General features: G+C 41.7%; 7 protein-coding genes across 7 annotated transcripts; 1 reads left to right on the top strand and 6 right to left on the bottom strand.

Annotated features, from left to right (window-relative positions):
• Positions 1-62690: 62690 nt before the first annotated feature.
• On the bottom strand, positions 62691-68939 carry gja1b (gap junction protein alpha 1b). The gene is made up of 2 exons (XM_036549689.1): positions 68819-68939; positions 62691-65485 (listed from the first exon to the last, which is right to left on the bottom strand). The coding sequence occupies exon 2, from the start codon at positions 65467-65469 to the stop codon at positions 64324-64326; it is 1146 nt and encodes a 381-aa protein (XP_036405582.1). The 5' UTR covers positions 65470-65485; positions 68819-68939; the 3' UTR covers positions 62691-64323.
• A 2725-nt stretch (positions 68940-71664) lies between these two features.
• Positions 71665-73538, bottom strand: LOC118792022 (gap junction Cx32.2 protein-like). Its single transcript, XM_036549708.1, has 2 exons — positions 73484-73538; positions 71665-72544 (listed from the first exon to the last, which is right to left on the bottom strand). Exon 2 carries the CDS (start codon positions 72520-72522, stop codon positions 71812-71814), a length of 711 nt encoding a protein of 236 aa, XP_036405601.1. The 5' UTR covers positions 72523-72544; positions 73484-73538; the 3' UTR covers positions 71665-71811.
• Positions 73539-75690: 2152 nt separating this feature from the next.
• Positions 75691-77938, bottom strand: LOC118791981 (gap junction Cx32.2 protein-like). Its single transcript, XM_036549590.1, has 2 exons — positions 77857-77938; positions 75691-76526 (listed from the first exon to the last, which is right to left on the bottom strand). Exon 2 carries the CDS (start codon positions 76518-76520, stop codon positions 75780-75782), a length of 741 nt encoding a protein of 246 aa, XP_036405483.1. The 5' UTR covers positions 76521-76526; positions 77857-77938; the 3' UTR covers positions 75691-75779.
• A 1258-nt stretch (positions 77939-79196) lies between these two features.
• On the bottom strand, positions 79197-81582 carry LOC118791948 (gap junction Cx32.2 protein-like). The gene is made up of 2 exons (XM_036549527.1): positions 81498-81582; positions 79197-80513 (listed from the first exon to the last, which is right to left on the bottom strand). Exon 2 carries the CDS (start codon positions 80486-80488, stop codon positions 79613-79615), a length of 876 nt encoding a protein of 291 aa, XP_036405420.1. The 5' UTR covers positions 80489-80513; positions 81498-81582; the 3' UTR covers positions 79197-79612.
• A 1144-nt stretch (positions 81583-82726) lies between these two features.
• gja11 (gap junction protein, alpha 11) lies at positions 82727-83623 on the bottom strand. The gene has a single exon (XM_036549616.1). It carries the CDS (start codon positions 83621-83623, stop codon positions 82727-82729), a length of 897 nt encoding a protein of 298 aa, XP_036405509.1.
• Positions 83624-86893: 3270 nt separating this feature from the next.
• Positions 86894-89517, bottom strand: hsdl1 (hydroxysteroid dehydrogenase like 1). Its single transcript, XM_036550223.1, has 4 exons — positions 89036-89517; positions 88463-88908; positions 87980-88207; positions 86894-87530 (listed from the first exon to the last, which is right to left on the bottom strand). Exons 1-4 carry the CDS (start codon positions 89253-89255, stop codon positions 87468-87470), a joined length of 957 nt encoding a protein of 318 aa, XP_036406116.1. The 5' UTR covers positions 89256-89517; the 3' UTR covers positions 86894-87467.
• Positions 89518-89823: 306 nt separating this feature from the next.
• tbc1d32 (TBC1 domain family, member 32) lies at positions 89824-128605 on the top strand. The gene is made up of 34 exons (XM_036549178.1): positions 89824-90164; positions 90795-90964; positions 91053-91214; positions 91686-91863; positions 93341-93412; positions 93709-93834; positions 94328-94406; positions 94660-94763; positions 94890-94951; positions 95062-95212; positions 95330-95389; positions 95969-96071; positions 99093-99230; positions 99584-99673; positions 100246-100388; positions 100774-100901; positions 101260-101461; positions 103291-103370; positions 103749-103887; positions 104964-105051; positions 105406-105524; positions 106433-106552; positions 107099-107187; positions 111830-111952; positions 113136-113244; positions 114155-114248; positions 115611-115736; positions 117277-117360; positions 121062-121131; positions 121610-121725; positions 122385-122539; positions 123619-123759; positions 125894-126082; positions 128302-128605. The coding sequence occupies exons 2-34, from the start codon at positions 90801-90803 to the stop codon at positions 128419-128421; spliced, it is 3924 nt and encodes a 1307-aa protein (XP_036405071.1). The 5' UTR covers positions 89824-90164; positions 90795-90800; the 3' UTR covers positions 128422-128605.
• Positions 128606-144179: the final 15574 nt, after the last annotated feature.

Raw genomic sequence — 144179 nt, 5'->3', positions numbered from 1 at the left:
TTAGATATATGTTAAACATACACAGAAAGCGATCTCATTCCTCATAGTTAATAATAGAAGCATTATGATGCGGGGCAAAATGGGACCAGTGAGTCTAGGAATATGTTGCCTTTTCATAAAGGAGAAAACTTTGATTTTCGGGGCTTTAAAGGAGCTTTAAAAGAAAAAGCACTCAATGGCTGTTTGCAAAAACAGAATGAGCTTTTTATTCCATTTTTGGCACAATTGCAAGAAATAGAAGACCTCAAAAGAACCGGTGTGGAAGTCCAAGTGCTCTGTGGGCACAAGTTTTCCCTGGAGAAAAATTTCAGGCTGCCTTTGTGTCTTTTGGTTGCACAATTCAAGCAGAACTTCAGTCCATAAACATTTCTTCCATAACCTGAAAGTGGTGCATATCCAGCTGGTAATCACTGGTTGTTGAACTTGCAAAATGCAGTCAAATTATGGCAATGCAAAAGGCCACATTGTAACCACTTCCTTTTTATGAGAATAGCTTTATAGTGAACTAGAGACCTCTGTCATAAGGCCAAGATAACACTGTGATAAACACCTGTCATGATCTTTAATTACACTGCATGTAATCTTATAGCAAATGACTTGACACTGTCACAAAACATGCAGTGATCTTTGTTATGATGCATGTTAACATAACACAGCCAAGACAATTATTCAGAACTGTGTATGTGATGTAAAATATATGGGAACTAATAATGACAATGCTATTACTGAAAATAGATGAATGTGTATAGGTTATGTAGGATCAGAGATGTTTTTTTGTCAGTATATGTCATAACAAAGTGAGTGTTGAGTACTCTGCAAGTATTTGTTTCAGATATAGGCACTTTTCCAAGCATCAATACAAAATATGATTGAGACCTATTATCCATTAAAAAGGAACAGGATGTGATTCCAAAAAAATGCAGTCTTGGCCAGCAGTTAGATAAAATCCTGTAAGACAGAAAGACACTATTTAGCTAGCTAGGGACAATGTCATAGCACAAGTACATTTTTTAGTACTGACATCAAAAAAGAGCCAGAATGGGTCTCTGACAAGAAAGGGAATAGTCACTGTCATTTGGCTGAGGCAGCTATTCATACAACACAAATAGGCAACTACCGTAATAACAGCTCTCAGGAAGGATTACCTACATAACCAACCAAGGTGACAAATAAAGTAATTAATTCATTCATTAAAGTAAGTTATGGTTTATTTAGCAAAGTAACACACTCTGTTGACACGGCAGTGATTAATGAGTCAGACCGAGCATGTGTATGAATATTCATGTTGTAGCCTGTTTTCAACACAGCAGTTAAAAGTGATGTGCTAGTTGTTAAATGGTTCAATCACCTCATCATGTCCACTGAAATGTTCATATCAGATGTGAGTTTTAGTAACCAAATCGAATTTGAGGGAAAAATTTGACAGTACGGGTTAAAGGATGCTGAAGTCCACTTCCATTGTGGAATTGAATGCCTCCACTGCCTACTACCCACAATCCACTGCTCAAGCAAACCAAGAAAAGGGAGAAGATTACTGTCTCATCATAATCGTCTCTGCTGTCTCTGAGGGAATTTTTTCAAAACAAACTGCCATTTGGTTGGCTTGGCAACAAGTCATATGTGTTCCATTTCAGAATTCCATAAATTTTAATGTTTCTGAGGTGCTGTAAATCAAGAAGTGCAATGGCGGTTTCAGATGAAGTGTTACTGAAGAGGAGTTATTCATTCCTCTGTTCGTGTCCCTTTTTGGTAAAGTTCTTTTTTTAAGTTAAGGCTGAGGTGATGACCATCGGTCCCCAAGTGTGCTTGTCTACGAGCCACATAGTTTTACAAGAGTATGGCGTGCCATTTCCTCCTAAGATGGAAAGCATTGCCTGTGCCTGGGTTGACATTGATTCCTTACCTTTTAAGTCATTAAGGGTTTTGAGATAAGTTCAAAGAAAACTGTCTGATATAATCGTGTCTATTAAAACGCTGTCAAGTTTGTATATCTGTTCTAGAGCTGAATATTTTTTTTTCCCTTTTCTTAGAATTGATGTCACAATCCAATCCTATTTGCCAGGCAATCCAATTTAGTGCTATTATTGTTAAGTTTTGTAATCAGACAGCAATTTTACAGTAGGCCTCTGGAAAATGGAGCCATTCCCTGAGAATTCCTTAGCCTTCTGTTTTTAAAGTTTTCTACATAAACTACAGAAATGATGAGATATGCATCTTGAAGACTACCTGGCACCCTGCTTTATCTATGCAATCCATTTTTGCTTTATAGTGCTTTGAAGTCCTCTGACAGATCAATCTGTACCTATACAGTACACACACACACACACACAATTTTTGTCTGGAAAGAAATTCATACATAGGCATCAACTTCACTATATTTGTCTAAGAAACAAATTGCAAGTATTTAAGCATAAGTATTTAGATCAAAAGGCCTTTGGTAGCATGCTTTGCATTATTTTAAACAGGTATGTCCAATCATTTGACTGGTATAGTATAAATCACTGTAAAAGGTATTTTTTATATATGTGTGCTTTCTGTATTCTCTGCACAGTGCACAGACAGTACAGTACATTGAACAGTACATTATATTGAAATAGTATAATATAGTAAAATACAGTGTATTACATTACAGTGTATTATACTACATTATGCTGTATGGACCTGTTATGGACCTGTTGAATGGCTTGACCACGTCTCATACATATATCAGGGGAGCAATGTCATACTGCTTATTCCATTGCTTGCTTCTATTAGTGGAACCATCAAAAATATTGAACATCCCAAATTAAGATGTCAGCTTTTCAGTAAAGCTGCCTGTGGTTGATGGAGATGAAATACTGAAGCATTTTGTTCATTGCCACAACTACCATGGTCTTGTAAATGTTACATAATATTTCTTTTACTGCTTAGCTGCGTAAAGGGAATTTAGTATTGGTGGATTTTTAACAACCCTGCGATTATGAATAGTTCACTTAAATATAATTCACCTTATAAAAGCAGTGCTGCTGTGCTGTGTTCTCCAGCCTTTTAAATGTTGTCCTTTACATTCATAAGCAGAGAGAAACGTGGGAAAATGTGCTGCCATCACTAGTCACACAATTTTGAATTCAAACTAGAGTGTGAAGTTTTTTTTTAACTGTCAATTAAAATTCATCCTTTTGGCAATGACGATGTTTACACAGGATGTGTTCCAGCGTATCATAAAAAGGTGACCTCTGTTTAAACATGGCAATAACAAAAACCCAAACATTTTTACGCTTTATTCATGTGACCCTAGGTTGACCACTGGAGTTATATAAAAAACATCCTGTCACCATTTCAATTGAAAAGTGGGCAGAAATTCTAGCATCGTGTCTGTGTTTTCTGCTTATGTTGACTTTGGCAACGCGTGTATCAGTCATTCCTCTACATTTAAATATTGTTGTAAGGATACAAATCTGTCCGGGATATTGCTCATCTCTGTGACATGGGGAAAAATTTACTCATTGCAGCAGAAATGAATTTCTGAGATGATGATAATGTGTCTTACAATGCGCCATCACACTGTCATCAAGCTTCTTTCAGTAGAACCAATAACAAATACCTTAAAGCCCTGAGAAGGAACATAACATTTGCATGTTTTCAAGATGGAATTTGTTCAGTTCTGAGCCAATTCCGAATATGAATTGGTATTATTGTAATATTGCATCTTGGATTGTATTTCAAAGCTCATGGCTAATTTACTGTATAACCTATGTTTCATATGTTTGATCCATAAATGAATGAGGTCACATATTATAAACAATAGCTTAAGTTTTAACTGGTTGCATAATGAGTTGGACCTTCTCCTTTAAAATAACAAGTGGAAGGAAATCAACATATAACCTCATCAGGACAAAAACCAGATTCCTAGGAGTGGTTCCATTGAAATTACTTTGAATGGTCCATTTGTTCATGACTCACAGACATTTACTGTCAACAGATTCATGCTGAAGTTCAATTCTGGCATATTTATAAATGAGTCAATATTTTTTTTTTGCCGTCAACTTAATACATTTAGGGCACATCCAGGTCATCTTCATTTTTTTGCAAATATTTTTCTCTTTTGTCATTGCATCAGGTCTCTGGGCCTTCTGAGAGTGTGAACGTTTCAGTTGTAAGGGCTTGCCAATTATTACAACAAACAGCCAGCTCTGATCAGCACTTGATGACAACTGACAAAAGATCGGAATGCAATTGCAGACAGAGCCAGTAAAATAGCAATACCAGACTCCTTTATATTATTATGGCTGGTTTTTTCACATTACCTGCCAGTTATTAAAACAAATCCTTTGATTGAATAGGTAATTTCCACCATGCAAAGTGCTGCGTTTCTTTGCTTGCAGTTGATACAACCCCTGCTGGACAATGCCCTGAGCCATCAGGTTACTGCATCTGCGTGTCTGGGTGGTGAGGTCTATAAAAAGCATTTTCCTATGATCAAAGTGAAGACACACTCATTCTCCAATCAGGAACTGGACTGCACAGACATTTGTTGTTTCTCCATCCAAATAAATACATGTGTTTTACTGTAGCTTGTTTACAAACATTTCAGTCAGGTTTTCCCCAGGTTTCTGACAATATCGAAACGTATTGAATAAAAAAGACATTTTCTCCAAAACGGTGGAGCATGAGTCAGAGAGATAGAAACTTCAAATTAACCACACATGATACATTAAATCATGTTCCCTCACAAAAAAGGTAATATACAGTGTTCTCATATACTGTATAAACCACCAATCTACTCTTGATATTTTATCTTAATATTTTATCATATATGTACATAAATATACTTATATAAAGCTTCAGCATGTATCACTGTATGTCAATACTTATCACAATCTTTATGATGCAGTATGAGTGAAGGTATCATGTAAGCATTGGGCTTTGTAAATTATTGCTATTGACATAAATGACAATTCAGTTTCAAGGACAGAGATGTGAGTCAACCATTTTTTCATTTTCATTTTTAGCTTATTAGTTACTGTAATATGTATTATGGTTTGTTTGATTTTTCATGATGAACATGAAATTAATTTTCTTGATTTTCAGTAATTCACTTTATTAACCATGGATCAGGTGTTTAGACCTTTCCTAAATAGATTCCTGTTCTTTTACAATTGACCTGAGGCTTGTTTTATCATGGGTACAAAAATTCTTATTGGCTGCACATAAAGATATGAAAGTAAGCATTATATAGTGCTGGGGTGGTTCCAAAGAATGTTTGATTTAAATGCACAGCCAACAAACATTCTTCCATGTCCAAGGTCCTCCAACGTGGACATGTCAAACACCACCACCAACAAAAATGAGTGAGATTAAGGTAGGATTAGGTGTCACACGATAACATAAAATCACTGATCTTCTTTCATTCAAGTAATTTTGCCTCAACAGCTGCAGTAGTCTTCTTAGCAAAACACAAAGGTTTTATGGGCTGGCGAGTGGCTCAGTCAGCAAGGCACTCATCTTGAGTGCAAGCTCAGCCCTGAAACCGGCTGTTTCACAATCACTGGGTGCCCACTGCAGTCTCACCTCCCTGCAACTTGTCAGCATGTGAGGTGTTCAGATGATATCAGCCTATCCTCCAATTAGCGCTCGCTTCACTGTAGTGCATTGTGGGACTTGTAGTCTGAAAAAGAGTTGCATTAATGCATGTATATGTTTGAGAGGATTGCATTCACCTCTGATGAAAGTGCAGGGATAGGGGTAGGTTGTCATGGTAGGGTGAGGCTAAAGTAGTACAATTGGTGATCACAAAAATGGGTGGGAGAACAAGGAGAGAGTAGAAAAAATAAACTAAAGAAAGAATGGTCTTTCAAAGTGAAATGATAACCATAAGCCACAGTCAATCAATTTCACCCACTCCCCCAAGAACAAATTGCAAACCCAACAGTAATGGCATGCTGCCTGTGGGTAAAGAACATAAATAAAGCCAGCATCTGCACCAGGTCAGTAATGCATAATTAGAGGTTAGGCCATACTGGTTATTTGCATTTATATGCAATCTAACCTGCATCAGAACTGTGCCATATAATTATGAGACATATACAACTCTTATGGTAGAATCTCATTTAGCTCTGGTCAGCATTAGCTTAGTAATCATTATTTTAAACCAAAATTGTATTTTCAGCATCACTCTTGTATTTTAGGCATTGATATCAACAAAGTAGGGGGAATCAGTGCCCAAAAAAAGTCCCATCATTTTGCTTGGTAATTACTGGTATTGCTCTGATGACCAGGAATGGGAGAAGAATAGGTTAAGGCTGTTTTTATCTCTAATCTACGAGTGTATCTCTAAGGTCATCCAGTGTCAGTGAATTCAGTTTAAAACACATTTACTGAATTTGAGTAAGAAGTTGCTGATAGTTCAACAGTACGCATCTTGATGTAAGTAAAGTTTGCTTTAAATATACAAACATAAAAGGGTAGAAGCAGCCCTTTAAAAGAGTCCTGAGACTTGGTTACTGTCAGCTGTAATTGCTTGTTTTGTTTGCTGTGGTAGTTTTTTTAATAAATGTTTTATTGTTGACTAAGTGCTACTTTCTCTGCATTTAAATGTGCTGTTCGTTGGCCAGAAACGTCACATACCTCAATGAAAACTGTTTCTAAATCCACTTACTGTTGATGATTTAAAAACATTACCTCAGAAATGTTTACATTGAATAACTGTGCCAAATTATTCAGCAGTATTTAAGCACATTTGTTGGCTTGTGAAGTACTGCCAGATGTGCGGTATGGCCTTTATCCTTCTCAGTGTTCTGTAGGTTCATGGCATTTCTCTCTGACATGGTGGTTCTGTGCCGAAGCCACTGCTGCTGAGAGAGACGTCTCACTGCCCTTCTCTTGGCTTGGCTTCTCCCCATATCAAAATGCTGCTCAGGTCATGGAGGAAACAAACACACACATTCATTCACTCACCCTTCACACACACACACACACACACACACACACACACACATACACTTTTACTCACACCTAACACACACACACACACACACACACACACATACACTTTTACTCACACCTAACACACACTCACGCCTCACGTGCACGCACACCTCAAACACACTCACCCAAATGCACATTCAACCCTCATGCGCTCGCAGACAACATCCTGTAACAAAATGCTATTTTTGTCGTATTTTATAGTTTCATTAAATCTAAAATGAATGTTTATTTTTGTTTTCTTGTTGTCCAGGCAAAATATTTCTGCTATTTTTAGATCTCCATGAATTTAATTTCCACTCTTTATGAGTCTGGATTGGCCAACCTTGCCTGACCTTTGGAATTGCACAAAACTGCATCTCTGCTTTAACTTGCTTTGTGGGATTTGCAGTCATTGTAAAAATGGGTGATTGGATCACTACAGCAACTCATTTTTTTTTTCCTCTCACACAAAAAAATGAGTACTCAGTGGCTTCGAAGATAATGTACTGGCATTCCCAGATGCTGAGAGAGAATCAGATATTATTTTACTCTTGCAAAAATAAAAAAAAATCAGAAAAAGTATTAAAATTTATGTGACATCATCAGTTCTGGAATACATTATTTCCCAGGTCACTTGATGTTTCTGTGTCATGTGTCACACATTGCTGGGAATTTTCAATACATGCTTGTATATTTAGTAGCAGTTATTTCTTGTACCTTCATCTTGAATGGATAATGTGATTTAAGCTGCATTCCAAGAAGACTGTGAAACTCAATGACCTCTACAGTTTAAATATTTTCCCCCTTAAAAGGTTATGGTACCGGCATATTGTTGAAACTTCATATTAAGCATCGCTCACCTTTCTCCTTTGCCCCACAATTGTTATTGATAACAGAACGTGGTTGCAAATTTTAATATTTGTGATATATGGTTATGAAATTCGTGACATTTTTATACCAAAGAAATAACAGCCCAAACCCATATGGAACTCGGTCATTGTATTGATTCATTACCATACTGCATGCAATTCAGGAGCATTTTTAAAGAACATACAGTCAATTTGCAGGCTGAATACATTAGGGTTATACGGCACAGCTGGGACTTCCATAATGTCCCAGGTGAATCATTTTTTATGGGTTAAAAGGACGACGGCTGTTATTTTTTCAATTACCTTTCTAACATAAAGACGGAACACTATATCAGGTTATTGAAAAAGGAGCAACTGAATGGTTATCGTAATGGAAAGTTCTATAGTTTATAGACTCCGTTGTAAAGATAATGTAAGGCCATATGTGTTCGAATACGCCCTACTGAGCATGAATGCAATCCTATACGACAGATGCCGATATACTGCGTGCGAGGAAAGTTCTCGTAGAACAGACAACCTGGTGCAAATGCCCAAACAGAAGGACCGCTCCTAACAAATCACTGGGTGACAGTGGAACTGCGAGATATTTGTTTTGCGCCACAAATTGGAAGATTTTGCTTAAAATAAATATTTCCTTAAAATAAATATCAATTCATTAATAAAACCCCTTCACAGAGGCTGATGCTCTTGGCCTGCTGGTACAGCACACCTCACTGTGGAGAGACCTGTCCCTGAATGATGCCCGCACCGCATTCTTTCAGCATTTCACCATCTTAGATTAAACAGTAGGGGATATTTGGAAGCCTGACTCTGATGTAGGCAGGGTAATTAGTGCAGAAATCCCACAGAAATCTCTCTCATTAAAAAGCAGTGAGTCCACCACTCCACCGAGAACCCCAGTACATCTGGACCCTTTTTTGCTTCATTTTACAGCACAAATGTTTTCTTTTTTATGTTCTGTTTTTTAATAGTCTCTATCACATATCCCTCTGGCAGTTACTTCAAACAGACATTAAACCTGCCTACAGAATTAATAATGCAGACCTAAGACATGGTCTAGTAGAGCAGTAGTTCATAAAAATGCCTGTATGACAGTATTCTTACTCTCAGGAATTACATTTTGGTATATGTAATGTGGGTGGCTTTAGGTACTGTGGAGGTACTCTGTTCTTAGTCCTGTGTCTTGGTTTTGCTGTTGTCATTTTTTGGTCACAAAAAATGTTAAAGGTTTCTAATAAGAGAGTTTTCCATAGTGTGTGTTTGTAAGTATATGCTTTCTAGTTCAAATAAAAGTTGATGTTGAGTTCAAGTTCAAACACTGCATGAGATACCTTCATAAAAGTAGTAATAAATAGGCTGTGCTGATTGATCAGATGTTAGATTTGTGCCCATAGTTCCCCTAGATTTGTATCCCTATATTTTTATTTTACACAATAAATAAGAAGTTAACAGTAAACAATGTGATTTGACATTTATGGAGAACAATTATTTTATTCGTCATTACCTTATGCATGCCCTGATAAGGTTTTCACAGTTTAGTTTAAATGCATTGCCATTCAAACAGTTTCAGTGAATTCTAAGGCCTATAAGGACAGAGACAGAACTATGGTTAGGCTAAATTAAGTACTTAAAAACATGGTGTGTAAAAAAAAAGAGGTGAACACATTCACATCTAAGTAGAGCTTCTTTCATTCTTCCTTCATTTTGCAATGCTGCACGACAGTTCCAATACAGCAACAGTCTTTCCAGTTAACCAGCACTTTATGTTCCCTCTGACCTGCTCCGACCTGTACTCAGTAGAAATATTTAGTCTGTTACCAACACCTATTTTAACTGCACTAAAAACAGTACGCAAACACCACATACCACAGCTTCAAAGAAATGCCTGGTTTCTGACCCAGTAAGGATGTTCTCTGTGCGGTTTCAGTGACAGACTCATCTTGATTGATGACTCTCATCCACAATAGCTTATGATCATTTCACATATATGACCTTAAAGGACACATACTAGATGCCATTAATAGTCAAGAACACTTACATGTTTTGAAGGTGTTACTGCAGTCATTTTGCAGCCAGCCCTGTAGGTAAGCTACACAGTGCTCGTTTATTGATTATCATTTGTAGTGATTATATTGACTGTTGTCTTCATGTTATGCTCTTGGTGTCATTGCCTTTTTTTCCTCTCTCTGAAGTCTTGGAAGCCCTGTGATTAATTTGACTCTTGGGGACAGCTTGGAACTTGTGAACCACTGAGAAGTTAATCAAACAAGTTAAAGACATATGTAATGATAGCGCTTTAAACCTCAAATGGGGAACATGAAATTTTTTGGCTCAGAGGAAAAAGTTGGGTTGAAATGATCAAGAACAGCAACCTCAGAACTGTCAGATTTAACCATTACTTTTTATGCCATTTTAATTTGAAATAGGACATTGGAAATCATTCTGTTAACCAACCCCATTGGTGTTATAAATTAAGGTTTAAGAGAACTTATTCCATCACTGTGGAGAGGTAAAAAACTCCAGCAGATGATCGAGGTAGTTGTATCAACTGCATAAGGGTTTTTTAATGTTTGGTTTACTCCCCATCTGCTACTGATAGAAATGTAGCATGGCAATCGGAATAAAATCACTGTGGAGTGAAACCACTGTTAGCGTGCATTCAGAGCTGCTCCTTCTTCCATGGCTCTGCCCTCAGTACAACAGCAGTTTGTTGTTAGCTCTGGAGATACAGAGCTGTTTGCGTGTGAAAAGTGAAGGACTGACACACCCAGGAAAATAAGTAAACTATTTTACGCTTTATTTCCATTTTTTATGTCTAAGGACAAGCCAACAGCAATCTCCCAACAATGCAAAGCCTTTGACAGGCATTGGCGTGCCCAGGCAAATGTCTTTGATCAGTTAGCTACAGCAATTATTCTTCTGGCTGTTTGGCTGTATCAGACTTTAAATGATCTCCAGAGAAGCCAGATATAGAATATTACTAGAATATCCACACACATGGAATATTAGTATGTGATCAATAATTTATAACTTATAAAGTGAATTGAACAGGTTTGTGTCCCATTCAATGTTTTCTGGTGTCCGTGCTTTATGCTGACCGTTTTCTTTTGAGGAGGGTATATTATTTTTATTTTATTTTTCATTTCTTTAAATGACTGTGACTCTCTTTTAAAACGTGCCCATGCTTCTGTACAACAGGCACTCAGTATGGCGTTTGCTGCAACACTTTCTATGGTTTCTATGAGTGTCCACATGTGGGTGGTGTGGGTGTTGCCTGTTTGTATCATGTTGCACAAATAGTTACGAACAGTTGTGCTCTTTATGCTGTGAAGACTGTGAAATAAAATCAAGCAGACGGGTTTGTAAATTGAAGACATTGTGGCATCATTGTTCTGTCTGTGGACTTAGCAGTTCTTTCTGTGGACTTAGCAGATTGAGACTGCTGTGGGATAACCCTCAACCTGGAATTTCGGAGATCAAAGACATTAGGAGAGGGACACAAGTATGAAATAAACGGGAATTATGGCGAATGCGGCAACAGCCTGCAGGGGTCTCTGTGGGGGGGCGCTGCCTAATTGAGACAGTTTAGCGTTTGGGGGATGCCCTGGCACCGCGCCCGGTGTATGAAAAAGCAACGGCCCATTTGGAAGCAGTCTTTCAGGTCATTAGTCTGCCACTTTAATCCCCGGTGATCCTGGAGACTCTACACTCAGAGTAGCACATTCTCCTGAGCTGCGTAGCATGAGAACGGGTGACACATTAATCCCATCGGGCCCTTTGTTTTCTACGTCATGTAACTTTTTCATAGGTGACTGAGTGACCCCTGCCTGGAGATTAGGTAATTTCTTTAACAACTTCGGAGCAGTGTCAGATTTACTACTGTCTTCAGTCAGACATGTCCGTAAAAATCCACGGAGCTCAAGGAAGCTGGTCTGCCAATACTCAGACCAAAGCTACCCTGAAAACATCTCCTTTTCATCTGATGTCATAAGTCCACCCAGGCTCAATCCTCCAGTCCTGTTGGTCTTAGTGGATTTATAGACTAAAAACACATATTATTAATGTGGATGAAAAAGACACGTTTTGCTGTATGTTTGCACCACTCAAAAGACACAAACTAAATTTAAACAATTTGATATTTAGAGAGCTAAAACAGGAACAGATCATTTGTAAAATGAATTGCATAACAGGAGAGAAGATCTCTGGGTGATTTTGTGTTCTTTTAAATCCTACATTCATGTAAATGTCTGTAAATGTAAAGTTATCTTCAAACAAAATCTGAAAAGCAAAAACTAAAAAAGAAAAAAGCCAAAAGAAAAACCAATTTTGAGATGAAAGGAAACAACATAATATAATATATAATAATATGTAATAATAATAATAAGAACTCTAACATGAGTTTCGGGCTGTTTGTAGGTTTAGCAAGAGCATGAGAGCTCCCCAGTCTATAAACGTTAAATTTATATTTGTTACTAGGTTTCAAGAAGCTTAACATCTACATTTCTAGCCTTAGTTTTAAAAAGCTGTTACAGAAGTTTTAGAGCTTGGAGATTACTGCAGCATTTAATTATTAACACCCTAGTGTTGGGATTTTGTAATAATACTTCTGAATATAAACTGTGTTGCAGTCCATTAACTGTTTCGACATTCATATGGAGGCAAGCTGGAAACCTTGTTTGCGAAAGGTACAAGTATATTACAAAGATGAAATGTTAGTGAAACCAGTCGGTGAAGATAAGAAGGAGGTTGCTCAGACCTAGGGTCTTGATCTTCCATTTCCACCTTGAACAGAAGTAGTATGAATCGCCCGAAAACTTAGCAAGTAGATCGCTCTTGCTACGGTGAATTTGGTAAACAAAGGTCTTAGCTGAACATGAGACTAAATGTAAGCCTATCTAACACTAGCTAGGCAAATAACTAGTGAAGATTAGTGCCATATCAGAGAACCAAATAGTGAACATAAAAGCACCATATTAGCTGTTTTCCAGAAGGTTAGCCAGCCCACTGTTTCATTTTTAATGTAAATTCTGTGACAGTGCCACACTTACCTGTTTATTTATTTATTTATAATATATTTTTTACTTTATGGCTTTATTATTTTTACTGTATACAGGACTACACTTCTCACAGAGCATGATGAGGATTTTCTGTCATTTGATAGTCTAACTTGCCTATTCAAGAAAATGTAGTTCATCTAGATCACAGATATATTTTGTCCTTATTGAGACCTTATAATGTAGCTTTGATGCTATTTGATGCTTATATACTGCCTTTGTAGAAAATAAATAAATAGATAAATCAGTGTATATAAATGCTTTTTGGTGTTTATGTGTTGCTAGTGGCCTGAAGTTAATGAGCCAAAAGCATTCCATTTTAAAGACCACAAAGAATTATGCAAATTATGCATAGTGACAAGCAAATGCCAGAGGACAGGGCTTTTTGGCTGACATATCTAAGAGTATTTTTACTACGCAATTACTTGTGGAGTTGGGAATTTAGTTCAGCAATTTCAGACAGTCATTAGTGACTTGCCCACAAGTGGTCACACATTTCTTCATCCTTTTGCTGTTTTGACAGTGAGAATGACCATCCATTTCTGCAGAACCTCTCCGTTTCCCTGCAAATCCAGCAGATCCTCACAAACCTATCTCACCTTGGCCAGCAATACCCAGGAAGGAGTGCTTCTCTCGTGTCCTTCATTTAGTCCTTCTGGAAAGGCTTCATTCGGGGTTGGCGCCCTTCAGCGTTTAATCCATGCATTGCCCCTCACATCTGGAATGTGTGCAGGCTAGCCATAAAATTAATAGTGGTTTGAACAAAACTGAGAGCAACCACCCTTGTATGTAATGAGATGTTTATGTTCTGGCTGGTTACATGTAGGTGAATCATCAGTGAGTCAAACACACTGGCTGTGAAAGGGAAAGGCCTGCCTGTGGACGGGGTGGCATCCGCTCAGCGTGCATTCCTGTCTATGCACATGCGCACCTGTGAGCCCAGCTGTGGCCATGGCGACAGCACAAACAGCTGCATGTTTTCAACCAACGGGGCTTCCTTGGCAGTTGCATTCCAGCCAATCAGCTGCTCTGAAAAGGACACTTTCTCTGGAGGGTTTTTTTTTTCTTATTCATATTTGCTTGCTTTCTTGTACTCTTGTTTTACAAAAAGGTATGTTATTTTGCATAATTATTCATATTCTGATATTGATTTTGGATTTGAATGGAATACTGATCCCGTTTGGCTTCGAATACAAAAACAGCTTTTTGTGTTTCATGGACTGTGGTGGGTGAAATGGAACCAAAAATTTTATTTTCAGTTTCTGGAAGTGGGAGACTATATATAGCCAGAAACTGTGGTGTACTGCAAATGAAACCAGCATCTAATTATTTAGTATTTTTCAGAATCTGCACATTCTCTGTAGAAACCCACCTGGCAAAGAGGTAGACAGGCAGTCACACTTGATTGCATTAAGCTATTTGAGAAGGGATTTGGAACCCCCAATCAGAGTACACGGATGTGAAAAAATCATTTATGAGGCCTTGCTGCAATGCAAAAAACTACATCATGGCAAGAACTTCAAAAATACCAATTCAGCTTGGGAATTCATACCTGACCTGGGAATGGAAGCAGCAGCCTCTAACATAGTGTCTGCTTCTTAAATCTAGCACCCTGACTTGATGGGGCTCCAAGTCTGTGAGAAACCCTCAGCCGCTGAAATAAAGCATACAGCTGCTTTGTTCAGGACAGCACCCTGTATCAATGAGACTAACTCAACACAAGTTTAACAGTGTAGCTCCCTGTATTGATTAGACTAACTTAATGGAAATTCTCATGTGAGATCCAAAAGGGATTAGAACCAGGTAATCCATGTTCACAGATCATATTGGCTTGAATCAGATTACTGAGAAAAACACAATATCGCAAACATCCTTCTGGATTTCCCACTGTAGGATTTACAATAGTGATTACACCGTAATCAGATTCTCACAGGATTTGGACAGCTTTGTAAGTCTCCCCATGCATGGACCAGCAAGCATCCAAATGGTTTGTGGTTTTTGTGTTTTTGACAAAATATTTTTTTTTATTTTTCCCCTGCTGCTATGACTTCAGTGGTTTTACTGCTCGCACTAACTTCAGATAACAGTATGAAGATGTTCCTCCAACCTTTTTGAGACATCACCTCAGTGAGAGCAACAGACCATTAAGTGAAGAGCTTGGATATAGTCCAGGGGGGTAAATAGCATGCCTGTGGAAACACGTTGAGTAGGGCCCTTAGACTAACCAAACAAGCTGAAGCGCAATAGCCCATTCTCATCTTGGGCTTGCGCTCTCCTGCTTTTGCAAATTGAGGGTAAGGCCCATATTTACAAAGCCAGCAGAAATTTTAATGCCTAGGATTTCTCCAGTTTATCTGCTAGCGTTTTAGGAGGGAGGTTAACTATCTGCTCACCCTTGAAATCATTCACAGGATGATAGTGAATCAACAAGTATTGAGTGTTGATTCCTGTGGGACCAACCACCAGTGATAACATATAACACTGTGTGAAATATTCTTGGAAATGCATATGATAACGATCAGGTTTTCACACATTAGTATTCCAGCTCCTATTTATTCCTGCTTGTTTTGGGCTTTCAACAAGGTACAGATCCTGTTTTAGGTTTCAGAAGACCAAGGCCTCTGCGACGCGGTGACCTTATCCGATGGGGGAGACGAGGCCGGGGTCTTCCTTTTGCCAGCGGGTGCTGACAGCTGTGTTTAAAAACCCGAGAAGCGCAGGACGCCACATGGGCGTCCTCTCATCGCGTCCAACGCTGAATTCGCTGCTACGGATCTCGTATTCGGTGACATCTCATAAATATGCGTGTTTACTTCTCAACAGCACGCAACATGTTGTACTGATACAGATGTTTCAAATACAAACTGGGCAGCGGTCCCCAAAAAGGTGCTGATTTGGTAAATATTCTCTCAGCTGACGCATGGAAGAAGGGAATGACCGCTGTTGCTATTCACATATTTTGACATAAACACTCTTTTTATCGCTGTGGTGACAAAGAAGTATTTTGTTACATTCGAAGTGGGAACATTACATGGCATTGTCACTCCTCTGTTTAGAAAAGCATGAATCAGAAACTGATTTATAAAGCTTTGCTGCTATTGTGGGAACATATATCAAATAACTTTAGGTCTGCTCCATTCAGAAATACACAAACAAGATCTTTTGATTTAAAAAAATATATATATAAACAAATCAGCCATTTAGTGCTCATCTGCATTTGTTTTCTTGGCATGAAAAGCAACATGATGAAGTTGTTAATACAATGAATCCATCATTATTTGTGATTTGCAGAAAATAGCTGAACTTCTCAAATGCTTGCAGAATTTTATCCTTTACAATCATTAGTCACAGGAAATGCTTATATATTCCAAAAGAAGGCAAATTAGACAGACAAGGACCGAACTTGCACAAACTGATCTCTGCAAAAGAATCGAGAGACAACAGACTCTGTTGTTTACATTATTAAAGCAGCTGCATAAACACTGACATTGCTTAAATAATCAGTGAACTGCCACCTCTGCCCATAATCCTTTGCAACCAGGAACCACACAGAGTCGGGGTCAGGACAGTCGTTCTCTCCGGCTACATCTATTCAGCAGGAAATGTTTACCACAGGACACCACATGCTCCCAGGGCTTGGCCCTCTGCGCTCACCAGCTCATAGACGATTTGATCAATGTTTTAAATTGCCAGACAATCTGTTCATCATTACCCAAGACTGTAAAACAGGTATAAATCCTGAATCATGACATTCCTCATTTTAGCAGATATGGGCTTATAGGCATGAGTTGCCTCAGCACATTTATTTGACCACTGTAACATTCTCCTGTTAGTTCTGTAACGACTTCCCGGCAAACACATCTTTTTCTCAGGATAGAAGTTAAAGCATAAAAAAAGTTACAGCACATGAGTAAAGTCAAAGGCACATCACTGGAACTCATCTTTATTTTGCTCAAATAAATTTAAAAATGACTGTTTTCACCATCTGTAGAGACAATACGTCAACCACAGAATGTGATAATCTGAAAGGCTCCTAGACATTTAAACAGTGCATAAACTGTAAGATTAATGGAGACATCTTGGAAGGTGTTGTAGCAGTCTACTAAGTATTGTATTACACCCAATGCGTCAAAAGGGAAAACCTGATTTGATCCATCATTGAGGACATTGGTAACAGGATCCTTGTGATTTAGTGATGGGCAAATGTGTTCCATCATTACATTACAGGCATTTGTTATTTGCATTTTTTAATCCCTGTAATAAACAGCATGTACATGTAAGGGGAAAAACGCTCAGTAGAGAGATAATTAAAGACGACTCAAACTCGGCATGGTGCTAATTATAGTAAAATTACTTCTTTTCAAATTGTACACTGTGGTTTTGAAATTTAGGATGTAAAAAAATCTGGAAAAAATTACATTACACACAGAAATGCAAGTGTTAAATACAAGGGATCTTTTTTAAATTGAACATGCTGCACAGATTTAATTAGACCATAAATGATTTTTCTTTAAATCAATCAGTGGATGTTTTTGTTTTGATGTGCTCTGGTTTTAGGGGGTTAAACCCATGGCTTTAATGGACAAAATGTGTAGAGAAAAATAAAAACAAATACACCACTTAAAACGATAAAAACTTAAGCTAAAAAACAAAAAAGTTTTCTACACTGAAGTACAGTGTAGTATTACAAATGATCAATAACAAGTACATCTTATTGGAGCTTGAACTGAATTAAACCATTTCTAGGAAACAAAGCGTTTTGCTAGATGCACCAAGCACACACAAAATCGACGTCCCTTATAAACCCGACATGGGTTTATAAACGTTGGGTGCGTCCGACCGAAACTCCCTCCCTGAGGCTTATGTTCTCATTGACCAGCCTTTAGGTGGCTTGGCCGACGAGCCTGGCGCAGCTGCAGGGATCAGAAGAGCCTCCTGTGTGTGTGCAGCCCGGGCCGCTGGTCCTGCACGCCGCTCTGGCTCGCCCGCCGCTGCAGTCTCGCTAATACGTGCTAATTGCATTCCCTCCCACTCACTAGATGAGAGGAATGCGGGTGTTATTTCTCATCAGCACATTCCTGCCTCGAAAGCGCAAGATCCAACACCTAGAGGAGTCAGAAAGGTATGAGGCATGCGGTAAAACGGACAGCCCCACACGCACCCCGGCTTCTGTGCCACACCGTGCGGCGCGCTCTGGGCGTGGGTGTTGTCCAAAGTGTTGTGTTTTCACTTAGGGGAACTCTGTACTGTATATGTGTATTCAGCTGTGAAGCTCTGAACACCTTTGCTGAGGCTATCACGCCTGTTGCAGACGTGTTTCCTATGGTGTGTGTGTTAACTGCTGTATATGTGAAGCTTTGCGGGTTGATGTGCATGCAGTTTAAACTGTTATTTGTTCACAAACAGTGTAGAAGCGTGGTCATTTGATGCACTTAGGCAGCTAAGGAAAGAGGATGTAGCGTAGTTTATGTTTATTGTACTCATTATACTCTCTCTTTTTCTCTTTCTCTTTCTTTCTCTCTCTATTTCCCTCTGTCTCTCTCTCACACACACACACACACACACACACACCGTGTGCTTTGATCATACCTACTAGTAATGCCAGCGATATTTCTTTCCTCATAGCATAAGAACAAGAAAGGCCCTCATACGGTACAGTTTTTAATGATTAATTTCCATGAGATGTTCTGGGGTTCACGTTCGATGATTACTGAGAGCTCTGCCTCACAGGCCCCGTGCTGCTCATGTCCTTTAGCCTAAACTGCCTCCACCTGTCTGTGCAGTTCGTACAGGCAGTCCACAGAACCAGGAGCAAGCAGTAAATCCATCTCTACCCACACAATCTGTTACACATTTCATCAAGGTAGTTCACATGTTCATTCCTGTACCTTGCTAGCTAAATACAACGCTGAACATGTATGTAACATGTTGTTGTGAGTTTTGATTTTTTCTTAATCATGTTTATTTTTTCCCCACAATGTTCATGGAGACTGATGCACAACCCCACATAAACAGTAAAGGCAGCAACTTGTTGTACAAGTTGTACAAATCTGATAGTACTGTGTCCTCAAACAGACCTTGCTCTCAGCTGAGAACTGTCTCATTGTGGAACTGTACACATCCTGTCCCTGTACTGTCGCTATACTTACTGTATGCACTTTTGTAAGTCGCTTTGGATAAAAGCGTCTGCTAAATAAATAAATGTAAATGTAAATGTAAACTTACCAAAAAAAAAAAAGATTGGTTTCCTTCATGTACATTTTCCTGATACACACCATCACTGACTAATTGTCATCAGGTGAAGCTGAAGTAATGGATCTGCTGTGGTAAGCAGAACAAATAAAATGAATAAAAATGACTACCAAACACTTACTTTAAAGTGCCTTTGTAATGTAGGTGAAGGTTCAATCCTCCAAGTAACTGCTGACAAAACACAGTGGACAGGCAGACTGTTCCATGACCTCTGCCTAAGTAAAATTCAAACCGAAAAAAAATGGTTAAAGCTGAGATGTAATAAAGAGCAGAGCAGTACCACCAGGTTTTATGGCCATAGCATTGGATAACATAATGCTGAGCCTGACCTGTGCAGTCATGCTATGGAAACACATGATCCTAATCCCAGTCTTCAAGTCAGGCCCTCCATATGTTGATCTACATTCATTCAGGGAGCTCTGTCCACTGCACAGCCTAGCATTACCCCCCTTCCAGGATAGGGCCCGGCCTCCTCTAAATGTGATCACATGTGATGACCCTAATTCAATCATATAATAGGACGTCCTTGCACGCATGAGGCAGATTAAAATGAAATAGCCAAATTGCATTAGGCTATCAAAAGCATATCGTTTCACAGGCAGTACAGTAAGGAGGGACAAAAAGGACCCTGCTGAGCTGGAGTTCATACTAATGTCCACATAATCAGGTTGTGGAGGTGAAATTGAATTTACAAAGTTGTATTTCACACTTTTTAAATTTGAATTTAGGATTTTTGATGAGGCCATAGGGGCATTTACTAAATTTATAACAATTCATCAGAAAAAGGATGCATTCACAGTTTCTGCATAATTCAATTTCCTCCAAAATTTGGAAAAGAAGAAAAAAAGGTTTAAGAAGGAAAGAACTGAGAATGGAATGCGAAGCCATTACAGCTGTCCACTGGGGAAAGACAGGACACTGCCACAGCGCTGATCCTTTAATGGTTTAGGATGATATTTTTTTTTTTTTACAGAGTCCTCCATTTTAGAATAAGGGGAGCAGCTCAGATTGGTAACATGGTATGTGATTGTTGACTAACTCGCACCTTATTGTGTTCACTTACTTCAGGATAACAGAGAGGAATGTGTGTGAAAACCACTTGTTCTACCATGATTTGCACCAAGCTTCAATATCCTGGGAGCTCTGAGTTTTTCCAGGAAGTAATATGGCCGGCTCACTCGGTGGTTCGCTTTTATAATTCAACTGATCCGAAGGGTTAATGGATCAAACTTGGTATTTTTTTATCGGCAGGTGGTACTCACAAAAACAGTCCAAAATCAAAACAACCATGACTTCTTTTTCCATCTCTGCTTAGACATATTTGCATGACGGTGGCTGCAGAGATAGGAGAAATCTTAACCCGTTTACCAGAAACGCTTAAGGCAGAGTTTAGAGAGAGGCTTTAATGGTAAACGTCAGAATGTTTCAGAGGGCTGTGTTTGTAAATGATGCAGACTTGCTCGTGTGTAGCTGGCAGAACATAAAATGTCAAAATTGCCATTGCTTACCTGGGAGCACATATTAGTGCAATAAAGCAACCTTATCTTAGAGAAAAGTAAAAGATCACAAGCCTTCATCATCTTGCAGTATTTAAATTCCTCTTATGAACGAATGGTTTTAAGATAATGGGAAGAGATTTCCATGGTTGGCAGTTTTGGGAAACAAACATTGATTTACAATCAGATTACTGTCAGAGTATAGGCAACACTACAATTAACCCTTTACTTCCACATAAGAGAGGACTTTTATTTATTTGAGCACTAATATGCATTCATCTAATTTATATCCTATTTAATATGCTATTTATAAGCAGAACATTATGTCTGACATAAGAAAATCATAAACACTTAAACCATTAAACTTATGATTGGGACAAATAACTTTGCACCAAGGGGCGAAATTGTGTCACACATCGAGGCTCTCGATAATGCAATATAGCAAAGTAATCTCATATGTCACGCGTCAAATGGATACTGCCCTGACCCAAATTTCACAGGTAAAAAGTGACAAAGAGAAATGATTTGTCCTTTTGTAATGTATATCTCAAACCATACAATATTTACTAGTGAGCACTCTCATGCAGGTGGCCCAGCCTTACATTCCTGTGGGGAATGACAGCATCATCTCAAGCTGGCGAAAGGGACAGGAACATGAGGGCTGGTCTCTGTCTACATCATGTCGGAAACAAGGTGGTCAGACCTTGAACAGATGCACAGAGAAACCCAGGTGTCCTACAGAAGCTGAAGGAATATTTGATACATTGAGACGGGCATCATGAGGAACTCACAGCAGGGTTTGGGGTTCTGATGAGCTTCACTGACAGATGGGGTGTCACTGGCAGTAACCTCTGATCAAAGGTATGATTGATGGATACTATGAATATTAAAGCCAAACATCATTGGCTCCTTTCTGGAGTTTGTGCGAGACGATAGAATTAGAAGGAAAGAAAATTCTGCTGGGGTCTACGCTGCATGGTGGCACAGTTGTGATTGCTGTGTGGTGTTTGTGTGTGTGTATGTGTGTGTGTGTGTATGTGTGTGTTTTGTTCAGGCGGTATCTGTGTGTATGTAGTTATCAGTTTGTGTGTGTTATTGCCACAAGCTATGCGTTGGTGTCATTGCCGCTTGATATGTGTGTTGTTGCCAGGGTGTGTGTGTGTGTTTGTGTGTGTGTGCGTGTGTGTGTGTGTGTGTGTAAGGTCTTTTATTGTGCTCTTGTACCTTACCTGGCCAACTATTGGTCATGCAGCACTTCTAATATAGTTGACTCCTTTTTGCTTGTGTTGTACTTGCATTGCCTCACTTGTAAGTCACTTTGGATAAAAGCATCTGCCAAATCAACAAATGTAAACGTAAATGTGTGTGTGCGTGTGTGTGTGTGTGTGTGGTGACAGGATAGTGTGTGTGTGTGTGTATTGTTGCAGAGTGTGCATTTTTTACACCCCCAGCTACACGTAGGCCGTCCTCAATAGCAATTTGTCCAAATTAAATGCAAGTGGGAACACTTTATTTTTATTTTAAGAATGTTTCACAAAATTACAGACTGGGCTTTGGTGCTGTTACAAAAATGCTTGTATCCTTTTTGTGGGAGCAGCTACACTTTGAGCTATCGCTTGGTGCAAGTTTATGCACAGACATGCACACATGCATTAAACTGCTCTGCTGCCTCCATACTGAGATACATGTTGTTGCATGCATAAAGTTAAATTCAAGCACTCTCATTATGAGGGTAAAATCTTGGCACATGCAAAGTGAGGTCTTTTGTTGTACACTACATATAGTATAGTATGCAGTCAGCTACAAGAGATCAGGGAAAGGTCACTTCTTCACCCTGAAGACCTGCAGTTTCCTCTGAGTTCATAAAGGACTTTTTGCTACCGAGAGCCTCTTTGAGCTGGTCTTAGACTTCACTCCACTTACTGTCACAATGAGCAATGAGAAGTCAATGCCATATTTATGTATTATGAGTTTTGATATAATTATCATCATAATCGTGTTCATTTCAAAGACTGCTGAGCACAAAAGGTTGTGCAAGAAGCAAACCTCAAAAAAAGTAACGCTCACTCAAATCCATAAGTCAAATCTGTGTACAGAGCATGCTGTGTTAAGATTAAATGAAAGTCTAAATAATTGCTTCCATCAGTAATGGGTGCAGTATCCAAACTCATGGTGTATTTCTGGAATTTTCAAAATATCAATGTTTAGCCACAAAAATCAACCATGCATTAAATAAGAACAACTTAATAATAAATATCATGCTCTCATATGCACGTACTTATATTTGATGACATCATTTGCAGTGGCTGAGTTATGAAGGACCATCAATTTTTTTGCCATATGAAAACATTTGCATCTAGAATCAAAGTTTACTCAAAGTTTTTCTTTTGGAGTCCCTAAAGGCTGTGGGACAGCAACTTCGCTCCTGTGTCAGGGTGCCTGTTGTCTCCCTGCTCTCTAGCCCGTTCAGCTTCCCATGGGCCTGTCCAGTGGGCCATTCCTAATCTCTCAGCTCCGAACAGTACGAGCTCAAAGATAATCTCCACCCGCGTCTGACTTCTCAGCTCCACTCCAAAGTGACGGTCAGGCTCACGGTGATTAAACGTAACCAGCTGGTGATTTTCTGCATGAAAAAAAATGTAAACACGCATTTTTTTTTGAGTCTAGTTGCAATTAATAGTCCAACCATGGTAATGAACCATTTCTGTCTTTGATTAATTGGCAATTTGAGAGGGTTCCCCTTATGTTGGATAAGTGAGGAAAGGGCTGGGGGGGGTGGGTTTATGAAATTTGAATAATAATAAAAATATACCCTTTGTTTGCTCTTTCACATTCCTGCTCCCATCCGTAGCTCGCCTCCAAGGCTGTGCCAGCTGTTCTTCTCCCATGATCGGCAAAGGAGATTAAGCGAAAAAAGGGGTCGATGCATTCCAGAGGTATCACCGCGGCAACCTAAGAGTCGGACAATGGACGGGATCATCTCCTGCTGGACAGGTGATGTGGTCAGCCAGCAGCAGGGCCCATGGAAGCCTGCCATCCCAGAGCCCTCCCGCCCCTCACAATGGCACTCCCAGATCTGATTTAACATAATAGCGTTCCCCACTCTCCCTTCCCGGGGCTTAGATCAGGCTCCACATCAGAGGGGAAACGGGGGAAAAGGCCATGTTTGATCTGACAGCTGTGAATATCGTAGCTTGGTACTTTAAGCTGAATAGAGGAAAAAAATGCTAATTTAAAATGGTTAGAAAAAAGTTCTGTGTGTCAAGCAGAGCTCTGAGACCCTGTATGGACTTTCGAATTAATGTTACTTGTTGTGCCAGGGTGGTGCCTTTCTACTGTCGTGAGCCCTTTCCATTAGACTGGTGGGGTGATGGAGAGGAGATTAAAATTTTTTATTGCTCTTCAGATTCCAGTGAAAGACAGAATGAATCACATTCAGCTGAGTCAAACAGGATGGCTCTGAATTCCAAGCGGGTGACCTTTATTCCGTGGATTTAAGACGCACTTCTTCCATTCAGTAACTCCAGGGTGGAAAGGAGGGAGTGAGGGCCGGTCTCCCTCCGAGAACAATCATGGGAAACCTGCTGAGCATGTCGCTGTCCGTTGCCGCACTGCTTCACTTCCTCACAAAGGGGATAACAATGCAAATTAACTTTCTTATCCTTCCTGGACATGTGCTTTCATAGGTGCAAGGCTTATTCTTCTGTGTCGGTTCTGGTAGAGGAAGTGAGCAATGTCTTGCAATATCACAGTTTTCCAAAACAGAAGCAACAGTGAACAGTACGTCTATAAATATAACGTACCATGAATAAAAATACACACCTTGAAAGGCGTGTACCTCTGAAGTATTTCAATATAGTAAGTCAAGGTGGTGACAAAAACAAGATCTTGTTTAATAAATACACCATGGTGGAAATAAGAATAATACAAACAGAAGTCATGTTTGCATTCTTACATTCTTATCTACAACATATACTGTTACTTGTATTAAACGCACATGGTGTGTACGTGTGGAAGAGGTGAGAAACATATCTTGGCAAAACATCACCTTCGACCTTTAGGCGAAAGCCTCTCCGGTTCAGGTTTGTTCAGGTGGTGGTATCGGCCACATACCGCGTGAGAGGACAGCGAGTTTCTTCTTCTTGTCCATGGGAAATGCCGTGGTTCACCTTAGTTCTCTCGCTGTCTTGCTGGTCTCGCCCGCTGCGCGGACAGTGATATTGCACATCTCTCTGTGCGCTTCGCTGCGGGGCATGGATTTGTGTTTTCATTTCACGCTAAGGTGTGGCTACTCTCCGGCTGAAGAGCCTCGTCTGTCTGTTTTTCATTCATTTTGAATTCTCTGTATTGTGATCATACCAGATTTTGTAGGAATTACATTTCAGAGGCACTTGCACCTACATCTGCACAGTATGAAATGCTAATATATATTACAATTAGTTTTTTAAATAAACCTATAAAAATAGGTCTCAGAAACTTTTTTTGTTTTAAAATGCTGTATGAGGCTTTTTCTGAAAACAACAATTCACTGTTTTTTGACAGAAAGATTTGACGATGAAGTGTAATGTTAATCCATCTAAGCTCTGGAGTCTGGTAATTGTTTCTCCAATGCATTGTTGACTATACAGCTGTTATTACCGTGTTATAAAAGTCACATAAGCAAACACAAGGCCATAAACCACTTAAAACAGCTGTGTACTCAAATAGGCATTATAAAAGAGCGCTACAGTCTGATTGGCTCAGAATGCATTCTAACCATGCTGTAATCCTTATACACTCAAAACCATTCTGATGAATCACATTACAATCCTAATCAGCTAAACTGAATGTATTATACTACCAGAATGTATTATACTACCAGAATATGTGAATATGCATGAATACAACTTCAGAAAGATGGTGGTGAATGTGCATGAAGACAGCCGAAAGAACTAGGAGCTAACATTCAATAGCACAAAACAAATATATTATTGTAGGTTGCTCGTCCTGCAAGTGGAGTCCCCTCATGAAACCCCTGGTTGAGCAATCATTCACAATGTTCACAAATGCGAGATTCCACCAGCCACAGAGAGGCTCAGTCAAGTTCTGTTTCACCGTAAATGCACTGTACACACCTGTACGGGAACGTAGTAATTATGAGGTCTTTCACGTTGAGTGGGGCTCCTTTGCAGTGCGCCCTGAGACTTTTTAATCTGATTCATTTCTACGCTGTGTGAAGCCTCTGCAGGAGGTAAAGGTAAACAAACATTCCTGGGAAACTGATAAAGGGTTCCCAGAGTTCTTGGGTGTGGTTGTGCAGCCCTACTGCTGTGCGTTTGTGTGGTCGTGCAGCGGTGCGGTTGGGCAGTCGTGTGGTTGTGTGGCTGTGTAGCTGGGGTGCTGTGCAGCTGAGTGGTTGTGTGGTCGAGGAGTTGTGCGCCCGTGTGGTTGTACAGATGTGCAGCTGGGCAGTTATGTGGTTGTGCGGCTGTGTAACTGGGATGCTGTGTAGCTGTGTGGTTGTGCAGTTGTGGCCCGTATGGTTGTGCAGATGTGTGCTGTGCCGCTGTGTGACTGTGCGGTTGTGTGGTTGTGCGGTTGTGTGTGCTTTACTGCTGTGTGATTGTGCGGTTGTGGGTTGTGCACATGTGCAGTTGTGCCTCCCTCGGTCCATCAGCTCTGTTCCCAGGCCTTTGGAGGTGCCCAAACTGTTTACTCACAAACATCTGCTGACAAATAGATGCGGCTCTGGACACAATTATCTGTGGTTTGTTGCGTTTTATTGCGAACACACTGGATTTTTGTCAACCAATCTGCTTAGGAAAAAAAAAAATTCCTCAAAATGGATGGCATCTGTGTACCCAAAAGTGAGCCTTTGTATGAAATACCAGACAGCTGTCTGTGCTGACTCTCACCCTCACACTCCCCGCACGCTTGCTGGAATGAGAAGCAGAATTAAGAGCATATTGAGCAAGACATTTGTGCCGGAGGTATGGAGGTGTGCTACAGAGCGGTGGCTGGGGATGTGCTGGGCTGAGTTCCTCGGAGCGGCTGGCAGCCAGCGTGTGTGATGGAATTTGCGTTGGAGTGCAGGTGTCGGAGCTCTGCTGACACTGCGATGCCGTTGTGAGGTGGACAATGAGATGGAGCGCTTGGGAAACACTGATCAGCTTTGTTCTCTCCCATTGTTACCCCCAGGATGTCCTTCAGGAAAATTACAGCAAGGTCAACCGCAGACACACTGTACAACAACCTGTGCGTGTGGGAAAGGGAGACAAAGAGGGAGAGACCGTGTTTGTGTGCCAGTGTGTAAGAGGGAGAAAGTAACAGAATGTTTGTGTGTGTGTGTGTGTGTGTGTGTGTGTGTGTGTGTGTGTGTGTATAGAGAAAGAGAGAGAGAGAAAGAAAGAATGCAATCACACATTATACAATGTCTTTTGCCTTCTTCCAAAAGTTTCCAATGTGTCTTTTCTGAGGGGCACAATGCCATTTGCTGTGAGTGCACCCAGTGTGTGAAGTGGCTGTTGAAGTCCTTTGCGCAGTGGAACATGGGTCACCTTTCTGTATATACAGGGCATAAGTAGTACAGCCCGACTGAAATAACAAGCCCCTCCACCCAGGCGTCAAACGCAGCCAGTGGAATGGAAGATGTGCTGTCCCTGTCTGGGGCCTGCCTCAGATTACTCAAGCTACATTAGGCTGTAGTTATTCCTTACTAGAACTGTTGTTTTTAAGGGTTTCAAAACAGCAGCACCCTGCAAAGCAAGAGTGATGGGATATTAGCAGTGAAGCCATTCCCATTCTTGTTCACCGAACCCTTCTCACATGTTAGTGGAAATATGTTTTTTTTTTTTTTTTCGGGGGGGTCTTTTATTTTTGCAATTTCATCATGCAAAGGTTGTGAGAAATGAAAGACATACGTGGAGTGGAAAGAGAAAGACTGCGTTTACTGATTGATATCTCACTCCAGGGTGGTAAGTGCGCGGTGTTGCAACGTTTTGGGATTTCACAAGCCCGGAAGGCATCGTCGCCCCCCCCACCCGCAATCGCCGTGGCACTGTCAGCATGTGGCGCTGGACAAACACACATTGCTGGAAACCTGTGTCCTGTTTCTTGTTCCCTCTCCTTTGTTCTGCACAGACAGTGTCTCTCAACAGTCACAGCTATTAATAACCAGGAAGTGGAAGAGCTCGAAGCTGGGGAAGTCGGGAAGGCAATTACGACAGGATGTGACCTGTGTCCACGTTTACGGCCGTCAAGGCAAGGCGTGGAGGGGTTCATCATGCAGCAAATGCATCAAAACAATCCCCCCCCCTCCCTCCGCAAAACCCCCCTGTGAGAACAACGCCAGCGTTGCTCTGGTCCATGCTGCGCGCTGACGAAGTCAAGAGCGGTCAGAGGTCAGATGTCACATTCTCAACTATAAAACAGCCTCTAAAATGTTCATTAGGAATAAACAAAAGCTACAACAACTGTTTTGGATAAAAGTTGGTTTCTCAAAGGGCAAACAAACCCTTTTTTTCTGCAACATGTTGATCCTCCCAATTAGTTTTGGAATATTTAGCTGACCATAAAGTTGCCTAATAATTTGAATCTAAGCATGATTTTCAAAAACAACTTTAACATGTGGAACTTGTAACACTTAAACCTCTAAAATTCCTTTTTTCATTGTTTTTTAGAGAAGTACAAACATAAGGCTTCATATTCCTGATGGTGTCTGTTATTTTACCCACAAAACCAAAAAGTTATTTTCAGTGGATATATTTGGACTGTAATTCACTAAAAGTTGAAGGTCATGCAAACAAACAGAAGAAAACAATTCCACAACTTGGTGCCTTAAAACAAAAAAGAAAAAAATGAAGGCAGGTGTAATTGCACATGATTATAACCGTTGTACAAAAAGATTTTGAATAAAAGCAGCATATAACATGAAAGAAAAAAGAAAACTATAGAAGTTATAAATATTAACACCCCTTAAACACACACATAAATATACATACATGCAAAGGAAAATGTAGTGAGGTAACAGATGTTCAGAGTGGGAGCTGTGAGAAACTTGGAGTGGGAGACAGACCCCTAAAGATGGGAGACTAATGCCAATCCATTTGAGCTGGTGTTTGTGTCTGGTTGTCATCGGTAATGACACAGCACTGTCTAATGCCAGGTGTGGGTGGTCATGATAGACACTTTGAGGGCAGCAGCTTTGAAATGATCCACCCATTATGACAAAATTGCACTGAGGCAATGACTGTTATCATGCAACCTGTATACGGAAAAAAAATCACTGGCTCCCCTTGTTAGAGCGCATTATCTTATGAACTTCACATACAGTTATTCCTGAGGTCCCTATTATTATCTTATTTTTCTGTCAAGCATGCTAAGTGCTTCTCGTGACCTGTGAGTCAGAGTGCCGGATCAGCGAAACGGTTCTGCTGCGAACAGGACTGAAGCAGTGAGGCATGAAGTGGTTTAGGCGAGCTGAGACTGCAACGTCTGCACTCATTCGGCTCTCCGCTGTACCCAAAATCATCCACGCTCCGGAAAAAATAAAACGTACATGCACAACGTGCAGACATTTCTCAGTGTAGTGTCTACAGCAGCGGGAGGACCGTTTGTCCTGCATGATTTAGATGTCTCCCTGCTCCAGCACAGCTGATTCAAATGATCAGTTTGTTATTCAACAGCTTCAGGAGTTCATAACAAGTTGATCATTTGAATCAGCTGTGTTGGGGCAGGGGAGAGATCTAACGCATGCAGGACGAACCGTCCTCCAGGAGAGATTTGGGAAATGCTGGTCTACACGTTTACCTGGGTCACCAACTCTTTTTGATACAATTTGTCTTGGTATTTTTATGAATGACTAGTGCTTACAAGTGTTCTTCATTAACAAACAGTCTCTCAAGTGCTCTTTCACAACCCTAAGCAGCAGGGACCCCTGATTTCCAAAAAATACTGAGAAACACTACAGGAGTCCCTGGAATCTCAGGAGTCTCAGAACTTTTAAGAACACCCACAAGAACATGGCTTAATAAACATTTAAGGTTAACTTCAACATAAAAAGTTATTCCTTCCCTTTGCTACAGTTAAGTATCCAGCTCTTCATTTTGTTACAAATTAATATAAAACAGTTGTATGTTCTTAACTACCTTGCCCTCGTGCAAATGCCAGAATTCATTGTTCCACCTCTCTTTCTCTCAGTGGGTAGTTGCAAATTATATTTGCCAAATGCGTTGTCATTTCCGATTCTTTGAAAAAAAAATATTGACATGTTTGGTGTTGAAATACACGCTCCAGATGCTTAGCTAACCCTACAAAGTACTGCAAGCAAAACGTGGTTTGTATTTTTGCTTCATGCCTTTGGTCATTCATTCAAGTCAGTTAAGGCAATGGATTCATGGAAAATTCAACCTAGTTGGAATAAACAGGCCTCCACATGCAGATAGCTCTGTAGGACACATTTTTACACAAATTTACATTCTACTAAGGTACCAGTTGAATGAGTGTGGAAGCTACATTTGCATAGCAGGATATGTGTATAGAACAAACTCTAAAATTGATTAAAAAAAGGGATGTGGGTTGTATTTTCTAAGTCATTGGAAGCTATAGACAGAGTGCCCATTTGTAGGTCATGCATCAGAGAGGGAAAATGTCTCAACTTAAATCTGAATGTTAAACAGTGCAGGTAGGCTATGGACAGGTCTCTGCTGTTAGCATGGCTCCTCTTTTTCAACATACATGGCTACTAGCCTGTGGGGCGAGGAACATTTTATTACATTTTGGATTTCGAATGAAGTTATCCTTCAGCAGTTCAGCAAAAACCATCATAATATCAAATGTTTCCCAAGAGGCTTACACTGTGATCTTAAACTACTTTTAAAGAATAAAAAAATCCTTCCTTGGATGCTGAAAATAGCAAATTCAAAGCATATGGACAATCCCGAGTCTTAATGCGTAAATGGAGCTTAGAAAAGTCACCCATAATATATAAGATACAATTACAGAATGGCAGATATAAAGGCCACAAATAACACATCACGAAGCATTAAGAAGAGGCTGCGACATATGCAAGTTATATTTTCTTATTTGCAGAAGAAGAAACGTGATGATGAAGTGAATATCACTGCCAAAGTAAAACACAAGCAAAAAAAAAAAAAAAAACCTCAAAAATAAACAACAACAACCCGGAAAACGGGCTCATGCGCTGCCCTTCGTGCCAAAGCCACTAATTGTTGAGTGCATAATAGTGAAGTATAAAGCTCACATTTGAGATCTACTTTCAAACAGTTCCACATTCGCGTATCAAAAGGAAACCTAAAACGTGGCAGTGAGACATACGTTATTGACTTTCACTAAGCGCAGTGTCTCTCCCGCACCCGCCTTCCCTTCCCTATTCCTGTTATTAGGTCAGAGGTCGTCCGCTGGGCTTTTGTAATAACAGTGGTAATACTGAGTCAACATGATAACCCTTTCCTAATTGACATCACATTGTCCGAGAGCAGATAAAATCTGCCACCCTAGATGCCCTATTGTTGCTCACACAGGTACCTTGCAGCAGAAGCGATTTGTTTCACGGGCGCGCTGTGATAACGCAGTTTTGATTCGGGGCGTTGCAGTTTGTCTTTGCCACAATTACCGTCAAATCTTCTGTCAGTCCTCGATAAACAATTCTGAAATGAGATTAGAATCCCTAATGGCTTATTTGGGCTGTAAATCAACTTAAATAAATCATCAAACTTAATGAAGAGGGGAAAAAATAATCAGATAAAATCATTTCAGATGTGTTTACCCTGCCTCTAAAACCACTTTTGGCAACACTTGATGCGCATAGCTGCAATGTTCTAGTTTTAATGTAATTTTGTAGTTTGTAATAACAATATGTCATGCAGTTGACATCGATATTTGATGATGACATTAGTGTCACTGTGGGATTTAGAAAACATCATCCTGCTAATTTTATTAGTGATCAGTGCAATGACTGTCACCGTCACAACCGCCATAAAAAGCAAAAATCAATTTAGGCTGTTGTACACACCTAGCATTTGGGTGTTCGTCTGTTACAAAATTGAAAATGTAATTTTTTAAAATAAAATGTAAACACAATTAAAACGATATTTGTCATGAAAGTCTCATCTGGAGGGAAGATGCCTCTGCTGAAGGCCTAATGTCCAAAGAGCTCGGTAAGAATTAATTTCCTTTTCAGCATTCTGAACGCATTCCAGCTCATCCAGTGCACTTAGCCCAAAGGAACTCTCAGCTGGACAATGCAGAGACAAGCCGGATGAAAAAGACATCCAGCTATAGCGCTGTGAAGTGATCTGTGTATTAAATTAGAGGAAACGACCATTGGAATGGTGCCACTGATCTGTTTTGTCACAGTGCACTGGGGAGAATCTGGGTAAGTTGTGATACCAAGTCAGGGAAATGGTGTAAAACTCTCTAAAATAATACATATGTAAAGTTATCGTAACTGCAGTACAACCTCAGGGCATTGTGATTTTTTTTTAGACATTGCCTACTCCTGAAAAACCTGACATTCCAGAAGACTGACTGCCTGTGGAATCTTTCAGTGGCTTTGCGTCCCCTCTCGGGTGGTTCCACAGCACAACACGCCAGGCTTGGCAAAGCAGTGTCCCTCCTGCCTGCATTCCTCTCTGAAGAAGTGCTGACGTGCGTGACGTGTGTCTCCAAAGGCCTGTGGGGACAGCGCGGTGGCACTCAGCAGCCAGAGGTCATGGTCTCACACAGCTGCTCCAGATGCGGCTGAAAACCCAGGCAGACGTTCGGAGCCATAATCGTCAGCCAGATATGCAGAGCCGAGCCCTGCTTGTATGTTAAAAAAAACCCTTTGCCAGTATCAAAAAACATCTCTCTGTTCCTTTGTTCTGAATGCATCACAGCATGGAACGCATACCCCAAGCATCCAGACGCCCCTCTGCAATGTACTGATGGGAGAAAAGGGGGTGGAGCTTTCCTGGGGCCATGGGAGATGTTCAATGTCACTGTGGAACATTAGGGGTCATGGCACTCTTTTTGGCACGGAAAGGGAAAACTAAGTTGTTTTCAGTTTACAATACACATTAAGGTCACGGAAAGAGCATTCCAAGCTCATTATTCCTAAAAGAAATGCATTTTGTCCACATATTTTTTGTCTTTTGGCTTATTGTAACTCACTTTAAAACGCAATTAAAATATTTGTGTAATTCTTTCAGAAATAATTGAAAGCAACCACACGTTTTTTGTTATTATTATTATAACTGCCTTTGTGTTTAAAGTGTTGGAAATATAACCAACTGCATTTTGCATGCACTGTAATTATGTCCTTGAAGAAAAACAAACCAGAAAAAGGCCACATTTCATGCATCTTTCTCAAGGATCTGAAAGTAAATCAAGAATAATGATAAATAAGGCACCCACTTTGGGATGACACCTGAAGCGACCTTTCGCCACATCCTCAGGGAGATTTTGGAGACAGAGTAAGAGCACCCAGCCGTGAAAATGAACGCTGAAATGAACAAGCCTCTTAATGGTGCCTGGGCCAAGCCAAAAAATGCAGAAGAGGAACTGCCTGCTGCGTATGAGCAACTGGTTCGGCATAAAAGTTTTCATGACTGACTACCAGCAGCATGAGCAAATGTGAAGCACAAGGGAGTGGGTGTAGGGAGGCCAGGCACGATTGCTGTTAGGAAGCGTGCTGCCCTTTTAAAAGCAAATGCTACGTGACATAATATCTTGCTGTCCTTCCTCAGTCTCCACACCCCGAAATCTGACGAGAGAACCAGACTGGCATTGCTTGGAGGCACCAACGCATCTCTGTTAGTTTTGGTAATTACTGTGGATTCGTTTGCAATTAGTAGATCAGCGAGTCAGCCCATCGCTGTGTCATAAACCGCGTGCGCTCATACACCGGCACTGTAAGAGTGTGCTCTGTGGGACCCTCGGACGTCAGCGGGAATGTGGCATGGTGACGAGAGGAGAGCGCTGGTGGAGCCGCTCTCGCTGGCAGCTATGTGTTAATGTCCTGCCCAGATGCATGTAGTCACTGGCCGAGCGGGCCTGCTTTTACACCGAATATGAAATGATTCCTGCGTACGTGTTGACAAGCTGTAAACTCAGTCTCGCATGAGGTCACCCCGTTCCGGCGTGGCCCCGTGTGAAAGCGGCTTTATTAAGATTCCGGCGGTGCTCCGTGACAGTGGCTTTATTAAAGGCCGCCCATTATTACTGTGAAAGCCAAGACGAGCGACGTGATGCTTGTAGTGTCTCTCTCTCTCTCTCTCTCTCCCCCTCTCTCTCTGTATTCTCTCCCTTACGTTAAAGCCGGCACCCTGACAGCAGCGACGTCCACGTCCCTGGGTTCAAGCTCTCGCGTTGGTGTGACGACCTCGTGGATGATTGAGGCTTGACCCTGTCCTCTTCCTGTTGATGTTAGGGCGTTCTACATGTGATCCCCGAGGCTGCCGCTTCCCACGTTGACACAAATACACGCGGGCCCTCACAACATCCTGTGTGGAAATAGCGAACAATTCCTGACACGTACATCAAGACATGGGAACTCTCTCAGAGGACACAGTGTCACACCTCTAATGCTGCGCCCAGGCCTGAACTTAGACTCAAACCCACTCGATGTTAACATGCTGAATATTTAGGAATGGTTAATGATACGGGTTATAGCAGCAGTATGCCGTTTACTAACCCTTTCCAGAGCTGTTCCATGTTTAGAGTGTAGTGCTGCTGTGAGCAGGACTCAGTTAGCATGCTGTCATTTGCCATCCAAAGAATCCACTGCTAATCAGTTTCACTGATAGTTGCAGTGGATTCATAATGTTGTTGAAGTAGGGACAGTTACGAAATCGCTTTATGGTGGTTGCACTAATATTTTATTGAACAAACATGTCAGTTAAATGTGTTATCGATTGTAAGGGTGAAAGGATGGAAGCTGGAAGCAGCACTAGCTGCAGGCCTACATCTGACACACATCTCTTTTGTATTCATTCCATCTTGGGAAATTGTGCGTGTGTGTGAGGAATGTTTGCTTGAAGCTAGCCAACCATTGGTTAACAAACCACACCTGTCTAATTAGCAGTCTTTAAATACAGGTGTGTAGCTGCTGAAGAGGGCAGCTGCTCTTTCTGGCTGTAACTCTAGCAACAAGCACTTTCCTGCCTAGTGCGTGAGGTTTTTAAATCATTGCTATTGGAATAAAAAGGCTCCTTTCTCTTCTTGAATTTTTATTTTTATCATTTTTGTGGGCAGCATTTTGACCATGAGTATTATCATCAATGACTATTGTTTTTCACAAGGCCATGGTGTGTTCCTCTTTTCCACAGTGTAGCCAGCACAATAGCATAAAGATGTGTTTTTTTCCTCATTATAAGGGGGGCTATTGGTTCTATTTTGTGTTTCACAGCAGGCACTGAACAGGTTAAATCACATCATCTCTACCTCTGTACCTAATCACCTCTCTAATAAGATGATGCAGTGGTTATGCATCAGTCAAAATCATTTAAGAGTATACTGGTCAGTCATGAATAACTAATTCATCAAAATGACACTCATACACTTAAATTTTTTACACAGGCCTTTTCTAAAAACAAAAGGGACTTGATTTCAGATGGCAGAATAGTGTGCATCCTTATGTTATTTGCAATAATTATTACATTTTAATTAATCCATTTCATCATGCTGTGAAATGAATCATGGCTTATTTGTCATTAATATAAAAATTCTATGCTTCATGGTTTCATTTTTTCTCTCCTAATCCCTTTACTTTGCTCATGTTAAATAATAGGGTTGAAAGCTTGAACCATCATGCTTCAGCACACATTAGAATTTCTCCTAAGCAATTAACTGTTTCTCCCAGACTTGCCAAGATAAGCAAGCCTGCTCTGCCATTATTTATGCTGTTGGCTGTATTTTCCTCTGACTTGCAAATGGTGTTGCTATGCTTTATGCCTGGGAGCCCTCAAACAGAGTTATCTAACACATGACCCAGCTCACACGGAGCCAGTGAGGAGGCATATATCTAAACCTGCATCATTAGTACAGCATCCTGTAATTATGGACACTCTTACCTCTACCTGTAATTACGGACACTTACCTTTAGTCCATAATTATTTTCCCATCCATTCAGAACATGCGCCATTGCCATCACAGCAGGCAAGAAATACAATGTGGTATCAGCCCATTACAGACAAAATAAATCTGTGCTTTCCTCAAGGCCTAGAGCTCAGTTATTACTGTGATGTGCAAGCTCCTGAGAGGTCACAGGATGTTGCGACATCCTCTGCACTTGCTCAGGGCGAGGCGAATGCATGCCAGTGCAAAATCCCACAGTGCACCAGAAAGCAGGTGCCATTCGGAGAATAGACACATTTCCCTGAAGTTAACTGAGCTACTCATAGGCACCCAAAAGACTCAAAAGAAACAAAAGCGGTCTGGCAAGAGGACCGTGGCCAACCTAGCCACCCCTACTATGATGAAAAGTGGCCAATTCGCCCTGCCGCTGTAGACTCTCTTCAAACCACGTAAATAAAATGGTTATAGAGAGCAGCAGAGGGAAATGGTCTTGGTGAAGATGTGCATTGGGTCAGTGTTTGTGACCACATGGTCCCCCTTAAGACTGACCACAATGCCGCTGGCATGGGAAACGCATCCTCGAGGGAGAGGTATTCGTGACCATGGTCCACTGCGAGAGGCGGCCGTGAGAGGGCTTGAATCCCTTCGACCTCTGCAGAAACACAGCTGTTCCCTCTGCTGCTCCCAGGCTGCACTTCCTCAGTGAGGCCAGCGCACAGCGGACGTCCATGGCCAGAGGAAGTGGAATAATCTGAGAGTCATTCAGCACAATAGAAAGAGGGCAAGCTGAGTGCGCTGCCTCTTGGTTTTCCAGGAAAACACAGCGCCTCCATTCCTTTTGTCCTTTCATACAGATCTATTGCAACAACACTCCATGTTGGGTGCCGAATAGGAGTGGGAAATTTCTCAACCTTTAGCCTAATTTATTTTTGACGTGCAGTGAACTTGAGGCACACCAGGTTCTCATCACTAATTCCAAGGGTACAATACCCTTTTGAGTGCAAATTTACAGGCAGATCTAGAGGGGGCATTCGGGGAAGCTGCTGCCCTGTGACTGGACCCTTGAAAACACCTCCTATTCCCTGACAATGCCAATCCCAACCCCCCCCCCCCCTCCCCCCAACAATGCACACGCAGAGTGTACGACATCCCCAGAATTGTAAATCCTTCAGAACCTGTTCATTTGCATGGATTCAACATTATTTTCCCTGAGGAGAATCAAAGCAGACAGGTCAACTTTTTAAAGTCGTGATGTAAAAAATAAAAAACAAAGACTTTCTAGCATCTTCCCGCAGAACTTCAAATAGCTTCCCCCCATTCAGCTCTGCTCTGGCTGACTCTCCCGGGAAAATCACGTGCTAATTAGAGTGGATTAGTTCAAAACACAGAGAAAGGCATTCGACTCCTGCCTCAATTGCGCTGTCTGCACTTTTTTTTTTAATAAGTTCTAAGTGACACATTTTGGTGTGAAGTCTGTGATTTCTCTTCCTAACAAAGGCCCTGTAAAAGAGACATTAATACCATGAGAGGCTCATGAAGTGTCCATTATAACATCGGAGAGTTATTGCCAGTTTGTTTTAAAGGGGGATAAAGCCTGCTCTGCATGGCCCCCCTCTCCAAACTCGCTTTCAGAATTGCTTAGTGTCTAACAGCCTGTTTCTTTTAAGAGGGCGGCGGAGGGCCCTTTTGTTTTCATGAAAAACTTCAGCATGACTGGCCCATTTACTGTGTAAAACTAATAAAGTTTTATGGGAGTGAAATAACAGTGTATAATCTCAGTGCTGTGAGTTATATCCTCTGTTTAATAATTTGGTCACTGAGTTGTATTGTGTTTTGTGGTTAATTTGTTGACTCTTGGTAGCTTTTTTTGTTCAAGAATAGGATGAATCTATAATTGTGAACCTCTATTAAAGCTGTGAATCAGAGGAGTTGGCAGTGTGGGCTTCTCATTATCAACCAGTTTCTAATTAGATAAGAGGTTCTTACCTGTACAAGATTTTTGTTAATGAGAGGAAATGTTAATTATAATGAATCGTTTACTCTGATGGTGAATTGTACATTGGTGTTTAAAACGAAAAAGAAAAAACCCTAGTAATCAGATGACATAATTTCAGAATATGCTAGTCTGTCATTTGCCATATGTTGGATTCCTTTATGTTGGTGCGAGTTCCCATGACTTCCCAGCAAAGTGTGCGTTCTTTAAGAGTGCATTAAAGACACGATCAGCCTCATGCACAAGCTTTCATGTGAGGTCAGCTTTAGGGTTTGGTTTCCCCTCTGCACCCCGTGCCCTGGCCAGAGATTCTCAGAAATGCTGTCCAAGTCTTTCTCTTTGAAACACAGCCCACCACTTAAAGTGACCTATTACAGAGCTGCTCTAACACCGCGCTCTCTATGGCCAAGCAAGGAGCCTTTTATGGGTTCCTCTCCCTGGCGCTCCAGTTTGGCTTCATGTATAAAGACGACTGAACAAACGCTACAGTACACCCCATTATAAAAACTGCCCCATTGTAAGATGCATCAACAAAGCAACAGAGGATTAAGGTTCTGAAAAATCCTATGTATCAGATGTTATGAAGCAAAGCCTGAATAAGATCATTGTGATTTGCCAAACGTTTAAAGGTATTCCAGGACACATAAAGATGAAATACTTTAAGCAACTTTACAAACATTTACAAGCACTCACAGATGCAGAGACAGACAGACAGACAGGCAGGCAGGCAGGCAGGCAGGCAGACAGACACACACACACACACACACACACATACACGCACACACACACACAATTTCCCAGATCCCAGACTGATGGTTTCCTTCATCATAGAGATTTCCACAGGCTTGGGCTGCATGTCCAACCACCCAAACACACAACCATATCTGTTTTGTGGGGCACTACTGTTTTTCATACAAGCAATGTAAAGAGAAATGTGTGTGAGCTATGTATATAAGGGTGATTCACGCTTCAGTTTTCAGTCCCATTATTAATTGTCTAAGTCAACCCAAAAGCAGTCAAAATCTAAGCCTGGGGCAAAGGAATGAGAGGCAATTTGTTTCTCTTAAAGTCTGTAAAGTGGAACCATGTGAAGCTGACTTGTATCTCCAAAGACTCTGTGAATCTTTGCAAATAATTGGAAATCATTATTTCTGGTTACCACATTTCAAACATAATTACAAGTTGCAGGCATAGTTTGTTGTGTGTGATGTGGTTTATGGTGTTCCTAGCTTTGAAAGCAGCAACTTTTTCTGCATTTTTTATTTAGCCCAAACAATGTCCTAATATAAAATTGAACAGCCAGTTAAAGAAAACCGTTTTTTACTCTGCTGCGGCATGTTTTCTTTAGATGAACAGAAGAACAGTTGCTGACCATTGTGGCAGTCAATGTATAGTCAATGTAAATATATGTTTATTCATAATTTACATTAATATGTTGGATACCTAATATATAGCTAAGGCATTTTCATCCTGTTAACAAATATCAGGTTGTGGCTTTAGACAAGTTCCATTTTATATTGTGCATAAAAGTCAAAAATTAAAAAAAAATAAAATCACCCAACCAGGTCTTTCTCAGGTTCCAGGTTCAGTTGCACTTCGGGCAATATTGTAAAATACTGCAGCGGTATTGTTTGTCCCTGTATAAAAGCCCCTCAGATGTAAATGGAAAGACATGCTTAGTTATCTCCTTTTCTAATTCTTTAATATAAAGAGAAAAAAAAAATGAAAGTTCTCCCCGGTCAGCTCATCCCTTCCCGTAGGCCTGACATTATCTCGACAGAAATAGTGTTGGCGTGCGGTCGGGCCAGCAGTGGCGAGTCAGAGCTCCATCCTGTAATTATGGCGCACACGAGGGAAGAGATCGGCTCCGTGCGTCCCTGCTATTCCTCCTCTTTATTTTCTGCGAGAGCCAAGAGAAATAGAGGGACACCTCCTCCGTAGACGCTGCTCTAATAACCGAGACACGTAAGCGTCCTGCCCTGGCGCGTGGGAGGCGGTCGTGGGATCGCCTGCTCAGGGTGGGGTTCACCCAGGGCCACAGGGGACCGCAGCTATGCGCAGTCCCTCCCCCCATTTGGAGAGTAATGTTGTGCAAGTGTGATACCGCCAATTAACCAATTAAGACGTCACCTTCCTCCTTTGCGCAGAGCTTTGAATCGGTCACAGGGTCACTGATGTGTGCTTTTAAAGTACACCACATTTATGTCCTAGATTAAACCCAGTGTTTTTTTTTTTATTCTGTGTTACATGGCAAAATCTTGTTGATGTTTGCAGGGTGTTAATGCCGGGCCTTGTGTGATGAACAGCGCTTCCCCATAAACACCCAGTGAGGCGTCTAAGACCCTAAACCAAGCCCAGAGCAGTTAAATGGCCTTCTCTACCAATGCTCTTTACACTGGTATGTACACTGGATATTTTTATGGCAACAGATGATCCGCCATTGTAAAATAATAAAACAACAAATATAAATAATCAATAAATGAAGTGTCCTGCTCCATACAGGACAAGCTGTCAGGAGGTAGGCATCTTTGGATTTCAGCTAAGCATCTGATTGGTCAGTTGAGAAAAACATAGATTCTGTGCAATTTTTGCGATGTGATAGAATGGTACAACAAAGGTCAACTATACTGAATGCCTGAAATGCAGATGTCCCAGTGCAGCACACTATAATTGATTTATCTAAATGCTCTTTGCTCACATTTCTTCTTTTTGTTTGGTTTGGAAAATGCTGTTAGCGAATGAGCCACAGAGTCCCTTGTCATTGGACATAATTGGAAAACAATAGATTTTGTCATTGCAGCACAGGACAGGCACATTATCCAAAAAACTCACATATCCTCAAGATAATACAATATGTAATGATGTCAGTATGTAAAGTGAAATTGGGGTAAAATCATAATAAGAATGATTTACCACTAATTATATATAATAAAACCCAGTTCTTGAGGTTTTGCTGTTTTCAGTATGGCCAAGAAAGCTCTGATATTCAAAAAGCATCGCATCAGTACCAAGTTATAATTTGCCAGAAGTGTTTGGGTCAAAGTTTTGACTTATTCTCAGACGATAATGTGTATACCTACCACCAAATTATTTTTCCCTTTGTCAGTGGCTTAGATCCATCATTTAACTTGTCAACTTTCACTGCACAGTAATTTTAGTTTTTAGTAACTGAGCCATAGTTTTGACTCGGTGAAGTTTTAGTACTCGAGAGGAGACATTGAAAATCCTTGAGAGTTTCTTGTTTTCCATTGTGTAATTGCATAGAAAGGATCAGCGGTAAGGTAGAGCTTCATAAAGGCATTACAGCTCTGTCTTTTTCTTCTCCTAAAACACCATTATCCTCAAGCCAGATTTAGCGCTGTTTTAAGCCCTTTTTTTGCATTGTCAGGTACAATTGAAACAAAGACATCTCAAGAGTGATTATGAGCCAACAAGTCTGTGCAACAATGAGGTAGCAGTAATCTGGTGAGAATAGTTTGAGGAGAGAATGAACAAGTTTTATTTGTTGTGCTGCATTTGCGGGGTAAGCATGTTCTTCTGTAAAGAAGACTGATGAGGAAGCAACTGCAATTTTGTAGCAAAATCAGGTTAGTGTCTCGAATTTAGGGCAGAGGCTCCCTTGCAGATATGGTGTGATAAAGCACGGATCCAGCAAATCCACCTATCAGCTGGTTATCGCTGTCCGCCTCAAGGGCATTGGAGGCTTGGAGCTGCGTTCTCTCTGACCGCGTTAAAGTATTCAGTGTCTTTGCGGCCATTCACGCTGTGTCTGCACAGCTTTGTGGGATGGCTTTAATTCCAGCGCCCCTGTTCCAGCGCCCTACAGAGTCTCACACTGAGAGCTAGCCAAGGGAGAGAAGTTTCAGGTCCTCTATGTAGTTTTCCCAGTGGCAGAGATAATGTGTGCACTATTTATTATATACTATTTATTTTATTTCATTTTTCACCTTCCGCTGAAGGCCTCTACTATTGTGCTTGTTAACAATGTCAAGGTGGCATTTTCATATCACATGTATAATTTCCTGTGTGCTTGTTGACCCTGCCATCATTCTACCTCTTATAGCTGCATTAAAAATTGAGCATGACAACTTTAAGCAAACTTGTTTTAGTCAGACGCCAGCCACTTGTGTTTCTGTTCCTGTTTCTGCAATGTATTATTTCTATTAGGTCACAGCTGTAAGGGTTCAGATTTATGGTGTTTAAAATTGGATTAGTCTTGTCTTGTTTTCAGTTATTCATCGATTTCAGCTAAATGAAACGCCCACGCGGCTTGCGAGACGCAGAAGCTGCGCTGAGCTCTCCCCACACAAGGCCGCCTTACATGGGCAGAGACTGCGCGGGTTCACTGCGCCGTGTCGCTCGGTTATCGGCCTCGGAGCTTATCTGGTAATCGTTCTGCCCTGGATTCCATCACCTCTTTCGCTCCTCAGAAAAAAAAAAAGTCAGTCAGCGCTCCCTCAAATGACGCGCCCGACGGCATTGTTCGCGCGGGCAATCGAGGCTGACCATAAATGTTACTTCACACCAAAATTACACTCCGCCGCCTGCCAGCATCTTGCATGTTTAGACCAAGATTGGAGAAATGACATGAGGAGAGACAGTCTGGGGAAGCCATATCACCAGTTTCCACAGTAATTTCGATAAGTAATCACAATTAGCCTGAGAACTCTGATTACGCTAGCTTGGCTTTAAATGGGAGCTCTAATGTGCCCTTTCAGCAGTAAGATTCTCCTGCTCTTTTTAATTTCAGTCATGTGGGATAGACCATAAGGAGGTGTGGCAGGAACACAGGCTCAGAGGCGAGCATATTGAGGATGGGGGTATGCATCACTTTAGACTTATGAAAATACAAAATATGTCATGGAGTACTGCATAAAGACTACAGGACCGCATTTACATCCATTCATTTATACGCTGCCAGACTACTTAAATGAGCAGCTGTTTTGGCAACATTCTGAATGCCATCATGTAGCCTTATGCGTGTGCATGTGTGTCCCTACACTTTTGAATGTATTTGTGTGAGTGGGTGTATCTGTGCCTGTGTGTTTGTGCATGCATGTGTGTGTACACACATGTGTGTACTTTGTCATATGTAGCCATGTGTAAAATATGCAATGATTAGAATGGGTTTGAGTGTTGTAGAGTTAATTTGGGTGTTATTGTCAGAGCCTCTAGTACCAGACGGTGATGTTCATCGCTGCTGATATTTGTACTCCCCTGCATTTGTATTTTGATGCAGTAATTCCATGTTTATAATTCAACATTAATGACAGGAAGTATGTCCTCATGTGTGAATAAATATGTCCACTCTTTCACACCATTTTGATGGATGCTTTGTTTGTTTTCAGTGCGAAAAACAAGGCACATTGACTGAAGGTTTATGCACTCAAAAACTGCCAAGTATACTTATCTTTAAAAGGATAATTTCTTTGTTTCTGCTAGTCTCTGACTGCCAACATTCCGCCCAGACAAAGTATAAACTATATTTAACATAACTGCGAACTCTCAGGAAAATCAAATGTGCAGTATATCTTACCAGAAAGCACTGTGCAATCTGCGATATGGCTGCGGAGGGGATCACTTGCACTGAGTGAGATAGAAAGGGAGGGAAAATTCACACTGTTGCTTTTTCATAGCCATAAAAGTGCTGTAGTTGGTGACTCTTGACTCATATAAATGTATCTGAGACGATAATCCCATACAAGAATAAATTTTTGTTCAGGCAACAATGAAATGAAAGTTTTTTTGTTTTATTCTGTAATAAAAAATTGAGCATTCCAAACAGTGTCGCAGAGGTTAGGGTTAGGGTTAGGGTTAGGGTTAACAGTGAAGAGTTAAAAGTGAAGACTCAAGATGCTCAATCATGTACAGTACTTCATCTTTTGAAATGAAAGTTGATGTGTTTTGTCAGTTATTTGAAGTATTGATACATGTACATATTATGATTTCATCATACATAACATATATTAATTAAATATATAATGTACACGTCATTACAGTTATTCTACTCTTAATAACAGTAAAGTAATGTGAATATGCTTCTAAGCTTGCAGGAACTATCCTCTTCCCCTCCCCCCTTCTATGCCAGGACTCAAGGACAAAATGAGGACATCAGATATTTTGGTTGTCTGCAACATTACCAAAGATTGCACATAATAGCTGCTTGGATGGATCAGGCAATCAGAGCTTGATTACTTTGGCCTTTCATGAGAGTCACTCTTCTGTTTGAAGTGTAGACCAAAAGGCCCTCTTGTTTCTGTGAATCCCTGCCTTTCAGCGATAGGAATGTAAAACAAAAGCTTAACTGATGAAACAGGAAAAAATGAGAGAGAATTGTTCACTGGTTAAAAGGAAGTCCCACCAACTTCTCCTGATAAGGATCTTGCCCTGCCTCTCCTAAAAAAACTTGGGGATCATTACCTGTTTCAGACCTCTGTAACAGCAAAATCAGCCAAATGATCCCTGCTGCTCAGAAGCAGAACTGCTTTTTCCTATTTAGCAGATTGGCCTTCATCCTGTTTGGTATTGTGAGCATGTTAAATGGCATCTGTTAAAATCCCTCTGTATAGAAATCACCAGCTACTACTCAGCATTACTGATGACTGGGTCATTAAACAAGGGGAAATGTCAAGGATATGGGGTATTTCTGTAAGCCTCAAATGCTGTTGACCTCTCAGTCTGCCTGGCTGTCGGACTGTAGAGCAAAATGAGAACACAATGCCAACATAAACCCATCCATAGCAACAAGCCTACTAACGAGGAAGACAGCGTTTCTTTGGACTGGATGACAGAAATTCAAGCTAATTGATTTTGAAAGTGAAATCCTTTCGCATACAACTAAGGGTTTTAAATATCTAATGTAAAATGTATGTAAAAAGTAATAAAATGCAACTAAAAAGCATGTTTATAAACTGCACAAATGTGTTTCATTTGCATGTGTTCCCTGTTTGCTCTTTCCATCTCTGCATCGGGCACTTTCAGGCAAATGTCTGTGTTAACGTATATGTAGTTGTGTGTCAAATGGTTAATTTGTGCGTTTTACATTTATTTTGACATGTGTCGAATCTTGATTGATTTGGAAATACTGTGCTGTACATAGTTATGTCAATTCAAGTGAATTATGAGAGAGATACACGCACACACAACAAAGGGGGTAAACACAGCTCAAGATCACCGCTCCGTCACTGTGCTCTACTCCCTTGATCTGGGTGTCCGCTACATTCCAACAGGAAGCACCCGCCATCCTTCCTGCCTCTGTCTGTTACGTCTCCTTCAGACGTCTTCAGACCTTAACAATAGGCTTTTTACTCTGTGTTAGGTTGAGGGCAGCATCTTACGGCACTGTAATTGTGCAAGAGTAATTGTGATGTGTGCAGTCTGTCTAGGTGGGGCAGGAACAGGTTTGGACACTGTTATGGCTCTTGGGGGAAAAAGACAGACAAAAGTACAGGCAGACATTACAAATGATTAAGCACCGATCTGAGAGTAGAAAGAAAGTTATAGTTGCCTCTTTTTTGGTCAATTTGTTAATGTGTGGTAATTAATATGTTTAAAATTTTCTTGATAATTTCAAAGCCACTCGACTCCACTCCCAGACACAGCTGCATCACAAAGCATGTTTAATCAACAAGCCTTATTTGTCCAATTTAGCGTTGAGGGGTGAAATGTGCTGTAGGCTTGTGGAGAAGGAAGCATCTGGGGGAACCACCCTCAGGCACACCCCCGGTTCACACACTGCCATCAGCTGCCTCTTTTCTGCAGGCCAAACTCTCCCAGCAGGTGATGTGGGCAGCTACTGTTTATTAAGCTGTTCTGTGGCCTGTAAAACCAAGGAGAGGGTTATTAGGCCTTGTCTAGGTCTGAAAAGCCCAGTCCAAACGGTTCAGTAATTACAGCTTATAAATGCCCAACAGCTGTAATTTCATTTACTTATAGCTGAGGCTAGCAAAAAATAAATCATTTTCAAAAAGGTCACGTGACAAAACTGACAAATACTTGGGAACCACTCATGAAAGTCTTTTTAATTTCTTGGGATTACTGATTTTATCCAATGACGATGTGACTGGGAACCATGTTCTTAAACTGCCAAAATGACGAAACCTTGCCTATGGTGTCAGAAGGTTACATTATGGGCATTACATTATCGCCACAAAAAGGTGAATATAATTATTGCAACACTTTTGAATGTTGTGTACACAGACAGAATTATGAGGGCATACATGTTTACTTGAAGTTTGCATGACTGTAAAATTACAATAAATGGCACATTCAAAAACAAATGCTGTGGGGTAATGGGGTTATGCTTCTGAAAGAAAAAAAAAACAGAAAATTTAAGGGATCTTTGTATCGGATTGGATTTTCGGATAATTACATAAGAAGTGTCAAGAACACAACCCCAGATTTTTCTTTTTCCCAGATCTTTCTCCTCTTTCCAGGGCCAGCTTTTCTTTCTCAGTTGTTTTTTATTAACACTTTCAATAACTCTCTTGCTATTGACCCATAACAATCTGTCAGCTCCACCAGCATTCATAACCATTTTTGGTTATTCAATGTTTCAGCTATGCTGGATAAAGGAAATGGGTGAGAACGAGGCAGGGCAGCACTCTGTCTGGGTGTGGACTGGGAGCAGCTTACATCCCACAGAGCAACAGGGCAGCTCAGAGAATGGACTGCACAGGACAGAAAGGAAGGAAGTGCATAACAGTGGATGAAAAAGGAGCAGTCCAAATTAAACACTCGTCTGTTGCTACCAAGCTTTGCTATGGTTACCATTCTTCGCACTTTTGAATTGCCTCCGAGCCGCATACACATTAATGTAGACATGGGGGCCCGCGTTACGACAAATGGAGCTGAGCTGGACTGCAGACAGGAGACTCCATAATGTGATATAAAGAAATGGACCAGCGCCAGCTGTGCGACGACTCCACCGAAGCTGCACCGAGGACTCAGAACTATGCGCTGATTTCCTACTGGTCTGGTGCCAATATCCGAGGCACCACATTTTGTTTCTAAGTCAAGCAGAAAAATATCTTACATTAAGTCAGTCAGTATCACACAGAGTCAGGTGCTAAATGTCTGATTTGCATAGCTGCATGTGTCTGCACACAGCTGTGTGTGTGTGTCTGCGCACGGCTGTGTGTGTGTCTGCGCACGGCTGTGTGTGTGTCTGCACACAGCTGTGTGTGTGTCTCTGCGCACAGCTGTGTGTGTCTGTGCATGGCTGCATGTGTCTGCACACGGCTGTGTGTGTGTCTGCGTGCGGCCGGCCGAGCATCAAGCCGAGCACGTTGTCTCATTCAGATGACTTAAATGAAACCCAGCACTGCGCTGCAAATGATGCATGACAATTGAGCCACTCCTGCAGCCGACGTGTCAAAGGCTGCAGAGGTGTTACCTTTAAAGCCGTCATTAATGCATCCAGAGTCTGGCACCCGCTTTAAGTATGTGTCAAACTGCTCTGTTGCCAATTTCACAGAGACTGAAAGCCTGGCATTCTGGGACATGTGCGGTGGAGGCGGGGTTGCGTAGGAACTGAATTCCTGACCCAGACTCCTGTGGTGGCAATTTGAAGTAGGAAAACACACATTTAGTGGGAGGGGAAAGAAAAAAAACAACTGGGGTTATCTGTTCCGTGTTGCACTCTCTTATTGAGGAACTTTGGGTTCATGACCTTGTACACATTTCTGCTCATCAGTACTCAAAACATTTCCTGATCACTCCACAACATGTTGAAGGAGAATGAAAACTGCTTCAGCCTGCAAACTATGATTCAGCTCTTGCTGTGTCTTTCAAATGAGAGGAGGATGGAGTGTTTATTAAGAACATGCACTGCAATACTTGGAGCGGTACCCAGCATTCTCAGTCCTCGTGTATATTAGCTATTGCATCAAGCGCTAATCCATCCGGTTGGGTCATAGATGCTGAAGGTCACCAAAGCAGCACCTCATTGGCTTTTTTTTTTCTGAAATTAAAAGATTATCTGTTTTGCTACTTGTCATTAATGCACACAAATCTCCTTCTGGGTTGTTTATCGCAACGTGGTCCCCAGGGACTGAGAGAAGACTGGGCCATTGAAAGCCTCCTTGGTCACAGCTGTGGAGGGTGACAAAGTCCGCACTGCTAATCAAGAGGCAGTACTGTGTCCAAGCTTCTGGAAAGGAGGCTCTGTTCTGCTGTGAGTTGATTACTAATTAGCACCCTTGTTGGAATTGTTTGTTTGTTTGTTGCTCATGCTTGGCCCGGTTCCCGCGGGCTCACTCTACCTCCAAGTTTATGAGCGCGTTTCTTGTTGTTGTAATCAACCTCTTCCAGTCTGGCACTGGTGGCTGGTTATGGGGACTTTGCGGAGGAACTGTTCCCGGGTAAACAAACTAAAAACTACTGAGAGAAAAAAAAGCCTTTTCGTCATTAAAGTCAGAAAGGGGTGGCTATAGTTTGTTGCGTAAAATATCTGTGCTTGAATGACTGTACAGTGAGACTGCAATTATTTCAGACCAAAATCTAAGAATGGTTATTTTTGTGGCTAAAGACTCATGCTTTGAGGTTTTATCCATAAATGTTTTTATTTTTTAATGTTAGCTCCCTAATTCCCATAATTAGTTGTTATATACCAAAACGTGCACTTACCGGATAAGCGATGGAAAATCCCAAGTTGGACCCGAAGATTCAAACAATAGTAATTCTTATTCAAACATAAGTATAATATGTAAACATGATAAAGTATGATGCATTAGTGTGTTGCTAGCCAAGGTGTCTGAGGTTTTAGCGTGCATATTTTTCTACCAACATAGTAGCGGTTTCAAACTGTTTTTCAACTTCCATCTAATATGGTATTTTGAAGCACATGCTAAACAAATAAAAATCTTTAGTAAAATATTGCTCTTCGATCATTAAATCTTAAAGATACTTTGTACAACAAACCACACTAGATATTGAGTTTTTGTTCACAAAAAGTATCAGGGAAAGTTTTGAATTTTTTTGTCTTGGATTTTTAAAACCTAGGGCAGCTGTAAAGACCATTGTAAGGCATGTGCTGGGGAAGAGACTAATTTAGGAGCGTAAACAAAAGGGGAAACCACAGGGCCACAGTTGGGTTTGGAGATTCATTTGGGATTGGAGGTGCACACACTAAAACCTAGAGTGTGACCTTATAATAATTTTTGTGTATCAGCAACTGGTCTTTGAGAGTGGAATGGCCTGCCAGTAATCATAGCCAGTAAAGATGACTTACTGTAAAATGGATGACCATGGACATGATTATATACTTTGCTAATAAATTATTACGAACTGCAATACCACCAGTGGTTTGGGGTGAGACCAGCTGTCGGGAAGCAAGCACTGTTATTTGTACTCAATTTGGGAATTGTTTTGATCAAACATTATATTTAAAACTACATTTGCTTTGATGGTGGACCAACAATGTGTTTCTCCCCTGTGGAGAGTACTGCCACGAAATGGCGGGAAAACTGGGTAAAATGGCAGAAAACCTGACAGCTTGAGTCTGATACAAATGGTAGGTACAGAGTAGGTATGCATTCCCTCAGTTCACTTAATGGTAGTCTGTTTTTTCCTCTTTTACTTTGGTCAGGTGTTTTGGCTTTTACACCGATTTCCTATCGACATTCCAGCTTGCGTCTGCAGGAACACTTGACATGGGAAACCTTTAATATCACTTCCCAACTGGAGCGATGCAGACCTCCATGTATCTCCTGGATTTCGCTGTACTTGAGGGGCTGAAACTTGGCCGTCGGCTGCATGGATTCACAGGCCTGCAGTAACACAAGCGTTTCTGGATGACAGCCAGAGCCCAGCAGAGTCCACATCCTCCGTCCCCTTTCATGTGGCTCGGAGAGACCTGCGCTGGCTCCGCTACAGGAGGGGAACGTGTACCCTGGACTTCCTGTTCAGCCTCCTCCCCGGCCCCATCTCCTCCTCTCTAACAAAGTTGCTCACGGTTTTTTTGTTTTTTTTTCTCCCCTCTTTTAATTCAGGCTAAGTGCCCGAGCCCCTGCTGAGCAGGTTCTTACCCTGATGGGAAAAACAGCGGCCTGGAAACCCTGGTGGTTCATTACCGTTCAGGGACATCGCCTCTAGCTCGACCCACTGCTCTGCCAGGGACAAAGGAACTCCTTCTATGTACTCCGCCGCACCACAGACTATTTTAATTTCTCCCCCCTCACAGAACAATTGAAAACCCACTAAATGTACTAGCCTGATCATCCCTTAAACGCACAGCACGGTTGGGCACAATGACATTTGCACGCATCACATCAGAAGCCTCAGTGAAGCATTGTTGCAATGGTGGCCCTTTCAAGGTCGACCCTATTTAATAAATAATTTTTCATTGTTAAATACTGAATGCTGTTTTCCCCAGTGTTATAGATAGGTCTTCTCTATTTCTGGTGCATTTTGATTGTTGGTTTTTTCATGCTCCTGCATTTTGATTTTAAATAGCAAACCTCATGGTGAAGATAAATATGACCTTCCCCCAACTGAATTAATAAATGTTAAGAAAATTACTGGATCTATAACTGTTTAAATTATATTTAATTGCTGTATTGTACTTATTGTAAAATTTGGACAATACTTTTGATGCCGCACTACGTGAAAATCTCAGCCCAATAATAACAGGTTAGCACCTATAAATGAATGCATGTTTTTATTTTTTATTTATGTCTGTTATAAGCATTACTTCAAAGGAGGTGAAGGAAAAGACTATTTCCATAAAACAAAGGCCCCATAATGTATAATATTGATGGTTTTCACATCTGAGGAAGGTGCAGTTTACAGTAAGACCTCAGGACTGGTTCACAGCCATTGTCCACTAGTGCTTTTTATATTATGCCTAAAGACTGAGTTCATCCACTAAATCCAACATTGAAAGTCTCACTTTACAGGTTACATGATAGTGTTATTTCCTAGAGATAATACTGTAAAACCATTATGTCCTCAACCAACATTGTTCTGAGGTTGCGCAGTCAAATCGAATTTTAATTCAGGCTTACGCCTTTATTGTGGACATATTGACCTGGGAACCATGGGAAATGAAGTTCTGTCACTACTTACTTATGTAGAATGCTTGTATATGGTTAATTCCCTCACAGTTTCTTAGGGATGTGACATGTTGACACTGCAGCTTCCTAGCGCACGGAAAGAAAAACTCACAATAATAGCTAAAAGACTATTGAGTGTACGTAACTACCAAACCCACGGGGAGTTGTGTCATGCAGCAATGGTGTGAAGGGAAATGTTGTTCAATGGGTGTACTTTCCAGCAGAATTGGCAAGGACTCATATGAGAAGTTTCAGTTTAAGCGTTTGAATTCTGTGCAAAATCTGATGAACACATTGGACTGACCCTTCAGATAGCAGCAGGTGCAGTTTTGACATTCACATGTCACGCTGCAGGTTTATATAGACTAAGAGGAATAAACATTGCTATGCTATCTCCCTAAGGAAATATAAGCTTCTGGCGGACATATAATATGCTTCTGGAAGCTGAATTATGTTTATATCTTATATTTATATCTGAATTATGTTTTTTTAATCCTGAAATGATTGACTGTTCAGTGATTTAAGTATGAAGGTGCCTAGAAAATAGGAATCCTGGCACTCAGAGCAAGGCTGGAGAAATTCATTTCTCTGGTCTCATGTATCACAGGTGCACAAACATTGAATGAGGAAACCGTCTGTCAATTTAATGGAATTTTTAGCATCCTCTTCTTTTAAACAGTCATTCATCAAATGCTTTGTTACGCTGTGGCACATTGACAGTGTTCTGTAAATATTTCAACACACTGTCATCACTGTCTATTTGAATAATCTGTGCAAAATCCACATCACGGTCTATCTTAGATTTCACGCTCTGGCCTGTAGTGAAACAAGCTCGGTTTGAAATCTGTAGCTGTGAAATTTAACTTGTTTGTTGAATGTGTCCTTCACTGTTAGAGAGGTGCTACATTATACTCTGAGCTCTGGCATAAGGCTGACAGGCTGTAATAGGTAATGAAGCACGTTGCTCCTATAATTCTCATTCTTCCACTGAACTAGTTTTTTTCGCAAGTCACACAGTTGACAGGAAAAGCATGATTTCTGTAGCAGATGGTCAGTGTGGTTATAAACTGGCCCAGCTTATGGACAAACTGATTTAAGCACTGAACTTAAGCAATGACACAGTGAAATCTAACATGGAGTGCAGCAGCAATTAGCACATAAGGAAGTAATAAAAAGCCAGGCAGTGCATGTTGAGACAAGGATATTTTTTCCCTGAAAGTAAAAAGATGTATGGGAGAGACTGGCTCTTACATAAATGGCCAGCCAAAATGTGCACATTGTTCAATGAACTAGAATTGTAAATATAATTAATTATAACTGAAGAAAATGCATTTTTACATGCAGTACATATTGCAGATAAAAGCGTATTGCTAACTATCACAACATTATTTTCATCGCGTGGGACAAAGCTGATTACAAATAGCTGAAGATAAAATGTTGAAAAGCAATCCAAGCAATCGAGTGCAATCAGAAACAGAAACAGGATTTTTCCGAGACAAGATGCTGAATACTTGTTTACACCTCATAACTACTTCCACTGGGTCAATCCTGATTGCGTGTGCAAACCACCTCTCTCCTGCATACACAAGAAGAAACAAAGATGCTCTGATCCAGTAAAAAAATTCACAATGTTCTCCACTCTAAATCCTGACACCTTGATTCAACCTCCCACCCTTAGAGACCTTAACTGAGGTCTACATTGTTTGGTTCAAGATGCCTGTTTGTGTTCCATTATCTTTTAACCAGGGACGTGGACTCAAGTCACATGACTTGGACTCAACAGCAAATCGAATCACAAATTAGATGAAAAAAAAAAATACTCAAGACTTTACATGGAGCTCACTGTCACATGAGACTTTTCTCAGACAGGTTGAAATAATCTGTCAGTGTCCCAGTTTCATTCTCTTCACCTCTCTGCTCAGTTGTTTTACCCGTCCCTTCTATGGAGCACTCAACACAACCAGCACAGGACTATGAACCAGAACCAGCTATGCCACTGTAGTCAGACAGCATGTATTACATTGCTAGTTTAACTTTTTATTATGTTTTTTTAGCTACACAGGTTGTGGGCTAGCATTTCACCAAGTTTCTAAATTACACATAGAGAGAGGGAGTGCTCCATTATCTGTTGTTTAAGGAAACACAACTTTCTTAGAAATTGGTTCATGTTACTTCATCTGCCATACTTATGGGAGAGTGCCTGGCTTGATTTTTTTTGGCACAATATTAATTCATAGGTAAACATGGTATATGCCCCAATCCCTAACTTGACAAATGACATACCTTTTATCCCAATACAAGAAGATGAGTGTGCTTCGGCTAAGTTTGTTAATGTAGAAAGCTAGCGTCACTGTGGCTGAGGCTGAGAAGTGAGCTGGCTGGTTGACTAACACACACTGTAGCCTCTCCTCATTCTCCTTGCACATGTGCTACTGTAGACTGAGTAGAACATCCGTCTAGCTTACTTGCTAGCTGTGCCAAGTTTTGCAATGCATCTATATCACAAGATAACTAAATGCCTCCAGAACTCACGCTAGTCCTGAAAACTGTAGAAGAGGAGAGGAAATGCAATCATTGTCCCACTTGTCTATATTTGATTATAACATTCCGATGAAATTGATAATCTATGTTTGTGGGTCAATGTCTGAGTAAGTCAGAGGAGCTTAATCGTACAGATCTGCCAATCACATTACCAAGCTCAATAAAATGAATTTCTAGCTGCCTAGGCCTCTGTGCATGTGTCTTGTTATCTAATTCACTTGTACCCTGGTCAACAAATGCTGTCAGCTGAAGGTAACAATGTGGTACATCAGTGTGAATTAGAATGATGATTTCCATTACCAAAGCAGTGGAGAACATATACTGCCTGAATGGGCCCCTCCTCCTCTCAATAAATAAATAAATACGATTGAGTTTAGTTAGTTTAGTTAGAGTTTAGTTATAGATTTTCAATATGTGTGTGTGTGTGCGTGTATGTGTGTATGTTTTAACATGGCTGTTTGTGTACACAGACGCAGGCTCCTCTAAAGCTTGTGACAACAGTAGTAGCCCAATCTGTGACTGTGACCAAGTGACTATTCAAGCCTTGCTTTGTCTTTTTTTTCCTGTGTTCCTACGTTTGATTGATCTGCTGCATATAAATGGCCATATTCAGATCACTGTGTGACACGCTTTGCAATCAACATTGGCACTCCTGTTCTATTTAGATTTTTTTCTATCAAAGTATTATATACTATGCTATTACTATATACTATATATTCCATATACTATAATACTATTTAGATTTTTTTTCTATTATTTCTATTATTTTTTCTCTATTATGCTACTATGAAGCAGCATCACCTGTTGAGTGGATGTTACTATGGAAGAAGAAACAGGAGTGTTTTCCCACCTAAAAGAAGACAACAAAAGCAACACAAAACAGGAATGAACTAGCTCTCGTCAATAGTCCAACCAGCAAACTGAACCACTACCTTGGCATACACAACGGACAGCACCGTCTCCTGCTCTCCTGTCTCACATGCTACAGTGTGGCCTCATTGCTCTGAACTTTTTTTTTCAGTTCTATTGTGTTGTTTCTGTCCCATACAGGGTTGCCAGTTTGGCATTTTTAAACACTAAGTTGCCAGTTCAGACTTGAGGCACGTGTGCATAGACGTAAAACCCAGCTTCTGCATGCCTCTGTTACTACTAAGCACATTCAGACACAGGCCACTTAAGCTCCTGTGTGGGAGATGTGCATCTGGGGCGGAGTTTACCACAGCCTTGGCCTTATTCGTACTTGACACTTTTGTTTTCTCTCCACAACGCCACAAGAAAAGGTCAAATTAGTCATGCACCACAATGGCGATCCTGTGTAACAGCATTGTTGGTGACTGTACTGGCAAAGTGCAGTTAACATAAACTGAGGAAAAAAAGGTTTCCATTTGCCACATATTGAACTTTGCATCTGAATTAACCCAATACATTATCAATGAAATCTTGAAGGTTAGCTTTCTCTAAGCACAGCATTCTTTCCATGGTCAGAAACTTGGAGGCACCAAGTGCAAGACACATTCATAAATGAACATTTGACACAACTGGTACAATAAATTGATCTGACTACCCTAAACTACTCATTGGCTATACGTGCATAGATACATGTACATAAATACCTGCAAATAATGTTCATTGTCATATGCTGTTCTATAAGAACAAATCATCATGATCATTGTTCCATACACCTTGTTGGTACTATGTGTTCCTGATGTTATTGAATTGGTGGTAAAATATCAGGATTTCTCTGAAAACAATAAGTAGCTAGATGTCGACCACAAAAGTAAATAATTTTAAAACAGCGCACTATTACACTGCCATTTGAAAGTGGATATCGATATGACAGTTCAGAAGTCTATTTGGCAGAGATGGTTTAAACAACAGCCAGTTCAAGAAACTGCACAATACTGTGAAATGGTTGTTACAGAATAGTTGAGTAGTGCCTCTAACCACTTTGCCACCAAAGGTTAAAATGGTAGCTAGTTCTAGACAGTGCACAATACTGTGAAATAGCTGTTACAGAATAGTCTAGTAGTGCCTCTGACATTTTGTCGAGTAGTGCCACTTTGCCAGCTAGGTACTTGGCTAGCTAGAGCTCCGGAGAGCTAAATGTCACCATCTCTTCTCAAGGGTAATGGCAAAGGTGGTGGAGACCTGACACAGTTCGCAGAGGGTGAGGGTAAGGCACACAGACATATCCCCAGGCCTAATTTAGATGGTATGGGGCTGACAGATAGAGTGAATCCAGCGCTTTTGGCCGGACAAAGCAGCAATTTATGATTCTAGGCTCCTTTCCGAAGACCTGGAAACCACATAAATCAGCACTGCAATCCCGGTTATGATCAAAATAACCAGTGGTTTCCCCCAGCTAGAGTCGCGGTGCATTGTGGAATCTCACAATTCTGAGTCCTAGTCCACAAATAACCGTGGAAATATTTTATGTGGCTAGTGCTGTATCCAGTGGTTCAGAAATGCTTTCCTCCTTATGTGTCCGTTGTCTTGTCATGCTGTAGATACGAACTATGCCATGTCCTGCGAGCCTTGAAATTGTTACACTTTTAAACAACTTTTAAGATATGGTCCTGTTAAGATCATAGCCATGAAGGGAGGGTAGGCATTTTACACTTCTGTGAATACTGTCAGCTCGTCTGAAATTGCAGCAAACTGACAAGCTAGCAAACACAAAAAAGTATTCATTTTATTTTAATACATCATGTTTTAATGCCATGTTTGAAAGAGGCTAGTGATGTGTCAGTTCAGTCACAGTAACATTAGCTATAATTGAAATGGTAGCTGGTCAGTTGGCTAGCTAGCTGGGCTGCATGAAATGCATTTTCTAGCTGCACAGGCTGAGACAATTGTATAAATATAGTTGCAAATGTAAAATAAAAGCTTCATGGACAGCACAGAGTGCCATAAGAGAACTGATACAGTTGTCCCAGAACAGAAAGTATTTAGGACCAACTAGCTAGTCTGAAGCACTCCCTAGTTTCATGCACAGACAACCTCTTCCACATAAGTGTACAGGTGTTTCAACCAGCTCCTGTGTGGAATACTATGGAACACAGATGACATCATAAAACTCCTCTAAACTCAACTTTAACTTTAAATTGACAACTTTGTATGAAGAATTCAACAATACTTTAGAATATTGTAATTTATATGGCAAGTATGTATGTACAAACTTCCATATTTATTGCTTTTGCTGTGGTATCTGCCCAATGTCTGTGGTGGTGTTTTTACTTTTTAAAAATAATAATATATTTAAAAAAAAATAAATAAATAAAAAAAAAAAAAACATCAGTAGGCTATCGAATATTTTAACTTGTACCATTGCATGCAGAAGTATTGAAAGGGCTTATCTTGGTTCCAGAACTACTTTATGATGTTGTAAATCTGCTGAATTTCCATAGTTTTCCATAGAATTCCATAGAATTCTGCATTTATTCACAGTGCCCAACTTTGTACCACCCATTGTAAGAGATGTGTGGAAGTAAGGTCTGAATCCCAAAAATTGAAAAAAAAACAAGTGAAATGCACAAAAAAGGCACTCTTAGGACTCTTAGGTCTGAATCAGCCCCTTAAACAAAAAAGATCATTGTTGTTTTTTTCAATATTCAGATATTGTTTTCCATGAGAATAGTTAGCTAATTCCAGAAAAAAATATGTTGTTGTTGGTGTTGTTTTTTTAACAGGGTTGGCATTTTAATTTGGCAGTGGAGAAATTTAGTTTGGCTTAATCTGGCTTTTTTAGATTCCAAATTTGGCATAAAGCCTTCCTGGATATCTGGCAACCCTTGTTAAATGTCTTTTTTTTTAAATTTGTGGGATACAGTTGAATAACCAAAACGTCAAAGCAAATGAAGTAGATGGCACAGCAATTCTGTTGTTTTGGAGGAAGCTTAGCATTATATGACCATGATGCTGGAGAACATGCTAAATCCACACAGACAGAGCCAGGACTCTAGAGCTCCCTGGCAACAGCAGTGCCCATTGCTCCTTCCCTTGGTTCTATCAGTAATGATATTTCAAAAGTTATTTCACATCTGACCCAGTGGCTCAGGCCTTTATGCTAGACCATTTCACGCTAGCCCTCTGCACAGTAAACATGTGAATGGCAGCAGACCTCTCTCAGCAAAATTATTGTTATGGCTTAATGATATTTGTCAGAAATATCATGCTCTCTAAGTAAATTAATCTCAGAAATACTTTGAGTAAATTAGGTACATAAAATAAAAATTATTCTCCATTCCTAGAATGTTCTTGGCGTGTTCTCAGTGATTTGGATCTCGCAATGGAAAACTGGGACCCATCTGGCTAAATTTAGAGCACCAGCTATAGTCTATGGATCGACATAGTAAGTTGGTCCTAGCGTGTAAGTGTGAAAAAGGAGGAAATGTGGAAATAGCGTGCATGTGCCAGTTAAACAGACTGTTGACTCTGGAGGTACTGTGTGCTTTATCTGAACAGAACTTTCAGTGTCTTGGTAACACATGCTGTAATGCAGCCTTGGTGTTGACCCAGCAGGCTAAACTAGTCCAGCCATAAAGTCTCAACCAGAAACATACTGAGATTTTGTTCACACTGGGACAAGAGATTTACAGTGACAGATTTGCAATGTGCTCTCTGTTAATGTGAAACATGAATAAATTTTTTTTTTTTTTTGGAGCTATCGTATTACAAAATTGACTTCTTCCATAACTGACAAAAATCTATGTTTTACCATACAGAAGCGGAGTGAAATGTTCTTCCCTTTTATTACCATGACTCCTTCCTCTTTGGAACCTCCACGTAGCCACACCCTCAGGGCGCTTTTGTCTTAAGGCACTTTGCAGGCCAACACGCAAGTGGGTAACCTTGATCCATGAAAGCTACAAAAGAAATACCAGGGAGCGTGCTCCAAGATCGCTTTATCACGTTGAATGCAGAGGAAAAGAGATACTATTCAACAATAAACTGTGGGGATGGAAGCTGCCAGACAGGAGACCTATTAAACATTGATCCGAACGCTGCCCCGTTTTTCACCGTACATCTTCCTTGCTGTTTACGGGAATTCAATGACAGCGATTATTCTTGGCAGATGAATAGAATAATGTGCGGGATATTAGTAAGCCAACAGTGCGATGACTGTGAGCAAACAGGAGCTAATAGAGGACTCTGCCAGAGGGGGGGGGGGGGGGGGGACAATGGCTGCAGTGAGACAAACCGCAAGTTAAACCGTTCCACATGTCTGACGTCCTGCTCAGAACGCGACCACATGCGTCCGAAACGGTGTTTAAGGCCTTCGCATGGCCGGTCACGTGAGAGAGGAAATGTTGTGTCAGACTGTCCGCGTTTGCCCTGCAGTCGTCCCACGTGTCTGTCTCTCTCTCTCTCTCTCTCTCTCTCTCTCTCTCTCTCCACTCGCTGGAACTGGAACGGCGAGGACACGGGCTGTGTCCCACTCCCAGACTTCAAAAGAAGAGCTGCGCACACAGATTTTTGCAATCAGTGGTTTATGTGCCTTGAAATAAAGCAATGTTTTGCATCATAATACCAAGCACTTTTTTTGTGTCTCAGTTTCAGGGCTTCTGTGTGTGGGCGGATTACATGTGATGAGTATGTGGGGGGACTGTGTATGTGTATGCGTGCATGCATGGGTGGTGTGTGTATGTGTGTGTCTGTATGTGTGGTGTGTGTGCGTCTGTTCAAGTGAAATGGCCCCTGACCTCAAGGGCATAGATGATGGTGTCACAGTTGAACTCAACGTCTTCACTTTAGCCACAAAATAATATTTATATTCAAAAGTCCATTTGAACTCATAATCTTGACAGGCAGCAATGGCTCACCCTCAAAATTTGGTAGTTGAGGAAAAAAGGAATATGCTAAGATTTCATTGTATCTTCCCTTCCAGCTGCAATAAATGTATGTGCAGGATCATGGTCTGTAGACATCCTGCCATTACTGCTAAGGCCCCACATAGTCTATAGGGAGCTGATTACGTGATCTGCAGCACTGGTGCAGTCTCCATGCAGTCGGTCTTGCTAGTAAGGACAGTGAATTGCAGGAGCACAGACATACTTTAACTTTACTGCATGTTCTTGCTTTCATTAACCATGTTTGGACCAACTTTAATAAAACCACACTTTCTCTGCTCTGTCTGAGTGCCTCAGTCCAACAGTGGAAAATTCAAAGAAAATAAATCCAATTCTTGACCGCAAAGAAAGCTGAGACACTATTTGAAAGAATGGGAAGCATCCTATTGTTTTTCTTTACTTATGCTTATATAAACAGCTGGAAACATGTGGACATCTCAGAAAACATGATATCCCCAATCCCCATGCTCTGAAACAGGAAGAAGAATGACATTGTGAATATTGTTTTAAACTGCAAAAGTTCACACATTTGCAGACAGAATAGGAAAATGATCAAGTTGTTCTTTTCTCCCTTCCTGTGTTGTTCTGGTGGCTCAAGACAGGGCCATCTCAGAATCATGTAGGGAGGTTTTGAGCAGTGATTTATCTTAAAATAAATCCTAGGGGAAAATGTTTAGTTAGATGTAGAAAGCATACACCAAGTGTTTTTGAGAGAGGTAGAAGATGAACAGGCAGAGGAAGGAAAGACTTAAATGGATCCCATGTGGAAGGTACAAAAATACGATTCATGATGAAGGACATTGTTACATTCAGAAACAAAACTGCTTGTTTGAAGAGGGCAACCCATTTTAAAAGATTTGACAAATTTAGGGCAGCTATTGCTCTGGTCCTCACTCGCTGAATGGCTCAGCACAGGTGGTATGAACTGTTGGCTAAATCAGAAAACTCTCTAAATTTCTGATAAAAATGGAAACAAAGTTTCAAAAGTATTCTTAAAAGCTGAGGAATTTTTAGCCTTGTGATTTTAATAATAAAGATAGGCCACTTTTTTGGTAACAAAAAACTGTGAATCATTCTCAGCAAATGAATATAAAATGAAATCAATTTATATAAGGAAATGACTTCATATAAATCTAATATGTATGCTGTGGAAAAAAAAGTTCAACAACAGAAACCTACTCTGATGTGCTATGCAGAAATCACTCTCAACTGCCTAGAGGTCTTTGTTATTTATTATAGCAAGTGTGTATAGCACTGGGTCACACAAAGTGACATTTGACAAAGCTTCACTCAGATTGTTCCCACAATCAACCTCTCTTTAGGCAGGCAGTCTAATAAATAAGGGCACAGCTGAAGTGTAAAATCCCTTTGTAGGTTTATTTGGTCACCAAGGTCACCAAATAGTTTGAGATGAAATGATAAATTGTTAAAAGGAATATGAAGAATAACCGCACGGAAAGTTAACAAACAAAACTGTATGAAGGAGCGTCAACATGCAAATGTGCAGTGGCCTGTAAGCTTACGTCATTACTTGAATGATTTACAAGCGCATTTTATTAGCCTGGGACGACGTCAGAATGAGAAGATGTGGTGGATCTGGCTTTTTTTGTCAAAGTTAGCAGTTTTAACATGCTGTCCCGGCACCACCCTGAAGCTGCGGTCTTAGCGGTCGTGTGAGCAGCGAAGTGTAAGTCAGACAGTGGAGGAAAGTACAGACTTTACACACAGACAAGCATGTCCTTGTTTGCATCCCCGTGTTCCAAAAATAAACAATCAAGCGTGCACACGCACACTAAATTTCTGACCAGGCTGCACCAAGATCTTGGTGCTCCCTTTTCAAAAGAACCCACAAGGAAGTCAGCTGTACATTATCAGAACATCTTTAATCAGTCAAGCACGGCTGCACATGCAGCTATCATTTCATTGAAATGCACCAACTACCTTTTGTTTGAATGCACTATGTCAATTGCTTTCACTAGGATAATTTAGCAGAATTTGGTAGGTCAATGTAACTTGAATTTTAACACGTGTTACATATTCTTCTTCAAATTGTCCACAAATCTGACTGCTCTAAAATGCTCCAAGATACATGCAGGATCATTTCTTCAATAGAAGAAAGTGCTACTGCAGCTTTTGCTGAAACCTAATTTTAACATCTCCATTCCTGTTCTCATGAGAAGAGTGTTTTACATTTGCACTGTTTCATTTGCATTTGAGTGCCATAATTATACCACTATAATCATGTATACATTACCTCACTTCTAATAAAATAAGCCATTAACCAGCTTGTTAGACTCCTGTTTCAAGAGATATGTTCCAGTATTGTAGACCGCCAGGTTTGTTTTACTCTTGACTACCGTTCTTGTGAGGTTCACACTCTAAGAACTGTTTTTGATCTTTTGTTCTAATGATTTCTTACGTAATGTAAATAGATTATGTAATAAATACTTGTTTTTATTTATTAAAAAACATTATGTGGTTTTGGTGGTCTTTCCTTAACCTTGAACAATGTACCATAAAATAATTCTGATAAAAAAGTGAAGGTTAAATTAAAAACGTGGATTAATTAGCACTAGATCAAAGTATATGATTTTTTTTTGAGTGCACTCAGGCCACATGTGGTCCCCAGAGCTCAGCCCAGACATGTGGTTTTATTTAGCTTTGTGGAGAGGTTAAAGAGGAAACTTGGATAAGAGTAAAAAGGTCTGAATCTTTTCATATGATGAAATCTTCATAGACTCTCTAAAACTTCTTTCAGACTTAGCCTCCCTTATCAGTCTTTCCCCTTTTTTTAATTGCATTTACTTCTGTGGGGAAATTAAACAGCTACACATTGGCACTGAAAACTGTCTGCATTTAACATCTCAATCTCTGCGGAAAGTATTCATTGATTTTGCCATTATGGCTTAAGAGTTTCAGTCTTCTATCTGGTTTATTCATGCAACCAGAACGTTCAGTTATCTTTATCATGATAGAACGGTCCCTCCCTATATCGGCTGTATGCAATACGTTTGCCAGCTGCTCTCAGATCAAAGGGCAAACATTGCTAATTGATTTGATATCAATACATTTGGCCCCTAGCCTCTCACTGACTTCCCCTGGGTCTAGAATGCTTTCAAGTTCTCTCACCACATGGGTCTGTATCATTTAGCCACATTGTTTTAACAAATACATGTCCTCCCAAATCCATCTGCACACTTGCCGCTCAATATTTGCCATATTTTCCCTTTGAGGAAACCGCAGGGTAGGCTGGAGCTCTTGACCTTTGACAGAAGGGTCACAGCCTCAAGGGGAAGGAAGGCAGGATGCCAATGCTGTGCTTGTGAGATTTTCCCAGCAGACACCTCACTGATGATGACCTGATACACTACCTGATACAAGAGGAGGACATCTTTCTTTGAAATTGCTCTACACAATTTATGATCCAAACTGGACTGATTTCAGAACAAAAATGTTTTATTTGAGTCTGTGGATAAAAACTCAAGAAGGTCAGCATTTTCCCTGGGACAAATAAAAGCAAACATAAGAAAGAAAAAGAATCTTTATTGGTTAAAATAGCTTTTTTTTTCACAGATATGATTAATGACATTTTGTTGCTATCATGCACTTACACACTGTACAACAGTGGATTTCCATGGAATAACATGACCACACTGCACTTCGTCCAACCAACACACCTCCCAGTTAGTTTGCTGTGTGAATGGAGGGCCTGGCATTGGTTGGTCTTTCAAGGTCAGAGTGAGATCAGTGAGATGTCAAAAGGAAGCACTGTTTGAAGGTGGTGATTTTCTGCTTGGTGTATTGTAAAAATAAATTAGTAACATGCATACTAAGAAACACTTGCCACTTTTTTGCATCATATTACACCCTAGCCAAAATCTCAGTGCAAACACCATTGTAGCCGAAAGATCCATGAACCTCTGTGTTCGAGTACCAAAATTACTATGATGCAATGTCAAAACAAAACAAAAAAAAAGTCCGAATGAATTTCCATCTACTAGCGTTTGGTAGTTGTGGAGCTACATTGGCATATACCTTTTTTAATATATTTGACTAAATATTAGTCCAGCTCTATAAAGCAGTCTTCTAAGAAACTCACATTTGTGACACAGTTAGCTTGATTTACAGTACTACAAATCTATCTCTCAAGCAGCAATGATTACATCATTTTTTTTGTTTGCTTTTTTTTTTTTTGAAATCATTCACGCCAAACGCAAAACAGAAAACCTCTTTGTACTGCCCTCCTCTCCCATCCAAAAAGGACAAAAAAAACAAAGTAACAAGAGTAAAATAAAGCCTTTTTTCAAAAATGCTCAGGGACACATTTTAGCAAAAATAAAAAAAGAAAGAAACAAAACGTTGTCAAGCTGTGTATCATCCAGCAGCTTTTACCAATCGCATCACTTCCTGTTTCCCACAAAACCCCAACAACATACAAACAATAATACAACTAACAGCACATAAATTCAAAGTTTATCAGGAAATGACAGTCCACTATCTTCAATAAAAGCAACATCTTCATTGCAGTGAAAAGGTATTGCTGAAATTTGGATTATTATCAATAAATATGGTGTTGGGTCTAGTGATTTTATATATTATTAATATGGATATGACCTTGGGTAGTAGTCAATCTTCGTCTAGTGGTGGATGTCCTGCATTCTTATAGTAATAAATAAATATTAATTCATGATACTGACAACAAGGAACCTACTCATAACCCTGTTTCACAAGATGGAATTGACATCGAGAGATGGTGGTCATGAAAGTGGGGATTGAAAAGCCAACTGTTTCTTCAAACAGCTTTCCAGACATGGAAGAAGATACATTGGTACATATCGAAGTGCAATATTTCTAAATGGAATGTTATTTGTGTGGGCTTACCAAAAAAACATACAGGAAAAACAAAACCAAACATATCACCAAGGCATACTCCTCTAGAGAGAGATCTGGGACTGTTGGACATAGTTGGAACACTAAACTGTTGTATTGTTACAGCTCGTTAGCTCCTCTATTTCAATGTCATTGTTAATGGATCGTACCTCCAGCAGTATAAGTGTTTTAACGTCTCTGTGTTTACTAGAGTCTGTACTGACGACAGTGAGTGGGGGAGAATACCGCCCCCCTAGCACATGAGAACGTCTCTTTGTGCTGTCTGTTCTCGGTTGTATCAAATGGGAGGGGTGGCGGCGGGTGGGGGGGTTTTGGGGGGGAGGCGAGGCTAAACATCGAGGTCATCTGGCCTCGCCCGGCTGCTGAGGTGACTGCTCGCCCGACTGCACGGCCGGGGGTCCATCAGGGAGAGCGGCTGCAGCTCGTGGCCCGCGGTCAGTTTCTTGTGCTCCTGGGTGTCGTCCGGGAAGTCAAAAGCCTGCGCATGGGAGTTGGAGATGGTGCTGCCGTTCTGGCCCAGTCGGTTCTGCTCGGTGCTGTAGTTGGCCCAGTTCTGCTCGTTGGCTTGCTTGTTGTAATTGCGACAGGAATTGGTCCTCTCCCCAGTTGCCAGCTTGTACCCGGGGGGTGACATTGGGGACAGGGGGGCGGTGGGAGAGGAGCAGCCATTGTAGTAGGCGTACTTGGACGAGGACATGTCCTTGTGTGTGGGGCTCAGAGTGCCGCTGGTGGGGTACTGGTTCTGTTTCCCTTTGACGCGATCCTTGATCCTCTTAAACAAGACGTAGAAGAGCTCGATAATGTTGAGCAACAGGGACACCAGAGACACCACCAGCATAAAGATGATGAAGACGGTTTTCTCCGTGGGCCGGGAGAGGAAGCAGTCCACCCTGTGCGGGCAAGGAGAGCGCTCACAGGTGTAGACCGCGGAGAGGCTGAAGCCGTACATGTACCACTGTATCACCAGGAAGCCCACCTCGAAGATGGACTTGAAGAAAATGCTCACCACGTAGGTTCTCAAGAGGGCGCCCTTCATTTTAACCTTCCCGTGCTCCTCCAGGCCGTACTTGAACTTTTTCAGCTCGATCTTCTTCAGCGGCAGGTCCACGTCGCCGCCGTCGCTCTGCATCGCCTTCAGCTCCTCCTCCTTCCTGTTCAGCTTCTGCTCCTTGCGCATCAGGTAGAAGACGTGCGCCAGGTAGAGGAGTGTCGGTGTGGAGACGAAGATGATCTGCAGGACCCAGAAGCGCACGTGGGAGATGGGGAAGGACTTGTCGTAGCACACATTCTCGCAACCGGGCTGCTGGGTGTTGCACTTGAATGCCGACTGCTCGTCACCCCAGGCGGATTCCACAGCGGTGCCCAAGACCAGGATCCGGAAGATGAAGAGCACGGAGAGCCAGACCTTCCCTCCAGCCGTGGAGTAGGCCTGGACCTTGTCGAGGAGTCTTCCTAAAGCACTCCAGTCACCCATCTTGTGGGAGATCTAGCTGCAATTGGATATCAAATTTGAAGGTTACATATAGCGCATCAAAACTATCATTACCATTTCCATACACACCTGACAGTGCTACATCACAATCCTTTTGTGTGTCATCAAATCATCCAACCCATCTGGCAATTTTTACTGTCATCCCGGTAAATGGAGCACACTCAAATGCGCACTTGCAAGAGAAAGAAATGTTTTGCATCTCTATCTTCAAGGTTTGTCCAACTCCCATAACAAATAAACACACGAAGGTACTGAAACAACAACTGGAAACTCAACAAGTGCTAAACAAACTTTCTGAGGTATTTGTGCAAATCCTTTGATCCTGCGCTCTTAAAGCATGAAAAATGTGACTTGGCAAAACACGTGAATTTATACGTTACGGTGAGAAAGCTGCAGGATTACTGTGCAGTCTACTTCGTGGGAAACATACAGTGACCAAGGTTTCTTGAATCATTTAGAAACTGTCTGAAATGATGTTATGACCACAGCTAAACAGCTGAGGCCGACCTAGTGGCCACTACTGTCAAGGGGCTTTGATTTAAAAAAGGCAAAAATAATATAGTTGAATGGGGGGAACTGAGGAATACTATGCCAACATGTTTCTTCCTCAGATGCTGATTAAAAAATGCACCCTGGGTGTGCTTTCAAGTCAAACCGCTGTTAGCAAACAGCTGTCGCTAACCCACAAACATTTTGAGTAAAGCAAAGCCGTCGCCTACAATGCTAAAACAGCATTACGAATGTGGAATTAAAGTGCACATGTTCTTGTGCTAAAAGGGTTTAGGGTTAGTTTCACACTGAACTTTACCTCCCTTTTCATCAGGCCCCTCTCTGTAAAGGTGGCCTAATTCCTGCTCAGTAACTTCTGTTAATGAGTCCCAGTAAACTGTTCCTGTGATCCAGATATTGATCACTGGAAGGCAAATAATTTCCTAATTTCGTAATCATTATCCAAATTATTTCCTAAAATATGGTCCATACCATAAACAGTTTTCTTGTCGGTTTTGGTTCAGAGCCCTAAACACTGCTCCGGAGAGTTACTAGAATGTTTAAATGCAAATGCTGATACTCTCAAGCACAAGCAATGTCTTCACAGAGGACGGGGTTCTGAGAGGCTGCTTGACCAGAACTTAATTGTACTCTGAGTTGCAGCCCGCAAGAGAATATCCAAAATACCCCCTACAGTCAAAATGAGAGAGAACCCCCCCCCCCCCCCCCCCCCCCAAAAGCTCAGCATGGAACACCAGGGGCCAGCCAAACTCCTGGAGAAGTGAGGAGCTCACTCATGCCTTGCGGTAGCCTGGAGAGGCCTGGCACAACAGCCACATTGCAACGCAGAGACAGAAAATCCCATTCATAGCTAGTCTACCTCAGTCTACCTCCAGGAGAAAGAGCTAACTCCTTCAGAGGAAACAGACTGATTTCATGGGAGCTTTAAAAATTAAATACAGTTAATTAAATTCAATTAAACTCAACTATTTATGTGATTGTCAAGTACTGTATTTCTTAGATACAGCACATAGAAAATAGAAAATGCGCCTGAAGACAGAGAAAAGCATAACAAATAGTCACACAGCTATGGGCAGAGCAGGAATCCGGAGCCACAGTGGAAATACTCCCACAGTGATCATTGTACAAAAAGCGTTTAGCGCGCCTCTGTACACCTGCAAACTCATCCTAACTTGTGCGCGCATTTAAAAATTAGACTGGCTCCTCCAATCACTGCCAGTCATATCTATGATGGCCTTTAAATATCTAACCCCAGAAAGATCTACTTAATGAACGCATGATTTTGTTCTTTGGCTAAAACCCAACTCGAAAAAAGCAACAAAAAGAAACCATATGTCAAATGTTATTTACAGTGCTCATAACCATCGATAATAATTATATAACCCTGTCATTTTTTTCGTGGATGACTGGGCGAAACAATTAAGATTATTATCTGTTCGCGCCCAGACCTACTGCGGTCTTACTGACGGGTCTTTAAAGTGTGAACTGATGTGTTTGGGTGCTTTGGAGGGATAGCCGGAGTTAGTCTCACTTTACAGATTTAGTTCTTTGGTTCATTATCATTATTATTATTATTATTATTATTATTAATAATAATAATGAAAATAAAAATAATAATAACAATGATAGTAATAAAATAAGAAGAGACGTTAGTAAAGTACTCCCTTCAACCAGCTGGAATAAATATAGACTGGGTTTTGCAAACGGTTGCCAGGGGTACAGAACTCGATGTGCTTTGTTAGCATGAGATAGGCACAAGTGCAAAGACTTAACTGTGTGATCCTAGGTGCGATAGCTAGAAAGTTGCACTAAGGACAAAAACAATCTGGATAAAACACTAAACAAAAGTATGGGGTATTTACAGTTGGTTATTTGCAGATTATAGTTGTTTTCTGTGTCTTCTCAAGAATCTTCATTCAGTTTTATGCAATCATTCATGTAATTTCGGAGCAACTTTCGTGTCATGCTAAACGACTACAGCATCAGTTATCAACAATCCACCAACAACGGGGAAAAGCAGTCTAAAAGTAAATGCACGCGTCGTTTCAAATTTTCGCTACGTTTGATCAATTCGTCTACCATGTGCTGTTATTTCCACTTAATGATAAAAGAAATAAAGAATGAGATTAAAATTTATATTACAGTGGTTACAGCCACTGTTTACTTTCATCCTCTGAGTTCCTTCAAAGTTATTGCTAACAGAACGGCTAAATACTTGACGTGTGCCTTCCAGATGCGAACCATGCACCATAAATTAGAGTCCATGTCTACTTTTCCTGGTCTTTGATGGAATTTGAGAGTCACTTCAAGTAACCTTGGGTTGACAACACAAATCGGACGATTAACACCAACCGAGCCAACTACTTTATCCTAACGTAAGCCTACAGATATAACCGAGATTGCTTTTAGTTAAACTTTTACGACGCATGCAATGTTCATTTAACAGAAGTACCATATTTCACATAATTGCGTTAAAGTTTGAGTCTACGTATAAAAACCCATCAATGGAATGTTTCAGATGTTTAACTGCTGAATTAAACAAATTAATTATGGGTGATTAAACATTTTTGATATATACGTTGCTGTCCAAACCGCCCCGCATAAGCGTTTTCAACATTTCAAGAAGCAAAGCTAATAAAACAACCAACAAGGAACTGAATATATGGGTGCATAAGATACAGTCCCAAAAGTGTAACTTCTCGGCTTCTTTCAGACGCAGCCTGGATATAATCAAACGTTTTGCGCCGCATCGCAGAAAAAGTATGAGTATGTAAGTTCTTGTTTGTGGAAAATGTTCGTTTGTTTTAGTTTTAAGTCTCACCTGGAAAGTTGTTAAGAAGCAAGAAGAGAGCCCAGGGGGACTTTCTCCGTAAACTTCTTGATATCAGTCAGTTTTCTGGAAATCCAAGTTTGGGACCACGGTGAAACTGAGGCAGACTTGTCAAAATTTCCTTGCTTATAAGAGTTCTCATAGGAGTTGGAGAAAAAAAAGGAAAGAGAGGAGAAAAGTTTGTGGTCACCTGATTACTACGTCAGTTTTCGGACCTCCTTACATTTTTTTTTCTGAAGAACTTTTTGAGAAGTGATGCGTAAGGATATCCTTATGTATTTATCATTGTTTGCAACGAAGCTGCCCTCTTGAAGATTTTATGATAGATTACGAACTTTTAACATTGCTCCTTGGTGTGATGTGGACAGTTTCTAACAGAAAATATTATTTGTATGTTTATTTTAAAATCAAATAGCAGTGGTCCTGATGTTCGGTGCGAAAATTATTAAAATATGTGTTTTAATATTCCACCCACAGTGAATAAACAGAATGTACATATTTTGTTTGTTGCATATTTGAGTCTTTTGGCCGTTTCTCCTTTATTAAATAGGTTTTTGTACTATAAGACCTATAAATCTTGATTTCAAGAGTGGCCTTTGTATTGACGGACAGTGACACCTGAGCCACTACGCCTATCAATGGTTGCTTCTCTTCTGTTATGTTCAAGTATTGCCCATCCTATTTAAAAGCTTTTGGGGTCTTGTAGTCCTGGGTTTGTTTACTACACATTTAGTTTTTCTGTACATGTTTGACATCACGCCATAATAAACCAGTAATGCAACATATTTCGCTCAATATGTTTCATTGTTTATGTGGTTGCAGAATTTTATAACAATTTTTGTATAACTAAATATGAAATATGAACAAAAAAATATTGTTTTGTGAATGTGTCTAAGACTCCTTGTAAATCACAAGATTAGCAGGCCTTCGTTCACAGAAACATGGACGAAGTGATTTTTATACATATGTTACTCAAAAGAAAAGCATTAAAGTGAATCTTCTGCCAATATGATCATATTCTATAGCTCTGAAGTATATTTTAACATATGTCGAGTTGTGTGTAAGAGTCAGCGTTACACACATTTTACTCATGTGGAAATAGGATTTGCGTGAGCCTGATCGAAAAATTCTTGTTCTGTGTGCTTCTTGCGCCATCTGGTGTACATTGCTCGTTCTAGTTTATCATGGGTATGTCGTCGCCCCGTGTGGCATCACTACTAGGCTTGCGCAACGTTTCACGCACGTGTAAACAGAATAAGTGCACGTCGAGTGTAAAAGCGCTGGTAAAAATATTATACTCATGAGAACAGCCCACCTTGGCACGTCGTTATACCTGCATCTGAAATAATAAAACTGTATTGAATTTATGGTGTTTACAGTAATGTACATTAAAAACAATTAAAGCAGTATCACCAACAAAGAAACTGTAAAAAATCGATTTGAAAACAAACTCCAATAAAACGTTGCGTAACGGTACGTTGCGTATAACTTTCCTGAAGCTGGTGCTATATAACAAAGTTTTGCAATTTGAAGTAAGCTCTCATTACATTCTTATGGTTTGTTTGTGTCGCAATGTTTAATGTACTTTTGACTAAGGTACTGTATAATTTCTTTTCTGTTCAATATTTCCTCTTTCCCCATAACTTTATTTTTATTGGGCACTTTGTCAGTGACATTTTAAACAGTCATTTCAATATTACCCAATGTTTCCATTTTGAGTAGAAGTTTACAAAAACATTAATAATGTTGGGATTAAATCTAAGATGCATAAATATTAATACTGCATAACGTATTTCCATATACAGTATCGCAGAAATGCATTCTTACGGTTCCACTGAATGAAAATAAGCTAAGTCGAAAACCCAGAGTCTATTGTAAAATGAATGAAGGCAGCGTTTTTCTAAATGCTGTAAACGGAGATTGACATGAACCAGATTGTCTTAAAGTAGGGACAATATGTACTACAATTGTTAGTAAAATTTTTGTAGCATCTGTGATCACAATTGGCCAGCACAAGCGGAAACTACTCATAAAAGAAACAGAAAATTTATCTCATATTAACCGTTAAGGGAATGTGTTCTGCCTCCGTCGAACGTGCATATGTTCGATCAGTCATTTCATAGTAAATCCTATAGATGGCACCACACTGTTATAATAAAAAAGCTTCCTCAACTGGCTTCGCCAGTCAGTCGTGGCACCCCAACCCTCAACACTCAACACTCAAACAACAATAAATTACCACTGGTCTCGTTAGAAAATATTTGCCTTAGCTGTTATGAGAACTGATCTAATAGATTACCAATAAATATTGTATTTACATTCATCATGGTGCAGTGCACTCTGCCATTTCTGAAATGATTGCAAATAGTTTAATCCAACCAGAGGTCGACTTAGAGCACATTGCGCTTGGGGCTTTGCAGGTAGGTAGGAGACTGGAATGATGATCAGCATGCACACGTTTGGGAGACCATACACTGTATCCTTATTACTGCCTGCAACCCTGTTATTCTGCTGGATTTTTCACTACAGTTATTAAATTATTGAAAGATAAAATCAAGCCATATGGTATGTTTATACTTCAAAGGGGCAATGGCATTCTTGTTTGGTCACTGGAGCACATTCATGTCCTTAAGGCACTGAATTACATTATCAGCTAGCTTGGTGACTTCCATCATTCACCCTGCCGGCTCCTTTTATTAAAGTTGGAGAAGTACACAAATGTCCAGACATAACAGACGGAAACTGACTGACACAACTTCATGAAATATGTAAGAAAAATGTCGTGGAGAACAAAGAAAAGGAGGGTTAGCTCTTAAAGAGGGAACAGTACATCCATACATGTATTAACCAGACATTGTCTTTGACTTTTCCAGTGCAACACAAGCAAGGAAAGATGTAAAAGAAACATGTGGGTGATTTTGTTCATAACTGCCTAAAAATTCGTCAATAAAGCCCAAGTTCAGTTAATTCTGTAGTCCACCATCCTAATTATGCTGTTGGCTACCTCCATTCAAGTGTGTGTGCTTTCTGCTTGACCGGGAACAAATCAAGTGAAATATCTCTGCTACATTCAAGAGCAGAGACACACAGGCAATAACCAGCATGAATATGATGAAGATGGTCTTCTCTGTTGGTCGAGATATGTAACACTCTACATGAAATGGACAAGGTTTCCTGGAGCACACAAACATGGGCTCCAGCGTAAAGCCGTATAGGTAATACTGGCCCACAATGAAGGCCGTCTCAAACAGGATCTTGAAAAACACGTTCACCAAATAACTGCCGAGCAGATTCCCTTTAATTTGAACTTTGCCTCTCTCGTCGCTGTATTTGGGTACCTTCCCCGTCTGGTTCTCCTGGCTTTGCAGGTGGTGTCTCAGTTTGTTTTCCTTGTGGACAATCAGCATGACATGACCCAGGTACATGAGGGTCGGCGTGGAGACAAAGATGATCTGCATGACCCAGAAGCGGACGTGCGAGATGGGGAATGCCTTGTCGTAGCACACGTTCTCACAGCCGGGTTGTTTTGTGTTGCAGACAAAGTCTGACTGTTCGTCCCCCCACACTTTCTCTACTCCAGTTCCCAGGACCAGGATCCTGAAGACGAAGAGCACGGTCAGCCAGACTTTCCCAATGACCGTGGAGTGGGTCTGCACTTTGTCCAGCAACGTTGACAGAAATGACCAGTCACCCATTATTTACTGATGTCAGATGTTTCTAAAAGAGGAGGAATTGAACAGACAATTAAGGTAGTTCACCTTGGCAATTCTATTCCCTCCTGTTTACTGAATATATGAGGCTATATCTAGTGTTGATCCTCATATCAACCATAAATTATAGCTTTTAAGATGATGTGATTTTCATAATTTCATATGCAAATACAGCGAATGGAAAATTTCAACATATAAAGCGTAACTGGGCAGGCATTGTTTTATGTAATGATGCATATGTCAGCAATTTCAGCATATACTATCTGCATTTTTATTAACCTCTTTGAACTCTTTTACCCCATTGGTCCATTGTGCTGTGCTGGAACTATTTTTTGAGAGCAATATAAGAATAATCAGAATAGTGAACAGGGGTGCTGTAAGATGAAGTAGATTACATATGCATCAGGCTTTCTCAGGTTCACATAAGCCTCTCATAAGAACACTCCCTCATGTGACAGTGATCAATGTCAACGACAGCTGGTGTTTCTATTCAGGAAGTTATAATATGCATCATATTCATATGACTTCAAAATTTACATATGGAACCTTATAGTCACCAGCTATTAGGAAAATACCTCCCATACTCCTGAAGTAGGAAGTATGTTTTCTCCTTTTGCCCCCAGATAGTACTTAAAGTCAATATTCATAACCATACTTTACTTTTTTGCACATACATTGCACTAATTATGTCTCCATGATCTGTATCAATAAATCATTTAATGAAAGGACATTTGCCATACACAAAGTGAACCAAACATATTCCTGAGAGTTAAATTACTTAATTACACTGACCCCTCGTGATGTAAGTTTTTCCATAGCCATGTTTTCTACATAGCACAAATAAGATTAAGTGGCATTTAACAAACTGTAACAACCCAAGAATTTAGTAAATGGAAAAACAATACATTTATAAGGGCCAATGAAGATAAAGAAACACTATTCTTACCTTTTGAAATGAATTCCTTCGCTTTAACAGACAACGAAGACTCCCTCTGGAATCAAACTCTCAACTGACAATGATCCTTCTCTGTCAGCTGCATGTTTTTTGCAGAATTGCATAAATGTCTTGCACGGGCAGACGCACGCTTTTCACAACACTTGCAAATGATAAATCTAAGCAGGATGTCACTCACAGACAGCAGGCTGTATCACTGCATAGTAGATCAATGATTGACAGGACCTTGAGAAGTTCAACTTTAAAAACATCTAACAACAGACCAGCATGTATCACAGTATGGGGGAGGGGGGGGGGAGTTTTCACCTGAAGAGACCCTCAGCCCTACAAAAACAGGGTCATTTCAAATAACCTTTGGGTTTATTGTAGAGATTTGTCTCAATCTAAAAGTGTGGTACCTGGATTGCAATATTTTGATAAGGGATTTTTTTTTTCCTGAAATGTCCATTATCTTCTCAAATCACTTTTAACACTTCTACCTGTTATCATGGTTTCCTCTTCTGAACTTTGTGTTGATGCTATCACTCATACCTGCTGTTTCTTGTGGCCTTTTGAGCCCATCTGACAGTAAAGTTACATTTTATCATGCACATCTGCCATGGCATGCAGGTGAAAGGGATGTCATTCGATCAGAGATTGATGGCAGTTTATAGCAGCTTTGTTAAGGGGTACATTCATTTGAGCATTGTGTTAATGTTGCTGCCTATGGCTGGAGACATAGCAGTTTAAACCCCCACCAGACACACCATGATTACTCCTTCCTCTCACTTGCTACAGGAAGTGCTGCAAGTGTCATCCAGGTGCTGATCAGACACATTTTTGCATCTATAGTCCTGCTGTGATTAAGTGGTTGGACACTCAGTGGCTGCTGCACCCCTGCTCCAAGTGTGATTGGACACTCTGCAGCTACTGCACTCCTGCTTCAGGATGTGATTGGACACTCAGTGGCTGCTGCACCCCTGCTCCAAGTGTGATTGGACACTCTACAGCTACTGCACTCCTGCTTCAGGTGTGATTGGACACTCAGTGGCTCCTGTACTCCTGCTTCAGGATGTGATTGGACACTCAGTGGCTCCTGCACTCCTGCTATAGGTGTGATTGGACACTCAGTGGCTCCTGCACTCCTGCTTCAGGATGTGATTGGACACTCAGTGGCTCCTGCACTCCTGCTTCAAGATGTGATTGGACACTCAGTGGCTCCTGCACTCCTGCTATAGGTGTGATTGGACACTCTATGGCTACTACACTCCTGCAGCAGTGTTCTCATTCTCAGTACTCTAACACTGAAACTCCTCTTTCTCAGTCTTCATTGCAGACCCTGATGAAACTCTTACACAAAGCTTTGAGATGGTGTCCTTTCCTGGGACTGCACTGCCTTATGCACTGCCACTTCAATCTGCATCTTAGAATGACACTGCCTAACATGGAGAATGGCATCAGAAAGCAATCAGATGGGCATTCTTCTCCAAATACACAATATACCCCACTATAAAAGAGTTAAGATATTTCCATGTCTCTTTTTCCTATAAATCCTTATATCCTTGCCTCTCCTTTCACAAGTTTCAAAGGACAAGCATCCAGAAAATGGAATTGCATATATAAATTTGTTTTGATTGATTAAATTGATTTTATATTTGTCTTTTTGTTTTTATTTATGACAACAATATAAGCAAAAATATAATAACCAAAAATATCCTGACTGCAATAGTCAGAAAACTATACAGTAATACAGTAAATTATTTAATGGACATCATTATTTAATGTTAACAGAACAATATTAATTAGATTTGCTGACTGACATTTTTTCACAATGCAGTACACTACAATAAATAACAGCCCACAAAAGAAAATTGAAGAGAAATGACAGGATTTGAAGAGTTTTAAATAGCATGTTTTCTAGTAGTAAAGTGCTTATTGCACTTTGTGTAGCGCATTAGCACAAACTGAAATTCCATTTACAATGACAAGCCATTCTGTTTGGTAAGTCATGAAGCATGGAACAACAAGTAGAGCCAGTTTCCTTTAACGTCAGAACATAAGGTATCACAATGAAAGTAAACTCAATTAAAACCTGGCCTGCGCAGTAACTGATCATGAAATCCCTTTTTATTAACTTCAGTTCCAGCATCAAGATGTTTGGTGGAACTTACAATAAGATTAACTGTTTGTTTTGAGGTTTTTTCCTGGAGGTTTCTAGAAGGCAGGGAGGTGAGTTTCCAGATGGGACCGATCCTATGCTGTGCCCTGCATTGCGCTTTGTCTAGCCTCAAGGGTGAGGTGGCTTTTATCATGCACAGCTTTCTTTCTTCAGATCGCTGCTCATTGGAATCACCTGATGTTTGTGATTTCTGCCGGACCCACACCTGAGTCTGGTGCAAATCAAGTGAAACATCTCTGCTACATTCAAGAACAGAGACACACAGGCAATAACCAGCATGAATATGATGAAGATGGTCTTCTCTGTTGGTCGAGATATGTAACACTCTACATGAAATGGACAAGGTTTCCTGGAGCACACAAACATGGGCTCCAGCGTAAAGCCGTATAGGTAATACTGGCCCACAATGAAGGCCGTCTCAAACAGGATCTTGAAAAACACGTTCACCAAATAACTGCCGAGCAGATTCCCTTTAATTTGAACTTTGCCTCTCTCGTCGCTGTATTTGGGTACCTTCCCCGTCTGGTTCTCCTGGCTTTGCAGGTGGCGTCTCAGTTTGTTTTCCTTGTGGACAATCAGCATGACGTGACCCAGGTACATGAGGGTCGGCGTGGAGACGAAGATGATCTGCATGACCCAGAAGCGGACGTGCGAGATGGGGAATGCCTTGTCGTAGCACACGTTCTCACAGCCGGGTTGTTTTGTGTTGCAGACAAACTTTGACTGTTCGTCCCCCCACATTTTCTCCACTGCGGCCCCCAGGACCAAGATCCTGAAGACGAACAGCACGGTCAGCCAGACCTTCCCGATGACCGTGGAGTGGGTCTGCACTTTGTCCAGCAACGTTGACAGAAATGACCAGTCACCCATTGTTCTCTGAGTTGATGGGGCGTAATAATGAAAACAGGTGTAGATGAATATAGAGCACATTCTTTATGAAGACCTTTTAAAAATAATGAACTATAAATAAGAGGAAGTAACTAAAGTGTTCACCCATGTTATACAGTACCAGTCAAACGTTTGGACACACTGACTAAGATAATGGGAAACATGCATTCAAAACATTTTGATCTAAAAATATTCTTAAATGCTTGAAATTTATTTCTTAGATAAATATAAAGAGTGAAGTTGATGCCTATGTATGAATTTCTTTACCAAAAAAATATTTTTAAAAATATTTTTTGGCTACTTTGAAGACTCTAAAATACAGGTTTTGATTTGTTGAACACTTTTTTGGTCACTGCATAATCCCATTTGTGTTGTTTCATTGTTTTGATTTTACTATTATTCTAAAATGTGGAAAACAGTAAAAATAAAGAAAAACTCTACTTTGGTGTGTCCAAACTTTTGACTGGAACTGTATGTCATGTAACTGAGTAAATTTGTGTCTGACCGTGTGTTTACCCAAGGCTTTTAACACGATAAAGGTGGCTCACAGTAAAAAGAAAAGAAAAAAAAAGATGGAGTAAAGTAAAATGGACTTGTCTTATTTATATCAGTATGTCAGGACAGATCACTACTATCTAGTCTCCACATTAATTATTAGCATTCATTATTAACTTATCCTAAAGTACACAGACTGGCATAACTTACCAGAATATACAAATGCACATACTGTTTGGACCAATAATTTTGTATTAGCATTTATTTGGTCATATGTATACTTCAATGATTGATATGTATAGTCCTGTGATTAGGTTCCAAAAACACAAATTCAGTCTAGTCACAATGTAGAAGTCCTTAGCGTTTGATGATCCCTACACAACAGCATGAGTTCTGCCATTACAGAGATGAACAGAAACGTTATAAAATATTAGTAACAAATTTCACACCTGTTTTACCTTTATCAGTATTAGTGATAGAGTGCTTTGCATTTAGAATCTGTGCATCTGTTACATTTTGGTTCAAAGTGGATGATTATTTGATTCATTGAGCCCATAGAGTCAAATGTAACTTTCAGCCTTTGGGGATTTTAATACAGTAATATTAAATGTATAATTCATAGCCCATTCCCTCATTTGGATTTAACGTACATGTGGTGGTCTGTGCGTTTGTATAATTTTAACAATTATTATTATTAATATCACTGCCTGTTCAATACCTATGAATAATGAGAAAGTAGTCTGTCTTAAACACATTTTGGAGAAAAAAACATACATTTTACAAAAGACATGGATAGTTCTGAAGTAAAAGGCCAATTTCTTACCGTCTCTACACCTTGCCTATTCCTTCTGGAACTGTTCAAATGATCAAGTGTCAATGATTCAGGTTATAGTTCGCATTAGCATTTACCCTTTGAGAAATTGCACAATTCCTTTGTACAGCAGTCTGTCACGTTGTTCATGTCGCACGTAAGTTATAAATCTGGCAGGAGTTTAAATTTGGGAGGGTTGACTCTGACTGTGTAGTGAATTATTGATTAACTTGGAAGAATTCCAGGTCACCATACAGCGACAAATATTAAATGTTTGCCCAATTTTTGAAAGGTCTCTCCAAAATAATTTATTCATCCAGCTTTTTTTGTAGTTTGGATTCTATTGTCGTATGTGCCTTCAGCTGATATTCATTTTAAAGGGAAAATTTCACCCTGTAACTAAATTGAACTGTAGTTTTAGTGCTTCATGGCTTTTGGTGTGGACTTTTATAATCTTTTATAGTCTGTTTTTCAGACTTAGCTGGCATTGTTGCTTTTTTAGTGTGTCTGACACATTTGAAATGTAAGTAAGAGATAAGGTTGGACAAATGGGGACAAGTGATATTTTTTCCTACCCAAAAGTGAACATATTGCACACAAGTGATGCGGGATTTCAGGTAGAAGATAGACATCTTGTCCTACACATACCTGAACATTGTCTCAATTTCACCAATATATGGTAAAATATGTACTCAATCTCTCCAGATATATTACAAATGCCCTTTATATTTATGCTTGATTTCACTGGATACATCAGGAATACTCAGTTTACCTCTTGCCGTCAGGAAGTGCTGGGGTAAGGCTTGTGGGAGTGCAGTTGGAGTGTAGGAGGGCCAAACTTCCATAAAAGGCATGATCAGTCAGAGCATGTTGCCATGTTTAAATGCTTGGTGGGAGCAGGTAAAGGTTTAGGTGGTACCAGTCCACCCACGGTCCCCTGCCTGAACCCAGCCTGGGTTTAGGTCTCAGCAGGTTTTGTGTAGATTTTTAAATATGTCTTTCAGAGTCATTTATTTTTACGATGACGTGCTACTCTGTGTTGAACCTGCAGTAGATGGAATGCATTATAAAGTAAGTATTATAAATGGAAATGAATCAATTCTACTTAATTTATCAATGGCTTTTATTATAACAAAAATATTTAAAACATAGGATGTCACAAGGGGAACATTTGCATACTTATAAAAGGATATTAATGTCTAGAAGTCACTATTCAGACTGTTTTTTAAAGGTAAAACATTGACATAACTTAACAATCAATATCTTCTAATAAAACAATACATAGCTTGTAAAAAAAAAAAACATGAAATGCTTTAAATAATAACAGAGTAAGTAACTCATTACTTGCCATGCTCAGGAATTTTTCTTTTAAAATGCCTACCTATATTTGTATTATATTATTATACTTTCCCAAAATTCTAAACAGCCATACAGGAAATTGTATATGTGGAAAGAGTCTTCACAAAACAGATTGCATTGATATGCAAATCATGTTTCCTTATACATCCTGTTACCTTGACTTGTCAATTGTGATATTGTTCCTCAGCTGAACTTTAAAAGTTTGAGTTTTTCGTACCTTGGTTGTAATTCCATGTAACAAATGAAAATAATATTTCTTTCTAACAAAATTTGTTCAGATGTGTTACTGTAATGTTCAATGTTTCAAAACAAAGTGACATCACAACAGTACATTCCACACCATGTAATGTGGGTGTAATCATCTCAGTTTCACAGGAAATGCAGAGAAAGATTAAGCAAACCACTCTGTTTAACGTTCGCCCAGTAGGGGCTTCTCCTCCTTGGCCCCATCTGAGCTTCCCCCGAGACTCGGAGACGGGCTCTGTCCACTTTCAAACTGCATGTTCACAGTATTCTGCTTCAGAGGGTCCTCACCAGCCAGGCCAGGCATCCACGGTGGGGACGTGAGCCTGGCAGGATTCTGTGCCGAGGTGATCTGACGCCTTCTTTTAGGCCCGCACCTCACTCGAGTGCAGAGCAAATAGAACACCTCGGCCACGTTCAGCACCAGGGACACGCACGCCACCACCAGCATGAAGATGATGAAGATGGTCTTTTCTGTGGGCCGGGACATGTAGCACTCTACCGTGAACGGGCACGGTTTGCGGGAACAGGGGAACATCGGCACCATGATGAAGCCGTACAGGTAGTACTGGCCCACGATGAACGCCAGCTCAAATATAATCTTGAAGAAGAGCTGCGCCAGGTAGCTGGCCAGCAGATTCCCCTTGATCTTGATCTTCCCTCTGTCGTCAGTGTATTTGGGGCACTTCCCGCTCCGCGCCTCCTGGTTCTGCAAGTGCTGCCTCAGTTTCTTCTCCTGGTGGATAACGTGCACGGCGTGCCCGAGGTACATCAGAGTCGGCGTGGACACGAAGATGATCTGCAAGACCCAGAAGCGGATGTGCGAGATGGGGAAGGTATAGTCATAGCACACGTTCTCGCAACCGGGTTGCTGGGTGTTGCAGACAAACCCCGACTGCTCGTCCCCCCACACGCTCTCCGCTCCAGTCCCCAGCACCAAGATCCTGAAGATGAAGAGGACGCTCATCCAGATCTTTCCGATGACCGTGGAGTGTGACTGCACCTTGTCCAGAAATTTGGATAAAAACGACCAGTCTCCCATGGCTTCTCTGATTCCTTACCCTCTTCTGAAGGAGGAAAAACAACAGAAAATGAACACAGAGACAACATGTGTTGTGCGTACAGGTATGTAAGGGATAAATTCACAAGTGAAATTCAGGTATTTTGATTGTTCATCTGTTCAGTGATGAATCCCTGTTTGAACCAGCTGGGAAGGGGTTCACCAGGTCACAGGGTGTGTGCTCTATCAATGAGTCAGGTTATTAATGTTCACTCAGAGGCCCACCTTAAATATTAATCTTGTTACACATTAATTCCTCCAAGAATTCATTCGAGGATGGTCCACAGCTCAAACATCTCAAACTTAGTAATCAATGACATTTGAGACCTACATTTCTATATAAATTTAATTATTCAGTGGAAACATACTTAAACAGTACATGTTTTTGTATTTTTAACACAATTTATCATACACACAATGTATTTGTAACACAATGTATCAATGTTCACAAATGTAAATGGATAGTATTTGGGCACTGTATATACAGAGCCCAATACATACAGTGCCCAAATACTATCCATTTACATTTGTGAACATTGATACATTTACAGTGTTGAAAAATGAGAGAGTGTTATGCATGTTTTGTGTACTAGAACTAAATATAGATAATATTTTTCTGCATAAGATATTAAAGCTTAATGAAACATAAATTCAGGCATTAAAATGATCTGTCATTCAGTAATGATACTACAAGGTCAATAAAACATAATGATAATAAATAAATATGTTGAGTACATCAGTATGGAGTATAGAAATGTTTATACAGATGATCATATAGAAAGATTAATAAAAGTAAATTACAATTGAGTTGCCCTGTGCTTTATCAAAATGAGTGCAAAAATCTCACAATATCAAATTGAATGTAAAAAAAGATCCACTGGAGAAAAGACCAGATGAAATATACATTTATAGGACATATACTTAAATAGAACAGCAGTATCTGATTTTAAAAAGCTACTTATTCCTAATTTTTCAGGAAAGTATTTCTTACCTTTAGAACCAACCAGCTCTTCTTTATGCTAGTCACCACCTCTGTGGCTAAGTTATGGCTATCGCGAGCTGAACCTTGAGTTTTTGCTTAGGCAGATTATGCAAGACCGTACTTACACACCGGTGGACTGTCACGTTCTCATACAATCAGCAAATAAAATTGGGAGGATTTTAGACTCAAACTCCAGTAAGGGCCACTTGACTAGGGAGTGCATTAATGATTGACAGACCCTTACAATAACAGGTAGAAGGCAGAATTCAATCAGAATAAGACTACAGAGACTATAAACCTTTTACCTCAATTATACACGTATTACTTAGATAACATAGCACTGTACATCTGAAAACCATTTGATAGTGATGAATTTGTTAGCTATCTGCAGTTTAAATTTAGAACCCTGTCAATCGGGTGCATTTTACCATGTTGGGCAGAGTTATAATATAAATCATACGGCACCATTGTGTCGCTGCTATAAAATCCCTTGTACATGACTCTTCTAATGATGATGACTAGAACAGAGTTGAGCCTGACTGCCATCACCCTATCTGAGAGTATAATACGCTGTTCACCCCACATACTGTACGACCTCAGCTCCTTTCACTGGTCTTGGTATGATGGATGCTGATTATATGCCATTCCTCCAAAAGAAACAGTTGTGCATGGCTGTGAGGCTATGATTATGTTTCAATAAGACAATGGAGCATTAAATATACAGCTTTTATTGTGATTAAAACAAAAGTGGTTGTGGGTTATTTCTTGACAAAGGCAGAGAGGCAATTATGTGATCATAATTAATATAAAAGTTTGAAAAGTGACACTTGCATATGTAACAAAATGTTGATTTATACTTCTGGAGTAGCACAAGCTATTGCACTATGATCACTGAGGCTATGTGGTGTCTTGTCTACACAGTGATGGTCTGAGAGGAAAAGTAATGCTGAACTGCATGCGTTTGTTAAAAATTGATCAATGCTTGGGAACAGACAGGAAAAGGAAATGTACATCACTTGAAAACTGACATTGAGATTTTTATAGTTTAGTTGTGCATGCCATTTTACCAACATATAAATGCATGATTTAATCTAACCACATCACATTTTTGCCCTTATCTGACCCACAGAGCTGCATAGTGACAAAAACATAACATTTGCTCGATGTGGCATTTCAGAGTTAAGCACTAAGTGGATTGCAGTAAGTTTTAGTAAGGCACTGTGCCTGAGAGCAGCCATTCAGATGTGGACCTCCTCCATGTGAGCGCTGACGTCCTCTGATTGTATGCTCTTGGTGACTCCACTTCCCAATTTCCTCCCCTGGAGCTCCAGCTCCCGATTCACCCAGTTCTGGATGGCCTCGTCTTTGTTCCTGAAGTCCGTCCTCTCCAGGATCGGCGTTACCGGGGTGACCATGTAGCCCTGCTTCCTGTCCAGGCACTTGTTGATGGTTTTCACGCACAGATACAGCACCTCCACCAGGTTGAGAAGCAGCGACACGCAGGCAACCACCAGCATGAACCAGATGAAGATGGTTTTCTCCGTGGGCCTGGACAAGAAGCAGTCCACGCGGTGAGGGCAGGGGGACTGGCTGCAGACATACCGAGGCTGTAAGGTAAAGCCGTACAGGTAGTACTGGCCCAAGATGAAGCCCACTTCCAGCAGGATCTTGAAGATCAGGTTCAGCAGGTAGCTCTGCAGCAGGCGGCCGTGTAGGCTGACCCTCCCTTTGCTGTCTGAGTATTTCGGGAGCTTGTACACTTTCCTCAGGATCAAGCTGCTCAGCTCCTCTTCCGCCTGCTTCTCCACCCTCTGCCGGAACTTCTTCTCCATGTGGACCACGTGCAGGACGTGCCCGAGGTACACGAGGGTCGGCGTGGACACGGAGATGATCTGCAGGACCCAGAAGCGAACGTGTGAGATGGGGAAGGCGTAGTCGTAGCACACGTTCTCGCAGCCCGGCTGCTCCGTGTTGCAGATGAAGTCGGACTGCTCGTCCCCCCACACCTTCTCCGCCGCCGCCCCCAGGACCAGGATCCTGAAGACGAAGAGGACGGTCAGCCAGACCTTCCCTATGACCGTGGAGTGGGTCTGCACTTTGTCCAGCAGCCGGCCCAGGAGATCCCACTCTCCCATGCTCTCGTCCAGTCTGTCCAGCTCCTGCAGGCAAAACAGAATTTGAGGACATGTCTTAACAGACAATGAACATGATTTAGACTCTAATCAGGAACACTGCAGCATTCTTTTTGTGTGTCCTGGGGGGAAAAGACAATACATGCAGCCGTAATCATTGGTGTAGAGGCTAAAGAAGATGCTTATTTCAAAAGACCTTGCCTCATATGGAATGTAATAATATCACTGCCACAATGGCATAACCCAAATAAATGTGCGTTACTTTATCCACATAATCCTAACTGATGAACATTGCCACATTAATACCACCTACAAATCATCCTTTGACACAGCTGGATATTTCCTGAAGCAGTTGAGGTTCTGCACAGTATCTTGCTTGAGGTAACATTAATTGTGTTACCCCTGGTATTTAAACCTTAGATCAGTTCCCTAACCTCTACTCCACATTACCCCTGTGGTCTTTCCTGTCCCACAAGTAACACGAAAAAAAAAACTTGCATTCATATCTTCATTCTTTCAAGGATCACGCTTTGTTTATCAGGGGTTTTGGAGCACACTTTGCAAACTCTGATAAGTCAGGAGCAATCGGTAGATTTCAGACTTCGTATCAATAACACGGCCTCTCTCGTCTGCTGGGAACCAAGGACCTGACCTTGTTCAACCCCTAAACATCTACTGACTTACTGATTTACAGTATGCACAACAATTACTACCCTTACTTTCTGCTCTGTTTTCTTCAGTGCTATAGCTCTGTGTCCACTCAGCAAAATTACTTTGGTCAAATATCAATAATTCCTAAATATTTTTCCTAAGAAAATACCTCTACAGTCAAGAACAGCACATTTACAGGTAAAGAATAGAGCACAAGCATTGGTCTCCTTATTTAAATCCTCAGGGAGATAATTGAAAAAAAAAAAATACAAGTAAATGTGTCTGCTTATTTCACCTTATGATACGAATTAAATGCAGTCTTTTTGTCCAGGTCAAATGTAATTTGCTGATTTTAGCAGAGACAAAAAAAATACACATTCCAAATCATTCAGATATTTTGCTTGTGTTGGCTAACACCATTCTCAGCTGAAGTATTATGTTTAATACAGATTTTTAAATGTGCATAAAGAAAAAAATCAAGATTACAATTTGTAGTCATACAACAAAAAAATATTAATCGAAACCTTTTTTCAAAGCTCTCTCTTCACACATTTACTTTTGCATTTGCAATAAAACCTGCCTGAATCAACTGATGTCTCACACTTACCAAAAGAGTAGTTTGTAAAATCAGGTGCTGCTCCCCAAAGAGTCTCCAGCTCAGAATGAGGTTCCCTTCGTCAGCATTAAGATGCCTCACGGGGACAGACAAAGAGAGTGCCTGAAACCCTTCCCCCAGCACACAAGGATGTACCATCACAACTAAAACAAAATGATGCACATCTGGAGCCCAGCACATTCAGCTCATCTGCGCTGCAGTAATGTGACATGAGCTTTTTTATGTCTGTGAGAGAACTTCTATAATTGCACAATTGCATATCAATCTGTGCTAATTTTCATGCATTTTGTCCATTACAAATCATTTTGGGGAAAACTGCCAAATTGAATGTTATGAAATGCTAACATTTTAGGTAACAATTAATGACCATCACACGCAGCATATCACTTGAAAGTCTACCCTCTAGCATACAAACAACACTCTTTATAAAAATGACTGAATTATGGATCAACCATATATGATGATAACAAGTACTGGGGCAGGTAATATATAATATATATCGTTGTAACTATATAAAAGCCATGCTTGTCAGTATCAAGCAATTTGCTTGTAATTCATGTAAATAATGTGAGTGGAACTATTATTTGTGGATCAAAAAAAATGAAGCATTTTGACTGCGCCTTGGCTTTAGCCAGCTATTTACATGGTGAAATATGAAATTTTTACTCCATTAAAAAAGGCCATTGCTCCTGAACGCTGCTTGTTTTTATCTATGTCACCGCTTCTGTGTCCTTGTGACATTCATGGAAAATGTTTGACGATTCTTTCCTAAACCTGGAGATAAATTGAGTCTGTCAACATGGACGGCTTTCCTCCTCTGTGTGTAAATCATCTACCTCTTTCCCTGGGCCTGAACTTAAAACAAACACTTGTGGAATATCAGATCAAGAAGGTGACTGAAAGTGATGATCAATTAGAATTAAAGAAGCTTAGGTTGTAAAAGAGATAACGCCTTGAAGAGAAAATTGTGAAATAGTCTTTGAATATTACATATTTAATTTAGAATCTTAATTTTTATTGAATATTTAATGACCCAAACATTTAAAATATAACTCACTATCACTGACTTGTTTTGGGTATAAATTGTGGCTTTTTTACACTGATACTTTTATCAGTCAGAAGTTCCTACATAAGAATGATGTCTGAACAGTGTAGAACATAACTGGAAAACTAGCCTTTGTAGTAAAATAAATGCAACACATGCAATAATGTTATGCAAAAGATAACATGTTACTTTTATTTTATAAAGCTTTATGACCCTTTGCCTCATTCACTATGGTTTCTTTGTGTACCCTATCTGATGACATCTGGATAAGCCAGAACTCTAACCTCTGAGACTAAGCCACAGGTCACTGGTATAACCATACAGAAACATGTGGAAGTTAAATAATGTGACCTCATGACAAACAAAATGTCAATGCCCTGCAATTCTGTTTAATACATTGCAACACTATAAACAGTCTGAAGCTTTCCTTACTGGTTTTTGACTTTATTTAAGGTGTACCTAAAAATCTCAGTAAATTAAGGGTTTTTGTGTCGTTTTAAGGCAAGAGAACGTTAAATCCTCTCTTCTGTGGTCCCATGTTCAAAAATATGCATTCTTTTCCTTCTTATACAACAGAAGATCACAGACAATATCAAGGAGCAATCAGCAGACTTTTATTGTTTATCTTCATACCTAGAGATTACCTGTGGAAGGAAAGCACAAAGCAAGACTGGTGGATATTACTGTTTGACTGCTGCTATTACTACCATGACCTAACAGAGCAACAGGAATACACCACTGTGCACGTCACCAAAGGAGTCACCACTCGCTACTAGTGATTAAAGCAGTCTGTGATTCCTTCCTGCAGTATTGCACAACTTAAACCTCAGCAGGAGGTCATAAATCTCATAAGACTTTCACTGTGAGTACCAGTTGTCTACAGCACAACACTCTTCCTGTATTAATATTAGGAAAGCATAATCCACAGAAGGAGAAAAAGAAGCCATTCTAAAGGTGATGGGGGAAAGCCACTTCATGTAGGTATTTGTAGATCTCTACAAGGCAAAGAACTCAGGTCTACATCCAGTATACCACAGACACACTTTGCCCTTAACTTTGAACACTTTTATGCTTGTTACTTAAAATGACTAGTTTGCCAGTGAAATCAGTATTGTTGAAAACACTTGACATTTTAGAGTTAAGACAAAGTGTACTGTGCTGTGTACAGCGGGCTAAATCTGGTCTTTGTTCAGGACACCAAAATTCCACCTTTTGATGTCCCCGTCATCCCATTTAAAGATATGTTACTATATAATATCTGATGTGGAATTGTATTTCCACATTATTGATCACAAAATACTAGGAAGCTATTTTGTGTAAATAAATAAGTCACTTAAGTTAATATATTGACACAAAGTGAAAGCCTTTTTACAGGCGCCTGCATAATACATTTATATTCTGGCTGAAAAGAGTGTCCAGGACTATGTGTTTGCAGTTTGTTTGTTTATCAAGGAATGCAACCAACACAAAGTCAGCACATAATGTAAGTTTGGGGCTGTTGGGTCCGTCTAATGTTGTACTGCAGGGAAAGGAGCTCAGGTGAGGATGAGTGTGCCCCACACCCACATCCACTCCGGCATGTACTGAAGAAGCCAAAACTGGAAAACAACAAAGAAGGCCATGAGAAAATATTCCACAACCCATTCCCAGACCTTGACCCTAAGAATGCAGCTCCATAGTGCAAGAAAGGTGTCTCTGTAACTTATACTTTTGAAAAAAAACCCCATTATAATCACATATACAACAATGATTATTTTATACAAATCTACCACTTAAACAAATCAAATAATGTTGTATTGGTTCTTGGTGTGGTCTGCATTTGATTTCTTTAATTGGCCATCATGATATTATAGAAAACTCAGTTGCAGGAGAATTGTAACAGCTGTTCCTTCCACAATCAGTTATCTGAATGCAGCCTATGTTATGAGCTAGTTACCAAAGCAGCAACTTCCACTCCCACTCTGACTATAATGCACCCATATTGTGTGTATAGCGGTATGTACATATTGTCAAGTACTGCTACTCTAAAGGGGATGACCCACTATACCTGTAAGGAGTGGGGCCAGTAGCCCGTGGTTCTGTGAGAGATGCCCAGTGTGGAGATGGCATGGCGGGCATACACATGCGGCTCTGGCAGCAGCCACCCGCTGCCCCTCAGTCTGCCCCTCTCACTAGTTTGCTGAGTCGCCACCCCGAAGGGGACCAGGCTCTGCACGAGGATCCCCCTGTGGCCGTACTCGTAGTGAAGCGCTCGGCTGACGTGGTCCAGGTATGCCTGAGGGACAGGAAGCACCAGGTGTCACCTGTATTTATTTGCCCCGAGCTGTGTAACTAAGGGCTGACATGGAACAAAAACTTGTCACCTCTGTGGTTCGTAGGGACACAGGTCCTTACTCCTACACCAAGAGATCTATGGTTGAGTTTACATGACCCTACATAACCCTACATTTACGATGCGTTCCCACAACACTGCCTTATTTGATGCACCTTTTCTTAACATATGTATGATGCAACACTGTCGGCGACTGACCGTGGAGGCTGAGAAGGCTGCCTTGTTGGGAGTGGGTTTACAGCACCTTCCAGAGGAGATGTTGACCACAGCCCCTCTACCCCTCTCCACCATGCCTGGCAGAACGATACGTGTCAGGAGCGTGGCCGCGGTGACGTTTCTATTGATGGTGTCCCACAGCTGGTCTTCAGGCAGGTCGGTGAAGCTCTGTGGGCAGTCCAAGGACAGATCAACACTGTTTACAAGAAAGCCTATCTCTTTGTTCCTCAGGGCATCTTTAATTGTGCTGCACACGTTGTGGCCCTGGCTGAAATCTGCCTGGACCAGGACAGTCTGGACTCCATGGGAATCGGCAATGGCCCTGGCGGTGCTCTCCACGCTGCTGCTGTCACGACTGATCAGGATGATACCAACGCCATGCCGCGCCAACTCTTCAGCATAGGCCCTCGCTATCGCCTCCGAAGCACCTGAATGACACAAGTAAGGCCGACATATTCAGGTGAGATGGGAACCTGCGGTATGGAAAAACTGCATCCTTTTCCATGAGCAACAGGTGGGACTGACCGCTATGCAATATGCACAGAACTAGCTTACCATAGATGACAGCCCATTCACCGAACTGCCGAACAAGATCCCTATTGTGCATCAGTCGCGGTATGAAGTGCAGCCTGATCAGCCTATAGCAATCCCGCGCAAAGACAATGGCTTTACTGGCCGTATAGAATGCGCCGACCACTGCTAAAGTTTCCACATAACAATTACATGATCGAGCAATTTCTCGATACAGTAAATGGAAACTGTCAACAGCAGCCATGGCAGTCACGCGTTTAAGAAATGAACGTTAGCTAACTTAGCTACCGTTAGCTGTTTAGTTTCTGGAGTTGTATGAACAATAATGTTAGGTTAACTGGATAGCTAACGCTATGGCTGATCAAGTCGACGTACAAGTCAACAACCTGAGACTCTTTGTAATAGAGACTCTATTACCAAAACACTGATCTGAAAAGTGCAAACAAATTACTCTAGAAAGCTTGTTCACAGCACAGTCACCAATGTTTCAGTTTTCATGACAGCCAGAAAAATCCGGAAGGAATTCTGACAGAACTAGTGATCATGTGACACTTTCATGGGAAACGAATTTAAAGGTACAGAGCACTATTTTAGAGGTGAGAAATTTTCTCAAAAGTAGCTCGCCACATTGTATTGTACTTAGCAGGTGCTACGAATAATACATATATATTGCCACACTGTTAACCCACGTTCCGCCCTAGCGTGTACTTCGTAACTATCCTTTTAGCAGGTGTTGAGATTTGTTTGGTCTAGGGTGAAGTTCCCATGATTCCGCACTGCTTCCTTGTTTCCATAGAGACTGGAATGAACGCAACAACCAAACGAGAGAACCAGCTCGCACAATATTCAGCTAATCTTATTTACCAGCATCGTATTCTGTTTCCCCAAATGCGTAAACTGAGGCTACCAAGCAAGCCACATTATTAATTAGTATGCTTTAAAGATTGTATTTTTGCAAGGTAATATTATCCTCCATCACGGTGCATTTAACAGTACAGTTGGATAGTTCTGCACCCGTTAGCCAGTTCGATTGGCTTTGTTGAGGGCTGACCTGGTCTGCTTGTCAGCAAGCTGCAATATCTCTAGCTGTTAAAAACATAGCTTGCTAACTAGTTGGCCAACTGGCTGACTAGCTGGCTCGCAGATGGTGGAGGTGAGTTGGAATCTTAACTGTTACTCAAAATTGCCTGCACATATAAATCCATTAATAAACATTACCGTACTAGCTAGCAAAAGTAGCTTCTCTATTTGTTATTGAACGTACGAGCTGCTTCTTTAGGTTAGAAACAGTGATGCCCTCTTTTAGAATCATAGGTTTTGTTCTGCAAGAATTATTAAAACCTCTCGGACAAATATCATTGACAATATGATTACTGTTCATATAATCAGAGTCCGTCTGACTCTTCACTGTACTTCATATCCCCATCGTGTAATATGAAAAGACGTCTAAATTTATTGATTTAACGTTAGTACTACAATATGTGACCATGGAGGGTAGGCCTAGCATGTTGTTGACAGTTGATACAATAAAACTGTACGGATAAGTAACAACCTGATAATTTAAAAACAGTGAGAAATGACAGCAATCATTAGGTTTAAATTTAGTTTAGTTAGATGCATAATTCAAATGTGCAAATGACTTAAGTGGTGCATCAAGTTTCATTTTTGCCATTATTCAAGAGGCCCTGATAGCACCGAACCTTGCCATATCTAATTTAAAATATGTAAACTCGAGTGCAAATTCAGTGATCTGATTCTGTTGTTCGACTTCTGAGGGGACCAGTATTAGATGAGCACCATGTCCCAGTTCTCTGCTGAGGATGAGGCAGAACTGCAGGACCTTCTGCGACGATTACTCAGAAGCGTCCAAGAGAGAATCTCCGGAGCGCCTTCGGTCGAATGTGCGGAAGAAATTCTGCTACACCTTGAGGAAACTGACAAGAATTTTCACAAGTGAGTAATGCACATCTCATGTCAGGCTAGATGCCTTGGAGTTGTGTGACACACACGGTCACATGGTCAGTTTTTTTTCCCGCGACAGCTATGAGTTCGTCAAGTACCTGCGGCAATACGTGGAGAGCGCCCTTGGGGCCGTCATTGATGAGGAAACTGAGTTCTGTGCCCGAGGCGACGGCCACGCCATCGGTTCGGGGCAGGACACCTTGGTCCACGCTGTCACGAAGAGGACGCGGGAATCTGGCCAGTAAGACCATCTGAAATTCAGCTCTGACAAACACCCTGGCTAGCACCCCCCAATTTCTGGATTCAGATTTAATGTGTAGGAGGTCCCTAGGATTCAAGTCTTTTTCTTGAGACTTGACTGCATCAAGCTGCATGACTTGAGACTTAACTTAAGGATTTGAAAGCTATGATATGATATCTTTTGATTTGGAATTTGAGGAACTTAGAGTTTCCTTTGCTTTCTTTAGGTTTTCTTCATTGAATAGTTCAGGTTAAATTTCATGTCAACGTCATCCATATAACAAGGCTCAATTGTATAGTATAATTTTCTTGCATTCAGTTGCACAGCTGATCATTACAGCCAGCCACACCAACACCAACGTATGCTACAGGAGAATGCTATCCTCAAATAAACAATGTATTCGTGTTTATGTACCAAGTGAGATTTTGTCAAAGTATGTGTCTGTTTGTCGGCTACATTTTCTGTCAACAGATACAAAACAATGATGCAGACACTTAAGAACACCATGATGGTGGTGGTGGAGTCCCTTATCAATAAATTCGAGGAAGATCAGCTGCGGAAGGATGAGATGCACCGGAGGAGCCAGAGAGAGCAGGCCGGCAGCCACTACACAGACAACTGCTCCGACAGCGACTCCTCTTTCAACCAGGTGAAGAACAAGCCACTAGAATCGTTCCGCAGTGTCCCTGATGCCTGCAAAGCTATGAACTCAAGCAAACACAAATTAGTCTAAATCGAATGCGTTTGTTAGATTCAGCGCATCAGATGTTATCGAAAGTGATTATTCCTCACAAAATACACTTTCCTGTCGATCTCTATTGTGTATGTGAAGCATGATCTGGGTCTGGATGGCAGCTGACGAGTAGCTTTTCAAAATCTGAGGTATTTAATACTATATACTAGCAGTAAGGGATGCACCAAAAATCCATATTTTTAGTATTTGGTCAAATCGCAAATTCAGCACTAAAGATTCAGAAAAAATGCTGTAGAAAATAGTGAATACAATGCATTTTATAAGTTCAAAAATAAAATGTATCAAAGCAGGAATAAAATTATGAGAAATGATTAATTTATTTTGTTATATTTATGTTCTTTTTAAGATTATCTGAATCTTTTTCATTGTTCTCAGTAACAAAGGCACAGTGGGTTGTGGTCTGCCTGCCATCAGAATGTGTGACATTATGGTAATGTAAGCCTGTCTGCTGGCATATCCATACATCCCATGCCAGCTTTGTGCATGTAGAATTAAGGTCTAGCTCACAGATTCCTGAGGATTTGGTCAGAATTGCACCTCTAAAAAAACTGAGGTATTTGGCTGAATCATAAACCTGATGCTGGATTTAGTTTGTCCGTGCTACACGCACAACATTTACTACCATGAACTTACTCAAAGATTGATGGTCAAAACACACTTCATAACATTAGTAAAAATTGGCCCATGCTGTTTTTTATTATTATTGTCATTAATGTTGCTTGCATCTCTGTCTTTGAGTTGGACTCAAATATAAGTCATTTATTTTATGGTGAGGTCTGTTTGAGCTGCAGCATAGTATGTGTGGGATGTCCCAAAGCCCCTAGTTAAAGGAGAAAGAGGTATTGATTTATATGAAGAAGAATACAGAACACTGAGGATTGTGAAGGTATAACCTGCTCCCCACAGCACTGCTGTACTGATGAGTGTATTTGTTCGCCATAAATCTGAGCTAGCAGACCCTTCAGTAGCAACATGTATTCTCTGAACACAGTTTGCTGGCACGACCATGCATTACTGGGTCTCTGCTGAGCAATAAAATGTGCTGCCCCTCTACTGCTCTAATAACGGCCCACCTATTTGTCCATGCAACATTAATATGAAAAGGAAGCAAAATCCACAGTAAGATTAATTTCATACTGAAGCTACAAATTTTTTTCTTTCAGATAGTTATAAATTCATGGAATAGCATGTCAGGATTTGTAGTGGAAGCACAAAGTCTTCAAGGCTAAGCTTGATACAGACCTAGATATACTCTATAGTATATGGACATAATGATGAGCATAGCTGGGCTGAATGACCTGATCTTGTCATTTAACATTTAACATATTGTTCTTTCTTCTTAGTAAAAGACTGTTTTTCTCTTCCGCAACAGAGCTATGCATTCATCAAACACGAGCAACTGCAAATCATTGCTGAAAAGCTCGACCCTAGTCGTCCAAAAGAGGTAATGCGCCTGCTTTCCATTTACCAGCATCCGGTCTGATTGAATTCTTTGCTCTTACCCTGTTTCAGGACTTATGTTGCACTTTGGTCAAGGGAAGCAGATCTTCAGTGGTTTCTCTGGAGTGAAATTGTGAGGAGTGACATAAGTATATAAGAGTGACATAATCTTTTAGCAACAGGATCAATGAGAGCTAGAATGTTCCGTAGCAGTAAGTCCGCTGTCAGACAGCAGTGATAGCATCAGCGGCGGTGACAGAAAGAGCACTTTGACTGATATTTGACTGAGTTGTGATGCAGGTGCGCTGGGAGGCCCTGCAGTCGCTCTGCTGCGCCCCGCCTTCCGACGTCCTGAGCTGCGAGAGCTGGAGCAGCCTGCGCAGAAACCTGTCCGCAGCCCTGGCAGACCCCGACCCCAATCTGAGCGTAAGCACCCACCAGCGTCAGTCATCACAGTTCCTTACGCAGAACTCCACTCTCTGCGCACTGCATGGGCCACCAAGTGTTTTAATCACCTCACATTTTCAAAAGGCACTTTAAATGGAGTTCCTTTGCACTTTGTATAGTGATGGAAGGTAAATGAGTGAATGATTTAATGATTGAAACGTGTCAAAAGGAGGATCACAAACAGCTGAAAGCACATGAAGTAGTATGCTTTAAGGTTTAAGTAAATTTGATGTTTATGGCTACAGTTTGTGCATGTTCCACAACTGATGTTTACAGTGCTCTGTAGCGTGAAACAGGTGCTGCCTGGTTTGGTCTGTGCAAAGTCCTCTCACAAGACGCCTGTGTGTGTGTGTGTGTGTGTGTGTGTGCATGAGAAATCGTCAGCTGTCCTACCTGTGCAGCTCTCCCCTCCCCTTGCCCAGGTGCCAGTATTCTGAGCCACTGACGGTCGTTAATATTTTTCTTTCTTCAGGGAAAGGTCCTGAGGTTTTTTGCAAAAACCTTTTCCTCTTCTCCGCTGAATGTCACAAGAGAGATCTATACCAGCTTAGGTACTATACCTGTCATATATTGTTCTCAAATAATAGTTTTTTTTCATGTGTCACAACCATGACATACAGATGTGAATGCTTTCATTTATTTCATTTACGCTGCATTCTGTGATGTTTTTTTATGCCAAGTGATTGTATTTTTTTGGTCTATAAATAAGTACCAGTTTTTTTGTTAATTTCAGTCTACCTGATTTAAGATTACTGCTCGGTGGCCTGATGTATGTTACAATATTTCTTGAATTTCTGTGTGTAGCAAAAAGTCTGGAGTCTGACTTCCTTCTCCAGAGATGGAGCTTTCCCTCTGGATCTGCCATGTTAGATGTAAATGAGCAGGACATGACACGACTGCTAAAACAGGCATGTTACACTGATTTCCTCACTTCATTCTTGTATGTTCATCTTATGTTAGTCATGAAGCTCATGCTTAAAAAACGTATACACAAACACACGTAAAGAATGTTATGTTTCTTTCTTTTTCCCTAGATGCGATTAATGAACGATTTCCAAAAGGAAGTGACATCATTCTGGATTCGTCACCCAGAGAAGTGTGTCGCTTACTCCTGTATTTGAAATGGGACATTTCAAATTCCAAGTATTCTGTGTGTACTTTTCAGACATTTGCTTCCTTGAATGTGTTTGTGTCTTGTGTCTCCAGGTACATGGAAGAGATCATAGACAGCACTCTGTCGCTCCTGTCTTTGTATGTGGAACCCAGTGCGGGGTCACCTGGATCAGGGAAGCCCTTGCAGCCCGTTCACCTGATCGCCCTGCTGGACATCAGAGCCACCTGGTTCAAAAAGTGGATGGTGAGCAAGTCACTGAGGCAACATCATTAAACATTAGCCATGGCCTAGACAGCCGTGGTCAGTTGCACATATTGCACATACGTGCATTTGCACAGATTCCACCCTCCTGTCTTTCAGCATGGTTACTACAGCAGGACTGTAGTGCTGGGCCTCCTGGAAAAGAAGTACAGGTCTCTGGTGAGTGTATTAGTTTGACTGAGTTCCCCTGCCAGAAGTTAATGAGAACAGCGAAAGGTGAAGCAGATAATTCTCCTCTCCCAGGCTCCTCTGGGTTTCAGCTTTGATTGCCCTCTGTCTGTAATCTTTTCACTCTCCCAATTCTGACAAGGTGAAAATTGGATGTACAAATTTGTTTCAGTAACAGCCTGCGTTTTCTGTGTTAGTTATGCTATGCAGTGTAGTGCTGTCCAAATCTGATCATCCTTCCTCTGAGAGCAATTTATGAAGCAATCTATACTTGAGATCACTATAAGTATAATGACTGCAATGATATACATAATCATATAAATAATGACTGTAAGTCAAACTAATTTCTCAGATATTTTGTTTAATTGATTGTTTAATTAATCTTGTAATACCTTATGATGTCTACTCTTAGCATAGTGATGCACTTATTCGTAAGTCGCTCTGGGTAAGAGCGTCTGCTAAATGATGTAATGTAATATAATGTAATGTAATTATTTTTGCCAGTGTGGGAATTTTAGAGAACTATTAAATACACTGTTTAAGATTTAAATGAGTGTTCTTGTTTTCTAGATTGTAGCAGCTCTTCAGCAATGCATTTATTACTTTGAGTCTCGTGAGGAAGTTGTTGACGAGGCTTCGGCTCTCACCCACGCAATGGAATACCAGCAGATTGGTATGTGTAAACCTCTGTGTTCTCACTCCCACATCAGCAAAGCTTAGAAAAGCACTATCATACACTCTGATATATAATGCATTGATTCATTTCATAGAGTGTGGTTTAGAAATGCAGGGTCTTTTATTCTGAATTATAATGCTTTGATTCTGTCCACCTGATGTGATTTGCTGCCTTTTGAATATAACTAAAACTATGTTTCAAAATTCTGAATTATTGTTTTATTTTTTTATTATTTAAGACATTTTTCAGAAATTTCAAATTTGGAGGTTTTCATTCCACTCTAACACTCTTATTTTACCAATGTATATATCAAGAAAGCATTGGTTTGAAAGGAAAAATATTTCATTCAAATTCATCAGAATATATGTGCGTATATTATCTTTATGATTAAGCAAATGTTGTTGAAATAAAGCAGATAGTTTTTATGTGTCACAGTCAATAACTTTACATATGACACAATTAAGTGGATTGTCAATATGTGGAATATTGACAATACGCTGTCAATATTTTCATGTAACTAAACTATATGTTTTCATAATCATATTGTACAAGCTTTTTGTCCAGTACAGGACCACCATTACAATTATTCAATAAATATTTCTTCTGAGTGTAGACTACAGATTTTCCGGAGAAACCATGGAAATCACAAACACTCAGATAAGACCCATCGGTATGATATCTCACTAAAGGTCAAATAATTCATGTTCCTACCTGCATCTTTACTAATGGATAAGCTGTGCGGTGCTGCGGGGACTTTGAATCCACACCTGTGTCTTTTTATAGCAAGTTATTCTAACTTTCATTGTCTGGTAGTGGGGATTTTTACCAGGGGAAATTAAATGTTACGACTTTAATTTGCATTTTGAATATTTTATACATAAGGTATCAAAAAGGGGCAGAGTAGGTTTCGGTCACAAAGAGGAGCGCCTCTATTGGATTTCGTCACAGTCTGCACACATACATAATGCGCGTGAAGGTGGCCGAAGAGAGATTTGATTATTATTCCCCATGGCCTGCGTCCCAATCTGGAGTGCCTAATAGCTTTCCCAGCCTTCTTTGCCCCGTGTTGAGTCCACCAGACAGGGCTCTGCTCTCTCTCCGTTTGTACCTGCTTTAGATTCTCCCCGTCGCTGTGGGTACAGCGCAGGGGCGCTGCATTGGGAGTGCAGGCGGGCAGAGAGATGTGCCGTCGTGTGTCAGCATCTGACTGCTGTCCTTGTGGCCGCTGTTTGGTTCTCTCTGTGTGCCGTGACAGCTCGCCCCCCCCTTCTCTGGCCTTGGAGGCTGTGCTATCAGCAGGGCCAGGAGTGTCTCTCCTGGGAGATAGCACTGAGTGCCGTGTGCTGTCTGCTGTGTGCCGTCTGGGATGCAGCTGTGCAGCGTGGCAGTCAAATCAGCCCTCACCCAGGCGTAGGAGTTTGCACTGATCCTGAATCAGTGATGTCCCAGACTCAGACAGAGGGGTATTTAATACTGCGCTGAATGGCAGAAAAGCTGGCATTGTTGTCTGCCGGAGTGTAATCACACACTGTGCTGCAGCCAGGAGGATGTTTTTAGATTAGATATGTGCGAATGTGGAACACATTCACCTTGCGCACGCAGAAAGTTCTGTAAAAATATGCAGTTTGTGTATTTCCTGACTGTCTCCTAATCTTATTTGCATTGTTTATTTTATCTGTCTGCTCTGTAAGCAATTTGGCCGGCGCCGCTTTTGATGATGTGAAATTAACTTTTGTCAGATTGAAATATTGTTAAGACAGCAGATTCGGTTGAAATCGATGTGAACGTCTCCATGCCCCTGAAGGTTTTTTAAAGAAGAGAAGATTGGTTATTGTTCCCTCGGGCCTACATACCCAGTTTGGCGTTGCTAATAGCTTTTTTAGCCTCCAGCAGCTTTGAGCACTGCTTCTCAGCAGCTCTGCTCCGACACCAGTTTTTCCACCTTTTGAGTCCGCTAATCTTGTTGAAAATGGGCTGAAATGAGGGATATCTTGTTACGTGTTGGTGTCTGAAGCTCGGCTGTCCCGAAGATTGATGCTTCGTGTCCTTCCTCCATAAGCGAATCCAGGTGCGTTTGCTGTCGTTAGGGCCTGAGCGTAGGGGGGTGTGCCATCAGGAGAGCAGCTGCTGGAATTATCAGCTTTATGAAGGAGGGAGCAAAGCAGGGAGGCAGGGAGAGAGAGATAGAGAGAGATTGAGGGGAGAGGGAGATGGAGAAGGTGAAGGGGAGAGAGATCTACTGATCCTGCATTAGTGATGCTTGGAGGGGGCTTGGAGGGCTTTTCACACTTTGCTTACTCCCAGCTGAACAGCAGTCGTGCTGACCACCGCTGCTCTCAGCAGGAGACCGGCAGGCACAGTGCCTTACAGATAGGAAGGGCGCCTTTGATTTTCAGGGGGAGAGTTGCTAGTTCAGTCCAAATAGCCTAAAATAAAGTGCTCTGCTTCACTGGAGTCTCAGAGATGTTCCACACTGCTGCTCTTGGTGCACTGAATCTTACTTAGGAGTTGCTGGGGAATTTGGCATGTAATCAGGAGACTGTAGGTTCCATGTGCAGATGGGATACCTTTTGTAAGTGTCAAGCTATAGACGTCACTCTGGATAAGGATGTAAATAATGTATTTGGAATGACATTACATGACATTACGGTCATTTAGCAGACACTCAGACATCCAGAGCTACTTACATAGGTTACAGTTTTACATGTTATCCATTTATACAGCTGGATATTCACTGAGGCAGTTGGTTAAGCAGCAGTGCCCGAGCGGGGAATCAGACCAGCAACTTTTCATTTACGTGCCCTGCTCCATACCACTGTGCTACGCTGCTGCCCCATGGAATGAACATGAAATATGCTTGCGTTGGTACTTAAAATTTTAAAAATGTTAAAATTGGAAATGAAAGAGATGGACACCGACAGGCACAGTATCCCCTTGAGAGGGAGAGGCCAATGGTGGACAGTGTGTGACAGTATCTGTGACAGCTGTCTGTGAGCGCTGTGTGCTGTGTCGCTCCAGATGGCACGCGGAGGACGCGGTACACAGCTAAGGAGCTGGAGTATGTGCACTTCGTTCACTCCCTCTGTGTCCTGGGAAGGCTGCTTATGTACACCAACGGAAGAAAGCTTTTCCCCATCCAAGTGAGCAAAGCAAAAGGTAAGGCATGATACCAGGGAACCTCTGGATTTAATTTCAAGCATCAGCTTAAAGGAGAACGTAGATTAATTATGGATATATTTAAGGGCAGGTTAGAGAACTCGACCCTTGCCCAGAATGCAATGAACTTACATCTGCTTCAGCACTGGTATTGAACCCTGAGGCCTGGTGCTTGAATAAGCTGAATAAATGGGAAATATCATGGAAGTGAAAGTGGTGCTGAGGAAAGCCTGTTACTAAGCTTGTGAAGACTGAAAATGGAAAAAAAACGTATTCATTGTGCCTTGCAAGCCCACAGAATTGTTATTTAGCATCTAACACTTTATTAATGCCAGCTCTTCTTTCCAATGCAGATCCAGTCACGCTCACAGACTTGATTGGGATCCTGATTAGAACACTGTACCAGCACCCTAAGGCACCATCCAGCAGGACCACGCATGCAGGTGGAGCCCGCTGTGGCCGAAGCGATTCTCTGACTCATTCTCAAATCTACATTCAGCGGGACACATCTGGTTAAAGCAGCATCTTAACAGTCATATAAACGTGAATAATTCAGATTGTAGCAAAGCAACACCAGATCCTGATTTTATTGTGTGTATTTTGTGCCAGTGTGTGCAGTTGGTGCACGCCCAAGGGCTGTGTCAGACAGATTTATTCTCATCACTACTCTGTGATAGTGAACCGGGGTACACCATATCTCTGTTTCTGGCTGGGGTGGAGCGGCCTCGTCATAGACTTTGACATTAGTAATCTGATTTTTAGTCATAAAGGTAGGGTGGATGGAGACAAGCCCTTGCTCAACGCTGTGACCAATACTGCCCCTCCTGTCTGAAAAGGATCGATAATGCGCTTAGGGTGGCAGATTTTTCCTTCCCTACGCAGAGAGACGACGATACCACGCCCCGGCCGTTAGTAACCGTGAGCGAGGTTATCTGAAATGCGCCTGAGGCTTTATTCCTGCCAGGGAGAGAATGCTGACATGGCCCTGTGTGTGTATGTGTGTGTTGTGTTTTAGACTCGCTCTCGCCCACCAGCCTTGTGATGGAGGCGTTACGAACGCTGTGTGACCGCACGGAGTGTGCAATCGAGTGCTTGTACCAAACCTCCGTGATAGAAACACTGCTGTCTCCGCTTGTCGCCTTACTCAGAGGGGACCAGGTCAGAACCAACCACACTTGGACTGTGGTCCATGTTTTTACTTTGAGGACACCGTATATTACTGTATTGTATTATGGAGAATGATTCAAAGCAGTTTTTGTAACTGGTAATATTATGGGCGTTTCACAAACCTCATCCTGATCAAAAATGAATTTATACATCTTGCTAACGGCTCAGATGTCTGATTTAACCATGAATTTGAGCCAGTCAGGTATTGGCAAATACTGCTAACTGAACCCATTAAACCATGGTGAAATGCGCTAAACATCACAGTTAGAAGCTATTTGTATGAAGCCTTTCAAACATAATGTGCAATTTTCTGATTCTGATTTGGTGTCAGCACTCAGCTTGCCTGAAGATGTGTCATCGTGTCTTCATATTGCAGATGAAATTAAAGTCCCCAGAGACCACATTGACTCATATAGCGGACATTCTGGCGAGAATCGCCACCACAGAGCGGGGATTGTCACTTTTTCTGTATGACAGAAGTCTGGTGTCTGCTGAGGGTGAAAGGTAAGAACAGCATTGTAAGGACAAGCAATTTCAAGTACAGGCTCTCCAAAAAATGTGTTTTTACTGCAGTGGTGGTACTCAACTTGTTAAAATATTAATGTCCATCTGGTCCTTCTAGGGTCTATATTTCAGGAATCATACAGAAAAGTATTCCTCTACATGTACCATTTCTTTAGGTAATATATAAAATGATGTTGAACTTTGACCTTTGAAGCTGGTATTCCAAGGTCATTCCCATGGTCTTTTCTTAAAATGTAACCAAGGGTTTACAATGTATCTGTGCTGCCATTCCTATGGTTACTGCACAGCCCTTTTTGTGATTCCTTGGGCAGTGAAGTGTTCTCTCGTTTTGTGATAGGATTTCGGCAGCACACGTGATTGTCCAGTTTACCCAGAGGCTCCTGGCTGATGAGCTGGGGGTTCTGTCCGAAACGGACACGCCCCCCTGCGTGAGCGGGGCCTTCATCTTCGTCTGCAGACAGATGTACAACACCTGCGAGGGTCTGGAGGAGCTCCGCCCATATGGCCTCCACACATGTATCGCCAGGGCCTGGAGAAAGGTATGGTCCGTGTGTGTGTGTGTGTGTATGTGTGTGTCTGTGTGAGTATGTGTGTATATGTTTTGCCCACGAGTGTGGATGTTCATGAAACGGTGCTGTTTCTACAGTAGGTCACCCAGATCCTCAAAACATTCGAGCAGGCAAAGCGTATGTTTTGGTCATAGGCTTTTAATGAAAAGGCTTTTGTAAAAGACTGTGTCACCTTTTCTTCAACCTCAACAGTCAACAGTCTACTTCCTTAGTTAGTCTTACGGATATATACATGTTAAATGAAAAGAGTCTTTGTTCATTAATTAATCATTGCCAGTATAACTTTATACTATAAACTGACACATCGGAAAGTCATGTTTGAGAATGAGAGCAAGGAGGGCCTGTCACAGGGATAGGTTTATCACAAATCGAAGCATATACTTTTACAGCACCTGCATTGCGTAACTCTTATTGATGGATAACTTCAGTACTAATGATCTGAAACTCATTTTTCCTTCTCAAGAATCCAGGATCTTCCTGGTCTGAGGTTGTCTTGACACACCACTCCCCTGTGCCTATTTCTGATTAACACAGTAGTCCAGCTATGCTCTGTAAAAGACTGACCTTTGTCTTAAGGTTTCCTTTGCCAGAATGAAGTGATTTAATGTTGGATGAGAAAGGCAGTGATTCGTTCGAGTTGGAAAATGCGGTCAATAAAGCCTGAATACAAGAGTGCTTTTGTGCTGCTCCATCATGAAAGATTAAACATTAAATATACGAGTTCTTCTCACATCCGGAAGTGATGATCTTGAATCCCCTACTGCTATGAAGTCACATCACTACCTGTCAAACCATGCTGTTTTTTTATTCTTCAAAAGGCACCATTCAACTTTCTCGAGACAAAAATACGTGTTTTACCCACTGCAGGTTTTACACCACTGTCAGAACATATTTCACTCCTGTTTTTTTCCAAATGACAGTGTTTAGGTCCACTGGTTATTGCAAAAGGAACTATTCACTATGGTTGCTGCCACAAAATGACACCAGAGAGTAGAATCTGTCATTATATATTTGTGACAGCTAAAACTCTAAAATTCTAAAACTCGTTTGCTGGTGGTCACACCAGACTTGTGATTTCTTATTCAAGACTTTTTAAGCCTTTTCAGTACAGTCACAACAGAGGAGCCACATGTACCATGTACAGGCATATTAATACCATGGTCTGTATATAGTTGTGCAAGCACTATGGTTGCCAGATTATTTTCCAATCACATACTACGTCATATGATTTCATCAAGCATTGTTGTTTATGGCAAATGTAAACTTTGCCAAAATTAATATGAATTAATTATGTGAATGATCCAGCAGGCTGTGTGATTGTGGCTAGTCTCAAGACAGTCTCACCAAGTTCAGATCACAAAAAGATCACTGTGAAATGTAGTGTCCGCCGGCGTGCGGATAACTTGCTGCCCGCGTCAGTAAACCCACCATCACTGGCCATGCGACTGAAGCTCCCAAATAAAGCTCCAGTAGTCTTTCAGATCTCAGTGTGGCTCGAAGCGGCGGAGCCCTGAGAAACCCAGCTTCCCCGGCAAAGCAGGCAGACAAAACAACATGAAAGCGAGCAGGCGTCCGACTCGATGGCTGTGAAGGGCGAAGTGACGGCGAGAGGAAGCTCTCTGAGCCGCTCGCATGAATAATCCTTCAGAGCACGCGCCAGGCTTTCACATGGAAGGCAAAGAAAGGCCCGGAAACAAAGAGCAGAGTCGAGGGCCCCCGATGGATGAGCTCCTCGTTATTGAAATAGTTAGACGTCGCATAAAAACGAAGACTCATTCTTGAAGTTTTCTTCTTCACAGACGAGCTCCCTGTCGGAGAGAGTCCCTACGCCCGTCCCTGGGGCTGCGCCGGTCTTGTCCTCTCCGGGCCTGCAGAAGCTGTGAGTGACGCCAACGGTTGTCTCCCCTCAGGCCAGATTATAATGATTCCGCTGTGTTCAGAACAAGCTGATATCTGGAGTTTCGTAATTGCTGCCAGGCACACTGTGTACCGAAAGTAAACATGAACACTTTCTGTGAAGGGTCCTGACATGATTGTGTCGCCAGTGACACGGATGGTGACATAACACAACCTATGCCAGTGTGTCTGTCAGCACAAGAGTGTTTTTTGGAAGTGCTTACTGAGACATTGCAGAGTGGTAACATAAGCCTGCTCAAGGAAAATTTCCCAAAATAACCCAAATAAAAGTGATTTGTGAGGCTGGTGTTGTGGATACAGTTATTTTGTTGTGAGGGTGTTGACCTTTCCCCCATCTCAGGCTCGCTTGGGAGGAGACGCTGCTGGATAACCTGCTGAACTTTGCTGCCACGCCCAAAGGCCTCCTCCTCCTCCAGCAGACCGGCGCGATCGCCGAATGCGTCACCTACATGTTCACCAGGTTCACCAAGAAACTGCAGGTACAGGGATGTCCTCAGGGTTGCCTCTGCCGGTGGTTGATCACTGATGCACCACAAGGCAGCGCTGTGGCAGGACTGGACTTGTACCCGGAATGGTACGGGGTCACATATTTGTAATATAAGAATATGAATGCAAATCTGATAAACAGAAGCTGCAGGCACACCTGATTGTGTATGTCCTGTAGGACTGCGAATAAACCTCACACACTGAATAAAAAATAAATACATAAATAAATGAAAGCTCACTGAGTCACTTGCATGCTTGCCAAGAATATTCAGATATTAGATTACCCAGAGATTTATATTAGATATCACACCTGTGCAAATGCTGGCCAGAGTCAGTGCTCACACTGCTGCAGTGGAGTTGAGTTTGATCCCTCCTTGGCGTGTCCTTAAATGAACCACCCCGTGTTCGTCATTTGCATACTGCCTACCCTTGTGAAATTCACAGCGAGTATTGATGGGAGTTGTTTACATGGATACATTGTTTGCTTTTTAATTACTGTATTGGTTTTGTTCACTTTTCAGCACAAAACAGTAATTAAGCTCATCTATTTTTAAATTGCAACAACACCAGTCAGCTAAGATGTTGCGCGCAGTGTATAAAAGTCATTTGTGTTTAATGTTATTGCCCTCTATCTACAGAATAAGTCTTGGAAACTACTCCTCACAGCACTTGTGGAACAATCACTGTTAGTGAAAAGTAACAGTAAAACTCTTAACTCCATGTCATTTGTGTCAAATCATTTCTCACATCTCCCTCTCCTCTCCGTACTGCATTGATGCGCTTCCTTAAAAAGTTTCTCTGATCTTTGTGAAGTGTGTGTCCTCAGCTCTGTGTCGGCGTACTCGCTGTGCCACGGTGCTTTCCCAGGGGACATCGCTCGTTACTAACTGAAAAATTCTCTAGCGTTTCACCTGTGTGTTTCTGTCCCCTTAATAAGCAGCTGTGGTCCCATTGATTAATCATGCATTGGTGCTAGCGCAGAGCTGCTGGCCAGCACAAATTGCAGGCTGCAGTTTTTTCCCGCTCACATGCTTTTGCTCCTGTCTGGCGGGCTTTTGTTTCGGTCCAGGTGAGCAGGTGTGAGAAGTTTGGCTACGGGGTGATGGTCACGCAGGTGGCGGCTACGGCGCCTGGCGCGGTGGCTCTTCACAGCTCAGGTAAAAAGAACAGGCAGTTGACAGGGATTGGGTGTGATGATGCAGTGTGACTGAAAGAATCTGTGTACCCTTTTTCAGGATCAGAACCTGAAATGACAGCAGAAAGGACATGGTTTATGCCAGGTTTATGGTTTATTAAGTTGTTTGTGTGTTGGCGTTTGAGGTTCAGTGATTATTGGTTTTTACAGTCACTATCATATCTTCAGTTGTGCTGGCCTTTGCCTCATTCTTACAGCCATATGCTTTTTTATGTTTATTTATTAACCACACACTATTATGACTAACTGTTAAAACAAGGTCATGAAACACCAGTTTAGAGTGACTTTTATTGATGGCTATGCTCTGGGGATTCAGGATTTGTTCAGGCCATCGTGGTGGAGCTGTGGTCGGCTCTGGAGTGTGGGAGAGAAGACTCCAGGGTGCTTCACCCCAAGTCCACCCCCATGGACCCCATCGACAGGAGCTGTCAGAAGGTACTGCCTCCCTACTGTTTAAACCTGCCGGCATGCCGTGCTATCACACATCTCCCAGGGCATCATGGGTAAAAGTAAAAGTCAATTGCTAGGGCTTTGAACCCTCAACCCCGGAGCTCTGAGAGCCCTAATCACTATGCTAATGAATTCGCTGCAGGGTTGTGTCTGTGGGGAGGTCTCTGTGATAGGCAAGGCCTGCTTGAGCCCAATCCCCACTGTACTTCTCCAGAGTGGGTTAAAGCCATGTGTGCATATGTTTCTATACCATATGGAAATGAGCTGCAAGAGAGATGAAAGAATGGATCACTCTCTCATCTTTTTATTCATGTCATTTTCAAAAAGAAAGATATAAATATTGTGAAGCTTGTATATGATTTGCTTTCTTCCTAATCAAAAAATGGACATCAGGATACCCTGTCCTAATGAACACATGTATTCATCAACTAATTTTAATCTTGTCTTTTATATGCACTGAACCTCTGTAAAAAAATCCCTTAGTTTCATGTGTAATATATTTTTAATGTTTAATGTATGCTTAGATAAAAGCGTTGATATTCACATAACAAGTACTGTATTAATACTTTATCATTTAAAAATTTTCCTGACATTTTGCTTCATGAAATGCCAATATTTCTGCTATATTTCTGAAAACGATCAAAAGTAATATGTTTTGATAGATATATGAAATTCTGAAAATGGTTGTAGTTTTTATATACGTTTGTACTGTTGAAAAATGTAAAGGTTCTCTTTACTGTTTCCAGTACCCTGTGAACTGTTACACTGTTACACTGACCACGAAATGACCCTGACCCACTGACCCAGAGCAGAAAGCACATATTTTGCCACTGGCTGCCCATTTGACCCCTGTAACCCCCTCCCCCCCCGCCCCCACCCGCCACCCCTCGCAGTCTTTCCTGGCCCTGGTGAATCTGCTGTCATCCTCCCACGCAGTCTGGGAGCTTCTGGGTGGCCAGCCGCTTCCCAACAAGGCCGAATACCCCCTGAGAGAGATGCCCACCTCTATTTCCGTGAGTTCCATCCATCTCTCGGTACTCTAGTGTCATGGAAGGTCACTGTAAGTCACTGTCGCAGGGGATAATGGACAGCTCACTCCATAACGCCAGTTACGCCAACAGAGCAGCACAAGGCCGCTCTGGCTAAAGGGGAACCTGAGGTAGAAAACCAGAAGAAAACCAGACACAACCCAGGATGTGTTGTGTTCAGTCCAGTTGCAGTGTTAGGTTTTACCACAAGAGGACATGCTTTAACCAGTGAATCTCAGCAATTCTGAATGGTAGATAGTGTGTGTGTAACTCTACAGCAGGTCCAGCCTGATCCAGCCTAGTTTAGGGATGACTGTACATTGTGTAGGTGGTCTGTTTTCGCAGAGCCAACTCAAGCCCTCTGCTGTGGCCTGGTGCAGTGTATTTATTAATCTGCCCATTATTCATATCCATATGTGAAAACCAGTTAAAGGAAACAAATACGAAATTTTCCTCAACATGTGCTTGTTGCCTGTTATCACTCACTGATTAATATAATGAAAAATTGTTCCCCTTTTTATCCCCCTGAAGGATTTGATGGACAGGCTGATTATAATCAATTCAGACGCAAAAATTCACTCGCTGTTCAACTACGAACAGTCCCACACGTTTGGCTTGAGGTAAGATCAGTCTGCCTTCCCTCTCCTTTTAAAATGTGACAGCAGCCATATGTTACAAGGGAAGAATATCATATTCACTTAGTGGCTGATTAGTATGTTTTACATTAGACTCTGTCTTACTTCACAGATCAATACAAGATACAGTGTGTGCTGTATGTTACCGTTGTGCTTTTTTGCATACAAACAGCTTTCCTTGTCATTAATTGATGTCTGAGCTTGCTGTTCTGTGTTTGTAAAGAAGATGTGTATATGCCGTAAAGTCTGAACGATTTTTGTAGTCACTGGGCAACCATCTGGCTTACTCTTGCAAGCCAGGAGACAGTGTTTAATTTGCACCAGAAAAAATGGATGTATGATGACCATAAACAACAGGGGAACCCCTAGGTTCTAGGCAAATGGGAAAGGCCTGTTTCATCTGTTTTATCTTAAGTGTGCTGATTAAATGGCTGATGTTTGTGTATTTCATGGTTCCTGTGGCAGCCAGTATAATCTTTCCTCCCCTTATGAACTACTGAACAATCCTTCTCCCTTTGTGATCTCACACATGGACAGCGTAGCAACGTTGAATAGTGGTTAAGGAGCGGGACTGTAACTGACAGGTTACCGGTTTGATTCCCCCTGCTGCTGTACCCTTGGGCAAGGTGTTTAAACCACAATTGCCTCAGTAAAATATCTAGCCGTATAAACGGATAACATTGTAAAGAACTGTAACCTATGTAAGTCGCTCTGGGTAAGAGCGTCAGCTAAATAACGTAATGTAATGTCATTCATGTTAGAGATTGCATGTGGCTGACTTACTCCCCCCTCCTATGCCACACCCAGCTACACCCTCGTCACACCCCAACCACACCCTACAGCAAAAACGCAACCTTCTAGCATCCTTCTGCACACATAAGGCATCGCCTGAGCACTGTATGGAACAGAAAGAAAGAAAACGACGCTTTGTGGGAACGCGGCATCCTAGTGGAAGCGCGGCAGCTGGTGTGTTTATGGGTGTGTAAAAAGGCGCGATTAAACAGGATGTTCTCCTGCACGGAACTAAAGCATAAATAATGCACAGAGATGCAGGGAGGGGCTCCTGCACTCTGTTACTCAGCACACAGGGGTGCGAGGGGCTCGTGTGTATCTGCGCCAACACAGAGCTGCCTTTCACTCCTCACCGCCACGCCTAGGCCTCCGCTTCATCTCTCCATGCAGAGAGATGTCTCTGGAGGGTTGAGTCTCTTTATGGGGTTGAGCGTCTCTGTGGAACTCTGTGTGCCTTTTGTACCTGGTTATTCATTTTCTCAGAGAAGAAAAGGAATCAAAGGAAAAATAATGAAATAATCACAAAAGAATAAGCTGAACCTTTAAACAATGTATTTTGTGTCTATGTATCAGTGTATAGCAATGATAGCCGGAGCTTAAAAGCAGCCATAGGTATAACTGCTATCACTCGGTGTTTCACGTCTGACTGAACATAGCTGGGCGTGTGAAAGGATAAGGGCATAAAACCATTTGCTTTGACAAAATGGCTAGACTAAGTGACAAAATTATCTTCAATAAGGCTAAGCCATTTTCATAGTTAATAAAATGGAGAGGGGCAAACAAAGACGGGCGAGAATGCTGTCAGTGTTTTCATTTGCGCTGGTGCTGTAGGAAGAGTCGTTAGCAGCTCAGAAGTGCTCCTCATTACTTGGTTCTGGGAGAGGTGCATCGCAATGTGCGTTCTGGGCTTGTTCTGTGCTGGAGGGCCGATCTGATTTTGAAATGAAAATGAGTCGTGCGCGCCTTCGCCCCAGTTGCGGGCGTCAGGAGTCGGAGGGGAGTGGCGTCAGATGAAAGAGCCGGAGCGTGGTCCCTCTGGAGAGCCGTTCCCGTGAAATATGCAAAATGGATCAATTAAAAACTCTTGTTTTGGAGAGAAATGTTTCCTGTTTACAAATCGGGGCAGGGTAATTTACATGAGCCGTTATTCAGAGCTAATTTCGCAAGTCTCTCAGCTCATTTTTTCCCCCCCTCTCACACATTCAGACATTAAGTGATATTGAATTGCACTGTATGGCGTTCAGTCTTCCATCAGATCTCCAAGTGCTGTTCACAGGGAGATTGGTGTGACTGTGTCTCTCTCTCGAAAGAGTCAGAGCTGCATGCGAAAAGAGCCATGAGATCTTGTGTGAGATGGTACCCAGAAAAGCACAGAATCCCAGTCAGTGTGCTTTGGCATTGGTTTCTACTCGATGGACCACCAGCACGAGGTGGAGGTGCTTTATGGCAGGGTGTTGCCCTGCTTAACTTTTCCTGATTGATAAGAGTAGGCTACAGGTTGCTATGCGTCTACCCAATTAAAAAGTAATTGAACCAGCATTTGACTGTAATGAATGAATGCTGAATGCTGTTTCCATGAGGTAATTTACTTATTTTCTTTTTACACAGGAAAAGTCTTACCCTTTGATGTAAAAATTATCGGAACTGGGGTCTAGAGGAGTGAATAAGAGATGAATGGAGACATTTTCAGTCGATGCTGATGCTGAATTACTAGAGGAGTAAAACTTTTAAAATAGCCCAGATTTTTTTAAACTTTTTTTCAAGAGGAGCCTGCATAGCAAGCTATGAAGTGTGGTAGTTGGAATGCCTTTTAGCTCCAAGCATCTATGTATTGGTGTAAAGTTAGAACTTTTTGTTTATCATTTGTGTTCATGTTTAAAGTGGATGTGACCATTTGCACTGGTGCAGCAGTGCCGAGTGGTAGATGCCTCTCTGTAGTGTGGTGTGTTCGGTGCTCTCAGTACAACAGCCTTTGAAAATCCTCACGGCCAAAAGGAGCGCAATACCTGAATGATCAGCATTAAATTCCTTATGGACATTACTTGAATTATTCCTGTGAAACATGATCTGCGAGGCGCACTGATTTGATTGGTGTTCAGAGTGTGTTTTCACGCTCCTGGCCTTTCCCTGCACGGGTTCCTGATTACAGTTCAGAGAAGCAGGTGTGTGTAGAATTGCACATGGTGCCCTGAGGAGTCCCAGCCAATCAGATCAGACCTGGGCACCACTTCCTGTGGTTAGGGGCCATGAAGGAGGGACATGTGTGTCTCTTAAGCGTCACAGATCTAAGGGTCTGATTAGGAAATGATAACCATAATGTGAATAAACCCTGGTTTTCTTAAATTTTACAGCCACTGTCCTTTTTAGCTCCCATATCTGTGGGGTTTTTCATTATAATTTATTGCTGCTACAGATCTGCAGCGTCCTCAAGGCGGTACACCCATCTGGGCCTCCGTGATCTATTTCTCTCTCAGCAGCAGACTTAATGCTGAAATTCGGTTCCACAACTCGGTTAGGGATTCATTCTCTCTATTATGCAAACCAATTTGATTTATCCCTCCATGTACTGCTGGGAAACAGGAAGCAATAAGTTGGGACAGCAGAAAGAAATCATAGCTTTTATACCACTCTCTTTACATTACTGTTCTGCGAAAAGGTTTTACGTGAGCACAAATTGGCTTTAAGTCAGGTGTTAAAAATGAACATTTCTGCAGAGGTCAGCTTCAGAATGTAACCTTTTAGGTGCGCTAGATGCAAGGCAAAAATAACCTGATTTTGAGAGGGTAAAAGAAGATTAGTTGAAAGTATTCGGTTTTACACGTCATCTTTCTACATCAGCATGCTTAAGATTGACCCTTGCAAGGACTTCAGGCGAACAATTGCTTTTCAAAGCTCCTAGTCAAGTTGAGAATAGGAGTAAACCAAGATAGCACATGCCTCGCTGTCTGCCATCACCCGTTGGATTGTCACAGGTCTCACAGTAAAGTGCATTACAGTTTCAGGGACAGTGATTTTTAATGGCATTAGCTTATAGGGTCATTCATTGTGAAATGTTCTTCCTGGTGAATTCTCTTTTCCAAAGTTAAAGAGTTGTCTTACTGTCATGATTTGTTCACTGTAAGACTGCCAAAGACTTGCTCTGCAGTTTTTGTAATAGTTCCTCCTGCCACTGCTATATGCATTTTTGTCATGTGGCAAAGAAAGGCCACTTTGTCTGGATGCCCAAATCCTATTTACATTTACATTTACATTTAGTCATTTGGCAGACGCTTTTATCCAAAGCGACCTACATAGGTTACAGCTCTTTACAATGTTATCCATTTGTACAGCCAGATATTTACTGAGGCAGTTGTGGGTTAAGTACCTTGCCATATTTATGATAACAGGAATTTTTTGTTTGCTTTTTACAATTTACAAGCCGCAGGCGGAAGCCTATTCAAATATCTTGGAGTCTTAGTGTATCTGGGTGGCCACCGCTGGCCCAGAAAAGCCAGGTTTTGCAGACATCAGGGTATTTCTCACCATATTGTGGAAAATGGAGTCTGGACTGTGTTCTGGGGAGTTTCCTCCAGAGATTTTAGCAGGAGGTTTTTATCTTATGTAGGCAAAAAATACAGTATTGGAAAGGGCACCTGCATAGACATAAAAATGGCAAAAACGGAAAGTTCAATTAACCATGTTTGAAAAATTACATTATTTTTATTGTTTACCGTGTTACAGAATATGAAAATAGAAACCCATATCTGCACAATGCTGACATTTGGTTCAGTTTGTAAGAAAGTTGCACCCAAAGCCGGGCCACAGAGGAGTGACGTTGTTTCTATGTTGTGTGCAGGTTACTCAGCGTCATCTGCTGCACCCTGGACTCCTTCCTGCTGTTGGAGTCACAGTACAGCGTCTCTGATATGCTGCTGCGGAGCCAGAAGGACAACATCAGCGACCCCTCTGCTGGGGATGGGTAGGTCACGCTGGCCAGTGCTTCAGTTTTAATGTTCACAGAGTCTGAGTGTGCTGTTTGTGGGTTAATAAAGCGGGGTGAGGCCAACTTTAAAACGCAGTCAAAACAACACGCACGTTAAAAAAAACTCTTTAAGATTTATAAATCGTCTGAAGTTCCATAATTCGTTTCACACATAAATTATGTCCACCGACGCAGAAACTGTTCCTTAAGAGAACAGTTTAAATGATTGCTATAGCCTTTTTAGATAAATATTTTAAAATCCAATTTTATACCAGAGCATCATTTATTTTTCAACGTTCATGGATTCTTACAAACAGTGGCAAATTGCTGGACTGCGAGAAACTGCAATGAATGCCAACACAAAATAATAATAACCGTTACAACTTGTGAACACCTATGACTAATTCAACCTAATTGTATTATTCAGCATGCATTAGAATACAATACAATATAAAACAAACAACAGGCCAATCACCAGGGAAACAGAAATAATAATTACTGATCATAAAGTCTGTGAGGGCCAATTCCGCTAAGTCTTAAAACGATGTTTACCAGTCAGTTTCATCAGCGAAGTAACACATAGGTCTTGTGTTCTTCACGGTGCTGCGGAGCTCAAAAACACACCCTAATGATAGGTTTGGTCAGGACACACCCAGGTCAAGCTTCTCCTCCTGGAGGAGATTTAGAACTGAGTTTAAGAGATGCCTCTAGCAAGCTTTTTTTATTTGAAAATGCATCACAGCATGATAAAACACTATCAAATCACAATTCTGAAATAACGGTATTTCCTGTGTGGTCAAAATGACTGCGAGGCCCGTTAAAGTGCAAACAGTTTGATTTTTGGAACGCTTCGGTAATGGATGTTTCTGCCCTCCGCTCTGGGAATGAATTTAAATGATGCTGAATTGTCCTTCTGACAGAATAACTGTGAGTGAGTGCTGCTTTACAGTGCTCAAGATAACTGTTATGGGGAGGGGGGGGGGGGGTGCTTAAAGTCTTTGTGCTGTTAGTTTTTTTTTTGACTTGCCAGCTGCAAGCACAGCTTTCTTTAGTAAGCATGGCTATTCCTTTATTTGCAACCCAGAAAAGACAATGGGATCTCTGTGAGCATCAGAACAGTGCTTTGTGCTGTGGATGCCTTTGCTGTGTTCCTCAGAATAGCTCGTCTGTTTGTCTGCAGGGACTTCATTATTGACGGGCTGTCTGTGGAGAGGAATCACATTCTGGTGCGCGTCGGTGTGGTGGGGGGTCCATCCGAGCGGAGCCTGCCCCCTAGAGGTCTGCAGAAGGTCAGCACTCTTACTCTGAGCTTGGCGTGGATGGCCGGTTTACGCAGATCCCTCTCCCCATGTCAGAACTGTTCTTGAAAGCTGTTTGGAAATTGCCAGGGATGTTTTTTTTACCTTCGATTTTGGTTAAGCAACCACAAATAGCTGTCTAGGTTGAATTGTCGACATTATAACAGCTGCACTTTCTTTTGTTCATTGGCTCAGTTGTACAGATTTATCAGGTGTAAACAAAAAGTTTGAGAGATGGGTAAAAGTTTGCTCAAGCTGAGATTCCTGCAGAGATTCCTGTATGGTTCTTTGCGTTCCTGTGCATGTTTTCATTTCAAACCATGCCACGGCCTCATCCTGGACCCTGTTTCCCAGAATGATCTCCTCGACTCTTGAATGGCCCCTCGGCCTGCACTTTATTAAGGAAATTGCTGAGCTCTGTTGCTCGTCGTCTTTCTTTTGTGGTTTCACGGATAGGGCAGCGATGCGATAGCCGTGCGCTGAGGGCCATAGATGGCTCATATCTCACAGACAAAGGCCTCTCTCCATTTAAAGGGCACGCTCTGACGGGGAGCCTGCTGATCACCAGTCAGCTCCTGGAAAACACATTTGAAGCACTCACTCTGGGAAGCCACACAGGTGGAGTGCCAAAGTCAAGAAGATAAACATTAGCGCAGAAAAACCCCATTAACATTTAGAGTACATTGTGTCTGGCGGAAATAGAACGAGGGCGAGGAGTGGCACGTTTATTCCACAGTGCGTCACGCCAAAGTTTGATATCTGTTCTACAAAGTCCATTCCAGTCTGCAAAGAGGCCAATCAAAAAAAAAAAATGAATAATGTATGAGTTCAGGAAAAAAGGGGGTGGGGTGGGAGAAGTAATTTCACCTGCTGGGGCTGCTGTGTGTTTCCTGATTTTTAGGGTGCTGACCCGTATCCGTGGCCTATGTTTTCATCGTACCCGCTCCCCAAGTGTTACATCCTCGATGTCCCCAAGGCGTCCTGCGGTAAGCAGGGTAAGAATAAACCCCGTCCTGTCTCGCGTCCTCTTTCCGGAATGCTCTTTTTTCCCCTCGTAGTTTAATCTTGATGGGGTCGTGCACAAATTATTGCGGAAAGGTATCAGTCTCATTCTCTGTGTGTGTGATGGTTTTCAGGGTCCCTGCGATGTCATTTATTCATGTGTGCTTTCAGAAGGAATCCAAGGAAAGTATTATAATTTAATGCTCATGCAGGTGAAATGAGCCCATGCAACCGTTGGCTGAGCCTGACAGGAACCTGTATTTTTCATCGGGAGAAACCGCTTTTTATCATCTCACTTTGCGCCAAGTTTTCAGCCTGGTGGCACTGCACATTGCCCTCAATTTTTTAGCAGTGAATTTATTTTTATGTTTCTCTTTTCATTAGTTAGATACTGTTACATTTTCCTGTGAATTTCAGTGACACGCCACACTCAGTGCTGGTATTGAGTGAGAAATCTGCGCTTAAATTTCCTGTTGAAAGCTGGTGAAACGCAGGATCTCAGAACAGTCAGATTTTGTGCTGGCCTAAATCCGTACTTTCTAATATAATGGCTCTTTAATGTTTTAGGACTGTTTTGCATGAGTGCCGCATTATGAAAACACAGTGTTGAATACTACCAGCAGAACAAGTGGCACCGTTTCGCAGTGAAATATGTCCTCCCCTCCTGCCCCCTCTTCAGCGCAGTTATGACAAAACACCATCATTTCATCGTCGCACTCAGTCAGTTCCTGATTTTCTCTGAGCTAATTTACTGGCTGATTTATTCAACGTTGCCTCGCTGTTCAAATGAATGCACAAAGACGGGAAATTTTGCCCCCGGTGGAAATGTATGAGTGCGGTGATTGCTTATGCACCTTATGCTTGAAAGGTAAACCTAGTTCACGGAAAGCCTGAAAATAAAGTTTGAGGGGGAGAGGAAAACGCTGACATTCTGGGCAGCAGTGTGGCGTAGTGGTAAGGAGAAGGGCTCGTAACCGCAAGGCTACAGGTTCGATTCCCCACTCGGGCACTGCTGCTGTGCCCTTGGGCGAATTACTTAACCCAGAATTTCCCCAGCAAATATCCAGCTGTATAAAATGGGTAATGTTTGAAATTGTAACCTATGTAGGTCGCTCTAAATAAGATCATCTGATAAATGCCAGCAATGTAATGTAAGAAACACAGAGGGCCTGCTCACAGACAGGCCCACTGAAACACCAGTACAGCTCGTTTCACCGCGTGCCTTTGGAGAGACCGTTGGAGTCTGCGTGCCGCAGCCTCCCTGTGTCACGTCGCACGAGAGGCCTGTATAAATCCTCGGGACATGAGCGGCGAGTGATGAATAAATGCGTGTTGCTGTGGTTTGCTCTCTGCAGACTCTGAGATCAGCGCCTTTCTGGCTGGAACGGCGCGGGGCGCGCAGGCAGAGGGCTGGATGGAGAACTGCAGGAGGCACTACTGCGGAGCCGTGAGCACCAAACCCAGCGCCATCACCGGGGACGGTGCGTCCCGGCGCACTTTATTACCACTCAATAATGATAATAACACCAATTATTATAAGTACCGTTATTTAGAGTTACTGTTGTCGTTGTTATGGCTCTTATAGTAATAATGCTAATAGCTTATTACTCTTAGGCAGTACTTTTTATTACTGCTGTTTGTTGTCTTCGTGATAGATGTGGTTTTTACCTCTCAGTACCTCTCTGACTCATCCATGTGGTCTGTCTGAGTGCAATTTAGTTGAATTTAGGGAGCCTGTTCACAAAGCAGCTTCTAGCAGATTGCTGGAGTTGCTCTCAGCTGCTTTCCTCTAATGTGAAACGCTGTCAGGAGCTCTACCAGCTTTTGAACTCTTGTAGCCGCCACATTTTTCAGTGGCTTTGCAGGTGTCCTTATGTCAGTGTGTATTGTCTTGTATGTTAATCCTTCTGTAAAGCATTTGTTCGCCTGCGATTGTAATGGAGAGCTGGAATCTAAGTATGTACACACTTAGTGCCAGCAGTGTCCCATTCGAGCGATTCAAACCTCCGGTCCTTGGGGGTCCCTTAAGCGCCACGCCAATGCCGTGTCGCTTTCACGCGGTATTTTAGGAGGGCAGACGTCAGCATGTCAGCGTAATTGACCGCATGCCTCTTATTCACACCACGGTCCCGGGGTGTGTTGACATTTCAAAGTCCATTAAACGTGAAGCAGATTCATGGCTAATGTACTTTTTGTGTCTGTACTCTACATGAATAAATGGACAATCAATTTTTTAGCAGATGAAATAATAGCCCCCTGTCAAGTGTTGTGCCGGTCTCTGTGATGGAGTGCCATGGTCTTTTATCTTTCCCCTCCACGGGCATCGACACCGCGCGAGGGTCCCAGGTTTGCGAGGTAGAGGTGCCGCAATGAAGTGTTTCAGATAAAGTTCAAGGAGACGTCATTTGCTTTATCGCCATTATGACAACCCCGCATTCAGAAAAGATATGTCATTTTCCTCGTATCTCACGGCGGATCTTAAAGAAGGGAAGTAGAATCTCCATTTATTAACAGGTTCAATAGTCTCACAGCATACCACGTTCCCATCAGGGGTGCACGTACTGTGTGTAACTGAAGGTTTTGTGTTGAGGATAGATTGGTTTCTGGTAAAACTCTGCGCCTCTACCATGAATCACACAGTTCCACCTTCTACAGTGATTCATTTGCCGAGCACACCCCCAGATTCAGCTTTTGTGAATAGAAGGGTTGGGAATGAGTTTTGCATGCAGGATATGAATAGGATTTATTCAATGCCACCGCATTTCTTTATTTGTAAAGAAGAGTGCATTTTAAAACGAAGGCATTCGATGGCACCGCAATTATGAAACCCGGGAATGTGACGATCTCTTTCTGCGGGCATGAAAGGCCAAACAAAGTGGCTGATTGCCTTCGCGTTTCCCCGGGCCTGACGAGTGCCGGCGTGGCTGTGTTAAGCGCAGCCGGGTGTGTCACTGGAAGGAGCCGCTTTTTCGGAGGCTCTGGTGCTGATGAAGTGCATGCCCCGCTCCTCTTCCCCTGCAGTGCTCGCCGATCTGCTGGAGCACGCAGTCACACACCTGGCCGCCAACCCGCCCGACTGCTTCTTCCTGCACGTGGAGTACAAAGGTGAGTGTAAAGGTGGAGATCCAGCAACAGAAACGCAGAAGTGTGAGTGTGCGTGTGTGTGTGTGTGTGTGTGTGTGTGTGTGGTGGGGGAGGACTTTTGAGATGAGCATATTCTAATCCAACACAGTCAGTTTCACCTTACACAACACACAGACATGAGCAGAATCAGCACAGCAAGACAATCATCCTCTTACCCAACACAGAGATGAACGTAACCTTACCTAGCACAGAGAGCTCTTCATATTCTAAACCAACACACAGGGATGTGTTGGTTCTAAATCAAAACAGAGATGACCTTAACCTATCCCAAAAAGCAGATATATTATAGGCAAAAATAAGAGAAACCAATGAAAAAAAAAATGTAAGTTGCTGCATCCACTGTATAGCTTTGAAATGTAATAGCAGTAAAAAAGCATAGATTTATTCACCTTGAAAATCTATCTGCAGTATCAGCAGAGCTCATATTCTGCAAACAGAATTATTTAGAAAATAGATAACACAGACTCCATGGGGTTTTAATTTATTGAGGATGGCTGTTCTGGAAGAAAAAAAAAACGTATTGCATTGATCATGCATTTTAATCATGTTCTGTTTGAGATTATCCCTATGGAGTCATGTGTTTTATCAAATTAATTATTTCAAGAGTGAGTGAGTGAGTGAGTGAGTGTGTGTGTGTGAGTGTGTGTGTGAGTGTGTGTGTGTGTGTGTGTGTGTGTGTGTGTGTGTGTGTGTGTGTGTGTGTGTGTATGGGGTGGGGGGGGGGGGGGCTATTGGTAGCAGCAGCAGTGTAGAGTGGGCAATTCATAATTAACTGCTTCAGTGCTCAGACTGAAGATGTATCAGGCCCTTTTGCTGGCTGCTTCCCCCTCTCAGCTTATAACTCAGTAGGTTTCACATCTTTTTTTTCCCTTCCAGTCGACATTTCAGAAGCCTTTGGATGAATATGTCACGTATTTGGGAAGCCTTTGGATCAGTGTGCCCCATATTCGGGAAGCCTTTGGGATGAACATACCCTCTTCTTAGGAACCCCTTTCATGAGAAAAACACATAAGCAAGGGCAGGCAGGGTTCATAGGCTGCGACCCCTTCAGTGAATCCCACTATTCATCTCTAGGGCTTCTTAGTTGGTCTGCTCAGGCAGAAAGAAGATTTTACTGCTGCTTCCAGAAAGCCTTACTCAGAGGCTTGTTTACAGTCTAGTAAAACAGCCTTTTCAGGAAGCCTCTCAGTACAGTACTTAATCTCAGATTCATCTCTCAGGTTGCTTTGCTCCCTTGAAGCTTAAAGAAAATTCAGTACATTGGTGTTCTTTCATCATTGCTGGTCTCATAATGGCATCAACATATATTTAAGTGTGGGTCCCCAGAGACCTCTCAGCAAGAGGACTTCGATCATTAATTCATGGGAACGGGCCTGAAATGGCCATCTCGTTCTATGCTTTTTCCATTTATTATTCAGTGAAAAACACTGAATGCTGCATTAGAAAGATAGTTTTTATTATACGTCTTTGTCCTTTTTTTCCCTATAGTTTGGAACAAACAATAAAAGCTACAATAGGCAGAAAATGTGAGTATATTGTAACGTAAATTGCTGTACTCTTTCATGAAATTTTGTCTTTGGGTCTGAAATATTGTCAGCCAGTGCAACTAGCTCAAACTCTTAGACTTTCCGTTTTGTAGTAACATATGGGCATAGTAACATATATGCATAAAACGTCACTGTATCTAGCTGCAGAATCAGCCATTACTGTTGTTTTAAACATGAAGGATGTGAATGGTGTGGAAAAGATTTTGCCGTTTTATCCAATAATTGTGCAAATGTGCAGAACGCTTGACTATATTTTACTCCTTTAACAATCTGGTTCATAGGCATCATTTTACGGCAGGCTCTGCACAGATCCAATAGTCTGTTGTGTATGGGTGCATCAGATCAATAATTGGTTAGTACTATCAGCCCATCCAGATGATATAATGATTGGTGGATTTGCACAGCACCGGCTAAGACATGACAACATCACAACGGTACACACAGTCAACACTGCCGTGGAGTGCACAGTATCTGGCGAGCATGCAATTATGCTGAGCGCACAGGAAAATGATAATCATTGTTTACTATGTTTATAATCATTTTCATGTAGTGTCATATAAAATGAGTCATTATCTTGAAAAGTCTACAATCAATAGCACGCAAGTCGTATTTGTATGCACTGGTTAATCAGTTTTTATTCACTCTCCACCCGTTTAAGACCAGAGGTTGACATTAATGGTAATACCATGGTGATGTCTTTTTATGCATCCCTTTAATGACAGGCCAGTCAGGAACAGGGGTGTGTTTGTCGGTAATAGCATCTTCAAAATCAAATATTACAGCTGCGGGAAAACCTGGTGTTCACATGACGAAAAACCTGTGTGTCTGTCAGGTTTTCATCACAACTTGTTTGCATGCAGCTCACCTCCCGGTGTCCCGCGAGCACGTTTTCACTGGGGCTGTGCAGTGATGTCTGGGCCACGGGAGTGAGCCGGCCCTTTCACTGCATCTCTTAGATGTCTTTAGCTCTGACACGCAAATCAATAATAGATATGTACTGAATGTGCTCTTTCTCATCTCGCACTTCCCAGACCAAACAGCAGAGTGGCAGCGCCAGATGAGAGTATCAAAGAGACGCTGTAATGTCCAACAGGGCTGCTCAGACCGAGGAGATGGATTATGTGAAAAAAAGCAATGGAAAACTCTCCCTCTTTCTCTCTCACTCACTTGCTCCCTCTCCCATCTTTGTACCTCTCCCACTCTCTTTCTCTCCCTCTCTCTAGCTCACTGACTCTCTCTCCCATCTTTATATTTGTCTCCCTCCTTTCCCCTCACTTTTTTCCTCTCACGCTTTTTCCTCTGAAAAATATGCTCTTTTTTTACCAAATGTTAAATAAAGAGCTTTTTTAAAGTCGGTCCCTTTCACCCGCTCGCTGGCTGTCTATCTCTGCCATCTTCCTCTCCCTCCTGTCTTTTTCTCTTGTGCACGCCCGACCCCTATCTCAGCCATCTTTTTATCTCTCCCGGCTCCTTCCCTCTCTGCCTTTTAGCTGCTCTTTCCACTAAATGATCCATCATGGGAGAAGCTGTCATAGCACCAGTGCAGTTCACTTCACTTTGGCCGCTCATGTCATCACTCGCGATTGACATTAACAATGGGCTCAGCGATTTGCTCGAGACGGGGCCCGCTGTTGCGTGGCATGGAGCTGTTTGTTGAGGTTTAACACTTTCGATGCACTTCAGAGGCTCCTCCGAGCTGTTCTCATGGGCTTGCCCGTCAGCCGGCAATAATGGCCGAACAGAGACAGGCATCCATCTCCATTAACCAGTAATTGCAATCATGCCGACGTTTCAGATGGTAATAAGCAAGCAAGAGTAACCTTCTCTGTAAGGGGAATCAAATGAGCAGAATGGGTCTACTTCACGCACTCTTCAAGGACATTTACTTGTTTAGCGTTTGCCTTTATAATACTGTACAAATTGCTGGTGTAATACTTTTTTTTTCAATTGCGTTGCATTATATTGGGTAATACATTAGAGCGCTGTGAACGGTGCCAGGAAACTAGAGCTTTGCAGTGCTGGGCTCTGCTCACGGAAATCAAATTGTTATTGATGACTGGTAAACGCGCCACAAATCCCAGCTAATTTTCCTCCCACTGCATCTACCTCTTACAGCAGCAGACAGCAGCGTTAGGACACATCAGCTGTCCCCCGTGGAGCAGCTGGGGATACAGGTGTCTGTCAGGTACTGTGTGTCTTCTCGCGTCTGTCCTTTGTGAAGGCGGCTCGCTCCCATTGACAAAGCGCTGAACTAAGCCTGTGTCACTTTCCCCCACGCCGCTCCGCCGTAATTAGCCGATAGTGAAAATTACAAGTAAATTAATTGAAATTAGGGCCACTGTTACAGCAAGATCTACAATCTCACATCTTTTAGAGGAACCCAAACACAAGAGCTAAACTCACTGTGAACTCAATTAAAGTATTGTCTTAAGGCGATGTGAGAGCGGGCTTATCTTATGCATGTTAACGGCAGGCATATTGGGGCTAATAATAACTTCTTGTTAGCTGCTCATTCTTAGCTTGCTGAGCAGAATGAGGCTTTGGTCTCTTCCCTTTTCTTGCATTGTGTTCCTCAGACATGCCTGTAATAAACTGCAGCACGGGATCAGCGAGGTTTTGTCGGGATAAGCCGGGATTTGATTCTCGCCTCCGTGTATCTGCAGGTACGGGAAGCACCTGAAGCTGCTGAAACCGGATGCGGAGCAGGACTTAAGCCTGCTGATGAAACACTGCAAGGACTTCCTCTCTCAGCAGCAGGCCAAAATCACATCGCAGCTCTGTATCCTTATCGTGCGTGTCTGATAGTCCCTGCAGTCGCGGATGTGCTTCGCGCGGTAGCGCCGGTCCCAGTTAAGTACAGTGATAAAGGATACTCCAGCCGTATGCATCACAGTTAGGCTAGAATCTCTCCCTCAGTGACAGCAGTAGAGATACTGTTGTGCAGCTGCATCTGCAGAATAGTGTAGTGGAGCAACACTTTGGTGCTGAGCAATCTTAAGGACACACTCTCGTGGGCGCAAAAACCTGCGGCCTTGTTGAAAGCTATTGCTCTCTCTCTCTCTCTCTCTCTCTCTCTCTCTCTCTCTCTCTCTCTCTCTCTCTCTCTCTCTCTCTCTCTCTGTCTCTGTCTCTTCCCTTCTCTCTCCCTCTCTCTGTCTCTCTCTCTCCCTCTCTCTTTCTTTCTGTCTCTCTCTCCCTCTCTCTCTCTCTCTCACTCAGCGATTTGTGTAAAAGTGTTAGCAGTCATACAACAGCGTGCCCAAGCCACCTCCTTGATGTGCACGTCTGTCGACGTCGCCCCAGGGCAGACCCTCATTGTTACAGACGGTTGATGGGGCTAACCTTTGCAGGCGTAGGGAGGGACCCGCGCTCGAGCGGGCGAGACGGGGGCCGACTTGCCCCAGGTGCATGCTGCTCCTTCACTCCACCTCCCCCCAGACAGTCTGCAGGGAGCCTTCCCGGGCCACGACTGGTTCGCCTCCACTGTGTTCCTCCTGGTGTCGGGGGACGGCGAGCGGGCGCTGGCGCTCCTCCTCCGGCTCTCCCGCCTGCTTGTCTCGGCCTTCCTGTGGCTGCCCAGGCTGCATCGCTCGGTGAGTCTGGAGGCCGAGAGCGTGCTGGCGAATACCTAATTCTGTTCATGTGCTCCCGCTGGCAGACAGAGCCCAGCTGTGTGTTCCTTCCCACTCTTTCTTTCCCCCTTTCTCACTCTCCCTCTCTCTTTCCTTCTTTCTCTCCCTGTCTCTCTCCCTTTCTCTTCTCTCCCTGTCTCTCTCTCTGTCTCTCTCTCTCTCTCTCTTTCTTCAGTCATCAGCTGTGGGAGCAACCAAGAGCCAGGAGATAAAATGAATGCAAAGAAGATGACACTTTGTGCTACAGATGTCTCTTTACCAGTTGGACTGTGATTAAGCTCAGACTAACTACTCTATTCCCATAACCAACATGGTGTGCGTTTCGTATTTTCATCCTAATGCTGGGTGCAAAACAACTGCCATATAACAAATACAGTCATTTAAATGTGTAAATTATATTACCATTTACATCTCAATTTTTCTGGGCCTGTGTGTGGAAATATTCTTAAAATCTCATTTTCTTAATGGAAATGTTGAATGTTATGGGATTACAGTGGCGTAGTCATTATCTTTGTCCTCATAAAACTTGGAAATGGCAGTCTCTTCCCTCCAGATGATTGCAAATACCCTGCAGTTAATGGAGTTTCAACTGTATGACTGGGTCCTGGAGATGGTTATGCAGCCACAGAAGAGTTTGTATAGCTGATTGCAATTCCATCTCTCTATGCTTCCCAAGCGGGCGATGCATGCAAATCAGACGTACGTACCCAGGTATATCATAAGCATGTGGCGGTTACAATGTGGGTGAATTTTTAAACAGACGCGGATCCCCTGCAAATTTGACATGACACATGTTGTCAGTAGGAAGGAGAACAAGGCAGAATAATTTCCATGGGAGACCCGTGTTTATTCAGTGTACGCAGCAGTCGGCTTTGTGTGCCTGTTTCCATGTGATTACACCGTTGAGTCACATTGCTCCAGGCAAATTAAGGAGTTCTGGACTGCAGTCTCGCTGAGACATACTTTTTTCTTCCTGGATCCTGCTGTTAATGTCGGCCGGCGCCGCTGTTAGACGTTTCTGACGCCACGTCCGTCCTCAGGTGCACCTTCCCTCGGAGATGGCGCAGTCTGGGATCCACCCTGTCTACTCCTGCACGGCACACTACGTGGACATGCTGCTGAAGGCTGAGGTCCCCCTCGTTTCCTCCGCCTTCAGGATGTCCGGATTCACCCCCTCCCAGGTGTCAGCACAAACACTCCCTGATCCTACCGCTTCCACCCACCCCAGCCACACCAATGCACTCCTTCAGGCCTGTACACAAATGTATGGGGTGTGCAGTGCAATGCTCTTGCTGAATGTATCAAAAAAAAAAAATACAAGGTTCTTACTCTTTAAAGTAATGGAAATTTTGCAAGTCTCTTATAAAGAATGTAAGCTGTGCCAACCTCATTTTCCTTGACAAATGTTGGCTTCCGGATATCGATCCCCATGATTTTCTAGATAAAGTTGTGTATGTTTGTTGGGAAGGACCTTCTTTGTTTTGATTGTATTTCTAGAACATTCTGGTTTTCTTTAAAATTGAGTAAATATTAAGGCTAGGACACACCTTGAGCCCATGCATTTACAATTTATATTTTTAGTGAAAATAAGTGAGCACGATTTGATATTTTCTCCATCCCCCAACAAAGTTTTCCACAGAATAATATTCCCCCCAAGTACTATATGTACCATAGAGGTATTTGATATATGTACAGGTATGAGGTGTGTCTGTATTTGGCTTATAGTTGGGTTGTTCTTTCTTTGGGAGAATCTGTACCATCATTACCAGATGTCCTTGACCTGATTTTATTTTCTTGACACATGATATCCCTGGGACAAATTATTCATAGAGGTACATTTTCTGGTACTGTGGCACTGTGACACTTGTGTAAAATAGGTTTGCTCGAAGCCATATAACTATATTAATCTTTAAACCTCGTGCCAAATTTGAAAGGAGACGGAAATCTCAGTATCATAGTTGACTGTTGTTTTCCAACACATATCTCAGAACCCTGAAATGATCTAGTTTTTATGTTTAATCCACCTTCTTCATTGTCAGTCAAAGTTCAGTGTCAGTTCATGAATAATATCCTTTGTTGAATACCCTCCTGAATTAACATTGCGTTTTTCAATTGTGCTAATATATATCCAGTGTGGCTTTTGAAACGTATATTGCTCAATGTGATCTATATTTTCTGTGAATAGTATGTCACTGTAATTCAGTTTAAAGTGCTTTCAGCTCCAGAACACAAGAATCACCAAACATATTGAAACCAAGGGACCGGAGTGAAAAAAGAAAGATGTTCCTCTGAGTGTCGAAATTGAGTGTCACCTCCATCAGAACAGGCAGGGGTTTCTGTGCACCTGAGTGCCTCGTAGAAATTCCAGCCTTGGCAGATCCTTCGAAGTTGCCCTGAGAAGCATTGTGGGTAAATTGTGTTGTGGTGGCAGAGACAGAGGGGTGTGATGAAACAGGCACGGCTGCCCCCACATTCTCCCTGTCTGGATGAATAGGATCAGTTGACAGGTACTTCAGTCTCTGCAAAGTAATTGAAAAGTCCCCAAAAAAGGAAAGGAATTTATATTACCCTCCTACCTTCTGAGACGCTGTCATAAGAAAATGCTGTAAGGTCATCTGGAGCTCTGATAAAAGAAGAAAGATATCATATCAGTGGCTTTCTTACAAGCTCAAACATGGTTTGCGATTGTATTCCTTTGTACGAGATGAGAAAAGTTTGTAATCTATTATAAATCAAAAAATGGAATTTCTGTGTGGTTCGGTGCCCTCGGTGGTGAAGCTTGACAGTTAATTATAGGATTAATGCCCAGCTGATTTATACAGACTGTACCCCGGTGGACGAATCAAAGAATCCCGCCGGCCTGTTCTCTACATGCCGCACATTGCGGCTGTGCTGCAGTTAGTGTATTTTTCACCTTTAATCTCCATTTGCTTTGAAAATGCATGCTAATTAAATGGTGCGGTGGAGTGATGTGCAATCTATTATCTGAGAAAAAGCTACGGACCTAACCTCCCCCTGTATTTGTGATACAGTGCAGTGTTTCCATGGTACTCGTAGTTAAAAATGGCCTGGCTCCTGTGAATATCCTGCGGACTGTTCTCCTGTCCCACTCGTTCTGAGTTTATATGATTTTATATACTGTTTATGCCACCAGGGAGATGAAACTGAGATCTGTATTCAGGGGAAGCGGCACTAAAGTTCACTTGGATGTTCCCCTGAGATGCTGTTTCATGCGATTTCCATTGAGTGCGGTGTGGCGCCCCCTTGGGGCAGACTGGTAGGAGGCAGCTGTAACAAACTCAGTTTCATTCTCAGATCTGTCAGCAGTGGCTGGGGCAGTGTTTCTGGAACTACCTGGACTGGCCTGAGATCTGTCTCTACGTCTGCACTTGCGTCATCATGGGGCCCGACTACCAGGTGTACGTGTGCATAGCGTTGCTCAAACACCTGCAGACAGACATCCTACAGCACACGCAGACCCAGGACCTCCAGGTCTTCCTCAAGGTGAGTGACCCACGTCAAGATGACCTGTGGTTTACGGCACACACACCCAGCCTTGAAGTCCAGGTTTGAGAAGTCCTTTGCTGTGCTGTCAGCCCTAGGGTGTTATGCTGGATGCAGTCTCACCCAAACTCGGTATCAGTCTATATATAGACATTTTTTGTATTAGGAAGGAAATATCTGCCAGTGCAGCAGGAGAGGACAATAAAATGAAATCATTTCCTTATCCTCTGCTCACTTTGAAAGCTGGAAACATCTCTTTGGAAATGTGTCTCTTTGAACGCTGTTTGCTCTCTGCTGTCTCCCTAGATCACTACAATAATGAAACCGTTTTCAGCAGAGCGCCTGGTAAAATTGTAGGATCTCGCGTTGACTGTATTTCGTCTCAATTAAAAATTGAAATGGAAATTACTTGTTACAGTTGTTCTCCGTGTCGTTCTGAAGTTACATGCTGCGGAAGGCACAAAGTGAGTGTATTGCGGATGACTCAGATCTAGCTGAAAACAAACCAAAATAAAGCTTTTCTTTGTTCCTCAAAATTCAAAAGAAATTGACTGTCACTATACCTCCATAGGTCTTCACTTAGATTGACTTGGTGTGTTCAAAGGACTGTTAGAAGTCTCTCTCTCTGAACAGACTTTTTTCTCTCTTCCTGGTGACAGTTAGGAGCGAGACTGTGAGATGCTATTGTATTTTCTGTAAACATTCCAGTTTATTTGAATATAAATTTTATGGGGTGTGCGATTCAGTTCAGCAGTTGGAGTAATAGGATTGTAGGCATTAGACATTTTTTACATAACTTTATGAACTCAGTGGAATGGACTATTTAAATAAGGATTTCTTTAAAGGCTTAAGGGTTTAGAAGCAATCAAATGCAAAAGAAAGCAAATATCTCTAAAGCAGACATGGCTGTGTTTACAGTTAAGACATTCTGTGACAAACTAAATGTGTGTTTTTCGCTCTTCTTTTGAACATTTTATTTGTTCAGCCAACAGGTGGTTTACAACATGACCATTTTATATATATGACACAAAAATTGTTTGCCGTTGTTTGTTTTTCCTTTATGTTTCATATAATTATATTCCGTACTTTCACATCTCTAGGTGACTGAATCAATGTCCACATTGAAAGCTTCATTTCGTTTTATATTCGGCTGTTCTGCCATTTAAAACTCACAGCTTTCATGATTTATCTGTGTCGGTAACAGTTTTACGATGTCTCTTTTCCATTTTTATTTTCAGCATAAACACGAGACTCCCCCATTAAATGCACATAACAGCCAGAGTAATTAAACAGCTTTAAATTAAGCTGCCGACTGCACAGATTAGTCCATAAATCGATTTCCTTTTTGTCTCCCGCACACACAGCTCAGGCTGCGCCTGGCTGCGGTCGTTAAAGATGTCACCTCACATGAAATCGGCCAATCCTTGCGGAGCTTCTGGACAGTTAGCGGCGCTCCATCAGATGGGTTTATTTATTAGATTATCCCGCGGCTCCCGGCCCAGGGTTCCTCCCGGCATTATCCGGCACGTTCCAACTGCTGTTGCTCGGCGTCGCCTTGTGTGACCTGCTCGTTCAGACCCTGACAGCTTTCAGGACAGAGAGGCAGCTCTATAGAGCTCAGCACTCCCACGAGTTGTCTCTGACTGCGTGAGCTGGGTATTCCATTAGGTAGCAGTAGGTAGACAAATTGCTTCAAAAGATACAGTTCAGGTAGCAGCAAAACTTCCAGTAAGGACACTTTCTCCCCAACATTACTTTTTTCTCGTCTTGCCAGCAAACAGCTGAGTTTCCCTCAGAATCGCCTACTGGGAATTTCGACCAAAGTGTTGCATTTGTATGTCTGTGAGTGTGTGTGCATCTAGGTGTGTGCGTGTGTGCGTGTATATGTGCGTCCGTGTCTGTGTGTATATGTGTGTATCTCTACATGTACATATGTGACTGTGTGTCTACATGTATGTGTGCGTGTGTGTTTGCACGTGTGTGTGTGTATATGTGCAGATATGTGTGTGTGTGAGTGTATGTGTGTGTATATACAGTATGAGTGAGCATGTGTTTGTGTGTGTGTGTGTGTGTGTGTGTGTGTATGTGTGTGTGCGTGCGTGTGTGTTCATGACAGAGAGAGAGAGAATGTTGGTTTTACAGGCCTCGTTGTCTTCCTCCTCTTGCACTATTTGAAAAGCTCACATTTTCATGCTGTTTCGTCTCTTGCTTCCCCGCAGGAGGAGCCGGTGCGGGGCTTCCGAGTGAGTGATTACCTGCAGTATATGGAGGATTTGGAGCACAGATACAGAGCACGGGTGCTCTCAGACATGAGGAAGATCGCTCAGAAAATCACATAGGAGAGCCGCTCTGCTAATAACATCACTGTCTGTGTATGCTCGCTCAAGCACACATTCCAGCACAGCAAAATGTAGCCTGGACCTTTTCCAGCAGACACCTGGACTGCAATGGGCATGTGCTGTTCTGGATCAGTGTGTATGTTGATATTCCTCACGGGAGCGATGAGACTGGGATTTCATAGAGGACTGGGTCAACAAGACAGATGTTGTTTGTAAATATTTGGACTTTGTGATCCTTATATTGTGATATGAAGATTTCCATATTCAAGAATAAATATTTTTGTGGAAAAAAGTGACCTAGCCTTTTATAACTATATTTACATTTACATTTACATGTATTCATTTGGCAGATGCTTTTATCCAAAGCCACTTACCAGTGAGGTAGAGTATAACACAAGTAAAAAGCCATATAAGGATGCTGTCGCAGCATACCTATTCGATGTTCATAAAATCTATAACACAGCTTGAACCAAGAATTTCCTTTGAGGAGTGGAAGTGTTAAATCAGACCCCTATCCACAGACAGACAGACACATCCATATGTGGATGTGTCTGTCTGTCTGTGGAAGTGTTAAATCAGACCCCTATCCACAGACAGACAGACACATCCACATATGGATGCAGAAATGTGCACACAGCTACACACACAAACAAAGCTATTTTAATTTCATAACAACTGCTTCTATATAAATATAAATTACTAGTACATATTTATATAGAAGCAGTTTTTATGAGTCTCAGTGTGTGTTTTTGGCTATTTATGATAGGCACGAATACTGTGAATGAAAGCCTGCCTCTGAAATAATTCTCTTCAGTTCAGCAATCCCACCAGAAGGAAAAGAACCGGAGCTATTCAGCGTGACAGAGACTGCCGCAATCAGAGGTTGTCTCAATAGTTATGGGAAACATCCATTTTCAGACAGCATTTGATGTTAACCAAGTAAAATATATGGATGTCTCCTAAGAATTTAAGAGTAAGTTGTCACTCATACCCACCTGTCAAACTGAGCAGTGCAACAAAGATTTTAAGTAGAAGTATATATTTATATGTATTACATGCATATTTCTGTCATTACCTGGCACAGGCACTTACACTAACAGGAATGAATTAAAAAGTGAATAATACATGCAACCATGCACTGTGGGAATGGTGTAATCTGACTACACTCCTTCCCATGAGCAGTAATCAGTGTAGTCTGTGTCTGACTATGGAGTCTTTCTGCTGTAGTTCATGTGTTCGGTTTGCAAAAGGCCCCTGGCTGTTTAAATCCCACTATGGAATGTGTTTGGTTATGCTTGTAAACAAGCCTTAACAACAGCGGCCCAAAAATCACATTTCCTTTGAAATGCACATGTGTTTTCTCTGTGAGGTGTTCAGTGCTGAGCTCCCAACAGACAGAACAGCAGTAATGGTCCATGCTGGATGTGGGCTGTGAATACAGATATAATGATACTGTGGATACGCTCAGCTATGAGTTAGCTTTGCGGATCCCATTCGCAACAGCTTCAGACTTATGTGTCTTTTAGACTTGGACAGTAGGACAGAGCACTTGAAATATCTTGTACAGTTCTCATTATGTAAGTACAACAATGAAACTGGAACAGAGCTTGCTGTTCTCAAGGCCTTACACGAATAAAAAGGAATGATAAAAATATGAATGACGAGCAGCTCCAAATTAGGTTTCCACTTCTGAACGCTTCAAATTAGGTTTCCACGTCTTTACATAAGTTGTTGACCTTTTTATGTTTAATAAAAAAAAATCAAGTGACCAATTCGGTGCAGTTTCTCATTTATAAAAATCATTTTTTATGAAGTCACCAAAAGGTTGCGGCAGTTGTTTATCTTAATCATTTTAATCTTTTTCAAAAAATTATGTTTTTGATGGTGGCAAAATAAGACATTTTCCTCCTTTTTGTAAATGAGGCATAACTGCTTATATAGGCTTATTAATGACGCATGCAGTGGGTATAAATGATTGTGAATGGAGTAATAATTGCGAGTGTTACTAGCTCCCCTGTGTACTTTCTCCTGTGTACTCTGAGGAGGAGTGCCATCTTTGAACCAAAGCTTCATTGCTACCCAGTCAAACTGTCCGTTATGTGAAACCCACGCATCTGAATAATATGTCCTACAATTACAAGCTTCTCTTGTAAAGCAACTACTGTTTACATGTGCCAGGGGTCTGGATCTGAACTGAAAGTACAGGTTTACTTGTTTATTTAGTAAATATAATAAAAGTTAAAAGCAGCTGCCATTTGTCACAGACTTGAAGTGCGATAGAAAAATACTTTCCACGTTCCCTCCTCATTTCACACAATTTGTGTTTTTTTCCTAAATTAATCTGTACATTAGTTGGAGCATAATGAGCTATTTATTTCAGGCATGCTAAAAAAAAGTCATAATATCCGCCTGCAAAGTCAGCCATAGATTACTGTAGATTACAGTTTAAGAATGATGATGTCAGCTTTAACAGCACTCATTAAATTAATATTTCAGCTCATTTATAGACCATTACTGACAGGAAGTCATTTGAAATAGCTAATTAATTAAAAAGAAACAGTTTAAATTATAATTAAAGCACACCTCTCAGCTTCAGCTGACAGGCCATCTGAATGTATTACCCCTGTGACCTGTGGTTTAGTGTCTGTCAGTGCAAGAGAAGCCATTTCCGTGTTGATTTTTACACAGTTTCAGCTGGTAGCCTTGCAAAATCAGGACTACAGAGACTTTGTCAGGCCTGCCAAAACAACCCTCCCACAGTAACAGCGCTTGCCATTAATTGTGTTGTGCAAATAAAAAAAATAATTAATTGATGAGCTCAACTTTCTGAAAGGCCAAAGGTAACAAGCCCTGAAACATGCTGGTTGAACTGATGGTTTAAATTCCATTAAGATCCCTTAAATTGCACTTCATAAGACTGCTCTCACAAGCTGTTGCCTTTGATACTCATCACAACATTACCCTTTCAAGCGGTTCTCTCTTATCAAAGCAGACACACGACAGCTTAATTCAAACATTATGCCTGACAAGTTCTGAATGAAACATTTCACTCCTATGGTTTCTTGATATTTTAGACAGTATGAAAATAGCTATAATCTCTGGTTCTGGTCCAATAATTCTTTCTTCTTTGTTCTGTTTCCTCTGACACTGTTCACTTCACATCATTACACTAGACTGAATGGAAAATAATATGTTACTGGGTTTAAAAATATGAAGAACTTGCCAAATACTACCCCTGGTTAACTGCATGAGCCCAGTCCACTTTCTTGTCTCAGGCAAAGTCCCCCTTTGGTCTAGCAGTGAAATGACATAGATGAATATGCCATGTCACGCTTAGCAATCACCATGACTCACAGTTTAACCAAGGCTTCATACCAGTTACCTTGCTGACTGCTGTATTGTATAATTGTTTATTGATCCAAAAGTGCAGCAAGCAGTTGAGCTTTTCGGTTAGCATCCACGGCTGCATCTCTTTTAATTTGAAAACGGGAAGCGTCTTGATTAAAATGCAAGCTCTGAGGCGTCTCCCCGAGCCCTCCAGCTGAAAGCCTGCTCTCGCAGACAGGCGCTTGACAGCGAGACTCTTTTTGTAGCGGCGGTGAGACGGGAGAGGAGGAATCCGCCGCTCCTCCTGGGACGGCAGGGGTTGGAAGGAGCGGGTAGGATCCGGCAGGATAATGTCAAACGGGTTTGTTGAGAGCTGAAACGCCGAGACAGGCTGTGCATGAGCACCCCGAGGAGAGGGGCCACGGAGCCCGACACGAGCGCGGACCACGGGGTGTGGAGGCATGCAGGGAAAGGTCAGACGGGGTGATCTGTGAGCAGGGGATCGGTCAGACAGGGTGTTGCGGTCCCAGATGGTCGCTTCGCATTAAGCCTTGCGGACCGCGTTGGACCAAAACCCAGCTTACACTGTGGCACTCTAGTATGCGTGCCCCTGGGTCTTCACCGGCTGATGCTTCTGACAGCCTTTCTTGTGGGTCTGACCTCACAAAGGCGTGTAAAAACGCAGAGCTGGTTATTCAGATGAAGCCATTACAAAAAGTTCAGATCTAAAGAGCCTCAGGAGCTTGTGCTATTGATGTAGGGGAATTTTTATCTCATAACTGACAAGTTGCTGGTTTGATTCCACTGCTGGGGCACTAGTGTTGTATCCCTTGGTAGGGTGCTTAACCCACAATTGTTTCAGTAAATATCTAGTTTTATGGATAAAATTGTAACCTGTGCAAGTTGGTCTGGGTAAGAGCATCTGCTAAATGACAACAACCTAATGTAATTTAGTAGCACAAATTAGCATAGGAAGGTGTTTCCTTTTGCTATAACACAGGGCTTTTGCTGTGTCTAAATCCCATCACAGCTTTTAAGGGCAGCTCATGCATTATATCTCCGAGCTAAGTGAACACATCCAACCTTTTATTAATGATAGCAGTACATTTCAAATCAAGCACTCTGACATCATCCTCGCAGGCTTCAGCTTAATCACTGTTAATCCTCTTTATTGTCAATATTTTTCAAATGTTAAACGGCAGCTTAGTTTCGATTAAAATGAATGATGATCTGGGAGGTTAAGAGAGAGTATTTCTGACTGGAAGGGCTTGATTAATCTGCTGTATCCAGTAATCCACCTGTTTGTGCTTCTGGGTGTCGGTCACAGACAGAAACAGGCTCCCTCCTGCTCCCAGAGTGCCTTGCTCATTCCGAACACGGCCCGGGTCAGGGCGCTGGAATAGAGCCGTGTGTGTAGCGAGATGGGCTCGGCGAGGGTTTCATTCCATGTGCAGCGCAGCGTGTCGTGCAAGCCGGTGCCCTGTGACCCCTGAGGAGGGTCGTCTAGAGGAGAACTGTAAATTGACCTGTAGATTGCCTGGAGTCTCTCAGCCTCAGGATGAGAGGTGAGGCGATCGATACGGCATTAATCGTCCAGGAGCCGAAACCTGCCCCACGGACACCCTGCGCTGACCACTTCTTACAAATGAGTTCACATCAAGGGTGCGGAGGCTGCTTCTGCTACTGAGACTGACACTGTACACTTTACAAATGGATACACACACACACACACACACACACACACACACAGACACACACACACACACATTCACAGTGTTATAGATGAATGCACCCACCACACAAAGCTTTTACAAAGCAAAGGACACATGCCACACACACACCACCATTTTACAAGTGAATACTCACACAACACACAAACACACCATTTTACACACACACACACCATTTTACACACACACACACACACACACACACACACACACACACACACACACACACACACACACACACACAGAGTTTAACAAATGCATACACATGCTAAATACACAGGCTTTTGCAAAGGAATAAGCACCAGACATACACACACAGTTTCACTAATGAATAGATACACTACACTCACAGTTTTATAAATGAATACACACAGCACACACACACACACACACACACACACACACCTCTCCCTCCTCAGCAGAAAAACAGGGATTTACCCGATGCCTGGCCTGGCAGTGTCTGCTGAAGGGCCATTTCAGGAATGAAAAATTCCAGCGATTAGGGAGCAATCTCCAGAAAAGCACAAATATGAAGCCGACTACAGCAGCACTGGAGGAGCGCTGGCAGCAAAATGAATGATACAGCACTGCCATTAATAAAACTTACTTTCATTCTTGTCTTATTCCAGTCGAGACGTAATCATGTTTCCAAATGAGCAGCAGTAGTTAATTTAGTGGTAGAGTGACTTCATTCTACTTAATCACTCAATTCAGAGGACTGAACATTGTTCAGGTCTGTTTTGATCTGATTCAGGAAAAGCCTCAAATCTTCCCGAGATATCTACAGTAACTAAGAATAGGTTCCATCCTTCACTGGAGAGATTTTGTTGCTGTTGAGTAATGGTTGACTGTTTTATTATCGTAGCAAATGATTCGTGGGCCTCGTCTGAATTCTCAGTCAGAGTCGCGACTAGCACACGCTGGCACGGGATACGGCAGGACTAGCGAGACACACATTCACACATCAGGAGGATCAATGACAGTCTACCAGTTTGACACGAGCAGCAGCAACAGTGACTCACATACACACGGATCAATGAAAAGGTCAACATGAGTCAAACTCATGCATGGCAAATATGAGGGCCGCGCTTCTAAGACTGCCACTTTTAACCCGTAAAGTCGTCAGTACAAGACGACAAGGAGCCGGGCTAATTTAGCCTGCGCACATGAATACGGTGTGGCATGACCGAGGAACAGCATGTCAGAACTGCCAGTTTGCACCGCGTGTGCGTCCCTGTGACATGACAGCACAGAGAGCTACCTCGCGTCCCAGACACCTCTGAAGAGGGGCGATGACAGGAAACGCCTCGTTGATGTCGCCCTGACAGCTGGCCTCGCCGTTCCGTACGTGCGCGGACTTCGCTCCGAGGACTCAGACTCTTATCGCTCCGCCGCGACTCCGCGGGCCGCAGGTTAAAGAGGAATAAGATAGAGAACCCCGCAGGTATGAGGCAGAAAATGAAATTGTTAACAGGCATTCAAGTGTAAAATAGAAGAACCTTGCGGTCTCAGCACCATTTCCTCTCTGTCAGAACAGTACAGTGCACTCCCACTGAATGCACAGCTAATTACACGTGTGAGCAACATGGTATTCTAATGATGCATCAATAAAAATCATTAGCATGGCATCATTCAATAGCATCTTAACAGTCTTCTTAACAATGCATTTCATCCAAATGCATGTCCTTCGGTTCGCTTATGATGAAATGTATCATTTAGGAACAGTTCTCCTTGATGTTCCCCAAGATTGATTATTGATACAATCTATCCTCTTGCTGTCTGTTTGATATATATGTCTCTCGCCAGACCAGTTGCTTCATACATCAGTTCTCTGTGATTTGTGTCTTATGGTTCCATGGCCTAGGCCCTAACAAAGTGCAAGGAATGCATGCATACCATACCCACACACATATGCATGTGCACATATATACTCTCACACACATATACACATGTGTACACACATGCATGAACACACATCCAGACACACACTTAAATGTGTGGGAAGTACAGTACACTGTACTGTATATGGCGTCTTTAGGGGCTAGAAAAGGGTTTGCACATACTGCAACCACTGGAAGAGGTTTAGCAGTACAGTAATTACTGTAGTATGTAGTGGATGTGAAGGAGAACCTTCATCTGTATTCCAATTGTTTAATTGTTTAATTTTCAGTTGTTTAAATGTAAAAGGATTTTTGTCTTTCCACCTTCCAGCTTCGCAATAATCGAGTTCTTTTCTATCAACTGCATTCAACCCGTTAATTGATCAGTTGCAATCATCTGTTTGTAGTAGTAAGTCATTGTCTGCTTAATTGTAGCAGACAAACCACGGGTTAACAAGCCACACCTGCCTGCCTAATTGAAGGCCTATTAAATACAGGTGAGGCTGGAGAGGAATGCAGGCTGTTTCAGTTGGTTTTTGGTTGTGTGCTCAGGCTTCTCATGTTCATCTTTTAAAAAGTCATATATAGTGGTATAGTATTATAAACCAATGATTATGAGAGCTGGACTGAATCACTTGTGTTTCCAGCCCATCACGTCAGAATTATGCATAGAAGACTGTGGCTCTTTGTGAAGTCTGTGCTGAGTCTGAAATAAGAACTTCATTAACAATATTTGGCATGCAAATGTTAAACTCTGTCATGCAGATAAACAACTGAATACATTTCCATTCTTCAGTAGGCTCCAAAAGTGATGTACAACAGATGACTGTATTTACTGATCTCCGACATGGATACAGCCATGTTGCAGACCTGTTCCGTTTCTCCATTCATCTGCAATGAAAATTGACAGTCAGAATGAACTGCAATCCATCACCTATGTATAGCAACCACACAATTGGCCTACTCCCATCCATGGTTTAACAAATGAACACTAAAATTCTCCTCGAACACCTTCAATACATTGTAGAGGAAGAGCTACATTAGCACAGACGTAACGCCTTAACATCGAGCCAGTCTACTCACATTATACTTTACCCAATATGTCAGATGCTGAGAGGGAGAATGTTGTTCTCAAACATCTCCACAGCAGAAATCACACATCTAACAGCTTGTATTCAGAGGAAAAAAAATGTCAAGGTAGTGTCAAAGGGTTCACACGGCTCGGGGTGTCTGAATGTCACCGCCCCAGGGACGCTGCCTGGCCCAAAATGCGGCTGTCTGGTGATGACTGAGCTACATCGAGGGAGATGGGTAACAGTGGCGTTTCACATGGTCGTCCTTTAAAGGTCACTGTGGAATGTCATTACCGTTTCATTATTTATTAAATCAAACCCTGACATGAATTTTGGAGAAAAAAAATGAACTGCTGAAAGTGGTAAAACTGAGCTCCTTCTGGAATTACCATCCAAGAACATACAACCTGAAATTTTTCTTCGCTTAATTAATTGGTTTGTTAATTAATAGTTTTAGCAGTTTGTTAACTTGTAGTTAATTAGCATGAAGGTGCAATCTTCACTATTATTTTCCCTCTTGTTTTCACTTGTGTGTTACAGTACTTATGTTCAGGGCTGGGAGGGCCCTGTGTTTTCAGTTTACGAACCTTACAACATGTAAGCTTTTTTTGCCATCAGTTTCACTACGAGCAGTTTAGAAGCATGAGAATGTGTGTTTGGCTTGAAAAACACTGGATAATTGGTTAACTACTTCATTGATCAATCACACCCAGCAGGTCATTAAATTGAGAGTGAGAGAAGAGAAGGGACATTTGGAAGGGTTGTTTTGTGTTATGCTGTGGGTTTTATGTGTTTTAGTCCCTGTTTGAACCATGTTTTTCTTTTTACATTTGCCTGTTTTAACCTAGCCTCTTTCTAACATGCATTTTTTTCTCTATGTTGCTGTTTTTTTGGGGGGGGTTGTTTGTTTGTTTGTTTTTAAGAGTTTTTTTTTTTAAATGAGAACCATCACCCAGTTTCTTCAGCTAGTTAAGTAGCAAGGTCTACTGAGAGCAATTTTACTGTGACTGCCTGGGCAGTCATTGTGGGTAGGGAATGGAGAGGATTGTCCTTAACAAATGGTTTTGTGACCTTGTCAAGAGCCAGTTTTGGGGAATTATATACAATAAAAATGTTCAGAAACATTTCTGAAAAGCAAAAGTACTTACAAGCCTTTGCCCTGATTGGCTCTTATGCTCTCGTACCTCCTGTGCCAGTATCGGCCCTTTTAAAAGGATTGGAGAAATCGGAGTGCTTTTACAAGATTATATGTACTTATCTAATTTTATTAATTTTTATCCCTGCTGCAGTTGTTCATTTCAGGAGAGTAAAGTTTTTGTTTTTTTTCCTTTTTTTTTGGAGGGGGGCTTTTGCAAGATTACACAGAATATAGCATACCAATGAAACAAATGAGGTCTCGCTAAATGTCTTGAATCTTCAGTATTCACTGGTGCTTCCTTACATTGGCATGCAGGTGGAAAAGATTTCACCTGTTGACCTGTGCTGTCCATTAACTCCGATTCTTGTTTCTCTGTCTGTGCTTGACCTTGCCTACCGCTCATCCTGCTGAGCTGACTGCTGTAACGGCAAATTATTAAATCTTGGCAACTGCAGCGAGTGAATAAAATGACAATATAGGAGGCCATCATAACGCACTCTGCTAAAAACAACTTAAAAGGGATGTCTCACAGCTTAGTGTCTTGATATTCCATTTTGTTATTAGTTGCCAGAATATGTTGTCTAGCTGTATCAAAACACAGGGAAGCCGAATGACTTAATCTTAGCTTGGCCTCCTCCTCAGCTAAGCAATTATATCTGCAAAATAGCAAATTTTATAATGTACCATAAACCTTTAACCCCACAGCCCAACAGGATAATGGAATGAATGAATGAATGAATGAAAACAGGGAGGAAACTTTATAAAAATGGTTAGGCGTAAGAGCAACCACCCAGAATAGTATTATTCCTAATCCAACTATCTACAATCTAGTTTCTATTAGAATCAAACTCCTACTTTTTTGCCATTGTAGAGTTAGCATATGAACAAGACCACTTTTTGAGTGGTAGAATGCAATATCACCACTTTTGGGTGCAACTTTTAGGTAATGATAGATAATTAAAGATAGTTAATTAGGTAGATAGATAATTAAGATAATTACCAGCCCAACTACCAAAGCAAAAGTTAGCGAGAGGTGCACTAACTTGCAGGTGTCTGTCGACTGTGTGCTATCTCAATGGCCCAATTACGATGTATATCATGAATGATCATGCTGGTGCTATATCCCAGTCGAGTAAACAAAACTTGTGAAACAATACACAGGGTTCCATCATTGTGTATCACTGTGAGTTGTACCTGACTTTTATGAATACAAAGAAGCTGGATATGGTAATTTCCTGTAGTGTTTACTCAGTTGTCCTCCCCAGTGGTACCTCTGTCTACTCACCTCACTGGCTGCAACACACTGTTACCAGTCCATGGTCGTGTTTGACAAGGGGGCTCAGGAGGCATGTATTACCACCTACCACTGACCTTTAGAAAGGGTTCATTCTCACTACCATACTAGAGTCTATGGGTAGCAGATTACCCTTTACTGAGTGCATTTTTAATTGGGTGGCTGGAGGAGGGGGGGTTTAAATCCTTTATCAACATTAGGATGGACATTTCCTCTTAAACCTACACTTTGTACATGGTTCACGTACAAAGTCCCATTCAAATTTTAAGTCAATGAATTCCATCATTAATCAAAATGTATTTAATTTGTCACTATTGTCATTTTGAAGGAGTGCATTGAGATTAGATTGAAGCTTGATGACTGAACTTTGATTAATACCTCTTGTGTCCTCAGTGAGCGCAGTGCTGGTTCTGGTAAAGCGCTGCTGATTTCCTGGTCAGTGTGTTTCCGGAGTTACTGCCACTGGCACTGGACATGCACATTAATATGAGTGGCTGAATCTAAGCTTTCAATTTATCCAGACCTTGGGGCCAAAAATTATATTAGTAGCAAAGCTTTCATGTATGAAGTATATACCATATCAATAACCAGTCAACCAAATAAGTTAATGGGTTCATAAATACCGTGGAAGATAATAATATGAACAATATTCATTCAAGTATATAATCTAATTATTTGCTTGAGGGTTTGAATTATTGCTGGGCATAGCTTCTCTAGATATGAATCACTGTTTATACACTTTTGAAACGTCCTTCACAGTGTTCTCCGGTGATCTCAGTGTGGTTTCTGGCAACATTTTAGCCATGCTGTTCAACAGCATCTCTGCACAGTATCACCGTTGAATGATCGGATGCAGTCCACACCTGTAATGAGCTAGCCCCCGTTAAGACACGTGTGCGTGCGGACTGATTCAGAGAGAGTGGCGTCTTAGCTGAAGGTTCTCCCTTTTGGCTTTGTGCACACAACGCTAGCACGGTACACAGGATAAGAGAAGGGGGCGTACATACATATGCATTCCATGACTAACGTAAGTGCTGCTCCAGTCACAGATTCTGAATGGAAATTTGTCTCTGCCTTATAAGAATTCTTTCTTTAATGTCGTAAAAACTCCCCTTTTCTTGGGTGAATGTTTTACATCACATTAAAACAGATTTAAAGAGCAAGCTGAATGGAAGTTACGGACATGGAAAGTCATTCCTGGAACCACACGCACGGACAGGTGAACGTATTTGATTATCTTTCCCATCCACCTTGGCCTTTTTACTCACCGCAACAGGGTGTGAGGTTTCTCTGGTTTCTCTCAGATGAAAATCTGGCCTTTTTTTGAGTTGTGAGCACGACAAAAAAATATACAGTAAAAGATGACAGCAGTAGATTACCATGCTACCAATCTTTGATGCAGCCTAGAGTCATCACCACCAAGTACCCATCCACACACACACACACACACACACACACACACACACACCATTTATCAGTATCCCCCCCCGCCCCCACCTTCCCACCAACCCCACCCCAAGGCTGAGCAACTCAGCCCTCCCTCCGTCATTTATCAACGTGGCCCCCTCTGGCCACAGAACATCGTCTCCCAGGGAGACTCGCAGTGAAAAATTAATCATAATGTCGCAGCGCATGAGCAGCCAACGCGCCAAGCAATCTCAGAGCCACACCACAGAAGTACCCCGCACAAGTCCAGCAAGGGAGATTAGATTGATCATGACACGGCTTAGCAGCCAAATACAATAAAGGTCCTAAAATTAGCAGCCACAGGCCAGGCCATCCCTTCAAGCAAAGGCTGACAATGGAAATCTGTGAGCTAACATTAATGCAATTATAATAACCAAACCAGAGGTTTTTTAGGGTTTTGTTATGTTTTTTTTTCTCTCTCAGACCCTGTCCGTGGCTTCCATTTGCGGTTTTCCATCTGTATTAAATAACCGATAAGTTTGAGTGAAAGTGCTGCATAAGTGAGTAAATAAATATGAATCTGGCACAGGGATGCTTTTCCCCCCTCTCTTTGAGGAAGCGAAAGGTCAGTTTATGTGATGAATCATCATATCTGCTGAAACTGAAAGCGTCTGACACAGACCCGCATGCAATAAACATGAGCTTTGCTAACAAGATCTTTTCACTGACTGCAGGCAATAGCCATCTCATCTGCTGATTGCACCGAATTGACAGCAGATAATGCCGCCACTGGAAACGAGGTTAACGTCCCATAGAGTCTGCATATTGTTCATCAACATTGTGCTTGGTCGGTGGCCACATATCTGTCCTTCAGGTCTCTAAGGTCAAAGGTCACTGACCTCAGGACTGCAGAGATCACCTTGTTGGACACTAGTGGGTAGTTTTTGAAGGCGGGGAACTTCTCTTGACGCATTACTGTAATATTAATGACCACAGCATGTAACTTGGAATACTTCAGTCGCGAATGATGAATGATGGTGTCCAGCTGTGTAATTGCTCAAGATGTAACTGTAGATTGATATGGACAACCCTGTTTGCTGTTTGTAGTGGGGAGGGAACGTTTCAGGTTGAAGGGGCGGGACCGTGCATTTGCAATCTTCAGCAGGGTACTTTAAATGACTGGCTTCAGTAAATATCTACCTGTATGAGTGGGTAATGTATTTTTATATGTAAGCTATGGACGTGACCCTGGTCAAGGGCATCTGCTGAGCACATCGATGGGATAAAATGGAAAATCCATCAGACTTCACAGAGTTCTCTGCTGTCCCTGATAAATGTTGTTCTGTAAGGCTTTATCGGTAGTAAATTATTTAATATATTAGCCTTGCTCGAGATCATGCCTGGATTCTCACCTGCAGTTAACTTCTACAAACAGTTAATCTCTGAAGGAAAATTGTTGTTGCATTTGGTTGCTCTAGCACAGATCTGCAGTAAGGTCAGGGCCTTATTTAAGCCTAATTTTAATGCAAGGCTGATTATCTACTACCTTGCCCATGTCCCCTTTGCTTAGATTACTCAGATGAGTTACTCAGATGAAGTGACAGTTCTCTTGTACTTATCGTTCTGAATGACTCCATATAAAATGAATCACTGTGCTCTGTGCACGCTCATGATCGAGGTGTTCTTCTCATTACGGGTAGAGCAGCATTGTACCCTCCTGTACCTGAGCAGGCAAGTGAAACGCAATAATTTGAAGTAGTTTAAGCGATCTCCATGATAACTGTTAAATAAATAAATAAATGTATTTTTTTCCACTTGTTAACATCATAATAATCCAAGTTATTTAATTAGGATCTGCTGTGGGTGCAGCTGCCGCAGGGCAGAGCAGGGGGGATGGGGGCTGCGGCGTAGCCCCTAACATGCATAATCGTGGCAGCTTCTTCATTTCATCTTATTCCCATTCTAAACAATTCTTCCAGTTTAATTAACTAGACCCTAGAAAGTTCACAGTGGCCCTCATGGTATTGATCTCGTGGATATGGCCCGCATTAACGAGGTGCAGGGAGCTGCCCTCTCATAATGAAGCTTTCTCACATCAAGCCCTGGTCCAAATTACTTCTGATTTAATGCCCATTAGATTATTTCACATACCAGTATTACATGATATTAACAATAGATGTTACGTATCAAAAATATTTTCTAAGACTATTTCTCTAATCCCAAATTTATGGAGCATTTTTTGTCGATGAAAAAAGTAAAAATAAACTATTCTTGTTATTGAATGATTCATAGGCCATAAAACGGCATTGAGAAAACTGACTAATCTAGATCCACATTTTTGACAAGCCGCAATTCCTTTTTAACTTTACACACATGATTTATCCTTCCACAGTACAACTCTCCAGCTAAAAGCACTCTGGAAATCTACATGCTATGACATAACATAGGCAGAGGAGCCAGTGTGCCCGATCCATGCAAAAATAGAAAGGCAACATCAGTCTTCAGACAGCAACGTTCATTTGACTGCAGCGGTTCCTGCACAGTTCAGTGTCAGGGCTCTGATTATTCCAGCTGTAATTAATGCTGTGCCCCCAGCCTCTCCGCGATGCAGTGATCTGAGTTACAATGAGCTCCGATATCTCCACTGCACAGGGACCGGCGTGCATGTGCTTATGTGAATTTATCCCCACGGCTGCTCCTCCCTCATACAGATGCATACAGTTATATCTCCTGGATTGATTATACGATCAACAAAACGCCTATGTTAAGGGACCCTCATCAAAGTAAAAAATGGATGATTAATATATTTATTTATTGATTCTCCAATTCCATATTGCTCTCAGCTTAACTCCTGGCAGGAAGGAGAGCCACAGCAGGTTTGTTCATGGGATGCTGGTGCTTAGTTGTGTCATGTATTTTTTTGTCCATGCAGTTTCATGCAAACTGTGTAGACATTTCTATAACCTATTTCTAGCGGTTTCCGCTGTTTTCCGACTGAATACAAGGAACTCTGTTTATAGTGTTTGTAAGAAATACAGGAAACATGAAAGCCACAGAGATCTTGTGTTCCTAGGGAAAGAAAAATACTGCCTGAACATTGTCCATATTTCTAACATGTCTAATACAAGGAGTCTCTCCCTTGCGCATGGCCATGGGAATTTATGAGTCTGTGTGCTGTTTCCATGCACTACATTTCCTGTGAAATTTATGAGTCCGTATGGTGTTTCCTTTCACTACATTTCCAGGGGAATTTATCAGTCTGTATGGTGTTTCTGTTCACCATTTTGCAGATTGCTATGTCCCGCCACAGCTCATGCCATGATAATCAGCTCCTCTTTACAGATGAACCTCAAAGCCCCTGCATCTCTTGACTGCCTTGTGCATAGGCTTCCCTGTGTTTGTCTGTCTCCACACTCACTCTTATCTAAAGGAAACCAAACAAGGTGCGAGACATTTCCAAAATGACTCATTCAGAAATCCAGTAAGCTGCGTTGTGTGGGAAAGGGAAAAATGAACAATGCCGAATCAGTGCAATAGGTGCGTAAGCTGTGTCTGCACAGAAATCAACGGCCACCTTAGCATTGTGAGAGCATTGTGGCATCACTGCAACTCCATTCAGTTAATTAATTTTTGCACATCTGTAGAAGGAATTAATATATACTTGTGTATTGATACAAGTATATGTACATGATACAAGTGTATTGATACAATCATGCCAAACACAAAATTTGACCTTTTTTAGAGTTCAGAGAGGTGCAGTCATTATCATGTACAGTATACGATTCCTGTAGAGGCCGTGGTTAACAAGTTGAAATGGCTTATCTTGTTCTGAAAAGTACACATCGTGGAAAAAAACACAAAACTTTTGTTGATGATAATAGCTACTGAAGAAACATATGAATAATTGAA

Source organism: Megalops cyprinoides, chromosome 17 (assembly GCF_013368585.1).
Source record: "Megalops cyprinoides isolate fMegCyp1 chromosome 17, fMegCyp1.pri, whole genome shotgun sequence".
NCBI classification, from domain to species: domain Eukaryota; kingdom Metazoa; phylum Chordata; class Actinopteri; order Elopiformes; family Megalopidae; genus Megalops; species Megalops cyprinoides.
Note: the sequence above shows the minus strand (reverse complement) of the source record. Positions and strands in the feature narration are given on the sequence as shown.

Bases quoted from the DNA above. Each gene is read 5' to 3' on its own strand.
- LOC118791948 (XM_036549527.1), bottom strand. From the start codon at position 80,488: ATGGGAGACTGGTCGTTTTTATCCAAATTTCTGGACAAGGTGCAGTCA.
- hsdl1 (XM_036550223.1), bottom strand. From the start codon at position 89,255: ATGGCTGCTGTTGACAGTTTCCATTTACTGTATCGAGAAATTGCTCGA. The intron at 88,909-89,035 runs GTAAGCTAGTTC...TGTGTCATTCAG, and splicing joins TGAATGGGCTGTCATCTATG to GTGCTTCGGAGGCGATAGCG. The intron at 88,208-88,462 runs GTCAGTCGCCGA...CCTGTCCCTCAG, and splicing joins CAGCCTTCTCAGCCTCCACG to GCATACCTGGACCACGTCAG.
- LOC118792022 (XM_036549708.1), bottom strand. From the start codon at position 72,522: ATGGGTGACTGGTCATTTCTGTCAACGTTGCTGGACAAAGTGCAGACC.
- gja11 (XM_036549616.1), bottom strand. From the start codon at position 83,623: ATGGGAGAGTGGGATCTCCTGGGCCGGCTGCTGGACAAAGTGCAGACC.
- tbc1d32 (XM_036549178.1), top strand. From the start codon at position 90,801: ATGAGCACCATGTCCCAGTTCTCTGCTGAGGATGAGGCAGAACTGCAG. The intron at 94,407-94,659 runs GTACTATACCTG...TTCTGTGTGTAG, and splicing joins AGAGATCTATACCAGCTTAG to CAAAAAGTCTGGAGTCTGAC. The intron at 95,390-95,968 runs GTGAGTGTATTA...CTTGTTTTCTAG, and splicing joins AAAAGAAGTACAGGTCTCTG to ATTGTAGCAGCTCTTCAGCA.
- gja1b (XM_036549689.1), bottom strand. From the start codon at position 65,469: ATGGGTGACTGGAGTGCTTTAGGAAGACTCCTCGACAAGGTCCAGGCC.
- LOC118791981 (XM_036549590.1), bottom strand. From the start codon at position 76,520: ATGGGTGACTGGTCATTTCTGTCAACGTTGCTGGACAAAGTGCAGACC.